This window comes from Centropristis striata, chromosome 9, assembly GCF_030273125.1.
Source record: "Centropristis striata isolate RG_2023a ecotype Rhode Island chromosome 9, C.striata_1.0, whole genome shotgun sequence".
In the NCBI taxonomy this organism is placed as follows: Eukaryota; Metazoa; Chordata; class Actinopteri; order Perciformes; family Serranidae; genus Centropristis; species Centropristis striata.
The window spans coordinates 22,778,022-22,922,200 of record NC_081525.1 but is presented as its reverse complement, the minus strand read 5'-3'; the positions used below and the strand labels follow the sequence as shown (position 1 = coordinate 22,922,200).

The following is a 144,179-nucleotide window of genomic DNA, read 5'->3' as shown; positions in this document are numbered from 1 at the left end:
CGACCTGATACGATATTGAATGTTTGATCGGCACATCCTATGCTATGTGGATTCCTATGCATGTACACCATACCGTGAAGACCTCAAAGAAACAAGCGTACCAGTAAGATACTGTTCACAAGGACTATAGTGCGATTTATCTATTAGCAAAGAACAAGAAGAAGTCTTGTTTGCATTCATGGAACTCTTTCTGGAAACTGATGTTATACTGTATGTACTGTAATTTCAGTCATTATTTTATTTGCCCTGTTTTGTAGGTCAATATTTTGATTAACCTCATTAGCAGATATCATCCTTTTTTCTTGATCTCAGTGGTGATTTATTGTTGCTTGGTTTGCAAGACTTGGACAGACAAAACTAGAAAAAACCTCCATTGTCTCTCATTTGTATCATAGCTGGTAACCCAAAGAAGGTGCTCTCTCCATGGCTGTGGAGCCGAGCCGGTTTAGGTTGGCTGGATGGGAATGAGATGGAGGAGGCTGTCTGAACCAGAGCTGTCCCAGTGATTGTCCCTGGATGGAATTACTCTTCACCATAGATGTGGGAGCTCTGGGATAAATGTTCACCACCGTGCATCTCCGATTGGCTCCACATTGTTGTCGCAAAAGTACATTCTGTTTTCCCCTGTGTGCCTGAAACGCTCCCCTCATTCCTTTTGCTGCGTGTTTGTTATTCTTATGGCATGGTGGACAGCACCCAGTGTGAGAAATGCATGAGATTCATTCTAGCGCCCTTCCGACCACAATGCAAAACCACAACCTCCGCCCCACCAAGCTGTTTCATCCCAGACCCTTCATCTGTGCTGTCTCTCTATTGCTCTGCATAGCATAGCATAAATCAAACCATGCAGGACTCGCTCCCTCTCTCACTCAGCCCCCAGAGTCGTACCCCTTCTGCCCGCGTTACATTGTATTCACAGATTTAGTGGCATTGTAAATAGATAAACACAAGCAACATCTATCAATGCAACTGGAGGAGAGGGTCTGTAATCAGAGTGCCGGCCCGCGGCCGGTGAGGGCTATCTCCATTTACCTTGGGATAAATCCATCGGTGTGACCACCATAGGCGCGCTGGAGGGGCCTGACAAATCACCCCAGTCAGGCCACGGGGCTGCTGGGCCTTATTGGCCTGGCCTCTAAGTGGTCTTCCCCTTCAGCGGAAAGGATGGGCCCTGTCAAGCATGGCCAGATTAAAAAGCATACTTTGAAAGAAATGATTTGTTATTAGAAAATGCCCTGTTGTGAATCTTTAGGTGGGGAAACAAGTATGTATGATGACGGTGGAGGGTGGGCTGTGGGCGCGCACGAGGCCCTCACATCCACCTGCTTGCTTTGGTCCGTCTCCCTTGCTTCCTGCTTTTCTCCTTTCTGTTACTGTTAAGCTCTCTTTCTCTGTGTGCACAGTGCTTGTGTGAATGCATTTATGATATAGGGATTTTGAGTGAAATGGCGCAGGCTATTTGGGTTATGGGGGTGGGTGGCGAGGGGGTCGGATTGGGTTGAGAAATTCTATTACAGTGGTGAATCGGGTTGAGGGGGTTAAGCACAAGCAGACATAATCATTTAGAGAGCGGGAGAACAGTTTGGTGTGTTTCCTCAGACAGAGGGAGACACAGATACACACAAATGCAAACCTAAACACTGATGCAAACATGCTTAAACAGACCCTGATCAACATGCAGATAGCTAAATGTAAAGTGCGATCTAATAAAGTGCAATTTGGTACTATTTTATTTTCAGTATTTAGTGAGTCATTTTAGTCTCTTCTAGTTCTTAAAAAAATATATTTTTTTTAAATTTGTATTTGGAAAACAAAAATTAGACAAGTGCATATGAAATACAATTCTCATTTTGAAGATATACAAAACAAATAGGACAAGACAAAAACAAAACAAGTACAATACTGTGGGAGTGTAATCAGAAAATACAACCTACAACAACACAGTAGGTTGCCAAATACGAACATAGACAGACATACATCTACTAACACACTCACACAAGCAGCCACACACCCACCCCACCCCGTCTCAATCAGACCAACGAGCAACTAAATTGTTGAAAAGTGAAAAGGTGGTGAATGAGGGCAAGAAACTAATCATTTGAGCATTTGAGAACACTTACAGTCCTGTGAAATAAGAAATTGCCAATTGGAACTTTTTACTTCACATTGAGAGAATAGCTTATGTATATGTTATCAGTTTGGGTTATAACATGGGGAAGTGCAGAGTAAGGGACAGCTAAAGGTGAGCCCTGACTGCTGTAGCGGTCAAGATGAGGGCAGCAGTGACAGAAGGGTAACAAAGCAGTTATAAATACATTTTATTTTTCCAACCTGCTGGCATCTGAGGGAAATTAAAGGTCCTTGGAGAGACACAGATGCTTTGTACACACCTACACAGCTGAGATGCCAGCCATTTTCCTGCATGCTTGCATGTAGTGTGTTGCACTAATTAACTTAATCAGTTAATGGGACAGTTTATTATGATGGTCAGGACTTGTAATACCTCTCCCTCATGAGAAAAAAAGTTGTGTGTCATTGTTTGAAGACTTAAACGCAATAAAGAATCATCTGTAGTGTGTTCTCGGTCACTTTTCAAAGGCTACTTGTACAGATCATGGGGGAATTTGTGAGATATACGAGCTCTTGGTGTACTGACAGCATGGTTAAGAACAGGGCCAGGGCTGAGAGAAAATAAACATTATTTCTCTGTGGTTTACCTGACGTTTGACTTTGAGGGCTAAGATTTAGTGACACTTTTGCGCCAAACACTCTGTAGACACACGGCAGTAAATTATTTGAAGGTTGGGGGTATGCACAATCTTGCTGACAGAAAATATTAGGTGCTTTTTTTTCTTTGTGTATGTGTGTGTACTAGTGTGTGAGCGAGAGACAAAAAGACAGAGAGAGAGAGAGAGAGAGAGAGAGACCATGTGAGTGTTATATTGCCTGTTGTAGCCATTTCACACCTCAACGGTGCCCTATTGAAACTCCTCCAGTGGACAGGATGCCCATTAAATACATTTCATTTGTGTTTGCATCGTTTCATTGAGTTAATCCTAAATATTTATTAGATGTGAGCAGTAAAAAATCTGTTCATTGGAAAGCTAGCCAGCAAGTTTGACACCGGGGACGGAGAAGGAGCACGTCGGTTTTTCCACAGAGAGTTACACCATCTGTGCGCTATACTTGCATGAGCACAGAGAAGATAGGAACTCCCCCTGCAAAGACAAAACTCTTAAAACAAATGGAACTGCTCTCATTTCATTATGACAATAAAAACCTTCGGAGGAAGTAGTTTGCAATGAAAAAATGTCTCCTTATTTCCCAGAGGAAAGAGAATGGGACCAAAAGTGGAGAGATTGTCACAGAGAGAAATAAAGCAGAGAGTAGAAACAACTGCGCAAACATTTACTTAAAAAATATTCAGCCTGAACACCCTTTCGAAGCTGAGCAAACATTTGCCCATCAAATCGAGCTGTTTGCAGATTAAATTCTCAGTTAGGGTCGAGGGCAGTGATGAGAGGAAAAGAGAGGGAAACTATTTGTCATCACTGGGTTACTCTGAGGTCTAGAGAGCAGTGCCTTTTATCACAGGTTGAGACACACACGCACACACACACATGCACACACATACACATACCTGTACTGTCTCTGCTCATTCCTGACACTCTCATCCTGACACATACCTACACACACTGAGACAACACAGCTGGAGGAAAGGCTAAAGGTTACAGAATTCTACAGAAAGGCAGGTAAACTTTAAGTGTCTGACGCCAGAGCCACAAATTCTGATAAATAATGAACGTGGTGTCCATTCAAAAAAAGATAAACAAAAAAAATTGTAAGTGATGTTTTAAGTTTTCTCCTCAGTTTTGTTTGGCTGGCATTACGTTATGTCGTCAAGATAGAAGAATCAACAGCTACTCACAGAAATGAAGAAAATGATTCTGCAGACTCCATGGTGTTGTTCTGAGGTTGAGCCTGACCTCTGACCTCTTTGAATAGGGGTGAAAGCAAGAACACAATTTCCACATGGAGATCAGAGCATTACCGATATGCCTCTTTAGACAGATACTGAAATTTTAGAAGGGAAAACTTAGCCGTTGCCCACTGTGGTGGCAGATTTAGTGAATATAGATTGAAATGAAAATAGACCTTTTCTGTTTGAATTTTGCACCATTATGACTATGTAAAGGTACTAAGAGGGCTGCTTCCTTAAACAAATAACTTTACTAAATAATATTTATTTATTATTATACATAATACATGCAATGGATTACATTGTCAACCAATTCGAGAAATGATAACTGGGAAATTATAGAATAAATTAACTCAAATTAAACATCAGTACTGTGTGTCAAGTGCCAGTCAATTTCTTTCCATTTAAATAAAGAATAACTTAAAATAAAATAAATTGGACCAACATTTCTAAATCACCCCAAGTATCATTTTCTGCAAAATACATTGTGTAAAATTAATTTAGGTGCATATCGGACAACATATACAGTACGTCGATTACAATAGATACCGTCTTTGATAGGCCAATATAATTGGTAAACCCATATATTGGTATCAATTATCACATTTTGTGCTCCGAGAGAGCAAAATTTCTAGGTTTATGATTCTGCTATTTTAAGGCAGAAACTCCAGTGATGATACAGAGAGGTAAAATTACACGTATGACCTTTATAAAAGTTGAATTTGCAATATAAAACCTCCACAAATGGCTTGTTTAAATTATGATTTAGCCAATAATTTGACTTCATTATTCAGCTGAGGTCGTTTAGTTAAATATTGACTGTACTGTTGACTCAATACAGTGGAACCTCTTACAGTTATCAAGATGACTGATAATGCCCGGAGCTGCCGGTGGACAGACATCATCACCATAAGCTGTTGTTATTAGTATTATCTACTGTATATTGTTTAATATTTTCATTTAAGTTGAGTTATGTATAGATCTACATATGCATTTAGGATTCTGTGATTCTATTACAATTGTAGACATATTTCATATAGAGCTAGGTTAAAGTTTCAAATTCCTACCTTTTTCTAAATAGCCTGTACAATCAGCTAGTTAGATAATTGTATAATCAAAGATGTAAGAGAAAGTTGGCGAGGTAAAATGTGATTTACTTACTTCAAAACTGCCTTCATGAACTTTGAGTAAATCACTTTCTGGCTGAGCCCGTCTCACTCACTATTTCAATAATCCCAGGATCGACAAGTGTACCTACTCTCCATAGCAATGTAAAAAGGCCCATGGAGTGTGATTGAAATTTGCTTTATTGCCTTATATGCAATTCCCATTTTGCGGCCAATCCAGTGTATTTATTGTTTGGCTGAGCTGAGGTACGCCTGCGTCGAGCTGTAGGGGAGATTACCTCTGCAAAAGTAGGGGAAAGAGAGAGAAATGGTAGAGAGGAGGGATGAGAGTGGCAGACAATCTTCAGGGACTATTACGCTAATACTCTCCTTCTCCCTCTCTCTTTCACTGTTGTTGTTTTTTCACTTGCTTTGTCCTTCTTGCCTCCACATCCATGGTTTACTCCAGCTTCATTCAACAGAGAATGTAGCCTCCAGTTTGTCTCATTTGCCAGCATTAATGTTTGCCTTCTCTCTGACTGCCATGAAGTCATTTTTATACGGTATTCTTAATTATTAAATATCTGTCAATGAAACATCATCTGTTATTATAATGAATCCATCCTAAAGTATTTTAGCTCCATAAAAACTTGGTTGTCTGCTGGTGTATTTTTCTTTTTGCCATACAGACAACTTTACTTTGATAAATTAATATTTTTTCACCACTTTCTGCGAAGTCGACTTTTGCACTGATGGATTGACATTTTTCTGAGGTGTGGTGATGTTTTACAACACACCTGAGCCTTTTTTGTTTTTTGCTGACTCACTGTGCACCAAAGTGGGAGGAAGAGATGCAGTGAATCCAGCCCTCCAGCCGTACATCAATCGACTCTGCTCAGACTTTGTCAAAAGCAATGCACCATGATTTCTGCCTATTTTGTGACTTCAGTCAACACAAGCACATACAGTATATATATAGACCAAAATCCTTGAAAACTTTTTATGCATGTTATGCGTGTCTGGTTCACTGTGATTATACATTTTTAACTAGAGACATGATAAACATCATAAGTGTCATTTAAATCAGATTTTGGCAGCAATTGTAGAATGGTATGGTTGATTCACGGATGACTACCACCATCATTGGTATATATACAGCTGCTTGTGGGCTTTATGAAAGATTTTACATTAATGTGAATTTAGAAGAACAGCTATAGTCATCTGTTACCTCTTGTTCGGTGCAGGACAAAGAGGGGCATAATTAAATACTGTATGTATGCCCAATTCTGTTAAAAGTTCTCTTTTGCCACTGCATCGGGAATGCCTGACATTATTATACCTAAACAACAGAAAAGGCTGTTGCCGATTTCAACATATATGACCGTTAGAGATTACCAATGGTGGGTGCACATTGTGAAATGGGTGCATCTGGTTAAATTTGTGACACAAATTAACTCACATAAGTTAAAATAAGTCAACATTGACGTTTGGCTTCGCTCTCTTGGGTTAATGTCCTTTGTTTGTTTGACCCATCCATTCCCTCGACCATCACAAACACAGACTTTGTCGCTCTTTATAATGTGTCACTCAACTTCTTCCTATGCTGCTGTCATAATTACTAATACATTACATATTTTGGTCTTATTCCAGTTTGATCATGGCACAAGAAAGAAGAATGAACTATAGGGGGAAAAAAACTTGAAAATTGGTGTAAACAAGATTATGAAGATTATTACAAGAACTGAAATTATTCTGGCTTTAACACTCTTCGTTTTTTAAGTATGTGTTAATTAAATGGAACATTTTATAATCCTGTGTTCAAAACCAAACCAAAAACCTGCAAGTTCTGGTTCAAAATAAAACAGAGACGCTGGTGTATTACAGGAGGCAGACTGATGAAAAGTGGTTCACTCAGATTGCCATGATCGAAAAGGAAAAGTTTTAAAAGATGGTATAGATTTGAGTGAAAAATCTAAGTCGTATAAAGCCTAAATAGACAAAAACAAACAGATGCATTGAAGCTTTTAGCACATCACCAAACACCACAGGGGGAAAAAAGAAACATTGTGACATTCCCACTCGTCCTGCCACACTTACCTTGAGCTTATTAGCCTATAAAATCATCATATTTGGTCCCTCTGTATTTGTTTGATTACATTTTCCTCCATGCCACTGAGAATATGTGAGATGTTATGTTACACCCTATTGATTACCTGTGTTAATTAAAATTTTAATTAAAGTTTTTTATGGTCTGCGTTTCACTTGTGATAATAATACAGAGAGAGGAGACCCTCGCCTTCATAAATCTTATCTTTATTTGCGGCGGCCGGCCATCAACAAATACAACTGTGTACATAAAATTTTACTAACATTGATTTTGAAAATATTAATATTACTTTAAACAGTGGAGATGCATTATTCAATTTAGAACCGCAAAGCATAAAATCCTGCTGCTATAACTCAGTTAATGAACAGGAAAAGTCCATTACAAACCTATCAGTAGACGCATCATCTGATCCACATAAGCGCCCGTGATAGAAGCAGAATCATTTACTTTAAGCTGCACAGAAGAATCCTTTAATAACAGCAGGCGATGTATTGTGAAACCAATGTGAGCTCAGATGAATGGCTGATTTTTCCCGTGTCTTACGAATACAGAGAGAGGACATTATAAAAACAATCCAAATTTCATTTCTGCCTCACGCATCTATCACGAAAATCACCGTGTATCATTTCATGGGCATCATTTAACATGAAAAACACCCACAGTCAGTTGATTTAAGCATCTGAAGGTTTAAGTGCAGAAGAAAAATCGAATTCCTTTCTTTAAATACTCGCCTTTTGTACCGTAATAGAGCTAATTCTGCCGCAGTGTTATTGGTTAAGATAATAAATGAATAAGCACTTAACACGTACAATTTGTTGGACAAACTGTTTCTTCAGATTCTGATGCAGCCATGTTTCCTTCCACTCTTTAATCACTATCACAAGACCAAAAACTGTAATTGCGTTTATGAAATGTGCTTGGGAAAAATAGCATGAAAGTCTGTTTCCTTTGTAGTGTTGGGTAACACAGTTACTTGTATCCCACGGAAGAAAGGAAAGGGAAATTGGCACAAAGCAGGAAATTAAATGACAAGTAAGAAGAAAAGAATAAAGAGCAAGAGAAATGTGATGACAGAAAGACATAATTGAGTGAGCAGTAAAAGCAGGGGACAGACAGACAAGGCTCTGTACTGGCTCATCTGTACCCAGCAGTGTGTGTTAATTAGAGGAATGTGAGTTTTAAATGAAGTGCTGAGTAGCGTGGAGCGGTAATGAACAGAGATTGGCCTGGCACTGGGTAATATGCTGGAGGCCTTATGGTATTTATGACCCAGGGGGGCAGTGCTTTATCCCTGTCCTCCTGAATTTCACCCAACCCCTAAACATTTCTTTCTTTTAACATCTTTTTCACTCTCAGGACAACCCCCTCTTTATCCTTCTCAAAACAGTAAATAAAAACAGGAATGTTTTAACAGACCTAGATACCAAGACATGGCAGATACACCTCAAAAAATCGACTTAAATCACATAAATATTCTTCTCCACTGATCTTTTTTCTCTCTCCTGTGGCAGCGTTACTAAATAAATTGCACAAAGTAAATCTAATGAAGCTTCATGAGACTTGGATTCCTGCACAACGTCCTTGGGATATTTTTAAATTCAGGAGCTCAAACAATCAGTTGACTTGTTTTGGAGAAGGCCGAGATGGAGCTGTGCTGCTTGGCAATCTTGCTGAGTTGTTTGTCATAGAAAAAAAGCAAAAGGACAGTTATATGAGAATTTTGAATTTGATTCACATGCTGGTTTCACAAGGTGGTTTAAAGAATTTTCCCATTAAAAGTTCCTCAATACTTTTTGTTATTCTGCAACAAGCGACATAATGCCTATATATATATATATATATATATATATATATATATATATATATATACACACACATATATACTATACTATATTAATTTGTTTTAAGTCTAGAAGATTCTGGCACCCAATGCAGGATTAAAGCAGTTATTGAGACAGTCTTTCCCCCTCAGTTTTACCCCCCATAAGCCTCACCATGCTGCTCTCTTCCAGGTCAGGCTGTGAAAAGAGCTGTCCTGTTGGGAACGTCTTCCCAATGGGACAGCACCACAGGGACATCGGTGTCCCCCTGCCACCCTCCCTCCCACACAGGCCTGACTGATGTGTCCCGCCATTGTTTTCCAGCAGGATCATTGGGATCATTGAGTGGCATGTTGTTTTAAGGGCTAAGCTCTAACCGAATGGCTCCATTGTGTGAGCCATTCTGCCCTCGACTGCTAACAGCCCAGGGGCGGTGGTAAACAAGATGGACTCATTTACAGGCTCTATGACCAGCTCAGTGGTGTTGGGCTAAAACAAGTCTTTGAATGGTTTGTTACTCAATTACAGAACATCTTCAGTTCAGAAGTCCCCTCTGAAGTCTCATGTTAGAGCCCAAGGCCCATCCTCAAAGTGATAGCATTTGCCTCCTTTCAAATGATAATATTCTTAAAATGAATTTATTGTTTGTTTTTTTAGTGAAAGCTTCTGCTAGTGTACTGTAATTTCCCCTAATGATGTCACAACATTGTTGCCTCTAATTCTGAGGCCCCATGACCTGACCCACCCCAAAACAAACAAGCAAACATGTATCATGATTTAACCCTAAAGAGCCCAAGTGTAATACCTACCTCTACATAATAAGAGTATATATATATATATATATGTATATATATATATATATATATATATATATATATATACATACAGTGAAACATATAATTATGTAGTTGTAGGCTTCCCTCTTATTGGTCTAGAGTACCTTACACAATCTGGTACATAAATAGTAGAACTAATAGTAGGTATTTTTTTTGTGTTGACTGTAAAATGATGATTATTTTAAGAAAGTGCTGACCCAGCTTTAATTGGAGAATGCTGATCAGTGTAGCAGTTGCTACATCTTTTTTAATACATCATTTCACTGTCTAAGGTGGCCAAAATGTCTTTTGAAATTGAACTAAGCTATAATAAGATTTAAAATATCCTTTGCAGGCAATACTCCTATCTTGTACTTCCTCTCTCTCTGTGTCTCTCTGTGTCTCTCTGTGTCTCTCTGTGTCTCTCTCTCTCTCTCTCTCTCTCTCTCTCCCCCCCCCCCTTGTGTCTTTCAAATTAGGGTACTTTTTATAAAAGAGATAAAAAAAGACACCCTCAAAAACACCTAAAGCTAAAAGTCAGCCCTTTTAAACTTATATATTTATAAGTTGCTATAAGTTATTTATAAGTCCAGTGCTTATATGGTACACATTTAGACCTACATGCTTTTAAGACTAAATTAGAAAACATTTTAAACTGTGTAATGTCACAAAAGTATGGAATTTCCAATGGACACTCACATTTAACAGAAACACACACACACACACACACACACACACACACACACACACTGGGACTCATCACTTTTTTCACTCGCACACAAAAATGCACACACAGACTCATATAGGGACACATATCATAAATTCTCACTCACATACACGTACACTTTACATGAACTGTGTCTGATCAGCAATTCTTCTAGAGGTGAGTATTGACAGGTTTTGTTATTCATAGCATATTCAAGCTATTATATTTTCTCCTCTGCTGCCATAATGTTGCCAGTGTTGCGGAACACATTGGTAGCTATCATTCGCCGGCTCTTTTTAAAAAACGTCTTGAGGCGTGACATTATTACCCATGAGCCATAAGGAGCCTATTCAATGACCAAACAGGGCTGGTTGTTCCTTTTATGGCTGCCACGCTCTCGGTGAGCGCCAGGGTTCAAAAGGGCATGGCCTCCCTGCCCTCGCAACACACAGACACCATCTTTTTATACCTCCTTTAATCGAAACACCGTGTACTACATCACAGTTATGCTTTGGGCAAATTAAGGTCACTATATTGATTTCATATTTGTCATTATACGCCAGGCACTCGTATGCTCACAAATCGTCCTGTTTGGCTCGTCCCTGTAGACGGGTATCCCCCATGCTGTAGTATATCATCCTTCATAGAGCCATATTTGTGCAGGTAGTGCATTGTATCTTCTTTTGTTTTGGTGTAGCAGAGCTTTTTTGGCTTGGGCAGGAGTCACTTTTTCAAGGCGTCGTCCTTCCCAGGAGTCACTTAGCGCTATAAAGGAATCCAGTCGGGCGAGTGCTTTAAACATAGATTTGTTGTCTAGCATTTGTCAAAGGTCAACAGCAAACAAGCCCTTTGGTGGCCATTTAACTCTGCCACTGAACTTGTTCTTTTTCTTTTTCTCGCAGCGATTTGTGATTAGGAAATATCTCAAACTGCTCTCGGCCACTCAGCTCAGCTCAAAAACAGGTGATTCATAACAGGGCTAAAAGGTCACGTCAAGTGGCATGTTAGTATTTCACTTAAACTTTGATTAAAGATTTTTGGAAAAGATGGGAAAACGACTTAATATCAGTGTGGTCCTCCCTCTTCTACCTCTGTGCCCAGGGTTCTATATTTCCTGCAGAAATCAATAAGGTGGGAACTGAAGAAACTATTGCAGCGCTCTCTCCGGGTGCAGCGCTCATTCATTCATCCTCAGCCCCTCTAATGGATCATGGGAGCTCGCAGGAGCATACAAAAACAGACAGAGCTCTCTTTACCCTCCCAGCTTCTCCTTCACACGCTTTCCATAACAACACATTATAAGAGCTGGTTACACCAACAAAAAAAAATCTTAATGTTGTGATTGAATGAGCAAATCCCAGTAAAAACTATATTAAAAAGCACATGTTTTGAGAGAAAACATACAACTTAAACTTTAGATAGCATCACTTTGAATTCTCCTGGCTAAAACCAACTTATACTAATGATATGTCTTTCAAGCACCCTGGAACAGATGCAGTGCAGAAGATTAAATTAAATTAGAAGGAGTAACAAGTTTATTTAAGGTTCATGAAATCTGTTGCACTCTGTGGTTACAGTACTGCGGGAAACCCCTGGCAGAGGATCTAGCACAAGATGGAAGTGACAGTATATTGATATAATCGGTTAATTGTATCTGTACAGAACTGAATAGACTGCTTGTTTCATATTTGCTACTAAACAGCAAAAAAACAACACTGAAGTGGCAAAAACACCACTTTATTTTCTTGGAGAAGTTCTACTATTCAGAAAGCTGTGTAAAAAAAAGATTTTAGGCTGTTATATGTTTGTACAAAGATACAATACAATGTGCTATCAGCTGCAGAAATCCATTTCGAAGACTCACCTTCAGACTACTGTATCCCACAGTGGAGCCTGGCGTGTTTAACAGTGTGATATATCTCACCAGTTAGAGGACTCATGTAATGGCAGCAATAAGGAGGCACTTAAAGGTCCTTAAGAGCAGCTGCCTGTCAGCACGGACAGAAAAACACACACAGAACAAGTAGCACACAGTCACATTTACACTCCCTCTCATTTGGTAGCATACCATACATTGTCTCATGCACTCTGTAGTGTGAGAACAACACATGCACACACACATGCTCAACCTGCTCGGATACATGCATCAAAATAATCGCAGCACTGTAAGCCTCTATGAAATGCTGAATTATTCTGCATGCATTGTGCATATTGCACACATGCAAGTTCTCACATTCATCATGTCGCATTCAACATACAACGGTCCAACCCCTGAGGCCTGGATAGGCTAAGTAGACCCTGTGGCCCTCTCAGGAGTAATAGAGCGATAGAAAAGAAGGGGGGTATTACCCAGATAGTCTTTCTTTCTTTCTCCCTCGCTTTCCCCTCTCGCTGCTGCTACTGTAGCTGACCGCAGAAAACAAATGCTCACCCACGCCGTGGGTAGAAAGTGGGGGGTGTTACAGGACAATTTGTTAGCTCCCTGTTTATTAACTGTAATATGAATGTAACTGTACGCACACTCAGGGGAGTTGGGCGCCAGCCACAATTACCGCTGACCCCAGTGTAATGGGAAACAAATTTGTAGGAATATCGCTGGCCATCCGTCTTTATTTACACTCGGTAATGAGGTAGTGTGTTAAAGTACTGCAAGAGGGAGACTTGCTTGGGCCTTCAGGCAGCCAGATATAGACAGAAGAAAGACCACGAAGGAGTCAAACAGACAGGCATGAAAATAAACTGAGAACTTATAAGATCAGGGGTAAATGTAAGAAGGGACATAAATCACACGGATAATCTGGTGAAGACGAGGACAAACGGGCACATATGAACGTGAGAAAGCATCGATAGAGGCAAACACAAGTTAAAAAGGGAGACAAAACCAGACACAGGTAACAAAAAAGTGAAATTCTAAACAAAAGATTTCCAAAACCTTGAATTTAAAATGTACAATATTGTTAAATTGTAAATACTGAATTGTACATTGAGCTGATAGTATAGTCTGAAATGGATCAATCGTTCAGCAGCCCCACTGCCTCCTATTGATCCCACACCAGGAGATGAATGTGTTCTCCAAACCTCTAACTTGCTTCCTCATGTAGTCATGGAGCACTCTATTCTCAAGCTACATCCATTTCTCCCAATCATATTACAGCTTTTCTAATTCCAGTGATCCAATTTTTCTTTGTTTACTCACTGGAAGCGTCATGGCCTTTATCAGTACCAATGAGATATATTCTTAAAAACTTTTTGTAAATGTTTGCCTAATAAGATAAAAAAACAAAAAAACAAAGATAAATCTTTCATAATTAAAATCAATTTCATTTGAATTTATAAGGATGATTTAGATGTACATATTGTCAAATAGCACACCAAAACATGTTATGGATTATACTATATATCATTATTAGACTTGTATGTATGCATCCTGAGCTAAAACAAGGCCTCACACCTGAACAAGATAAAACACCCTGATGTAAAGTAGCTATTTAGGATAATATCCTCATTGAGTCCCTTTGAAATCAATTTCACCATCAACTTATCATGAAAAACCCACAAACCACCAAGGAATAAAATCCCCCTCATAAACATGAAACCCTTTGTGAGTAAGTCCCTGTAAATATATATCCTCCTCTCTCTGCACGCCCCACTGCTTTCTGAATAAGCGTCACTAAAGCAGCTTTCAGGAGGACATGTTCCTGTCAAAGATGCTAAACCATGCAAGTCGGAGCTCGGGTTCCCTGCATGAGTCCCCCTAAATGAGATGTCCGTGGGGATAATAGGACGGCCTGCTTGCAAGCTAGCGCTCTGTGTGGCTCTTTTCATGCCAATTAGGCTCTGTGATATAGTCACAGCAGATGCACCGCCAGCTCCAGGATACCCATCTGATCGTCGGCCTGGTCACACCACATGGGGGGGAGACAGAGACGGAGAAAGAAGGAAGCATTCTTTGCACAATACACAAATAGTTTGGTTATGAGCACCAGTAAACAGGCTTAAGAATTGCTAAATAAAACTGTGCAAATCCTGTAACTTTAAGACACTTCAGTGCAATGCAATGATTACGTAATGCATATAAAAACTATATTGATATATTTTCAAATGTGATATGGAATTAGACCATATTGCATATATCGATATAGTTACATTTTTATATGTATTTATAGTTACATTTTCTTTCTTTATATATGAATGGTGCCCTTACTAGGGTTTGTCATGTTTAGTTCTTTTGTAATGTTCTTTATTCTTTTCTCATATAAATATATTGATTTCTGATAAAAAGATTGGCCTATTTTTATTTAAGATATTTTTTATTTAAATGTGCACTTTATGGAGCTTTGATGAAAAAAAAAAAAGGTACTCCAGTTGTTATAGTATTTATGTTCACTTAAATAAATGGTTTCAATAAAGCTACTTGTGACATGTCATATTTGGCTTTCACTTTGACTGAACATTTGCTCTCACTTTGTGATAAAAAAGATATCTGAATATATATCGTATATCAATATTCAGCCTAAATATATTGGGATATGACTTTTGGTCCATATTGCCCAGCCCTCATCCATAATCAGAAATACAAATACAAACTCAGAAATGAACAATTCCTGCCTACATAACACCCCAATATTTGAATATAAAAACCGGTGTGACATAAACCTTTGTAATTCCTGCTGGCTCATTTGTCGTCCAGTGAACACAATTCAAAAGCTATTTAAAAATAGGTTCACTGTTTGACTGATATTTTTTAGAGATGCACGGTTTTATTATCTGCCCCTTGCATCTCTCTAGCTCCCTCTACTGTCTCCCCTACCTGCCCTCTAGGTGTTCAATGTGTCACTGAGAACATTAACCCGCAGACAAAAAAGAAAATGGCCTGTAATGGCCCTAATGAAGTGTGACAAGAGCACAGAGCCTACCCTGCTGACACACAGGGCCCCCAAAATTGGATTAGTGATTAACCATGTTGTCCCGCATTGAGTCAAATGGCTGTGGCGACACAAAAGTGCTTGGTGCCTAGTCTGCTTGACCCGTCCTGCTGGGTAGGGATGCCCCAGGAGGAGAAAGAGGGGGCTGAGAGTGGTGGGAGAGAGAAAGAGGGCGAGATGGAGACTGAGAGGGACAGGCGGAAGGATTGAACGAGAGAAGGGTGAGCAGCAAGGTAGGGGGTGTCCCCGGGGCTCATAGCAGTGCCATGTCTGGAGGCCCCACTGTGCAGTGAAATGAGAAAGGCACCGTGCACCTGAGCAAGCCCAGGAGAGGCCTGAGGCGGTGGGAGAGCCTGAGCAGGATCCTCCCCTCACTGCTCTCCTCCTCCATCCTCCTCCAAGCTGCTCCTGACATATATCTTGCCGTGAGACAAGAGCGCCAGTGCAAATCAAACCCACCGCCTATAAATTACCTCTTTCATTCTCCCTTTAGCTCTCTCTCTCCATCTCTCCACCCCCTTCCGCCAATCCCCCCTTTTTGCCTGTTACCCCTGCATCTCCCTCCCTCCCCTTTCGTCCCTGCCCGGCTCCCCTCAACATGCGGCTTCCCATTGCAATATAAACTTGGCTGTCAGAGGGGCAGTTGCGATGTGGCAAACTTGCCATTGTAACAGACAGCTTGACAAATGCAGAGGGTTGGCAGAGCGTTGTGGTCCACATACTATACCTCCTCCCTGCTACCCTCAGTGCATTGAGGAGAGGAGAGCAGGTGATGCAAGGAGAGGAAAAGAAAAGGAGGCATGAGAGGAGAGAAGGTAGAGGGAAGGGGTGGTGGGGGCAGAGATAGAGAGAGTGACTTTCAGAGGGATAATGAGCCTTTGAACGATGGCTGAAATGTTGCCGTCAACCTGCCCTTCTGCTGCTGGGTAATTAGGTAATCAGTAAAGGCCTAATTATGGGATCAGGGTGCAGGGAAACAATTAGCAGAAAGTATTGCCACATAAAACGGAAATTTACGTTCTGCCAAAGCATGTTTAATTCCTGGATGTGTGTGTGCCGTCCTTCCTAAATAACCACATAAAAAGGACATTTCCCTTGCCTCCTACCTGCCAAGTGAAAAGGTTAATTTTAATGACTCAGTCGGCATTTGTGAATAAATATGGGAATTTTGTGGGTATATGATTAAATTGAGTTTTGAAAATAATTGTGGAATTTTCTATTTAAATGCATATAATTATTGCGTTAAATATCTTTGAAAGTCTGTCTTTGCGTGTGTGTGTGTGTGTGTGTGTGTGCAGGACAATCATGGGTTTGTACTGAGCAAATAGATGTATTGTTAAGTAGCCTCATTGGTTTGGTAAGTGATTGCAATTAAATTGTGTTGCAGGGCCCCCCTCTGACACAGCAGCCCTGTGTGTGCTAGAATTTGGTTAAAGGATGGAGGCTTTGCAAAGACAGAAGGCAGGGAGAGAAAATGTGTGAAAAAAAGGATCACTCAATGCACTCAACAATGCACTGGCAGCCCATACAAACATAAAAAGGGAGAGGAAGAAAGAGAGAGCGCAAGAGAGAAAATTGAGCTTAACAGCCTGATTCTTAACTATTATTTATCCATTATGGGGGGAATGGAGCCGGGGCGCTGTGCGGGAGAGGATTAGAGAAGATTTGTGGGCTTTACAAGGCCCTGTCCTCCCATCCGCATCGCTCCAGCTCCCAGGGGCTCCGCAGCCAGCGCCGGCTCAGCTTGTCTGATCATTTATCCATAATTAGAAAATTAATATTTTAGATGGCGCTATGATGAACCCATTATGGTGATGGGCCCCGATATCAATTATAACTTCAATTTCAATTTCACTTACAGCCACGGCAGCAAAATGGCTCCGGGTGGCGGAGTCGAGTGATGGGCTCGGTGCCACGGAGCATGACGAATACAGATCACTGCACATTAGGATGAGCAATTATTTGAACATGTATAAAAACTATTTACAAGCAATGTAATTGACCAGGGTCAGGGGGAGATGCAGGAAAAATGGACAGGTTGACAAATTTTTGTTCCTACCAACAGAAAAAAGGGATTTATTAATTTCTTTGAGGCTGTAATTGAATTTTTGAGAGGGGTTTCTTGTTAAGTCTCTCCTGTGGTCCAGGGCTCATCTCCTGCTATGACCTTACATACATCTAACATCTACCATCCCCACCCCCATGCACACACACACAGATAGCCTTCACAAGGGGACGGGGGGGACAGAAACACCTTAAAAAAAAGAAAAGAAAAGAAGAAAGCAAGGTGAAAAGAAAGTGCAGTACAGAGGGGAGGACAGAAAAATAATAAGAGAAAGATGTGTAATCGTCCATGCTGTTTTAAATACCATGTAAATCCACTGTCTAGCTCAAATGTCTACCTCTAAATGTAAAATTAATATAAATTAAATGTGAGTTAATACATAATAAGGACTAAAAATCACTCACATTTTATCTGTTTATTTTTCTTTTGTTTCCTGCTTTTCCCCCATAAATCACAATAAACAAACAAATTAGGTAGCCAGACATTAAATATTTGTGCTGTATTAACAACCTTTGGCCTATCAGTAAACATAGTATTGATTATTTTCCAATTTATTTGTAATACATAATTAATTTTTTTCATGAATTATTGATCATATTGTCAACAATTCTACTTTTTCTACTCGTGTTTATCCATCACTTCACAAAAGTTATCCTATGTGATCAGGATACGTATTTATATATTACACTCATTATTAATTTCATGTATTTTATGTATAAAAATATTTGTGTGTGGTTTTGCCAGCCAGCACTCCTTCTAATGTTGCAGCATAAAGCAAAATTATAATCCATCATCCAGCCCCATCCGACCATAGCAGAGAGGGGATATTACTATCTCACCGCTGCTCCAACAAGGTTAGATGAATCCCCGTAACAGCCCTAATCATACACACACTTCATCACCGAGGCTAAACCACTGCACGTTAATTATGTAGACATCACTCAAAATACACTGCTACACTGGGCTCTGCAGCTCGGAGAGCTCATTTGTCAGCTGTGTGTATCTCTGGCACGGAAAACAAAAGGTCAACCGGGTGGACATGATTTGAGATAGCCTGCTCGTTCCCTTAGCGGTCCTTTAGGCAATTTGTTTTGTCTCCAGCATCTGAAGGAAACAGTGTTTAACATAGGTAACAAACTCATGGGCATTTTGGCGTTGCATATTTACTTCTATTTAGTATTTCATCCATCTATACAAATCCTTCATCCATGTTTACAATAACATTTCTTATTTATATTCCCTTAAATTGTCACCTATTTGCACATAGATCTTATAGTTAAAAAAAAAAAAGGTAATAAGTACTTCATTTTTTTCCCTCTTGGAAGCCTTATAATTTACATAAAATACTGACACATTAATTTTTATTTTTATTTTATTATTTTTGTTTATTCCACACAAGGCCTTGAGAGCAGCACAAGGCCAAACAATTGTTAACCACTCACCCCACCAACATACATTATTTCCACGTCCTGCCCCGAGGTCCCGACCCAGACTTTGAACCCCCCCTTCTCTGCCCTATAGGCTTGGCCCATGTATGCCTGTTCGACGCCTTGTTTTCCTCATGTCAGTTTAATTGTTCACTGTCAGGGGCAGAGCAGCGGATAACAAGCTTAGCAAATGATGTCTGCTGTTGCTACACATTGATTAATATTTTACATGTTATTATCCTCTGTCCATTACCACAGCAAATTAAACTATAAATCACCCCCTCTGCTGGTGTCACCGGATCATAAATTGTCTCTCGCCTAGCCGCACGCTGCGCCGTGCCATGCCGAGCAAGGTCTTCTCTTTGGTGAGACAACAAAGTGGGGAAAGTGCCTGTGTTCTTTAGCCTGAGTTATGGACTAGTCACGGTCACCATATACATCAGAGCCATGAAAAATGGGGAGTTTGTTCTGCTATAAAACAAAAAGAAAAGCAAGCACCCTAGTGTTAAAAGTTTGTACCTGTGAGAGTCGTAAGTAGTTGTATTAAAGTAGGAAACATGTAGAGATGAAGGTCTAAACATTATTTCATGTTTTATATATTATATGCGTTTTGAACTCAAACTAGTCTTGTTTCATATCTATTTTTGAAGTAAACATTTAAAAAGTATTGAGTATTCATAAATTTACAGAGTCATTTAAATGCTGATTCAAATAGAACTGTACAGTCAAATTTATTCTCAATATGTTACATCTTTATTTGCATTGGTTTGTATTACCAGTCTGCTAACGCTGCTGCAGATAAACACCATTTTGCTTCAGACAGAGGTGCTGCTGCTGGTGTTAAATGGAAATTCAGATGGAGCTGTAGATAAATATTTTTTCCCTGACTGTTTAGACCCATTTTTCCCTGGATATCATCTAAGATATCAGATGACCTTTCCTGCCTTGTCATTTTTTTTCTCATTTTCCCCACGCCGGTGGGAGAGATGCAAAGGTGCTTTACCAGCAGCTGGAAATCAATTTATACAGTCCCGCGTTGCATGTAGGGAGAGATGGGACAGAGCGGGCCTGATATAATGACACGGCCAATTGCATTGTGTTGGGTTGCGGGGGTCAAGTGGGGTCTGAGTGTGCCACGGATGCAGGCTTTGTTCGTACGAGGGGCATTAGGCAGGAATTACACAGCGGGGTCAAATGACCCACACCCGAGGAGGGAGCCAGCACCTTGGGCCCCCCAGCCCCCTCATCATCAGCCAGGGGAGATGAGAGTGACACGGGATGACACTCAAGGAGGAGGGGGGTGGAGAAACACTCCCACTAAACACTTCACCTACTGATAGGTGCCGTTGACCCTTCCTAAATCTCATCATCGTCGTCCCAACGCAGGGGGAGATGGCGTGGGATTTTCTCTGACATCCCCTTCTATACCTCTTTCCCCCTTCCCATCAGGACTCCCAGCCACATTCTCTGTCTCTCCTTTACAGGCTCACTCATTTGTATACAGACGCATACACCTCGATTTATTTATCCATCTGTCTGGCGGATGTAGCGAATGTCCCCTGCTGAAGATGGCAATACTCACAGACTGATCCCCTCTAAGCCTGCTTAGCATCTCCCAGCAGATACAGTCCCTCTGCGTCTTTCAATGATTTATCAATTTACAATGTTTGTTAAGGTAGCTTTGCTGCGACGTCCCAGTGGCTCAACAGCGGAAAGCGCATCACATGTTCCTGAGGCGTTTTGGATTCAAACACTACTGATAACCTTGTGGTACATCTTTCCCTCTGTGTCTCACCCAGCCTATCATTCCCCCATATTTTGTCTAAAACAGAGATAATGTCATAATGTATTATTGACAATCCGCGTACTAAAAGTGTGCAGTTGCCTGGCTCTGATGTCAGAGAAGGCCCAGGATGAGTTGCCAGAGGGCCCTGACCCTCCGACAGTCCAATGGACTGCATAGATCTGAGGTTAAGTCATCTGACCTGGCTGGCTGGTCAGTCGCCTGCTTTTTCCCATAATTACTGCTCAGACAACCCAACTTTTTCCTTTTCCTGCTCTTAAATCAACACCAATCCATCCCTTAGGCCGATCATAACCTCCCTCTCGCAGGGCACTGACATAACCTGCACATATTGCTCCATCCGCCAGATCCAGTTTGATATATCAAATACATGTAAACACATTTGTCACAGGTTTTGGTAGCAACTTTTTTAAAACACAATTCAATCTGAACCGGAGAAAACATCCAAATCTTCCTGTCGTAGTCTTGATGTACAACTTTATGTTTAAAACATCAACTACTTAATACTGAAGCAGGGAAATATTTATAAAGAACACAGAAAACATCCAGGAATAGCTGTCTATGCCCTGTCACTGTGGTCTTCAAAATGGATGCTTTACGCAGATTTGTTTAGCTCTGTCATCTTGGTTATATTCAGTAGAAGAGAGCAAACAAAGAAATATGAGAAAGGGAGAAACAAGATTGTCAAATTTAAACGTGTGTGTGTGTGTGAGTATGTGTGTGCAAGCAGGACAACACTGTCAACTGTCAATGCACCAAACTTATGCATTCAAGCCGGAGCAATCCAAATCCAAACAGCTTGTTCTCTCTCACTTGTTTATTCCGACATCAGACATGCATATGTAACTACTGCTGCCTGCCCGATCTTAAGTAGATGCAAAGCAACCTGGGTAGAGAGGAGCGACTTAGGACGGAGAGAGCAAGAAAGAGATAAAAAAGAGAAAACCAGAGCACAGGGCAGAAGAGGAAAAGATGAAGATGAATAAATTGAAAGCAAGCAAAGGAGAAAGGAATGAAGTGAAAGAGAGAAAGAGCAGAATGGCTGCTGTCAGCGGAGGCCCACCGCAGTGAAACACTAACTGTAGCGACAGGCTGATGAGTCAGTGTCTGTTTAAATGGCAGCTTGTCAGGCCTCCAGCTCTGAGGTGGGCTGCCGACCTGTCAGGGCCCTCGCCACATTAACCAGCTGACCCTATCATCCTTAACATTGCTCCGCCACCGAGCCGCCTGTCACTAACTCTGCCATTTGGCTTTCCAGAGATCTGCCAGAGAGGGCAGGCACAGCCACCTCTTAGTGTTGTTTATTGATTTCTGACCCGCCGCTTAATAGTTTTCCCAGTCCCCCTGAATGGCTTTTGTAAGCAATAGGGTTTGTACATCTCGCAGATCAATACCTTTTATATTTACAATAAAATTGAAACGGCTTCTTGGTGGGTCTCACAGCACCTCGGCATTTGTCATCCTTCTGCAAGGGAAAACTATGTCATTATCTGAATTAAAACATTTATTTCTGATTAAGAGAGTGTCCTATCTCATTAATTTTCCCCTTTCCAATACAAGGGGAATGGAATCCTATTGATTTTTGTACTTTTTACACGTCTCCACTACTGGGAAGATAATTGAGAAGTTAGCCAGAATAAATGAAGTTTCTAGTCTTGCAGGGCAGCCAATACCTTGGAAATGTGAGGTGTTTTTGTGGGAGCAGGCCTTTAATTTTGTGCCAGCAAAAGACAGGGGGACTGAACAAATTGGATTAAGGCTGGGGATGGGGGGCCCGGGAGTCTGAGGAGGCGGTGGGTGGGTGGCCGGGGGTGGACCAACAATGTGTGTGTGTATGTGGAGGGGGAAAACTCTGCGTTTCAGTAATAATAAGACTGCACCCCCCGCTTTCAATTTTTGCACCACAAAGACGCCTCAGGAAGCACAGATTAAAGCATCTTTAGGCCAATAATGATAAGTTGCCTCCCCCAGCTTATTGTTGAGGAAGAATTGAAAGACAGTAATCAATGTTTGAACTAGACCTTTTAACACAGCGGGGCTCATTGATTAAGCATTATCAAATTAATGAGATTGAATTAAGTCGTGGCTCTTTTTCTGTTTGGGGCTGCAGGAGACCTTGTAGTCAGAAAATATTTAAATTTTATAAACAAAGTTGTTGTTTTCAGATTTTACAAAACAATTACCATAGCAATTATTTGGAATAATTTAATTAATTAACCAACTGATAATTTGGTTGTTGCTAAATCAAGACTTTAAATCAAGCCTAATTGAATTGCTGATATTGATGTTGATTGATGTTCATTTTTTTGCATTATTAACAAAACAGAATTCTACATATAATAAATAAACATTTATATCAATGCGTTTTCTTAGTAAGGGAGGTAATCTCATTTTGTGACAGGCCGGGACGTCCCTGTATGTACGTTTTTCTTCCATTTATGATCTCATATTTCTGTTTTGCTCCTCGTGACAAAGAAGAAGAGAGAAAAGTCACAGAGTTGAACTGTGGTTAAATGTTGTGGCATGGCCAGTGTGCAGATTTTGAGAAGGCAGGGCCGTGTGGTCAGCTCTAGTTTGCACAAACCCAGCGCAGCTGATATGGGGGTCGTGAGAGGGGTGACTGAACACAGCAATTGGACCTCACAAACACTGAAAGAGGCCAGCACCGGCCTACCTCTGATGCTGCCCGATCTTGCTTCGGGGACTGAGAGAAAATGTTGTCGGACCCGGAGAGGGCATCGTCCATCATGGCCCCAGTCCGCCTGTCAGCCGACTGATTGTGGGAGAAAAGAGAGAGTGAAAAGAGAGAGAGAGAGAGAGAGAGAGAGAGAAGCCCCAGAGTCCACCAGGAAGGCAATTGTAAGAGAAACAGGAGGAGAGAAAGAAACAAGAAAAGAGAATGAGAGGAAGACAAGGAGAGTATAGCCTCTGCAGCCATCCACTGACTCACTACCTGGCTTTCGGCCACAGGGCCCCCAAGCAGATACACTCTCCTGCTCCATCCCTCCATTCTTCAACCAAATCTCTCCACTCCCTCTTCCCATTAAGAAGCCATCCCTCTTTCCCCTCTATCACTACATCCCTCCATTCTTTGGCCCTCTGAAGCCTGATCTCTCTCACTCCCACTTCGTCCAATGATCCCTCCGTCCTTCTATCCCTCCTTCATGGACAGCTGAATGTGAGGCTGATAGGCCGTGGAGTGAGTGGGGCAGCTGCCAGCGCCCTGCAGCAGAACCATCTCTGACAGGCCACTAATTCAACTGACAGTAGAGAAACCTCAACCAAACACCCAGATTTTAGGTCCAAAGAGAGGGGAAGAAAAGTTTAGAAAACGGGAGAATGAACTGAGAGAGACAGAGGTAGTGGGTTAAGGTCTGGGGAAAAACATTCTGTTGCTTTGAAGGGAAAACAAGAAAGATGTGAGGATCCAAGAAGGGAGTTTTAATGAGAGACTGAAAGAGAACGGAGGCGAAGATGGGGAGTGAAATTGTGTTTTGGAAATTTGCCTGCCCTACAATGGCAGAGAGTGGTAACTACAGAAGCAGTGGAGGTGTGTTTAAAGTTTTCAGCATGGAAGGCAAAGTCTAAAATAATGCTTTCATTTTATGTTTTTTCGGTTGATTATTTTACAGCAAATCTGGAAATACTTTCTTACCAACTTTAATTAGTTTGTGTAACAAGATTAACTTTAGTTTGAATATTATTGACAGTCCATAGCTTATAGGTTTATTTCTGACTACAAACAAAGTAATACATTGATTTACAATTATATACACTGAAATATGTGATTAAATGTTAATGTTAATAATTTACCCACCTGAAACATGACAGTCATGAACTTTCTCACTCACTGTAAGTCAGGAAATGAGATGACAGCTATGGAGATGTTACCTTTATAAGTAGTTTAGCTGTTTTTCTTCTCCATCATAAATTTATTTAGTTGCTGCCTTATTTAGCTAGGCCTTGGTGGAGTTTTCATTTACAGATAACAAAACTAAATTTAGCTCTGGTTTAAATAGCTGCAGCTATAGAGTGCAGTAGGGATGACATATTTTTATAGGCCCTCCCAGAAGTTAGCATCAGTTTTTCCACTCGATTTTGGGTTATTGCAGAAAATACTCTGAGAAACATAAGTTTATGATGCTAAAATGTTTTGTTCAGCAAGATAATCTTCTCAAATGGTCACCTCTTTACGGTTTTAGAAGCATAAATGATAGAGTAAATGCAGAATTGAAAAGCTAACATTAGGCTGTAAATTAACTGCACCACTGTTGCATAACTTTAGCGTCACCACTGCTAATATGATTCAAGACAAGGCAACCGAATTCCAGGTTTTAGGAGTTACTCCTCCAGCACTCTTTCTTGCAAGCTAGCATTTACTTGATATAGCCCTGTTACTTTAGCTGTTTATTTAGGTACAGTTTTAAAAATATGTCACCAATTAAGATTTCAGGTTATTCTTCAATATTGACAAATATTGATCAAATATGTGTTTTTCCTTTGTAGGGAAATACTGTTATTTTTCAATATTTTGGTTGGGAACACCTCATTTTTCAAATATTGCAAAAATCCAATTAAATTCAATATATGAACAACCTCAAACATTACCATGTAGTTCAACAAACATATTTGAAAGGGACTGTTGTGGGTATCTCATATGTATATATATATATATATATATATATATATATATATATATATATATATATATATATATAGTCATTGCTCTTTCTTGTCAGGAGAGATACCATACTACATATTTTACAGACAATCAACATGCACAAATTTCAGTTAACACAAAAGACAAAAGAAGCTGAAATAAGGGGGGGAAAGGAAAAAATACAATATACATCCTTTTCAGTAGGCCAGGCATTAAAAACCACCACACCACCTCTTTCCATTTGTTTATCTGTATAAACGTACTCATGGCCGGCCAGGAGCAGTGTTCAATGAACAGCTTAATTTGTGGATGCATTTCTATGCCTAGAGTAATCTAAGGAGGGATGCAGAAAGGTTGGATACATTCATCACAAACACAAGCTTAACATAAGTGAAAAATTACAGGATTCCCAATGACCTTCCAACCAATCAGGCCTGGTAATTACACTCATTCATTACGAAGGAAGGGAGAGATGGAAGAATACAGAGATGACCCTTCAGGACAACAAAAATGTTTATAGATGGGAACAAAGAGGAAAATGCTAATGGCTCTGCTATGTGGCTGGATGGCCCTGAGACAATGCAGAATAATAATTTCCCATCACGAGCCAACTATAACCTCTGCAGAATTTTACACGAGAATTTCTGTTCATGTTCCAGCAGTGCATGTCAGCCATTTTTACTGTAAAGTAGAGGGATGATATTATACACCAGGAATTTTATTTGTTACATTGCTGGTATATTTCTAAAATCCACATCTGAGTCAGCATTTAATGTGCCAACATCTTTATCTGAGCATAAATAAAAGTCAGTCCAGACGGATGCTGTTTCTTATTCAGATCATGCACATAAATGACATGACTATCTTAACTTTCGGATTCCTTCAATACCTGGATTTTTGGGTGTATTTTATTCAGTTGTATAGTACTGTAACAGATGTGTTTTTTGTAAATCTTAGTTACATACTGTACATCTTTGTGCATGTGCAACACAATGTTCTGGTAGCATTAATATAGAAAGTTTAGTGTCAACATTTAACATTTCAGCTGATTTATTTTCTTAAATTATTTAAATTTCTTAATTTACAGTCCTAAATGTTTAAGTTGTGTCAGTTTAGGACAATTATTTACCAGTCCATGTTTATAGACTACACTGCCACTGCATTATAATGATTTTAAAATATATCAAAATGTTTTTAATATATTTTTCTTCATTATTATTCATATAGTCCTATTAATGCAGATGCACAGCGTGTCCACAAAATATTTCAGCTGATAGTGTGAAATTATTACAATAATCGCTTAATCATTTACATTTGTAATGTCAGAAAATAGAGAAACACGCTCATTATAGTTGTTTAAAGCCCAAGATATTGTCCTTAAAGAGCTTTTTTTTGTCTCATTACCATCCAAAAGCTATGACCTTTTACACTTTTACACAACTTGGGGACAGGTTCTGTTGGTGTTCAGGCTGGATTGGTTCTAGTAAAAGTTTTCTTTTAGGCCAGTATAGTCCAGAGGTGTGGACTCGAGTCACTTGATTTGGACTCAAGTCAGTCTCGAGTCATGAATTTGATGACTTTTGACTCGACTTGACAAAATGTAAAGAGACTTGCAACTCGACTTGGACTTATGACTTGTGACTTCACTTGGACTTGAGCCTTTTGGCTTGAAAAGACTTTGTTACTTTCCCCAAAACCCAAAGATTAAAAAGTATGTTACTAAGAACTGCTCTGTCTCTCTTTGTGTAAATGTGTGTGTCTGATGTGTCCTGTCGGCACAACAGCCAATCAAATTCGATCCACGTTATTTTGATCCGACAGCATCCATCCAATCAAATTGCAGGACAACCAATGAAGAAGAACGGTCAAAAAACGGAGCCAGTTGGCAAAAATTATACCAAAGATAGTTTGTTCGGGTGTAAAAATTACGAAGTGGTCGACAAAAAAAAAAAATTGCACTATGCAAAACATGCGGGTCAAAGATTACAGACGGAGACGGAAAACGAAAACTTCCAACTTCGTCCGACATTTGAAGTTGCACAAAGAAAGTTTGAGAGTTTTGAATGAACGCTAACACTAGCTTCTCGGCTAAGTAACTTTGCTAGCAGCATTGCCAAATAAACATTGTTAAATATTAGGGCTCTATTAAATAAAGGACTCGCAACTCAAACTGTAGGACTTGGGACTCGACTTGAGACTGGTTGGTCTTGACTTGAGACTTGACTCAGGACTTGTGGGCAAAGACTTGAGACTTACTTGTGACTTGCAAAACAATGACTTGGTCTCACCTCTGGTATAGTCTGAGTAAACTGATATCTTGCTATTTCCATATAGCTGAGTGTCATCAGTGGGCTGTGTAGATATGGTGTTGTAGTATAGTGTAATTATTACATTTGATGTGTTGTTCGCTTCATGTTGGCTGTATGTGGCAGCTCCAGTGCCTCGTCTCGCACATAATTTCACGTTAACTCTATTTGTTTGCAGCACTGGATTATTTTTCCTTGTATTTTGCTTGGCTAATAGCTAAAGCACCCATGGCACGCTTATTTCTCCTGCACTAACAACATGGAGATTCCTTGCTGACTTTAAAATGAATCACTATCACGTATAAATAGCACGATGCTCTGGCACTGAACTTTTCGATTCATTCCATTTCCCAGACGATACTATCTGACTGCTTTTCTCTGATTATGCAGATGATATTACTTTTTTTTCTTCGTCGATATATGTTTAGGTGTCATTTGCAGTGGATGATGTTCTCATTGCTCAGTTTACCGCGCCCATAATAAGATCACCTGTGGTATGAATACATTTTCCCACTCTGCTCGTGTATTTGGATTTGCAGGGTAAATGAGTTTCTCTCAGCCTCGGAGAGAGCGAGAGAGACAGAAAGAGAGAGAGAGAACACATCAAGCACGTTCTTAGATTCACTTTAGAGCTTGACACCTCGGCGCTCGGTCAGTAAATGGCTTTTCTACAGGAGGAGGTGGGAAAGGGGTTTGTGTGTGTGCGCCTGCATCAACATCTGTGGATATCTCTGTGTGAGTGTCTGCAGCTACAGGACTCTACGTGTGTTTTCTCATGTTTGTGTGTGTCCTTTGTAAGTGTGTTCGCCGTGTCAATGTGTGTGTGCCAAAATTTACAGCCACATCTACATCCATATGCCCTCTTTGTATTCCACCCTGCTACCCAAGAACAGGCCTCAGCTGTCATTATTCCCTGTCCATCCACAGAGAAGTTATAGTTGGCAAAAAACCCATCAGGTGGGCAGGACAACGGATAATTGAGGTGATGATCGGAGCTGTTCAAAGACAATTGATAGTGATGGAGACAGGGGGAGCGGGGAGCTCTGCTGGCTGACCGAGCTCTCCGGGGGCTTGGGGAGCGCCAGACCAGAATGTGGAATAACACATGGCGTGGATAGTGCTGCCCTTGTACTAAAAAAAAATGTCCCATATTTGAAAAAGTTATTTGCTGAAGATTAATTAAAAAATATTCAGCTTTAAGCCAAATAGAAGGTTATTTTTCTGCTTTATCCACAGAAAAAAAAGTTCTTTGACAATAGCTGTACAATATGTGCTGGCCTCGAGACCACCCTGGGCTTTATTAATAGCCCAAATCCCCTTCGCCAAGCCTGCCTCAATCACACAGCAACATATTGAACTAGCAGAGAAAGCCATGACCTGAACATCATATTTCCACCGGCTCCAATCCGAGTGACAAGTTGCCAAACTTCAAAATCTCCCAGAAAACCCAGTTAAGGCAAAGCAAGTTGTAAAGGCGTTTTTCATAAGCCGAGGGACAAGGGGGAACAAATGGAGGTTATTACTTTCCTCCATTCCAAATAGCCCCCTACTGTCTGGCTGAAATAGGCCCGGCAAAAAAATGTCTGTATATCTCACATCCATACCTGACATCATTCCTCTGGATTTTTCTATTACCCACTGGCACCTTTTTTTCCGTCTTTTCCTCCATTTTTCTTCGCCCACACGCAAATGTTATCACCTAAATGTCATCAATTGTGTACATATAAAATCAGCCCATAATGTTAACACATCAGCTGATTGAGTAGTTTCAGGAACATGTATCTTCAAAGTCCTTGGATGTCTTTGCTGAAAACTTTGGATTCTGCCAGCAAACCTATCCGTCGTGTTTCTGAAGCGCCTGGTTTTACCTGACTTGCATGCAGGTGTTGTGTTTCCTGTAATCGATGGATGGTTCGAGTCCAAGTGCGCAATATCAATAACTCAATCACACATATGGTGACACCTCACACACAAAAAAAGTCATAGACACACATAAACACGTGAATGTTACAGAGGCAGCGTATCAATAACTCTCTCATTCGTACGATGACGCACACACGCTGTCACACACACGCTGTCACATAGAGACACTGTATCGATAACTCAATATTTCAGGTGTCAGTCTTGTGTGGTGTGCCATGCCCTCTGAGTAGTGGAGGGGGGAGCAGGTTGGCAGCAGAGGACAGGGAGGGACACTCCCTGACAAGGCCGTCACACCTTTCAATACCTCCACTCCGCCTGTCATTAGCTTGTACGTGTGTGTGTGAACTCCTGGCTTCAGCTGGCACCGTCAGCAACTATCACTCCCCCTTATTTCCAGCACACTCGCACACCTCGCCGTCTCAACATTCTGCAGACTTCACCTTAAAGCCGGCTGATCCGGGAGGGTGACCCACTCTAACTCCCCCCTAGTGACTCCCCCTGCCTCCCTCCCAGATGCACGATCCTCCACCAGCTCCTGAGTATTGACCCGAGCTGTCACCCTGGCCAGCACCCCTGACCCCCCTTGGCGGCAGGGGATCCATGACGAGGCCGAAGGTTCAAATGATTTTCTTCCACCTCCCGCCATCCTGTTTTCCCAGTGAGCTGATTGCTAATGACAACATTAGAAAAGGGCATAATGGAGATTCCACAAACAATTTGCCCCTTGGATTTGCAAACCTAAATATCTGCAGAAGTTACAAAAGGGCGATGGATGATTGTTTTGTTTGTGTTTGCTCATACTGGAATGTTAAACTGGGAAAAGAAAATATTTGGTGCTGAAAGACTGTGGGCCCTTGAGGGTCTTTTGCTTGGAGCAGTTTGTTCATAAAAATATAGTGAATAATTGAAATTATATCGAAATAACTACAGCCTTTGTAATAAAACCTCTGCTGATGGGGGATCCTGGTGGTTTAGGGGGTTACAGTGTAATCGAAGCATCTCTGGTATCAGTCCAGATAGGGACATCTCTCTCCCTTAATTTCCTGTCATCTCTCTATCAACTTCAACAAATGCTCAAATCAGACCTGTGATGATTTCAAACTGCTGTATAGAGAAACTGCAGCATATAAAGGGTCAACAAAATCTACTTAAAGAATAAAAATGTGCATTGAAGCTTCATTTTTACAAAAGGAAAATGCAGAGGTTGAAACAAGAGCCTGTCTGATGATAATAAAACAGTCCCCGCAGTCTTTTATCTTGCACCTCGCGGATTAATGCTAATGTAAGTTTTTGTCTCAGCGCAACCAATAACATCCTGCCAAATATCCTAAAAGGATCCCTAGAGCAGCCCTGATGCTCCTCCATTACAGGCCTTATAATAGCTGCCTGAGATATATGTATTTATGTGGCAGGAAATAACATCAGAGTGAATTGCCATAACAACTTTATAAATCAGGCAGGCACAGGGATGGCAGGTACGGGGGAGAGAGAGCGGGAGAGAGGCACTGCCAAGGTGGAGGTAACGCTTATGAGAGGTATCTGAGATGGCATCCATCACCTCTGTGAAGTCATACAAAAAAATGGGTTAAACCTTGGTTTGCTATATTGGGTGCAACCCCTTTCCCCAAAAACCCTTTCTACATCTAAAGAGTTCAAACACCATCCCCGTTGAACCCTTCTGGTCCTGCAGGTCATCCCGTCCCCCATCCATCCAGAAAAACAAGGGAGATCTCCCCATTAATCAAAAGTTACAAACAGACTTCACCATGTCATAACTCTTGCGATGGGCTTTTCCGTTGATTGATTCCTATACACACATACTGTCTGATTACCATAATGTGTTCTTGTGGCGAAAATTCTGGCGGCAGGGGCGAGTGGGGGTGGGGGTTGATGGGAGGGTGGTGTTGGTAAGGGGTTTGGGGAGGGGGGCTGCTGCGAAGCGAGCGGGAAGTAAATAACAAATGGCCCAGACCCCACCTCATCCGGAGTGATTTCAATCCAATGTTCCATCATAGCTAGTGGAGAGAGGCGAGTGTTTGGGGTTTGGGCTATCAATTACAGATATGTGTAGGCAGGCAGACACTATCATTTCGCTGATTGTCACCAGTCCACCGCGGTGACATCAGGAAGTGATTCATCAGTCTATTTCCTGTGACACCTGGAGAAAGATGACATGCTCGGGCCTGTGGAATTATGGGGGATCCTGAGAGAAGGGCTCTTTAACATGCTCGGGGGGCAAACACATTCTAATGCAGACATTTAACCTCTCTCCGCCAGCAATTGCTCCTGACTGACTCAGTCCGTTCATTCATTTCAGCCAGAGTCTGGCTGTTGATGAAACTATCCGCACTATTTGTTCACCAACGTGTCAAAACGTGCCTGTGTGGCACCAGAAACACAAAGAAGTTGCCTGTAAGTATCTCCAAACGAAGCATAAAAATGTGACAAATTAACATCCATATGAAAGACATTAGATAATCATTAATTATTATCACAATTATAGATGGCAAATATGATTGTAAGTCTGGTAGCATTTAAGTAATGATACAGTTACAACAAAATGTGCAACACAAGCATGAACACTAAAACTATTAAACTGATAAAATTAACAGAAGCATACTGTAGGGCTGGGTGATATGGACCAAAAGTCATATCCCAATATATTTAGGCTATATATCTATATACGCTATATATCCTGATATTTTTATCGCAAAGTAAGAGCAAATATTCAGTCACAGTCAAAGCCAAATATGACATGTCACAAGTAGTTTTATTGAAACCGTTTATTTAAGTCAACATAAATACTGTATAACAACAGGAGTACCTTTTTTAAAAAAAAAAAAAAGCTCAATAAAGTGCACATTTGAATAAAAAAAAAATCTTAATTAGAAATAGCCTATGAAATAAAATAGGCCAATCTTTTTCTGAAATAAATATGAGAAAAGAATAACAAACATTACAAAAGAACTAAATATGACAAACCCTAGTAAGGACAGCATTTATATAAAGCCATAGAAATAATGATTAGACCATTGTTTTTCTTCAATTTCTTGTTTGGATTTGTTTGGACAAATATAACGATAATAACAAGAATAGCTCATAAGAGTTTAATTTAAGAGCTGATATCTAGACATTTTCCATGGTTTTCTTGATAATAACCAAAATAATTAACAAGAAAACCATGGAAAATGTCTAGATATCAGCTCTTAAATTAAACTCCTATGAGCTATTTTTGTTGTCATTATAAGTGTCCAAGCAAATGTACCTTTAGTTGTACCAGGCATTAAAATGAACAAGAAATTGAAGAAAAACAATGGTCTAATATTTTTTTTCCATGACTTTATAAAGCAACTTGCCTTGAGCAAGGATCACAGCACAAATTTGAACTAGTATATCGATATATGTGATATGGTCTAATTCCATATCACATTTAAAAATATATTAATAGATTTTTTATATCGATATATCGCCCAGCCCTAGCATACTGTAATAATCTCAGAGACTAAATCAAGAAGATCATTTAAATGGAGAAAACAAGTTTTCTAGAGTGCCCTTCTAGCTTTTCTGTAGTTTACCCACTCTTACGTGCATAATGTCTCTGTCACTTTATGTTCAGTAATTATAGTATACAGCTTGCAAAAAAAGATCGACTTCCATCAAATATTGTTCAAAATATTAGGGTGCTTTACCAGAAAGAACAGAAAGCAATATTAATGAAAATTGGGCTGCAATTAATGATTGTTTTCTGTGTTAATTTATCTGCTAATTATCTTCTTGGTTATTCTATGGTGTATAAAATGTCAGAAAATTGTGAAAATGTGCATCACAGTTTTTCATCTATCTTTACATAACTTGTTTTGCCAATTCAATAGTCAAAAACCCCACAGATATTCGGTTTACAATCACATAAGCAGCAAATTCTCACATTTGAGAAGCTCGGAACAGGGAATTTTTATTCCTATTTGCAACAAAGATAAACAATTATTTAACTGTAAGAATATCAAGATATTGATATTGATTGCTTCTGATGTAAAAGAAAACAATCCCGCAACAATAAAAAGGAGAAACATTGTCGAATATTGGTGCATCTTTGTAAAGAGTAATTATATGACTTGATAAGCAAAGAATAAAAATAATATTGCTGCCTGTTGTCTAGCAGGCATGACAGTGATGTGAGTATAGTTGCCCATCACAGCTGCAGGGACACAAAGGAAACAGAGGTAAATGTCCTGTGCCTTGTTTTCCTCTCAGGTCATCCTTCCTCAGAGATTCATACCAAGCTGGCAGTAAGCACAGATGATACCAGCAGGCCAAACTTTATTCCTCCCCGTTGCAATTGCGTCTGTGAGCGGTGACTCTATCAATCTGCTGGCGGTCAGGAAGATTGCCTAATCCGGTAGCCAAGGGACTCTTATCATCAGTCTGCCTCTTCGTTGTATGTGTGTGTTTGTGTGTGTGTGTGCGTGTGTGTGCGTGTGTGTGCATGTGTGTGTGTGTGTGTGTGTGTGTGTGTGTGTGTGAGACCAGCCAGTGCCTTATTGGTGGGAAATGTATGTACTGCTCCTCTGCTTAACATTGTCACCCTCATTTGTAAACACAGTCATCCATCAGGCGCCGGCCCCCCACTTATCCAAACAGATGAAGAAGGTGTATGTTCTTATAATTTGCTCTCATCTCAGAGAGAGAGGGAATAATAATAATCTCTCCCTGATGTACAGTTGCCCCCTCCTCCTCCTTCTCCCCTTTTTTCTCCACTTTCATTCTCTCCTCTTTCCCTCTTTATCGCTTGTGGATAGTGTATTAATGAAGCGGCCTAATTTGACACCCCACCGCAGTGTAATGGATTAAAACGCAACACTGCCATCCGTCTGCCAGCCACAAATAAAGCTCGCAGTATAAATATTGTAATTCATACCTGTAATAAGAATCATGGTGCCACCTCTTGCCTATGTGATAATAATCTTAACCTGCTGATGTCTTGCAGATTGGAAAAATTTGACTGTGAGCCTGTATGTGTGTGTGTGTGTGTGTGTGTGTGTATGGGGGGTGGGGGGTGTTGAATTCATGCTGGTGCTGCAAATAATAAATGGACTTTCGCCATTTATGTAAAACTGTGCAAATGTTCTTGTTTTCTACTCTTCTATCCTGTCGTTATCGGTATACTTGACAGAATTTTAAGCTCAAAGCTTTGTATGTTTATTTTTAAATGCACATTGGGAATTGCAGTTAACATCCCATTAAAAAATCTTATGTAGGATTGTATCCCTAACATATTTGATCATCCCTTGCACTGATAATTCAACCAGAAGAGTTTTATATCCATCAAGCCACAGAAAGGCTTCAACGATCATTTTTTTAAACAAGGTTGTACCCTCCTATGTTTTTATTTTGAAAGGACGAAAAGAGACTTCCTTTCGATCATAAAACTAACTCAAGTCAGATTAAAATGTAAAGATAACGTCAAGGAGTTTAATGTTTTATGTTTTAGCCCCTGAAGAGGCATGAGGTTAGTTTTCACAGTAATCTTGCATATTCAGTGCAGTGAGTACTGATACGCATTCATAGATGAAATTAAAATTTTAAAATACACAGATCGATTAAAAATTCTACGTGATCGACCAAATTCTTAACGACCATGAATTGATCATTGATTAATTATTCCCATCCCTACTATCAAGACCATGCCAAACCAACTGGCAGCAATATACAACTGAATATGACCCTTAAGTCATGGCCAATCGTGCAAAAAAGCTGTTGGCCACTCAGAAGCCTGGAAAAAGCTATTACCAGAAGGCTACCTGGATGCAGTGATGCATTCAATCTTTCTGTAGAGCATTTTTCTGTAACGCCTCTGTTCTCCAATGTAGTGGAAGAGTTACTGTACAATTATGTATAAACGTAAAAAGTCCTGTTAACAAGGTTAAGGTTAAGTTTTTACAAAGGGGATAATTGTATACACTCTGACAGTACAAGCCAAAAACTTAGTTGTGCCTGTGCTGTTTTAGAAAATTTGGGAATTCAGTTTACAAACGGTTCAATTTCCACAACCTGAAGCACAATTTGCATGCTGACGAAAGACGAAAACACATAGCTAATGCTAACTTTCTACGTGTGGACTAGGCCTCAGTTACAGAACATCATCTATGGAAAAAATGAATAGGACTTTTACTCCTGGAACCAAGGCTGCCCAAAATGACTCGGCAACTCTGTCCACACAATGATTATCACACCTCATCATTCTTGTCTTTCTTCTCTTTTTTTCAATCATCATCATTGTCCAGCCTTCCTCTTTCGCAGCAGGTGTCTTGACTTTACCAACTCTTCTTTATAAGCCGCTCAGACTGTCAGCGCTTTAGTCACGCTCTTGCAAGGAGCTTTAGTCTTCGCTCCTGATAAGAGCGGGCTCATTGTGCTCGCGGCTTTGTCTGTTGCCAAACACGGTTGACACGCTGAGATAGTCATCTGTAACAAGTTTATGAATGGACATATGACACGTGGCAGGCTGCATGGGAAAAGATCAGCGAGGCAGTTATGAGCGGAGATGTTGTTGCCATCTGTTCGGGCTTCTAGAGACCCTCAGAGATTTAGACTCTTATATCTTCACAGCAAATATTTCTGAATGTCGAGTACACTGGCAGCTGCTGCTCAAACATCATTAATTGTGAAAAAGAAGGACAACACCAACAAGAAATTGAATTGTGGATATATTGTAAACATTTTAAGTTGTATGTATTAGAACAGGCAATATGGCTGCAGGTTATGGATCAATTTCTGCTCAGATTCTTTTCTTGCGATGCACTTTGCTTGTTTAAAAACTTAATCATTTATTCAATATCTCATGATGCAGCTTTTCTCCCCAGCAAATGGAATACTGTTTGTAGAAGTTGCACAATTGAGTTCTTTATTAAACCGATTGAATTTAAATGAGTTTCTAATGTTATGCACTAGAGCCTCAAAATCAGCCGAATTCCCTCAACAGCATTATGGTTGACTATTGTATTCAGAAGTGGACCTCTTGTATAAGCACTCTTACAAAGAGAGCCTATCCCGACCGATGCTGTCTGAATAGCAAACATCTCAGTGCCTCCATTTGCAATGTAGATGTGCGTGTGTGTTCTCGCTCTCTATTGAATTGTTTTCTTAATCGTTTCCTTTGTGCCAAGAAGTAAAGAAAACAGATTGTGTCTGAAGAGCATTGGAAGTGCCAATGACCCCTGGTCACGACAGCAACATTAGGACTGCCAGAGCAGCAGATAAAGAGCCAGGCGGGTCAACTACTCTGTCCTGCCATGATTGCTAGCACCAACATTTTCTTAAAGGGAGACCATTTGGAATTCTGTGTCGCCTCTCGCATTTTAAAGAATAGGATCTATTAGAAATAATTCACTATTGTTGCTGCAAAGCCACCTTTTGCTGCATTTAAAATCATTTTAGCACCACCGCTGCATCTCCTGTCACATATTTGTCCTCTAATAAGTCCCCTCTACAGTCACATCTTATCTTAGCTAAAAGGGCACACTCTCAACGTATAAATGTACCGAGCACTGTAGTAATGATCAAAAGGCCAAAACATAGTATGATTGGAAAGAAACCTAATTGCCTTTCAAACCTCTGTGGCACTTTCTATTTATTAATCTGAAAGTGGTTCCAAATCTTTAGGATAATGAAAATCTCTTTTATAAATATGTATGCAGTGAAGTCACAACATAATAGGGGCCTGGTGAAAAACAGGAGGCAGCAAGGCGGCTGAAGGATGAGGCGCAGGCCCTGCAGAAAAGAATGTTCCCCCAGCAGAAATTGGTTTAATTAATAGGACATTTTACATAATGATTACAGTGTAATTGCACCGACTAGCAGAGTGTCATTAAATATATCCTTGCTCCTTTACAACACCCTCCAGCTAAAAATAATGAGTTACATTGGAAATCACTATGCAACAGGTTCATAAATAACATTTAAGCCCATACAAGGCAAGTACTTATAAATAATAAATATTTGCCTTTTGTAATTGAAGAAAAAATGACTGCCTCTTTTTTTCTGCCACTGCACGCTGCTTTGTCCTGTTGTAGCTGTGGAAAGGAGATTTTTCCCATTTTTTCCCCTCTTGTAAGTGCTGAATAATTTATTTGCCGGCTAATAGTCAACACTGTCAACACCCGGTGGTTAAAATATACCTGTGTCCAGATAAATGCAGCAGCAGGCTACAAAGCGATTATTCCCTGCTTCCAGATATTTTGTTGGATGCAGTCCCTGTATACACTGCAGTAAATCACCAACTTCCAATTACCTTCCTCCATAAAACAAGGCTCGTATTCAAATCAGGCCCCAAAAGAGAGAGACAGAGACAGGCACAACTGAACCCCTGCCTGGGGGCGCTGACTGAATGTGTGCATGCATGAGTGTGTGTCTGTGTGGAGGGGGGTGGAATTTGTTTCTTCGTTTAATGCTTATTCCATTTTACTGCAAAGTGGCACTGCTCCACTATCCCTGCAATAGCGCTTTCATGCTGGCTGGGTTTTCATTGGCTTAAAAAGTTGGCTACTGAAATATTTTCATTAGTCTTTCTTCAACTGAAGAGCCAAAAGTTTCTCTTGAATATCGTCCAAAACAGGATGAAAGAGTTAGATATGCCATGATCAAGTGCCATGATTGCAGAATTACCAAAGCGGTGGTAATTGTTCTCAGGGGATTGTTGTGCTGTAAGTGGATCTATCAATCATTTTTATGTATTGGAGCTTGGAGGCAGATATTGGAGGGCCCCTCTTAAGTCTTTGCTACTGTTGGATGATTATCTTTCATCTTAAAAAAAAGTCAACCTTTCAGGAACGAAGAAAAATGAAATATTGCTTTGGAATATTTTGGAGTTACACTTATGTTTACAAGTTTTTAGAGTAACAAAACATACTCGGTACAAACATTTATAACTTTCTGCTGATGAAAAACCCTTTTTTTATTCACACAGCGTATAGTTTATTATAATTATAATATTTTGTGTAGGTGTGTGGGTGTTTTTGGGTGTGTGCGGATGTGTGTTTGTTTGTCTGTGTGTGTGTGTGTCTGTCTGTGTCTGTCTGTGTGTGTGAGTGTGAGAGAGAGACATTACAACCTCTATTCAGAAAAAGTTGGGATGCTGTGTAAAATGTAAATGGAATCATATTCACTTCAATGTATTTTACAGTTTTCATTTCAATATGTGTAACAAAGATTAAATCATCACATTCAGTTTTATTTATGTTTAAGACAATGTCCCAAAATCTGTAAGGACAGTCATCTTGCAATCTGGATCAGGTCGGCCATTAATCTTGGGTTTAAGTTAAAGGTAATGTTCTGGGGTTTTTAGGTCAAAATAATGATGATGATTGAATAGATTGTGCATGAAAACAAAATCATTCAAACTTTATGGGCGACTGTGTATATATGTCCTTTACTCAAGCAAAATTAACAATATAAGAAAGTAATACCATTGTAAGTCTGCATTGAAAATGTTTCATTAGTATGTATTATTTTCAAAATGTATCAAAAACAAAAGAACTTGGTTGGAAAATATTCATCAGATTATTATTTTTATTATGACGCAGCAACAAATGACGCAGCAAAAAAAAAAAAAAAGTTGAAGGACTTGACGTAAAACTACCTCAGATTTGTACTTCAGCACTGTATGTGAGTAAATGTACCTAGTTACTTTGCAGCACTGTCATTTAGTCAGTATTACACTTCATATATGTGTAAAATCCATGTTGCTCCCTTTAACACACCTCCCACCTTCAGCGCCCTCTTCTGTGTCCTCTCATCACCAATCCCTCTTGTCGTCTTGGCTCCTGTCCTCCACATCCCACTATCCTTCTTGTCCCCATTAAACCAGCACAGAGGGTCTGATAAATGTCTACCCAGGTTTCATCATCACACATGCAGATTCCCCTTGAACACGATTCACTTTTGATCAGCTCCTCTGTACGGCGGTGGATAAAAAACATTCAAGATGCTCTCCTTGCTGCTCGCCTCCCTGCCTCTGAGTGTATTAAATACCCGGCTTCCACTTCGCGCACACACACACACACACACAACCAGCCGCCTTCCCTCCGTACCTATATTCTGGCAACAGACGCCATCAATGGATTGCATTTATGCAGAATGCATCAATAACCGGAAAAACTAAGAGGCCTTGTCAGGGACGAGGAGTTGTCACAGGCGCGGGCAAACGATTCTACGCGGTGCTCATCTGAGCTGCAATCAGCCCATAATCTGAGTATACATCAGGCCTCTGTGACATGGAAATTTCCTGCTCCTCCGCTCTCATTTTCAGAGGCAGTAATCACAGGGAGAGGCGCTCAACCTCACAGAAATGTATAAATAATTTTCATTCAAACATATTAACAGTCAAAATACCAGAATCCATCATGGCGGTGCGGGGAGCTTCTTAAGAAGCAATCAGGGCCTCTGCATGTGTTCTTTGTCTTTGGCAGCTGAGAGACAGGGCGCAGATTACTTGTGCGAGTCCTGTTTTGCATAATGGCCTACCCCCTTGGTGCTTTTAAACTTTCCTGCCGATCCATTACGTTTACCAAGCCCAGTTCCCTGCCTGTCTTTAATATCATGCTTCCTTGCGAAGAAGATCTGGACGAGGGTTTAAAGACCTTTTTATTAAGGCGGGCATGTGGGCCTCCATCCATCTTCCCCAACCGGCAGACACGTTTATGTTCCATGGACGGGTTATGTACCGCCATCTTAAAAAGCAAAAACTTGCCCTTTTTACCTCATTGGGAAAAAAAGGAATTTTAGAGACGAGATGGTAGTTTTCAAGGTTACCAGGCCAGAAATACCCTGAGCAGCAGTGGGCTAAAATGTCTTTTAAAGTGTATGTTGTGTGCCATCAAGCTATGTCACATCATTTTATCACAAATTTAGATGAAAGACAACATTGGACCTGAATAGAGACCCCTTGTGCCGCCATGGATAGTGTAATATCCTCAACACATTTATGTATGAAGATGTAAAATGGCATAATCCAGGCATAACACCATCTCATTAAAGCACAGCAAAATATCCCTTTTTTCATGCCAAAGGAGAAAGAGGATGTTAGCGCAATTCACAGGAGGTGAAAATTAAGGCAGTTTGAGCTTTGAAGCCACCCGAGCTTGACAGGACATGGGCTGCAGTTTTATGTCACGTCGTTTATCTGCAGTTTATATTTTCTATGACCGCATTGTCTCTTTCAAGAACCTTTGGAAAATACACAGGCTGTAAAAACAGCCACCTTTTGTCTGCAGTGTACCTCACAAATGCTAATGTTTTTGTAACAGTTGCAGCCTCTTAATGATCCACAAACACTTTTTGAAACATATTTCTTTCTAATATCAGTTTAAATGTCCTTCCTAAGCAGCAGATGTGGGGTCAGCGAAGGTGGAAACCTTAAGAAAAATAGGAGAGTAATGAAACATTCTGAAAATGGCATAAAGCTAGTGAGGGATGCCCTCATCGTCTACGATAAAGCACACTGAGGCAAAGCAAACACCCATGGATCACAACCTTTTTCATTACAATAGTAAGAGGATCCATACTTTCCATTTCTCACCATCAGCTTTAAACGGTAAAACCAAAACTTTGATGTAAAGTTCCATAATAAAAAGAATAATAATGGCTCTCTGTGTGCTTACTGATTAATGGGTTGTGTCCTAGCTGTGTGCAGACAGAGAACAGAATATGTTCTTTTCTAGGTAGAATTAAACTGAAAAATAGACATGTCTTATCTTTTAATCAAAAGACATGGTACGTGCACCCTGAACTCTGACAAATTATCCTAAAAAATGGTTTCAACGTAGCATCTTCTTGCAAAAGCTGCCACAGTCACACCCATTCTTCTCTTTTTCTTTAAATAAGCAGGTAAAAATAAAACCTCATGGATACAACAGTGACTACAAAGCAGACAACATAAACAGGCTAAGACAAATTGCCTCACCAGTGTAAATGATATCTACACATAAACATAAAGGAATGAGTTTTGAAATCCATCGAAAATGAAATTTCAAGATCCTTTTAAATGGACTCAGACAATTTCAAGTTCATGTTCCTGCTATACATCATACTAGAGACCCTTTCACTTTAATATATCCCTATGTTACTTAAACAATACAATCATGGAAAGAAAGAATAGACCACTCTTGTTTTCTCTTTGCTTTCTTCATTTAATGCCTGGTACAACTAAAGGTACATTTGTTTGGACAAATATAATGATATTAACAAAAATAGTTTAAGAGCTGATATCTAGTCATTTTCCATGGTTTTCTTGATAATGATTTTGGTTATTTATTTGTCCGAACAAATGTACCTTTAGTTGTACCAGCCATTAAAATGAACAAGAAATTGAAGAAAACAATGATCTAATATTTTTTTTTCCATGACTGTATATGTCTTAGTTTAAGATTTCCTTTATTAGTCCCACAGCAGGTGAATTTCAAGAGTTACAGCAGCAAAGTGGATAGCAAAAAACAATAAATAGTAAACAGCAGAATAAACCAGAAATATAAGAGAGGTATTAGCAAATAAACAAGTAAAAATATATATAAGTATTAACAATTTACAATATAAACAAGTAGAAAAATATAAAAAGTATAAACAATTAAAACAAAATAGAAATAGAATAGAATGATTATGAAATATTATGTCATACTTATATATTGTTTTCCATTAGCAAAAGTGTTTTTAGTATCATATCTATGAAAGTTCCAGGTGAGCTGAGCAGATACTAGAAGATGCAGTTGGCACTAGTGCAACACCGCACATCCTGCACAAAACAAAGGTATATGCATATTTGAAATAGCCAAGCAACAATCAAGAGAGACCGCAATTTTTTTATTCACTCAAACCAAAGTTAAAAGAGAGAGCAGCCCACAAACTGTGCCGTACATTACACTGTACGATTGATAAAGTGCAGACGTTCTTCTGTTTGTTTGCTGATGAAAGGATTTATTGATGATTATGTTGTAGCAGTTCATGCTGTGTTGTCATAATGATCACCTGAAAAAAAAGAAAGCCATGGGCACTATCTGCAGTGGAAAAAGAAATAAAGAAAAGGGCCTGGTACGGAAAGTAAGTCAAGTTGAGTCAAGCAGGCCTGTACCATTCTGTGGAAAAACTTTAATATTGTTTATGAACAACCTCCAAACTTTTAACTCTTGGCCAATAAGCTATTTAAAGAAAAACAGACTGCAAAGACAATTACCATGTAGGAATTAGTATGAACATCTATGCATTTTGTAGTAGTATTCAATCACATTTTAAATCAGGATGGCAAAGTGAAAAATGCTGGCCCTTGATATCCTCCCTCCCCCTTTTCTCTTCGTCCTCCCCTCTCTCTGGCCCTGTAGACTGTAAGGGCAACAAGGAATTATAGCTCAGTGAAGTGCAGTGGCAAAGCCCCAGAGAATCATAGACAGTCTCAATGATAAAGTCCAATCCGCGAGAATCGCTACTAGTGCAATAACAGCGAGAGAGGGTCACAATAAAGTTTAGTTTAATGACAAGAACAAATAACTTTAACATTTGGCTGGGGCACTGAACCCCTTCCCCGGGATCGCATCTGATATATCAGCGGGCAACTGCCCGTGACTGCTGGGCGATTGTGCTCGCCACTCTGGCACTACTGATGCATGCGGGGTCCCGTGGCAGGTGTCCATTTTATAGACTTATTCAGTTCGAAATGTTGGACACTGGCTGAGGCGCAGGCTGGGGCGGAGAGGCCTGGCTAGATTATTGTTACTGCACAGCTGACTACTGCTATCTGGCCCTGGGACTCTATCTAACTGTTAGCCACTGAACAGCTAACAGCCAGCGTCTGAGGTGATATCAAGGCTACTGCTGCAGAGCTTGGACACAGTCCTGAGGACAGGGCTACTTAGCCTCTAATCGCCACACAAACGACACCAAGCAGAAGAGGAATTATAGGTGACCAGCTGTTGGTCAGTTTACTCTTCTGCTACTGCTGGCCAATAACATTAGAATCATGCAGTGGATTTTTCATTTTAAATAGGGCTGCGACTAATGATTATTTCCTCTGCCAAGGAGGTAATGTTTTCAGTTCAGCTCATTTGTTTGTTTGCTGGTTGGTTTGTCTGTGTGTGTGTCAGCAGGATTATGAAAAAAAGAGTCGCACAAATTTATTGGAACTTGATGGAAGGGTGTAACATGGGCCAAGGAATAACCCATTACATTTTGTAGAGGATCCAAATAACGAGAAAGATACATGAATTATTTTTCACTCTCGTTAGCATTGGCAAAGGTATGTGCCCTCCAATTTCCATTTGATTATTATTTTTTAATTAATTACCATATTGGTCTGGAAATATCAGAAAATATCGAAGAATGCCCATTACAATTTCCTTAAAATCCAAGGGGACATCTTCAAATGTCTTATTTGGTCTCACCTACAGTTGAGAACGCCAAAAATTAGGTGTCTGGTAACAAGACAAAGAAAAGGTACAAATATTTCCATTACAAAAGGTAAAAAAAAATAAAAAAAAAGGTAATGTGCCTTTTTGTTTTACTTGAAAAATGACTAAAACAACAATTATCAGAATAGTTAATGACTCATTTTTTTTGGCAATTGTTTTTTGCCGAAATCAATTAATCAACTTATTGTTTCAGTTTTTATAAGTAAGTTGTTCATTTACAACTATAGCATGTTCAGTGCCAGCCATCAGCTGAAATAGCAGAAAAGAATCCACAGATAGATGCTCATAAGTTTTTTATCACCAGCTGTTCGGCCTTACATCAACATGTGAATTACAACATGTGCATTGATGAGAAAAATCTATGTATCATGACAATATTCAATTTGCAGCCACAGCAACCTCTGACAGGCTACTTAGCTCCACTGAGTGATGAGAGCTGATGGCCCTGAGGTGTCGCTGACGGCTGCATGTGGCTGCTGGGCAGCTGCTGGTCTGTGGATGGATCAGGGGGTTCAGGCCGGCAGCCATATTGTGAAAACCAGCAGGAGAGGAGGCTATGGGGAGACGGAAAATAGAAGATAGATACCGTGCAAAGGATCATTTTCTCACACCTGAAGTGATGGGCTTAGATGCTGGATGTTGTGTTTAATTAAAATAGTTTGGAGAAAAAAAATGATCTTTATTAGGATGTATAGATTTTAAGTAGACTGAACTCATCTTCATGCTATGTCTCTGTCTGTACTCACTCATCCCAGAAACCCTCCTGTTGGTTATTTGTTGCCACATTTCTAGTTTACACGGCCTGAAAGGACCCATTCGGGACAGCTATTGTTGAATGCAGGCCTCATATGCAGATCCATTTGAAGGGCCATTATCCAAAAAGAATGTGGGAGACAGAGTGAAGACAGGCTCGTGACAAATGATCAACCTGATAATAGGCTGTAAGACACACTTACCATGCTAACAACACGCCGCACAGAACGTACGCGCCCCCCGTTGAAAACAAACAATGTGCTTCCAATCTATCATCGTTGATCCGTGTCATCATTACCCCTCGATGGCCGCGCGGACATCAACATGACAATGCAACATGCAGGAGCCGCATTTACCACGATAGATTATTATCATAGAGAGTGTGGCACAAATCTCTTATGGAGCATTATAGCCGGTGTGGATGGTAACAAACAAACAGATTTATGTCGTGCTCTCTCTGAGGAGGCAACCTGGCTGAGCAGAGTGTGTGTGTGTGTGTGTGCATGTGTGTGTATATTTGTTTGAGTGTGTGTGTTGGAGAGCTTTGCAGGTGAAATGTTGTGCTAATTCTGTACAGGTTGGGCTAATGTCGAGCCCCCGGGTCCTGTTCTGTTGGCAAGCTGATTGGTGATTAGAGATATAATTAAGAGCAGCTTTGACACAGGCGCTGTCCTCCACCTCCTCAAGCTCCTTTGTCAACTCCCCCCCACACACACACACACTCCAACTGCCCCAGCCACCCAACCCGCAAAGCCCCCCAGGCCACTTCCCATCGCTGTTTATGGTGCTTCCTCCATTATCCGACAACAAAAGGAGTCCTCAACACACAAAACCCCAGCCAGCTGTGTGCCTGACATGGTGGGGAATACACAGCCCCTCTCCAGCGACAATAAAAAGAAACTTGAGTTTAAACAAAAAAAGTTACACCATATTTGCTCAGACTAACTATGATGAAAGGCAATGAAGACAAGGGCTCCTCATGTAGGTATCAATATAAATATTACTGGAAGGTCAATTAATATGTAAATTAACTCCTCCATTTAATTAGCTATTTAACTATTTTCCAAGGCATGGACATATTAAATCATGCTTAAAGACCCCTCTAACTAGCCTCCTGACAATAGTGCCAGGGAGTCGTGGGCTCATAAACTACCGGCTTGACCTATAAAGAGCCCCGAGTCTGCTAATTCCATCTCAGCCTAATTTTATGACTTGCATAAAATAACCATAGTGCAGCTTTGTAGCTGTAAAGAGGATATGGGTAATAAAAACGGAGCCGGGAAAGCATCAGAAATCTCCTCTTCACTAGTGTCCTCATTTATTATTCTATTATTCTTTGCAGGGTACCGGGCTCATGTGAAAGACAAATGACCTTATTATATTAAATAATTTGTGAGGATATTAACCGTTAATCACACATAAACAGCATTTAAAAGGTATTGATTTTCCAGCGCTCTCAACAGCTTGTTAAATTTACGTCCAATAACATGATAATAGATAATCAGGTGAATGATACTCATTTGTAGGGGACAAAGGAAAGGTAATGGCCATCACTGACCCTGACTCCACCATATCTCTCTATCCTACTCTTTCATGACCCTCTTACAGGTATTTGACCTTGAGCACATCCCTGTACAAGTCTGCAGTGATTGACAGCCACATGGCAGATATTATGTCCAGCCTGGGAATTTTGTTTCAGGTCATAGCTTGTGCCTTTCACCCAGGGTTTGTCATATTTTAACATTGTGCCCTTATCCAAAGCAATCATTTTAGAGCTGAAATTATTAGCCAAAGAATCGATTAGTCAGTCTGATTATAAACAGAAAGATAATCAGCGACTTTTAAAAAAATATTTTAAGTAATTTTTCAAGCAAAGATGACAATATTATCAGGTCGTTGTTTTTTTCATTATGGGGATTTTCTGCTCTTATGTGTTTTGAATGATAGAAAAGATACTATTTTGAGGCGGTTTTGACTGTCATCTTTGACTTTAAAGACTTGTAATTTGCATCTTTATAGACCAAATGATCAAATTAGTAAATATAAATAATCAGCAAATAAATCAGTATTTTAAAAAAAATAAAAAATCATCATTACAGCCCTAAATTAGTTCTATAAGCTCTAATTGTGTTTTGCAATACTGACCATACGGCACCCTGCCTTACTTCTACAATTATAACAATTTTGCTGGCCGATTTGAGCAATATAAGGAACAGGAAAGCTGGTACAAAGGGGAGGATGAGATATGACACAGGTTGAGTTGAAACATAATCTTACAAATACTGTATGTAGCATGTCTTAGCCACAATGATGACCCCTCTGTGCAGCTTCATCAGAGCCAACAAACTTTGGCTGAAAAGTTGATAACCGTTTCTTTGTTTCTGAAACAGTCCAACACTTCATCAGAGGCATCACTTTTTGTTTGGCACTGTTGACAGCTGTATTCTGATCTCCATGATTACTTTTTGATGCAGCTTTCCCCCTCCTCTTTGTGTGTGTGTGTGAGAGAGAGAGAGGGAAACAGCGAGTGTGTGATTTCTATGTGTCTCCTGACCGCCCGCAGATACCATTTAGGTTTGAAAAGTCCTCCAAGTTGCTGTTGGGGAAGCTGACTTGCCACAATAATAAATTTGCGGCAGGTAGCAGAGAATAGCGAGTGGCATGCAAATCCGTCTTGGTGTCCCTCTGGGGGCCCGGTGCGCACTGCGGGAGAAAATGAAGCCATGCTGCTCCAAACACTGTCTCTCTTTCTCTCCTGGGCCTAAAGTTAATTTCAGTGGAGAGAGCCAAATAGGGTGTCGACTGGTCTCCTTTCTCCAGCCATGTAGACACACCGGGGCTTGTTCCAGAGATGGATATGTGAGAGGATAGACTCACACTACCTACCTGACACTGGCCCTCTTGATTCATTATGACAGGCCAATCTTTTATTAGCCTGGGCTTCGTTTTCAAACCCTATCAAGAAAAAAAAGTGAAGAAGCTGAATTTTCTCTAGATGAATACAGCAGATTTATTATGCAGCGCCTCCTCCCGACCCCCCGTATAGAGGCATGTAATTATTAGCCTCATGTTTTTGACAGATCTGGTTAGCAGGCTGTTATTTGATATCCATGTTAACCGAAGCACCGAGATTGACAGATATAACCACACAAACGATTATTTCAAAAGAGAGCTATACTATGTAGGACCTTTTTCAGTGTACTCACCGAAAGGATGGCATCAAAAACATCCCGTTTTACTGTTACCTGCAGATTTCAGAACAATAAATGAATACAAAGCTGGACGGTAGAGTAATTCAATTACTGTGTGGCAGTGCAGGCCCAGTTTTATAGCCTGCTCTCTGCTCTGTGAGCACATCCACAGCTAAATGAACATGATAGGCAATGGTCATCTCCCCCTGTTGTTACAAGATAGCTGTTAGGCTGCCTCAGTAATGATATGAACCAGGGCCTGGGCTCCCAGCATATTTATGAGGCATAAAACAATATTTTAATTTGGTCAAAGGATTTCATTTTGTCATAACGTATGTGGACATATCAGCTCATGAAAACTTCGGCAACAATACTGGCTGTCTCACTATACTTCCTTCTTAAATTTGGAAAATGTATTCTCTTTATTTTTTGTAGTCACATGAGCAGGTCAGGAGGAATCAATACTCAATAACAAGATGTAGAAAGGGTAATATCCAACCAATTTCAAGTTAACATCATCATCCTACATATAATTTGTTATATGTAACAATCAGAGCTGCAACTTTTTGTTGATAAAGTGATCATTTGATTTTAAGAATTTTAATTAGCAACTATTTTGATAACCATTCAATCATTTTCAAAGGGATATCGGTGAATATGTTGTTCAATATTCGCCGATATGAAAACTTTTTTCAATGCTTGGTGGTATGGTCAGCAATCAACTGATAACTTACAGGTCTGATGTTTGTTTATTTATTTATTTATTTATTTATTTATTTATTTATTTATTTATTTATTTATTTATTTATTTATTCATTATTTTTTTTCGCAGTTTCCATTTCTAGAATTGATTGTATTACATTATTTGTAATGTAGCCTATTATTATGCTTACAATCTTCATTTAATTTACTTTGTACAGTCTTATTTGTGCAAAATCCACATCAAAAAGGTCTTTTTTCATTCCACCTTAAAAATTAATCATATGAGCCACCATATTGGTAATCTTTGAATTTTTCTCCTCCAAAAATCACCATTGGTACGGGTCTAAAAAAAATCCCATGTTGGTCAGCTCTAAGCAGTAATGAACATTATCTTTAGTTGCAGCCCTAGCAACAATAATTAACAATGTATGGGAAGATATTTGTTTTTGTATAAGAACTGTATAATTGCTGCTGTTTATGTAGTGGTGTCATATTTTGCCTCCTTGTTGTTTATGACCGCCCTCTACTGCTCCGTATTATTGCATAATTATTGTTGCATATTACTCAAAAGGCTGTAAAACATTATATTCTCACCTGATGACTACTAAAACACCACAATGCATCACTATGAATGCACCTACAGCAGTGTACTAACTTATCAGGCCTTTTATGGCTCAGGGCTGTCGAGCCACTTCAAACAAAATAAGAATTTTTAGTCAAAGAAATCCATCCACAGGAGCCAGCGCCGTCTGCAGCCGAGCTCACAACAAATCTGCGAATCGGCTTTGAGTTCCATCCCAGTCTTTCAAAAGTAATGCTTTTGTAAAATAAGTCCAGCCTCTGTATGACAGCGAGCTGGCTAGCCGGAGAGAGTCAGGCCTTGTTGTGCAGCTGATTCTGAGCCTTGTCTGTGATGGTGTTGGTGGATGGATGTGCTCTGGTGTTGGGCAAGAGGGGTAAACTGTATTGATCCTGATCTAGTCTCATTTTTGTAAGCAGACGGCATTTCACGCTGTGTTTGGGTACCTTTTTGATGGCCCCTGACAGCCTCTGCTGAACGCTGTCGGAGACTATTTGACAGGCTGGACAAGGGTGGGAGGAGGGGGGAGACGGGGGAGGAGGAGGAGGAATGGAGGGAGGCAAAAAGAGGAGGAGGAAGGTAGCTGTTCAGCTCAGTGCCGGCTGGTGACAATCGCCTCAGCCTTGGAATCAATTCCCTCTGTTTACAGACCATTTCACAGCCCTTTACCTGTAACATCACTTGTGTCAGTCCCATTAATACCCCCAGATATATAATGGTTGAATTAGCATAATGGCTAAAGCAAGGCTCTGGACTGTGAACACATAGCAAATGTCAACATGTTCTCTTCACTAAGCCAATTAGAGGCCATTAACAGGCCGGCTTGGCTGCAAACATCATCAAAGTTAAAGACAATTCCAGACAGCATCCCTCCGACCCCCTTTTTCACTGTTGTAATAGATGGGCCATAGAAACTGAAATGTTTGTAAACAGTCGGCCTGCTTAGGCTTCTGCCGGTTCATCTTCAGTCCACCAGTGTATTCAGCCTTAGAGGTAAATTGCTGCAGCTGTATTAACTCCTTCTATCCGAGTCTACAGTACCTGGCTGTAGTATTGTCCTGCTGATTTCCAACATCTGGCTTACAACTGATAAATACAAAGAAATGCAAGTCTGATATTTTTGAGAATGGTTTTGGAAAATATACTTGTAATTAGGCAAACTTTATAGATAAAATAATAATTTTTCATATTAAAATCACAACACACTAGTATATTAAAGACAAAAAGGTAGGCAGGCATTTGCAGATCATTGGTTCCAACATGTGCTTAGCACGCCTGGCAACATTTTATGAATTCAAATGCATATTTAGATTTGGCCTATTAACTTTTTTTTTTTTTTTTCAATTAACTGGCTCAAACGATTAACTCAGTTGAGTCTTAAGACAGCTGGTAATACTGCATATGCTAGCAAATTAGTGAGATAATGAACCCAGTTTTAAGATAAATACCAGGAAGTAATTATATTGCATAACAAAAATGCAGTTATCTACCAATTACCACTTGGGAATTTGAGTGATGCATCAACTACACAACACACAGACTAACAGACTTATTACACATAAATCTGCCCTTTACTTTCACTGTATCTTGAACATTTAGCCCTTGGCAATCGTATAAAAGCTAAAAGACAATAGTGCTGGTGTTAAGTAAAGGCCTTGAAAGTATTGTCACAAAACTGCAGAGGCAAGCAAGGCCAAGAGTGGACTGTTCAGGACTACGCATCATCCTTTATGGCCTTCAGTAACAGTTAGCGGTGTACTGACCAGATAAAAGTTCTCCTGTTTGTTAAAAACTCTCAAGATGTCAACAGAATACGTGAGTGTGTCAACATTATTCAAAGAGCTGGTCACGCACTTAAATTGTGATACGAGTCATACTGTAGGTGTAAGTTGTTTTTCTCCTTTGTCTCATACTGCGTGTTGCGTGTTATAAACTAGCAAAATACCCTAAAAAAATGTATTTTTATTATGATCAATGTCTTAGCATTGAGGCATTTGTATCAGTTTGTTTAAAAACATTTAGGGAAATATAAAAATTGCAACATACTTGTTGCAATACGCAACAAGTATGTTGAGTGTTTGATTTTCATACAAAAAATAACTTTTACAAGGGAAAACTGTCTTCAGGCAATTCAGAGTGCTGATGCCCGGTCTCATAATTGAAAAACAACAGCCTGTGTTCTATCTTAACTACAGAAGGTGCTGAAAAATCAACTTTTATGTTGTGTTCAATGCTTCTAATCTTGAATTGGGCAATGGTGCTACCAAAGGAATAAAAACATGCTTAAGTTACATTATGTTTTTGGATTGGAATGGAAACTCACATCACATCACTAATGTCCAGTATATTCTGCACTGCAACAACATAAGCGCACATAACTATACTGTGGCAAAGACAGAAAACATGGGCTTTCTTATACTATAGACAATCTCATAGGCTTTTTCCACATGTGATTTTTATTTTGTCCTGCTATAATGTTATTTCCCCCCCAACTGTTCCCAAGTTTCTAGTTTGGTTCTCTAACTAATTTATAATACTGCCTTATTATTCAGTAATTTTAAGCTCACCATAACTAATTTACAAGTTCCTCATACATATTTAGATTATTATAATCCAAAATTATTTTAAAAGTCCCTCAAAATGATCAGATAATTATACCATTATTTTTTTACTATAGCGTCAAGACATAATTGCTTTGTATGCTCAAGGTTTTTATAAAATGTGTTTAATTTCATACATACAGTTGCAGTTGTATATACAGTTGTTTGCTTTTAACTCTTTCTATGAATATTTTTGTTTCCCAAAAGCAAATATTAGTGTCCTCCCACACAGAAAATATCAATTTTACTCCTAAATGGCATTACTGTGACTGTTTATACATCCTCCTGGATTCTGGGCCGAAATGGTATAAATCCCCAGTGTGTATGGCATTTTCAAGAGCTTTTCCCCCATCTTTCCCCATGTTGACTCATAACAAATTGGTCACTGCCCCACAGGCAGGTCACCAGCAGCCCTCACCTCACATCTGCATCAGGATGCAGCCCACTGTCTGCTGCCCCGCTCGGCTCAGCTCAGCTCAGTTGAGCTCTGCGGCCAGGCCGCGATGATAAGTCACCCAGCCAGCCAGTATTGATTGGGGGTCCTCGAGGCTTATACAAAGGCAAGGAGGGAGGTGACTGATTGTGTTTTACAGAGAACATTATCACTCCACTCAACGCAGGAGGGCCGACAGAATTTCCGCGCCCAAGAAATGGAGACGACCACCCGGGCTGGGAGTATATGACTTGACTCACTGAAGCGCTAAGTCCAATTTGAAAGCCAAATTGTAAGGCTTAGAACAAAGGGGAAAAAAGAGAAATGGTTACAGTTTGTCTGGTGATTTTTCTCCCTTTAGCGCTGACCAGTCCATACAATACTACCCTTTCTATTTCTGCATTTTCTATAAATTCATAAAAGCACTGAAATAAATTGCCTTCTTCTGTACGTGCTCTGCATGCTCTCGCTTCACACAGAGAAGCTGCTGTAACATCAGATTCCGTCTCATTTTTTACCCTCATATTGGGTTCTTTTATTGCGTCAGGTGGATATAGTACGATAGCCCTGGATGACTTTGTCAAAGGTAGGCTACAGAGACCAAGGTACTGCATGTATAAATCTATTCCTTATGGGAATTTAAATAACTTTTTATCTTAGCCTATTTTTTACAAAGGGGATTTATGCCACAGTGCGGGCCTTTTATCAACTCTCCTTGCAGATTAAATGTGGATCAGAGTGAGAGCTGCTCCCGCTGAATGCCATAATGCACAATAGAAGATGATCACAGCTGATAAAGAACAGCTTCGAGATGATGGTGCTGTTGAGTCTCGATGCTTTTCTTCAGTTTTGTCTCTCTCTAGCTGTCTGTATCTCCTCTCCTCTCCCCCTGACTATCTTTCTTGATCATTTTCTGCCTAAATAAAGCTTGCACTATCCCCGAGTAATCAGACAAGAGTATCAGGATCTAATAGACTCACACAAGCTCCCTTATCAGCCAGGTGCAATCTGAGGCTGCTGCTGCTTAACAAGGAATTAAACATTTTTCCATGCTGCTGCCAGCACTTTAATTGATTGATGCTAAAAGTTTGGAAAATAAAGCCTAGTGCGTCAAGCGCAGCACCGCTTTCCAGCCCCTGCCGGACCCCGCGGAGAGAGGAGCCCTGGATTAGAAGTGGCAGCTCGCATTTTCAGCATCAGCCGGCCCTGTCAACTCGGCCCCTGCCAGGATGTGTGTGTAGGTGTGAGTATGTGTGAGTGTGTGTGGCACGTGTGTCTGCCACTTCACATGGAGAGCAGCGGCTGAAAGACACATGTACTCGAAATAAGGGAATCAATAGAACACTTAATGAACAATTAGGAGAACAGCTGTAGGCCTGTCAGACACCCATCTGTACACAGATCTGCTCTGAGAGAGGGAGAGCGAGAGGGAGGCCTCACTACAGCACCGCGGCTATCGCTTCAGGACATGTCCAACCCCCCCTTTAGCCTATCTACATCCATTTACACCCCGCACCCTACCTCAGCTCAGTGCTACGAGAGCCAGGCCCAATTTAGCCAAGCAGACCTCCATCTCCTTCCATCCCTCACCTCACATTAGTGAGAGAAGCCACTAAAGATATGGAAATGGCACAGGACATCCTTCAGGCTTGTGTCAGGCGTGGGGGGGATCGATAAATTTGACAATCCATGGCATTTAATTAAAATGGCTGCCGGAAGCTAGGCAGTTTGTTTTTCTGTGTGGGACCCAACCCGGCGTTTATTGCTCAAATGAATACATAAGTGTATTCATAAGCACCCTGTACATTAAATCCACCTCACTCTTTGAGGTGGGTTGCGGTGGGGGGGGTGCTTTCAACTTTCAACGCTGAGCGAGCACCCGGACAGACGAAATTAATATCTCCACCTCTCCCCCCCAGTGATTTTTAACGTATTCTTGATGCATAAAGAGATATCCTCCTCAACGAGGGCACTGACAAATGAACGGCGACCACAGTCAGCTCTCCTGATTTGCCTGTCTGTGACAGTGGCGACCTTATGTGCCAGTCGGGACGAAAAATAGTCAACAGTAAACGTACACTGACAGAGGCGTTGGATAGATAGGTTCAGCCTTCGTCTGGGCGTCTGACGTTTTTACGTGTAGATCAGCAGGCTATGACTGACAGCTATTATGGTTAACTAAGCACAGGGATCTGGGAAGAGTATCAGAGGATGGGCAAAGTCTGATAATTGACCTTGTACAGCCTCTCCGTCGTTCTTTATTAAAACTTCATTTAAAGAAGAACAACCCCGGGTGGCTGCTGCTGGAGACTCTTTATCTCTCGCTCCCTCAGCAGCCATAATGGATTACATAGGAATCCATTATGCATTCCACACAAGAAAGAAGTAGGGCCCAAGACCTGCTTAAAAATATATTTTTAGTACTGAAAATTAATGCGTTCATGCAAGCCACTGAATCATTTTAAATGTTCTTTTTTAGTATATTAGGTATATGTGTTGAAAAGACCTATATTTCAATGAGGCCGTGGGCCCAGCGGTGCGAGAGTAATGGCCGTACTAATTTATTCATGATTTTAGCTGTGTCGTTATCTGTGTTTTTTCTTGTGGTTGTTGTATTGTTTAATAGTGTGTACTGTGTGCGTGGAAACCTATGTCTGTTCTTGTGGAACACCTCTTTCACACACTTCCATCTTTGTGTGTAAATGGCAGCGAGGAAGAAATAATCTGCATGTACACTCCTTTTATATATACACACACACTTTTACACAGTTGTCAGGCTAAACCCACTTTGTACTCTATTGCAACTACCGTACCCTACAGACTATATTCAGGTCAAGGTCCTTACAGGTTTTTGCCACACAGTCTGTAGTTCATAGACCCATTTTAAACTACTTGCTTAGATCTGCTGAATCACCGCACTCCAATGTGGGAACTTTTTCTTATGTTGTAAGATTTATTTGCGGAATTTTGCATTTGTTTGATAATGACATGACATCAAGAAAAAGAGAGGTACGACATGCAGCAACAATTCCGACCGAAATCAAATGAGGACATTGTAGTTATATCTGTGAACTTTCTGTCCAGTCAGTGCTTGCCAGTTAGGGAGTAAAAACACTAGAATTAAAATGACTAAGCCACCTCATTGTAATTGCTATTGCTGGTGCAATTATTATAACCTTTACCTACAATTTCATAAAGTCACCTGAAGTTCGTGCAGCTCAGTTTATGTTTTTCAAAGCACATATTTTACCATGTCAGAGCAAGCAAAGCACTGCTCTAATTAACAACAGTATTAGTGGCATTAACTATAGTTATACATTCAAACAGGACACCTATCGTCAATGTTTTCAGCTCCACTTGGGCTTTTCTTGCTATGAGAAAAGTCAAAGTGTCTCCTGTGAAAATATTATTTTGCACTGTGAGAAATAATGTGCTGAATTTGTACCTTTAGGAGCTGCCCCCATTTAGAGGTTGTCACCCCCTTAGAACATCTGTTGTACCCATGACAGGCTTAGGAACATATACTGTATGTACATTTTGGGTCTTCAAAAAGGTAGATAAGAACGGAAAATTATGATGCAAAGTATGTACGACATACACCTTGATAAGTGGCTCGCTAAATTCTTTTTTGTGGGATCTGTGAAGAGCATGACTTCAACAATACAGTATGTGATTCGAGAGTCTCATTCCCAGGTTTTCAAATACTTACGCTTTGAATTGGTGTACCATCATGGTAAACCAACCCAAATAGTCTGTATTTGACAACTTGAGAATGAAACTCAACAATCAACTGTCTTTCTCCAGAATCACAGACTGCACCTTTTAGAGTCATATTCTGTAATAAGTTTCAGAACACAAACTCAAAATAGTATTTGGATACTGTATTAAAGATGTTATTCTTTTATGTCCCATTTGAATCATTACACTGATGTATGACTGCATATTATCTTTATTACTCAAAATATAAGGTGACAAAAAAAATGGCAACCATATTTTCATTTCCATCAACCAAAAGCTGATATGTGATTGACACCCTGGCAAAAGTTAGTGTTGAATCCTGAAGTTTGAAACTAGAACCAGTAATTTGCTTTGCCAAAAAGTTATTTGAACAATTTTTATTTCATTAGCTATATTAGGACTTAAATTTGATCGACTAATTGATTAGTCGACTAAGCATTTCAGTTCCAATATGAACACTTATGGCGTGTCCTCATCCTGATATCCTCTCTCTTTCCCTCTCTCTCTCTCTCTCTCTCTCTCTCTCTCTCTGATGTACTCTCTGATATGCACACTCAGCATACTGCAGCTTTAATATTTGCCTTGGACAATGGTCCACTCATTGTCCACTCAAGAGTTTCAAAATACAGAATGATTATCAGGTGTATAATTTTTTACAATTCTAATTTCTGGGGTATTAAAAGGTTAGATTGCACCATTAGGTTGACTGTGAGCACAGGTGCTGATTAAGTTGATTCACTGAGGCAATTACAGCCAGATCCCCTTTAATTACTGTGGGTTTTATTGCAACTGCGTGATAATGGTGCACAGGGCCTGCAGGAGTTTTAGATGGAGATGAGATTGCAAAGTATCACACATGGACACAAATCTGCAGGATGGAGGATACCTTTCACACACACATACACACACACATACTGACACACACTCTCATATGCACACACACAAAAGAAAAAAGCCCCAAAGAAAAAAACTTTCATGGGTTTCTCTCAGTTTTTTCTCTCTTGATTTATCTCTTTCTCTCACACATACACACTCATTGTCATTAGGCAGTCATTGGACAAAACTCAGGCTGCCGCATCACAGTGACTGATGCTAGTTACAAACCAGGTAGAGCAAAAAGCTTGCAATGTGTGAGTGGGGATGATACACACTCCTAAATTCATAGCATGTCCTGCCACACACATTTACACACACACAGACAGGCTGACACCCTCCTAACCTCCACTCTCCGGTTCACACGTACACACAACACACTTGCCACCCTGCTCAACACAGGCATGCAATAAGAAACAAGTCGACAGCTACACAGCAGGCAATATCCCCTGCCTTCAGCCTCGGTGCCTGTTTCGGATGCATCTGGTTAGTAAAAGCTGACAGAGGGCCGGCCATGCCTCAGAGGACAGCAGAATGAGGAATTTCGGCGTTCCTCCACATCACCCCTGAGATGCAGGAAACACAAGGACTGCCCCCGCCCCCCCAACACACACACATACACAACCCCTTGATGGGCTCCTAAGATTCCCTGTCACCAGGAATGGAAATCGAAAGCGGCACACACATCCGTTATCTAAATGTTAACTCCAGTGCCCTTCTTGTTGTCACAGCCGGGCGAGGTTAGCCAACACAAGGTGAGGAGCTTTGCTTTGGGCCTCTGCCATGGTACACTCCTCTCAGTAGGAAGAGAGCAAGACTCTGATGCAAAACATTCACAGTGAAAAGCAAATTCAACCCCTCTCATGACTTTTCATGCGCTATTTTTTGTATAGTTAAGTAAGGAAGGAATTTTCTACTGATCTAGAATGTTGCACAATACAGTCATTTTTTGTTGTTCCTTTTTTGGCTACCTTTCTGTAGTTAATCTAAATGAAAAAGAAAGAAATAATGATGAAGAAATGAAGATTTTTTTCCCAAAGCACCCACTGACCTTTTCCTAAAGAAAAAAGTTTAGTTCAAATAGTGATCATTGACACTGACAATAGTCTCTAGATGCTGTGACTTCAAGGAATGACTTGAAGTCATTGAGTCAATGATTTGTGAGTGATTGAACTCTTATCAGACCTAAAGTAATCTCCTTCCTGGTGACAAGAGGTTCTAAAGTTGCTATTTCACAGTAGCTTGTGATATTTTAGTAAATCCATTGGTTTAGGACCAGGAACCTGTAATATTTAAATGTTTAAATGTAATGACTACAACCAGTGAAAATCATCACATCTGTAGCTACAAAATGCAAGTTAGCACTCCAGCAAATAAAATATGAGTCAAAGTATTACTACTAAAAATCTTAAAATCAACATTTTTAAATAAATGACTCACCCCGTTACCTTGAATTCTTTAAGAAACTGTTGCATCTCGCGTGACTCCATGGTGAATGGAGAATCCAAAAATAGAGAAAATTTGTGATGAATATAAGTGAATATGGGCTGTTTAAAACACATCACAACATTCATTTACAGCTCTCACACAACTCTTGCAGTTTGTCTCATTTACCCTGTTTTATGCTCAGTACTTTCCAACATAAAGTTTTAAAGCACTTCCCCCTCTATTGTGTCAGGCCTATGCAGGTGCGCTGTGAATCCATGTAAGTTTTTTGGATTCTCCGTTCACTGTGGACAGTTTAGAAAAATGTTCTTTCATTTTAAGGGTGAAGTATTCCATTTAATCTGGATTATATGTTTGCATCAACACATTATAATACAACACAATACTATCAAGAAGGATATTCCAATAATAATTTAAAAAAAAAACATCTAAATGAGTAATTTGTTAGCTTTAAATTACAATTTGTTTGGAATCATTAAAAATGATTGTTTTGCAAACCAAAGTAAAAGACAGTAATTTCCCAAAATGATTACAGTAGGGCCAATAACTTTATTATGATCAGTCTCAGGGCTGGGCTATATATCGATATAAAAAATATATCGATTTATTTTTTTAAATGTGATATGGAATAAGACCATATCGCATGTGTCGATATAGTTCAATTTTTTTCTTTCTTTATATATAAATGCTGCCCTTACTATAGTTTGTCATATTTAATTATTTTGTAATGTTAGTTATCCTTTTCTCATATAAATATATTTATTTCAGAAAAAGATTGGCCTGTTTTATTTCATAGGCTATTTTTAGTTTAATTTTTTTTATTTATTTTAATGTGCACTTTATGGAGCTTTGATTTTTTTTTTAAAAAGGTACTCCTGTTGTTATACAGTATTTATAACTAAGATAAACTTTTTCAGTAAAACTTCTTGTGACAAGTTATATTTGGCTTGACTTTGACTGAACATTTGCGATAAAAATATCGGGATATATATCGTATTCTGATATTCAGCCTAAATATACCAGGATATGACTTTTGATCCATATTGCCCAGCTCTAATCATTCTTTGGTTTAAAGATCTAATGCATCTTGCTGCCATATTTATTTGGAGTAGTTTACAAATGTTTAAGCTTACAAACATTTACACACTGGTGAATCTTTAAAGGTTACGTTACAAGTAAAGCAATTATAATTAGTCAGAAATATGTTTCTCACGATTAATTCTTGGGGTAAAAAAAGTTGACGAACCTTTGACCTAATATGTGCTGTAGGTCATGTTCACGTGGTGGTGCACCCTTAAAGCTCCTGTCCTGTGTGTTGCTGATCAATCACAGCATCTTGACATCCGTCTGGCTTCAGCCCAGAAGAGATGTGTGAGGCATGCAATGCCTCAGCACTTCTCCAGGAGCTCCTGTGAACTGGATAGATGGGAGGGGGATGAGTTGGTGGAAGGAGACGGGTGGAGACAAGTGGACAGTTGCGTGGACAGACTTGAGACTCTGAATGCAGTCTGATGCAGCGCAGGCGGTATTTACGCTCTGACGGCTGCAGGATCCGGGAGCCGGATATATTTAGCCGCCTAGAGATATCACGCCGAGATGAGATTTCAAAGTGAAGTACCTGTTTGAAGATGCATGGCATTCCACAAGGGTGGGCAATGGCTACTGGGTATAAATCTAGCGCCCCTGCACCTGGTGTGAAGACAGGGAGGGAGTGTGACACCTAAGATTTAGAATGACTTACACACAAGATGTACATGTGTAAACTACACACTCATCCATATAAATTTACACACTAGTCATGAATGGAAAAGACCGGATACATCACTTTTTAGCTCTTTTACATCCACACAGCTTCACACACGCACACACACGCACTGTGCACATTACATTTTCCCCTGTGTCGCCCCCTTTTTGGTTAAATCTAATTCTCCTGGATGTTCTCAGTGTCATCCATCATGGTCTGATTTTGGCTGGAGGAGATCCTGAGAACCACGGGGTTAGAGGGAATAGAAACGACACTTTGGGGTGTATCACAGTCACCTCCTTTTACACAATTTTGATAATATCTTCATGAAAAAGAGAATTATTTTTATGTATTGACGTCTGCATTAGATTGGGAAAGCTAAACACACCCCACTCAGTGCTGAAAGCATGTAACTTCTATCAGCCTGGAAGGTAACATATTAAGAAGTACTTTTTTTTTTTTTAGATTATATAAGTTTTAACATTATATAAAACATTTTATGATTAATCTTGTATTACTTGCACTTATATTGAGGGACATGTGTTATTCATGACTTTGAAGTTGTTGACAAATTAACTCAAAATGTCTCCTTGAATCCCACATCTCACTAGAAATGAATAAATGAAAAAAGAAAATGTTCTTTTGTACCCAGTTTACTCTCATGCTGGAAGATAACAATTTATTGGAGCAATCATTTGCCAAGGCCAGTGGTTCATTCACGTGGTCTTTGGATGGTCCTATTTCCAGAGTTGGGAAGTTGTTCCAACTTTGGTGTGTTAATGAGCGTTATGTCGTAATGTGAAAACAACAAGGACGCTACAATGAAGATGTGTTGTATTTTATTGCTCAGAGAGCATAAAAAACACACATTGATAGTTTCTAGTATTTACGTAAAAATGGAAAGCAAACAAAAAGATCAGGTACGTCAAGAAATATGACTAATTTCCCCAATTATTCTGACACCATATGAATGTAGCACAAATGCCCTATCTCACAAAGTTAACTAAATTAATTTATGTATCCACTCTGTGATTTGAATACAATCTAAAATTGAATGGGCTCTTCCTCAGCTCATACTACAACCTTACACCGAGTTTTAGGAAAATCGGGCCAGTAGTTTCTTTAATCTTGCAAACAAACAGACAAATTCCACCAAAAGCATTACCTCCTTGGTGGAAGGTAGTGCCTTTAGAACTACCTTCCACCAAGTAGCTTGTCTTGGTATCAAGATTCATCCAGCTGCTGTCAGATCATAACTTTGGTTTGATAAAGGTCTCCTTGTCCGAGGAAAGCCTGTCGTACTAAACCTAATCAGGGGTTTATCCCTAATACAGGTATGATCTTAGGATATTAGAAGACCCCTTCCCTGTTGATCCCTCTAAGAGCTGCATGCCACAAGCCATTTTCTTCCTGTAGATGACACCAAAATAACATCTTTATTGGGCGTCTGTGTAGCCCCTCCTCTCACACTTCCATCCATCTGTGGAACAGAGGAATGACTCTCATGGACTCCCTCTTTGTGAGGAATTTGCTCGGCTGCAGATTAGATTTTCAGGAATCTGCAATGTCAATGACATCTTAGGCAGCTGTGTTAAACTGGGGGAGCATGGTGCATGTGTCTGTCTGTCTATGTATGTGTGGGTGTGTGATCGGCTTGCTTTGTAAAGCCACCACTCACTTATTGCATTTCCCTCGAGGCTGTGACTCATTAATCAAATATTCATACATCCCCTGTAAATACATGGAGAACACAGTCAATCCTCAGAGCGCCGTGTGCCCCCCAGCACAAATGCTCTTTCATGTTTCTCACAAAAATCCCCAAATGTCCCACCCCCTCCTACGCCTCCCTCCTGTCCATTCAACCCTTCCATCTTCCAAAGTTGGAGAATGTCACTGGCCCTTTGCTTCTGCATACTTAATGTTCCCGCTCTGTCCAAACAGCTGCTTGTCCGTCCACTAAAAGAAAAAAAAAACATGGAAGGACACACAGATCAGACAGGGGATCTAAATGATGCCTTTATGTATTTTGCCATTTCTTCTACATGGTAGAAAAGAGAACAGACGAGGGATTCTTCTTCCTTTCTGTCCATCAATCCTCACCCTTTGGCCCGGGACGGTTCCCGCCTTTAAAAAGCAAGGCTCATCATAATACAAGAATTTGTATTGTACAGGAAAACAGTCCGGCATAGCTCAAACTAAGGGGGCAACACACAGATTATCCATGGTAACAGAGCTTTGCACACAAGGATATTTTCTTTTCCTCTGCAGACGAACACAATTGCTGCCAGTGTCACTGGGTCACATTTTTTCCGGTCCCTGGTTAATGGGCTGTAGAGATGGTTAGCACGTACGATTAGTTTTAATCTACTACATTTGACCGGGAGAGAAAGGGATTGAATACATTTCAACACACCACTGAGGTTTGTATCCAGCACTGGAAATGAAGCAAACAATTTTTTTATTCTACTAGAGTCACTTCAAACTCTTCAAGTGCACCCAAAATAAGCAAACAGATTAAGAAATTCAAATATTTTCACTTTATTTGACTTATTATGCCTGGTAGTGTTAAAAAACATAATACCTTTTAATATACCTTTTGTAAGTTAAATGATACAAACAGAAATGAAAGTGTTGTAATGCAGGAAAACACGTGAAAAAGATTCAACAGTTGGAATACTTCATTGTTTTTGAAGTGATAAATCAAAGTGCAGTTGTAACCAACTAAGTTTGTTAAGGTGTTGATACTGTAAAGGTAGAAGAATGGCAATAAATAACAAAGTTACTGCTGGAGAAATATTACCAAACATGACATGAAAGGTTAAAAAATCCATTTTGTGTTTCTTATTGCACCTGAATTTCTCCTCTGGGGATCAAAACATGCTTATGTGATCTTATTTTATCTCATCGTATCTTACTTATTGCTTATTTGAATACAAACGGGATGGTTTGTAATTATTAAAATCCTTTGAAATGGTTGGCCAAAATTGTTAATTGCACACATCAAATAATATTGATTTGGAAGGGTGGTATAGTATGTATGTCTGATGTCTTTATGAGGTGTAGATTTCTACTCCAAATAAATTCAAGTACACTATATTATCATGTATTGTAATTCCCTGAATCTGACTGAGGAGTGTTTTCTTCATTTAGTTTTAACTTCAGTGTGTTTTAGACAAATACAGTAAATACTTTTACATCTAAACAATTCATTTGTAATTCAGAGAGAGATATTGTGCTGTGATGCCTAACCTGGTTAAAGTTTATAACTCTTAAAATATGCTATGGCACACAAAACCATCATATATTATTGCTCAAAAACAAGCTCTAGCATGAATTAAAAAAAATGTTGGCAGAATTATGAAGAAAATGTCTTTCAAAGCATGTGTCCCATATGCTTCTGTTGTCGAGGTGTATCAGACGTGTGAAGAATTTATCCTGGATGAAATGTTTTTGGCAGAGAAGTTTGGGAAAGTTACTTGGCTCCATCTTCAGAGAGCCCTTGGCCCATATCAATTAAGGCTTTATGAATACTCCTCTTAGCACAATGCTAATGATATGTATGATAAGTGAGCCAACACTGATTTTAATCATGGTTACTATGTCACTCTTAGCCATGAAAGCATGTTGACGAGGGAGTGCTGAACAGCAAAAAAATCCCTTTGAGAAAAAGTCTGACGCCAAATCTCCAATATCTGATGTGGTCATATAGCTGCTATCAATAGCTTGTCTCAGGTCCATAAAATTACAAATGATGGTGAAAATGAAGACCGTTCCCCTAGATGTTCCCCCTCTCTAGATGAGTATATAAAACATTTTAGGTCATTAAATTAAGCAGAGCACCAAAAGAAAATGTCCCAAGGCTTCCTGACAAAATGTTCAGGCTGCTCACATTTCCTGGCAACAGTTAATAAAAGTTTTGGCGAATATTGCTCAGCAACAACATTTCCAGGATATATTAACAGAGTTTATATTAAAAAAAACTTCAATAACCCTCAGTGCCACGACAGTCTTGGACACGAGGCTTTGGATATCAAGCGGTTCAATTCATTAAAAGAAGAAGTTCCCTGTCAGTAGTCTTTTAAACAGCGCTGTCAAAGCAGCACAAAGTCCCCGGTGGTAGTGACCGTCCTCCGCGGGTCACGGATGAAGGGCCACTCTCTCTTCTCCGGGGTCAGGCCTGCAGACAGGTCGTAATCTCTGCCGTGACCTTGCACGAAAGTGAACGCGGGGTATTTTTCCCTCGCTGACGGCTGCAGCACCTGGAACAACAACAGAGCAGTGTTTCAGAGGAGTGTTGCACCATACTGTACACTTCATAACAGTTTGCTTTGAATCTCATCACTTAACCTAACGAGGGGTGTCTTATTGCACCTTAATTGTTCTCCGAAATTACAGAGTATTCATTTTAATACAATTTCTATTATCTTCTAAGCAGAAGCATGATAAGTTTAAGGAGGGAAGACTCGACATCTTCCAACATGTTGACTTGTCGGAGAGGCAAAGTAGGAAGAGATTTGTGGCTAAATGGTGCCATCTACTGGCCAGCCTTTATCCCACTGAACACACATTTGAAGGCATAAATATAGCAGCATTAATATAGCATTATGATAATGGTGATAATTGTGAAATGTTGGTAGTGGTAAGGGGATTTTTTCTTGTGTCTTGTGTTAAGGCAGTTTTTTTTTTAAATTTCCTACCTTTGACAGCTCCTGGCTGATTCTCTCAAAGTCCTGAGCACTTCTAGAGTAGAAACCTATGGTGCAGCTTGGGTCCATCTTGCTGAAAGGCATCTTCTTTGGTGAGGGGCAATGATATGACTAGACAAAAAGAGACAAAATACATCAGAAAATTTCCATCAAGCTGAAGGGCCAGATAATTTGTAACAACTGCAGGGCATATGCACACTCCATGGCAGCGTCAACAGCGAATAAGATGTATTCTGCATCATTTGATGAATGAAATCCTATTTATCTGCAGTCACAGCATCCATAAATTTACAACTCTGGTGTGTTGTCACATTGTATACCACGGCATGCAAAAGCATAAAACAAAGTTGCTATACGGTGCTGTGTTCTGATTTTTATGTATGGGTCCTGAAATATTCAGGCTCACAGTACCTGATCGCGTATTTGCCGTATTTCTCTTAAGTGGCAGCTTCACACATCTGAGCAGCAAATAAATCAGCAGATAGGGACTCGGTAATTGGGCCGAGGGCTGCTTTAAGATTCATACCCTTAAGTACTAACAGAAACTATTAAATTCACATTACTGGGGCTCCAGTCAGCTCGTCTGTGTAATTTCACATTACCTGGAGAGGGAAATCGCTGGTGCTGACATCCACAAAAGACTGACAGTAATGAGGGTCCATGTAAATCAAGCTGTCATCTGCAAGGACAAAACAAAAGACAAGTTATTCAAAAACATCGGATTATTACAAAAACGCGCTTCTCTCCAATTTCTATGCAGAGTAGCTCAAAGTCACCCGCTTGGCCTACTGTTAGGCTTGTGTGCGTCAAATATGCCTCCCAGAAGGTTGTTGCTTTTTAATATCCACCAGGGTGGATTAAATTCTGCATAATCAGATGCGTTTGTACAAGCACATTCTTTACACCCACAAAAAAGCGGTTGTCATTTAATTTTTGTGTGGGGGAATTACTTTTACAAACACGCAATTATATTCGACCATTTGCATATGATAAATGCTGCGCTGAGCCGCGCCTTGGCAGGGAGAATGTATTGCTTGTCATTTAGACATCATCCACCACTGTATTTCAAATTGGTAAAATGTAAATGCGTAAATATTGACTGCCAAGATGTACAACTGAAGGTTCCTCCTGGCTCCTGAAGGTGATGAAGAGTGGCTCACTTTGGGGCCTGGATTAAATTTAATGCATGCCTCCTATGGAAATCAATTACAGCTCACAACTTGGGAGGTTTACTTGTGATAAATGGGCGAGGCTTTGATGGGTCAGAGAGAATAAAGTAAGCCCTGCTTCACTCGCTTCCATCTCCACTCCTCTCCGTTTTCCTCACGCAAACAGGAATACATTAACTTACTTTGTCTCTTCACATAAGAAGGGTATATTATGCAAAATAATCTGTTATTCACACCAACCTCTCTCCGTGTGTCTTATTGTGTTTTGCATCACGATAAGACTAACCTTGAAATCCTACAAAGTAGCAGGCCTGTTTGGGCTTCCCTCCGATGATGCCTATGCAGTACTCCAGACTCAGTATGCTCTAAATGAGGACAGAGGCACAAAGAAATACAAAGTACATCTGAATAAGAGACTTTACTCTAACTTACTGTACCACTGGGAATGTGCACGTTAAACCTTGTGATCAAACACCAAAACGTCAGTTGTACAAACTACTCCTGACTGACAGCATCTCTCACCTTTGCAAAGTTAAAATAGTCAGGGTTTGTCTTCTCCCCTCCCAGCCGCACAGGGATGAGGATGATGACAGCTCGGCCGTCTGACACTGGGTGGTCGCTCTGTGGGGAGGGAGGAGCATCTGATCTCTCAGAGTTCTGCTCTGCTCCTGGTGCTCGGTGGCTATCGATGACATCAGCACTGTACACTACAGAGGATCAATAACACGAAGGTCATGTGTCTGTCTGTTTGTCTGTCTGTCAATCTACCAGCCATTTAGGCTGTTCATCAGGCTGCCACTGTTTTAAATATGAAGGTGGTGTCTTCTATATGCATATTTTATACATATGCCAGTGATAGTTTTTTACAGGCACCATAAATATCACTGCATCTTGAATTATTTGACAGTATGTCGTTGAATTCTTGAATTAACAACAAACACATGTCTTTCTTGTTACCCAATCACGAATGTCTTTAAATTTTATTTTAGCAAATATGGGTTTTTTGTAGGGCCACACCGAATGTCTTTTTAAAAAAAAAAAATCATTTGTAGTTTCTAATGAGGTTTTTGAATAAAGCTGTGAATATTTCATGATGTCATCAGCCTTTGAATGTGAATTTGAATTTGAATTAAGTGATTCACTAGTACAAGTGACAGTGTGGCCACAGGCATTATTTTGTCCATCTGATTCTCGTGAATGCAATATCTCAGAAACATCTACATATCAGTCTGGACCGCTGTGGATGTGAACTTTAACTTGGCTGGCTGGCGGAGGCATTCAACCACAAGTCAGTAATTCTGACTTATATTTAAAGCCAACAATTATGGATTGAAGCAGAAAATTTTGTGAGATAAAAACATGATTTAAAAAATGTTTTACATCAATTTTTTACGACACTCTGAAGTTATTGGAAATGTTTCGATCACGAGTCAGAAACAATCCTGTGCAGCAATCACTGGAATCTGTTGCCTAATCTTTATCTTCAATTGTGCAGAAATACTGGGTGTAAACAGAATAAATAGCGATACAAAACAAAATTGTGCACTATTGGAATGAAGAATTTGAAAGTCAATATTATCAATTAAGCTTTGAAACTTGAAACTATTTGTTACAGCCCTATTCGTTTGTTTGACTTTTATGTATTTTTGGTTTAATCTGTCCTTCTGAAGAATGTTTTTTTTCTCTGTCCAAATACAGTCTAATTACCTGGATGCATGTTAATTCTTATAGGGCTGCAGCTGCTTTAGGGATTATTCTCTTTGTGGGTCAATCAGTCAGACTAATTCACAACTACTTGTGAAATCGCTTAATCTCTAATGTTTTAGAAAAGATTGTAAAATGTCACAATTTCTCAGAGGCCAAGATTACAATTCCAAATTCCTTGTGTTGTCCAACAAACCGTCAAAAACTCGAATAGATACAATTCAAAGTGATATAAAACAAAAAATTTTGAGAAGCAGGAAATGGTGCATATAGCATATTTTCATGATAAATTACTTTATGCGTTGTTGACTATTAATTTGATTTGATTGACATTTTATTAATTCCATTATGTACAGACAGTCATGGTTTCAAGTCCCTCCCACTTCCTCTGTGACTCTCTAGTATCACACTCTTAACACGCCAAGACACTCGCTCTCACACCAGCTATCTTCTGCTCTAGCTATCGAGGAGACAAACATGAATCAAAACCCAAGTTATTGGGGTTAAGACGAGGTTGGAGTGGGACGTTATAGATTTGGATTGGATGTATTTGTTGGGGAATAGACACAGAGTCTCCTGTCACCCTTCTAAGCGGCTCCACAGTCTCCCAGCAGCAGAGAGAGATGGTGGAAAAAGAAGGGTCAGTTTGGGCGTTGTGCCCAGTATCCTGTTTTTATCAACAGCGGGCTCATCTTTCATACCTGTGCAGTCCTGGGAGACATAAGCAGTTATACCCGCCAAGCCAGGGTCCATCGCCTCCTCGACAGCTTTCCTAAGAGAGAGACAGAGGAGAGAAAGAGAGGAGACAGAGGGAGGGAGGGGTTTTAAATGTTTACATGCAGAGCTTATGCTCAATAATTACCATGAACTAAAAACAGTCACATTAAAGATTTAATAATAAGTTAACTAGTGTCAGATCTACAAGAGTATATTTAAGCACCAGTTAAAGCTTACTTCACAAATGCACAGTTCAACAAATTATGAAAATTTTGCTGGTTCTTTGTAGTATCAGTAATGATTTTTTTACACTTCAAACTGAAGTCAAAAAATACTTCAATTAAAAACTTTGTTTTTATTTATTTAAACCAATGTTTTGCTACCATCTTCCTCTTTAGATATTTTATATCCATGCCTAAAATGATGGCTGAAATAATGGGACATTATAATTATTGTGTATTATTATTATTATTATTATTATTTGTGTGTGTGTGTGTGTGTGTGTGTGTGTGTGTGTGTGTGTGTGTGTGTGTGTGTGTCTAGGGCATATCTCGCTAGCTCTAGTCAGACTGACCTAAGGTTTCGTATGTGGCTTGCGCATGGCACGAAGGTTTGCATCCTCGAAGATCTTTGAATTCATTTTTCAAAATAACATTTTTTACGTAGGACGTGTTCCGGCATTGCACTGTTTCCGATCGGACACCTTTAAGGGGAGCTCCGCCCCATTGTGTGATAGGCCTACACAATGTCTATTTAGCCTACCTATCTTTTGGAGTTTTAAACTGCGCTACAAGGTTCGATTTTCCAATAATATTCAAATAGTTTCCAGCGTATATCAATGTTCAATGTGTATATGCTCGATGGTGTGCATACCTTAAGTGTTTTATGGAGTTGCAGACGTTGTAGTGTGGCATGTAAAGTTTGAATACATACTTCCTATGGGCACTGCACTACTTTAAATTAATTTAACTTAATTTATCAAGGAAAAATAACTATTATTGGTTACAGCTATCTCGAATATACATATTTGCTTCATTTTATACCACTTTTGATTCAACACTTCACCTATGAATACTCTTTATGAAATCATACATTAATTGCCCCCAAGCAAACCTCATCTGTTATTAATCAATTTAAACAATTGTGTTATTGTTTCAACCTAAACAGTATTTGTATCATTATGTAATCCAAGCGATAACTAGGACATGTGACGTGCAATATTTAAAATAGTAGTAAATCTAAAATCCAACTTTTTAGACTTACTTAAGGATGTGTGCCACCACGGAGGGCCCATACCAGTCCCCTGCCTGTTTCCCCATCGTCAGGCCCAGGCGGACCAGCCTGTGGAGGCCTAAATGAGCCGAGGGGCTGTCCCCAAACCAGGACACCAGAGTGCGATGGTACATCTCTTTCAAATGTGCATCTGCCTCCTCTGCAGATCCTGGAGCCTGGAGCTGGGCCTGATGCATGGGTGTCGGTCCGTGATCAGAGGGACTGGTGGAACCTTGCAGAGAGGCCTCCAGAGAGGCCACCAGACGCTTGGCTGCTGTGGTAGTCCACGTCTCTGTGTCTAAAGGCTGGAGCGCCAGAGCCTCCGACCACGTCCAGTCTGCGGAGGAATAAATCAGGTATGAAAAAAACATCAGTTATGATCAACATTAGAGGCGTTAAAGTCGTTCATGGTCATGGGTCAAGTTTAATATCCTATATTTCTGTTGATACAAATCACAATATGATCATCTGACCTGTTTTGTTGGAAAATCTGGAAGCTTGAGCAAGAGACCGCCAATCAAGTAAACAGAGTTTCTTATACATTTGAGGTGAATACTTCAAGAGATGAGATTTCTTTTTTTTTTTGTTAATGTGAGGAAATTTAAGATATAGGATCAAAACAACGTTAACATGACAACAAAACAGAAACAATTCATACATGAAATCAATGTTTTCTTTGTAGTTTAGCTTACAGGTATGGTATTGATAGGTGATAGCAGTAATAGAATAATATATTTTATCGAGGGTACCGATGCCGCTCTCTAAATCTGATCATTCAAAGTTCAATTTAGAGCATCACCATTGAGAACAGAAAGTCTTTCAGAACTTGTGAAGTTTAAGGGTTTTGCCTTAAACAGACAGAACCTTGTCGCTTCAGAAACAGAATAGGTGTCATTGTGTTCAATTATAAGTTTGATTGTCCCAGTATTTCACTTTAACGGTGCCTTAGCCTTACAAACAGGGTGGGAGCTGAAGGCGGAGAGAAAGGGAGTGGCCCAGGCTATAAAATGGGCCAGAGTAGAGTCTAAGGCATTAACCAAATGACCTTGATCCAAAGTGAATCAAAGTGAAATTGATCAATAAATATCCTTAAGTGGCCATTAGTCATTTTATAGAGAAATATTTCATTAGTGACATATTTTAGATTTGACAGAAGGACAAGTTTTAAATATTGTTTTCTAAATGACTGCATTAAACTGGCAGTCATGTCATTATGTGGTCCCGTAAAGTCTAGGACACTTGAGAGACAATAGATCTGACAAAGATATGAGGAATTCACTCATTTTAAATGATTTGCATCAACTAAATTAAACTTTCACTTTCAGGTTGAGAATGAGGAAACTCTCTGAAGTGGCTACAAGTCTGCTTAGAAAAAGGGATACTGAACTGGAATTAAATATAAAGAAACCGAACATGACATACACTTGCAGAACCTCACCTAATTAAAAAAGATCTATAGTCTAATTTACCGTTGCAATTTCTTTATAACTCAAACTCTCATCTTCACCAACTGTAGTTTACCTGCTGGTTAAATTGTCCCATATATCTGTATCATTACATTAAATGAAGACCTTTTGCTGATGATATCAATGCCTGTCTCTACAATCATTTACAGTAGTTAAAAAAATAAACACCTGGAAGCTTCACTGTCTAAGCAGTCTGCAAATATCTGTTAAATTTTCCTTTTCCACGACTGAAATTTACATGCTAGTCCAAGGAGAAGCGAGACTTCTAGAGCCATAAGTCCCCTTTCCTAACTTTTACAGCAGGGTTCCCAAACTGTTTGGCTTGTGATACAAAGCAATGTCAGAGTGTGAGTCCTTATTAATTGTTTAATATACATCCAAGCAGTGATGGGTCAGTTTACTTTGAAATGTAGTCTGTTACGGAATATAAATTACAATGGAAATAAGTAACATAATCCATTGGATTACAAGAAAAAAATAATCTTTTCTATCCCATTAAATATCTTAACTCAGAATTATCTTTGAGTGGGTCCTGACCTCCAAGATGGGGAAAAATCAAACTCCTCTTTTAGGTTTTTTGTCCACACATTTTATATTCTTGTCTGATTGCTGCAAGAGGTTTTTACTGCACTTCACATCTGGTCACCGTCATTACACTCACCTCTGCCCAGGAAATGCAGAATAAGTGCCTGAGAGAGCATCATCTGGCCGGCTCTCAGCATGCAGCCCCAGCCACAGTCAGAGGTCAGGGTGGAGCCGGGCAGAGGAGGGAACTCCTCCCTGTAGGTGAGCCACACTCGGGATGCAAAGTCCTTGCGGAAAGCCTCCACATTCCCCATGACGAAGTCCTCATCAGAGGCTTCGCAGCAGGCTTCTGTAACACTGTCGTCATCTGAGGCAAAAAAATGTCATCATGTATGTGAATGTCATTACAGGGAACGCAGTGTGTATTTTAACTGTAGTTGTACAGCATGTGTTGGTGAATGTGTGTGCGTCATACCTTCAGCCTTAAAATGGTAACATTTTCCGAGTAGAAGCACTGGGGAATTTCTACTGAATGAGGTCTTTGATTTCAGAGCCCAACCTAAAATACATATGAATGGTGATATAATGATGGTTTAGTTCAGTGGATTCTAAACATTTTCCTTAATATTTTTAATCACTGGGTTAACTGACAATCCCCGACTAAGTCACATATCACGTGGATATTTCATATTTTATTCAATGCATAACAATGACAGAACAAAACAATTAAATGTACAATTAACCCAAATAGTAAGTGCCATTTGAAGGAATTTGGAGCAAATAATTTCCTGTGAATATTAAATCCAAGATGAATTTTCCTGTTAACAAACATTCATACAAATTATTTGGTGGACCAGTGTTTTATTTAATGGTTAACAAACAAAAACTCTGACGAGTCCTATCTGCTCAGTTAAGTGGTGGACCTTCTCTACAACACCATCATTTGGTGTTCTAGGTCCATCACAAGATTTCTGCTTACCACAGCATTCTGTTTTACTTTCCGTTGCATAAAAGGCAGGAAATAACCTTTGTGTTTTTAAGTAAACAGAAACTTTTAGTCTATGTGAGCTGAAAGAAAACAATGTAACACACAAACCAGAGTAGGCAGTATGACAAAGATCTATTTTAAGGGCTGACTCAACAGCAGTAGGTTCTTGTCTCATTGGATTAATATGCTTGTTTTTATTCGTGCACTCTCTTGTGTCTGCAGAACAAGTTGTTCTTGATCTCTGTATTGACTTTGATTTATATATAGACTCCTATTCCTATTTGTATGTACAGTCATGGAAAAAAATATTAGACCACCCTTGTTTTCTTCAATTTCTTGTGAATTTTAATGCCTGGTACAACTAAAGGTACATTTGTTTGTTTGGCTGATATCTAGCCATTTTCCACAATTTTCTTGATAATGATTTTGGTTATTCAGCAACTCTTATGAGCTATTTTTGTTGTTATCATTATATTTGTCCTGTATATAATACATGTTTCCCCATCTCTCTTTATTCAGCTTTGTTGTCCTGAAAATGTGCTCTTGGAATAAAGGCAATTCTGATTCTCCACTTAATTTGCACTAAGTTGTATATAGTATATTATTATTGTATATTTTGTATATTGTTAAATGTCTTTTCTTAGATTGTCTATTTTTTATCTTTATCTTAAAAATTGTGTGAAACTTTGTGGCTGTAACAAAGAAATTTCCCCACTGTGGGATTAATAAAGTAAAATCAAATCAAATCAAATGCATACATATACTTGGCCAACAAAACTGATTCTGGTTTCACTTGAACAAATTTAGGTAACCTAATTCAAGTCTAGAAAATAAGATTGTGGACTAAATGGAGGGGTCGAAACACTACAGCAGTGATGCACAAAAGCATTAAAAACTAAGTGGACACAGAGGACTAAGCTTGCGTGCCAGCGCTGTCAGTGTCTGTGTGTGTTTGCGAGTGTGTGTGCGTGTCCTGGCCTCAAGCAAATACTTACTGTACTTCACATTGTGCCACACAGACAAGAACTTTGTCTTCAATGTTTCCACCTCGTCGCTCCCTTTATTCTCCATTTGCACAAGCAAGGAATGTAACCCATTCCCACACAGCCCACAAACCCTGGTGCATACATAAACACACACACACACACACACATAGAAGAGGGTGGGGGAGAGTTGACTGTATCAGTATCACTTCAGTAGGGAAGATTACATGAAATCACAGTTTGCAGTGAGCATTTCGGTACCTTGGAGCTTCTTCGATCCAGTCTTTTTCCCTCCTTCCGGCCGCTTTGTAGCTTAGTCCAAACTTAACAGCGTTGTTTATTGTTGTAATTCGAATAGTTTAATACAGTGTCACCCCGTGACTTGCTGTGTGAGTTTACACTGCCCTGTGGTTTCCAATGTTTACACCTTGAGGAAGTGGAAGAGTCAGGTCACGTGATCTCTCGGTATTTCCGCCGTGACCAAAGAGAGGCTTGATTTGAATATGAGGGTAGACCGGACGGGCGGCGTTTAAACCGTTTGCCTATGATTCATAGTGTCTAGACTTAATACTTCGCTTGTTTGTGTCGTTCCTTGTAATAAAACATGCGCACTTTGTTGTATAAAGACAGGCGACACATACAAAACCCGTCATCAAACACATTCATCACTTCACTACTAATTAATTTCTCCCGTTACATTGATGTTACCACTTTGCTGTGTTGAAATTGTATTTTTATTTTATTTAAAAGAAGTCATGGTAACATCATGTATCCTTACAAATCATTATTTTTTTTATAATTGACATTTATAATAAATTAATCTGATCAGTTGCTTTTTAGCATTTCATAATTTGCCTCAAATGAAACCAAAGTGATCTCTGTTAATTGTATGAATGCTGTGAATTTCTGTCTTATACTGTATATTAATTGAGTTTCTCTTGAAAAAGAGTCTGATCTCAGTGAGTCATCAACGAGACTGCATGTTTCCATAAAAGCTTTGAAATATCTTTGGATCTGTCAAACTGGACAAGGAAAATCTATCGTATTTATGTATATATAATATTGACATATGTAGTATATTTTTTCACAACATCATTAAAAGTATCAGTAACTGTTTTAAATCTGATAAAAGCAGAAATAATTTAGATTCTCTATTACTGATTTTGAGAATGAAAAAATCTGTTTAAATTCAGACAAAACAAATTAAATTTTTTATGCGTTGTGTTTATTTTGCAGTCTAAAAAAAGATGAAATGCTTCTATTTGATGTTGTCATTATATGAGAATGATCTAATCTCTCTTATGTTGAATTGACAACATTTCAAACAAAGCCTATTGAAAATTTTCTCTAGCAATGAATGTCTATGACTACCAGGTTCCACTGAGAAATAATCAACAATAAGAATAATAATTTAAAAATCGTTAAGACATGCTTAACATTTCAGGAAAAAAGTTGCAAATTTACTAGATTAAAGTGGCAAATCTACAAGAAAAAAAGTTGCAGATTTAAGAGATTTAATGTGGCAAATTTGCGCGAAAAGAAGTCACAGATTTACGAGAAAAAAAGTGGGGAAAAAAACAACTTTTTTTCTCGTAGATTTCTCCACTTTAATCTCGTAAACTTTTTTTCTAAAAAAAATTACCCCCCTCCCCCGGGTCTGTATGTTGTTGGTTTTTTTTTTTACACATTCCACAGTCCACATTCTGGCTGTATGTAATACCCTCCAATATTCTCTAGGGTTGAAATTTGGAATTAGCAAGTATTTCAATGAGTGCCCTATTAAGGGTTAAATGTGAATAATGTGTAAAATCTTAAAATGATGCTATCCAGCTGTTGCATTGTAGCTTTATTTATCACAGTAAAGTGCGCAGGGAGATTTCTATGGGCGTGTTCTGTTGCGTACCATAACGGTAACTACGGTAATGATCCCATTCTCCCGTTTTCCAGTTTTCCCTGTGGCCGTAGTGTGTGAGTGGAAAGCGGAGTCTGCCTGCTGCCTGCCTGCCTGCCTGGGAATTTTAAAGCACATCAGCGGCCACTGCCATGGCTGAACGCCGCGCCTTCGCCCAAAAAATCAGCAGGTAATAGACTCGAGACCCCGAAACGAGCCCTCGAAAGGCACACGGAGCCCTTCGTCGCCTCTCTGTAGGTCGCCCTCAGACCCCCGCTGAGGAGCCCTGTGAAGGAGGCCTGGCTGCTCCGAGCTAGCCGCTTGTTAGCCATATCAGCAAAGATGCTCAGACCCACCCAGACAGACAGCGACACCGCTAGCTGCTAGTCTCTTTTTTTACACAATGAATGCTAACAATGGAGCGAGACATAACATTGCTGTAATAAATCTATCTTGGCAAAACAGCACTAATGTTTTCAGTAATTATCCGCACCGAGAGGGACTAACTGTAAATTGAAAACCGTTAATTTTGGACAGCTAGCTATCTTGCCTACAGTAGCTAGCGATGGGTAGCTAGGTACTACTGGTAGAGATGAGGCTTAACTTTGTTGAGTTATGATTTTAGTAAGCGCTATTTGACAAGAGAGAGCAGATCATTTAAATACATGAAAACTGTAAACAAAAGCCTCCCTCAACAGCCATCAAATAGTGATATTTTAATCCCTTCCCCGCCCCTCAGACAGATCAAAGTAAGCTCTTTAACAAAGGGCTTTGTGCTAGCTGTCAAATACCATCATCCCTGGCCATAGATAGATGGATGGATATAAAAATAGATGAAATGATATATAGAAAGACAAATGGATATAAACTGTTGCATCCCACAAGTATCAATATTAACATGTTTTTACCACTGACATTGCTGGTCATCGAAGTTACAGTCAAGTAATTATTGAGCTAATAATAATATTAGTGTGTTTCTTGATTCAATTTTTCTCTGAACCAATGTCAGACATCTTTCCTGGTTTAACTAAGATTTTATCATGTTGGCCAGTGTTTTGGGTTTTTTTGTGGAAAGGATGAAGGTCTGTTGTCATTTTTGTTTTCAGTTTCTACATGTAAAAACTGCAGATGGTTGCAAAAGGCCATGCACATTATTGAAATTGTTTTTCTTTTTGTATTTATCTAATTGAGCACAGTTTGTATAATTATAGGTCAAAATGTCAAGTTGTAGCTGCTATAATTGTGCAGGACGTTGTTGGTTTAAGGATTGAAGGAGTGTGCGTTTCTATTAGACGTCAGTGTGAATCAACTTCCCATTAATCAAAACCACATCCAATTATTGAGAATTTCATATTGATTTATGGGGATCGAACATGGCCTTCTTCATGTTAGGTTATTCACAGAGAATGTGGCACAGATAGATGAAACAGTAGATCAAACTTACAGATAAACATACACAATGGTACCATGTACACCTTAAAAGTACTGCCATCTAGTAACACAGCATTACAAACAATTCCCCTAAAATGCTTCACAGAGATAAGGCAACAACTTTTTGACACAGATAATGAGTATCATAACCTTCACAGAGGTGGCTGGCTGTTGTGTCAGATTATATTGTGCAAATGTTTGTGATATTGTATCCACTGCATGGATTTGTGCAGTTGACATCTTAGTGAAACTTCCCTGAATTAATGAGGTTAATGATCAAGGATAACTAATTTATATGCTTTAACCTTGATCATGTTATTGATTGGTCATGCAAGTGAGGGACTTTATTTCACATGCAGAGGTAAATTAAGCAACTAAAATTGCCAGTGACTTTGCCCAAACCTTCAGTATCACTTGTCTCAGTTGAATAGTTTGCTTATATTATAGTCTTCAATTGCCACCAGTTCATATTCTGTTTTTGGGAACTATTGTTGTTACCATCTTTGAAGGGATGACCACAAAGGCTGTTTGTTTAATCAAGTTATTCCTCCGTGCACTGACCAGTGCTAAGTTAAGGTCTGGTAAGAGGCATTGGGGAGGACTGTGGAATGTGTTTGTCGGTTCAGTGCTTTTGCCTTTCTCCAGTAGTGACAGCACTGCACTGCAGAGGCCACTGGATCTCAACTACAGTACATTATCATGTTTATCTTAAGCTGGCAAGTTGTACCATGCAGCTGTCATTGTACCTTCAAGCTTAAGACGATAAGCTTAAACCTCCTCTGTTTTGCAACCATGTGCTTTTTTTATGATGAAACGGTGATGAACTCAGCACTATAGAGGCTTTAGAGAAAATCAGACTTGCGGTTTTGCAATGTCGCTGTGTGGATCACACCTAATCGTTGTTCACCATTACTTTAATCACGGTCAAGAGTTTAAAGTAACCTTCAAGTACTTATTGTGATTGTGCTTTCAGCATGGAGGGCAAACACAGTCAGAAAAATAGATCACATAGTTGGTCATGAAGAAAAGTGAAATGAATAAACACAGTTAATCATACTTGTTGGATCATTTTATAGCGTCTGTGTAACCTGTTATCATCACCTTGAGTCTGTAGTGTCTAGCCCTGTGTCCTTGGTTCTAATTTGTTATTTGTTTGTGTCACTTTGGGCGACTTGCTGCGTTGTTGTTTTGTTCAAGGCAAAGGTCTGAGTGGTTTTTGGTGGTTGCTGTGATTTAAAGGACCTGTGTATGTGTGTGGCAACAGCAGCGGCTGAACACCGAGAGCTTTGTGCTGACCACTGGGGTCCAGAGGTTTTTACTGTTTCTTCCCTCTGTGTCTGGATGTAATGTATGATGCTGTCTAAGGCAACACAGTAAGACTATGAGACACAGGACAAGAATCGTCAATGTTGGTTCACATCATCTTTCAAATTTGCAAAAATCTAGCATTATGAAGGAGTGTTTCTAATATGCTAATTTATTTTAGTTGAGTAGCAGTAAGTCTCACTAGTCACAAGTTTCAATCAAATATCTCACAATATTATTGCATAATTAAGAGTTAACATTACAACTCCTTTTGTTCTCCAGTAATGACAGGTTGATACTGAAATGAATATTGCAATTTATTGTTCTTTTTAAATTCCATTTTTACAGCTAAAATGTTAAATTTCACTCAAGGGGTTTAAAGGGGCTGTACACAACAATCAAATCAATCAATATTATAGCAGTAAACAACAATTTACTATGTAAAGAAATGGTGAAGTAGTGGTGTCCTGACCAGAGATTAAAGTCACACCACATTAGAGCCACACCTCCATGTTTGTTTTATTTCCAACTTCTCTGGTCTCCCTGGCAGTATGGAGCATTATTCAAATCTCAGGAGGCGCAATACTTGTTAGGCAAAATATATGTCAAAACAACTTTCTGAATGAAGTATTATGGTGCTACAGAGGTGTCTCGGGCGACAAATTCACATGTCACCATGACCATTTCAATATATTTTTCATTGCAAATGAGAATAGTGATGCAAAAATGATTCCCTCTGATGTCATCAGTCATATCACAATTGCAATATCAGGGACATCCCAGTGGCGAACCTGGTAGAGTGCATACAACAGAAGCCTAGTCCTCACAAGTGGGCGGCCCGGGTTCCCTGATTGCAATATCAGTCAAAAATAATTGCTATTAGATATTTTTCCCAAATTGTTTAGCCTTAGACAAAATATTGTATTTAAGTATGTGAGTCATGTATTGTTTCTTTTCCTGTGATTCTCAGCCCTAATTACACATACGTCCAAGTTTATGTGTGTAGAGGATTATAAAGAGTGCATTCACGATTTCTTTCACCTCTTTGCAGGACTGTGGCAGCAGAAGTCAGGAAGCAGATCGCTGGCCAGTATGGGGGCTCCCCACAACTCTTCAAAAACCTCAATGTTGGGACTGCAGCAAGCAACACAGTGAGTAGCCTCAAAGACTAATAAAGGGCCAGAGCCTAATATTGACTTCCTGTCTTAGATTATCATATGAGTGTGACAGCTGTTGTTGTGGAATTGTCTGAAAACGTCAGCCTAAATTACAGTGACAGAGTCTGAGCTCTCAACAGCTGAGATACTGTTGATTTTTCACATTTGCCGAAAATACAATTCTGGTGTCTGCTATGTTGGGAAAACAAACACACAAGCGGAAGAACTGTCAGCTCACATGCCTTTATGTGTTTTGGTATAAAGAAGGCATATACTGGGCTGGTTGGAAAACGACGTGCTGTCCTCAGCTCAATGATACATGATCTCTGGGTTTTATAATTTGTAAGATTTTTTCACCTCTTACTGCAGTTGCTCAATATGCGACTACATATAATGTTGTTTTGATTTAAAACAGTATGCAAATAAAAAAAAGTGATGTTTAAGGTTAAGCCAAAGGTTAAATGTTGTTACAAACCCAAATTCAGAGCCACTTGTTTTTTTTGTCATATAATGCCTTTCAACCAAATGCAGTATTTTATAAGGTGTAAAACAAAACTTTCATCACTATACAATATTATTTTGATTCTTCGGACAATGATAAGATATTTGCTGATATGCCACAATCTGCCACAATGTGATTTCGTTCAATATGAGCCGATAGCATATACCCATTTAACACAATAAGTTAAATTTATATCAAAATTTAAAAAGCAACTAAAATATGATTTGATATTCTTCCAAACATTTAGATGAAATCCTTCTAGTGGTATAATTAAAATAAAGTGTGAATTTCAAAATAAAGGTGAATCTTAAAGATGATATGTATAGATATTTTCAATTTGAATTGATTACATTTGATTATTTATCACTAAATTGATATGCATGTATCGTTACACCCCTAGTATTTGAACAGTAGGAAAACCTGCTGACATCGGTCTAAGTGCACCACAATATTACAGCCTAAGTGTGCCATCTTTTGGTTATTTTAATGGCTGCCCAGCTGCTGTCGTGTTTTTCTAAACACCAGGATGATTGGCCTTTTGACCACATCCAGTCCCTGCTGCTGTGTTTGTAGGATTACAGATGTATGAGGTCAGACGGTATGTTTGTTAAAGGGGTGGTGCCAATTGACCCTCAGCAGCCCTGAACCACAACACCAGCAAACACTCCCCGTCTCTTTCTTAATTAGGCTACAGTTGGCTTTTAATTAAACTGTGAAATGTATTTGTGTTAAAATTCCTCAGGAGGGTGACAGAGGGACAAACACACACACACACATGCACACACATTCACACTTAAATTGAACCTGCTAAAACTAAGATTCCCCCAGGGTTCATCATTTGAGAAGCAGAGTAAGACCCGTGAAACCATTAGTCTAAGCTTGAGGTAGCACATTTGCTAATCTGGTTACTTGTATCAGCTTGAGGGCATTTTAAAGCATTTGCCGAAATCACACATGCATGTTTTTTAGAAGATGATCCATAAAGTAGAACTGCTCCCTCAACAGAAATAACAGAAATTAACTCATATTTTGGACCTGTTGGTGCCGTACGCAGTGCAGATTCATAGAATGACTAATAATCCATAACTCTGCTACTTTCCTCAGAGTTTGTAGGGAGAATCAATCCCCTAAAGCTTTAAACTAGAGACTTTAAGACTTCACCAGGACATTTATGAGAACTGAAAAGCTGACGATGTCTCCACAGCCAATTAACTTTTCCCTTCCCCCTGATCTCTCCCTTACCCACCAGGTTCCCCTCACAGAAGCGGTGGAGCCGGTGGATTTTGAGGAGTACCTCATCACTCACCCTCCCATCGTTGAGTCGGGCCCCCTGAGAGATCTGATTGAGTTTCCTCCAGATGATATTGAGGTCATACACACACCCAGGGAATGTCGCACAGTGGCACAAGCAGTCCCAGAGGAAGGGTAAGGGTGCTGTGTGGTTTCCTGAGACACGTTTTTTCAAATTTCAGAGCATTTTGTCTATTGTAAGACCTAGAGAAAAAGGTAAATGTTGATAAAGAGAATGATTCATATTAACTGGACTAGAAAAGGGGTTAAAATTGTTTATCTTTCCATATATTCAAGTTTAAATCACTACATTTGTGTGTATATGATGATGATTTGGATACATTTTGTTCCTTAAATTTATTAACGTAAAATCAAGTATTTGTAGTATTTAAAAAATATATATATTTTAAAAAGTACCCAAATCTGAATTTGAACCTAAACATTGTACGTTAAATTAGTATATGAGCACTTTTTTAAAAATTTAGAAATTTAGAAGGTAATAAAATAGATTATGATTTACTGCTTGCTTCTACATTTAATTTCTATTTTCTGTCTCTAGTATTATTTATTTGATGGTAGAAAGTATCACTTGCTATGTCGCCGTCTTTAAATGGAATTGCTAGAATTAGGATATTTGCTATTAGATTTTTATATTTCACTGTTATTCCAATTTGACTATTCACTCATTTGGAAAAGGTGGAGCTTTTCCCAGTTCTGATTAGTTTCTACACTACACCACATGTTAAAAGATGAAAGACCTGTGGTCTTGATGTCATTAGTTACTGTAGCTCTGGTTCTTGGTGTGTCAGAAGAGTTGGCACAAACATTGCAAGTGAACTTCACTGTGTGATGTACCAGAAAGATTAAATGACTTCAGCCTAATAGCCTGTCATCTTTATTCACTTAGATGCATTTAATGTCTGGCTCTTGCTTTTAAAATAAAGCTTGTTTGATTGATTGAGTGTGTCTGGCTGCAGGGATACTGATGCTCATGTCAGAGACTGTGTCAGATCCTACACAGAAGACTGGGCCGTCGTCAACAGAAAGTAAGGCTATATCATGTTAAATTATTCATATTTTTATTGCCTTATTTAACATGTTAATGCTTTAAAATTTTGATTATATCCGTAAAATATTAGAACTATGTTGAGTATTAGAATTAAGTAAATGCTGACTTGCTCTCTCAGATACCACAAGCTTGGTACGGGTTTTAACCCCAACACTTTGGACAAGCAGAAGGAACGACAGAAAGGCCTGCCCAAGCAAGTGTTTGAGGCTGATGAGATGCCAGACAATAGTAGCTACCAGGATGACCAGGTACCAAAACAATCAGTGGCAAAAAATTGAATTTACAAAAAATGTTGTGCATGCAAGTTGATGTGCCTGTGATGGTCATTTGTTTCGTTGTTTGTGATGTAGGATGACTTGAAGCGGCGGTCGATGTCAATAGACGACACCCCACGTGGCAGCTGGGCCTGCAGCATCTTTGACTTGAAGAACTCCCTCCCTGATGCCCTCCTCCCTCATCTCCTCGACCGCGCCCCCAATGAGGAGATTGACAGGCACAATGAAGAGCATCGCAAGACCAACCGCCACCGTGAACTCTTTGCTCTGCACCCCGCCCTTGATGAGGTAGAGTTTGCCCCTTTTTTTTATTTTTTATTTTAATTTCAGTACTTAAAACTGCAGAAGTATTCCCAGCCTTGGCAGCAGAGAACACTGCCCCACCCCCATTCATTACTTGGAAAAAAGAGTAATATTAAATTATATGTAATTACTTACTAAAAATATTTGTCTGTTTACCTGGAAGTATTAATCGATCAAAATTCTTACTGTCTTATTATTAACATCCCCACAGCATGAACATGTTGCACAGCTGTTTTGAGAAAATTAACATATTTTTATTTTTTGTTATGCTTGTTATCTTCCCTGTAAATGTGTAGGAGGAGCCGATTGAGCGCCACTGTGTGCCTGAAGTACCCAAAGAACACTTTGGCCAGAGGCTACTCGTCAAGTGCTTGTCCTTGAAGTAAGTGGTGGACAGCCTGTTTCAGGAAAAAAAAGCCTTTTAGTGCTTTTATTTAACTGCCGCTTTCTGCTGACCAACTCCTTTTTCTCTCCCCTTGAAGGTTTGAGATCGAAATTGAACCGATATTTGCTAGTTTGGCCTTATATGATGTCAAGGAAAAGAAAAAGGTAAGCTGTTATGCTTTCCTTAGTGCCTGCTCAGCCCTGAGTTGTTGGGTCACTTCTGCAAACCATTAAAATTGTTGGGAGGCCAAAATGAATTTGATGAGTGGACTATAAAATTTTATGTTGTGGCCCAGTTATGCTTGTGGGAGTGCCGTTAAATCATACACTGGAACCATGTATCTATCTGTAGAAGACCATCCACTGCTGGTTCTCTCCACTTCCCTTTAGCTGACAAACACTAGAGGGTAGCAGTTGACTTGATAAGTAGATCTTTCATATATATTGCTCTGCACGGGAGCTCCATTACTTTTACAAGTGGTTCATTTGTCACTGAAGTTTTTTCATGTTTGTCAGCCTCCAAGAGCAAGAAATCAAGTTGCAGTAACATGGCAGTTCATTCAAAATCTTAAATTGGATACTAATAGTTGTCATGGGATTTAATTTAACATGTATGTTATGATTGTTATGATCAACTGTTTGTTTGTGCCCCTCAGATATCTGAGAATTTTTTCTTCGACCTAAACTCTGAGCAGACGAAAGGGATGCTGCGTCCGCACATTCAGACAGCAGCCATCTCCACTCTGGCACGCTCCGCCATATTCTCCATCACCTACCCCTCCCAGGATGTCTTCCTTGTCATCAAGGTCAGACAGGATATAATGTTCTCTTGTTTAGGAAATAAATTAGTAATAATTCCACATTGCAATAAGATAAGACAACACTGATTATAAGATGATTCAACAACTTTTTTGGAAAAAGACTTTCTAAAGTACAAAACACCTTCAGCCTAGTTTTTCGGGGGAGATTTTCCCCCAAGATACTATCAGCCCAAGGAGAAGGAAAGTCCTTGAAGCATTTTCTCTTTTAAAAAGTGACAGTAACAGATGATGAAGTCCCTGGTCTGTTTCTGTGTGACATGGGGAGACACTTTTGACACGTTTTCACTCATCATATTGCCTTCACGGTAGCACAACATGTTATAGGAACCATTAGAAACTCCTGTGGGTTTAACCTTGAAAGAAAAACTATAAAAGGGCTTGAGGAAACTTTCTAGCCTAATTACATTAGAGCTTCAAACAGCTTATATTGCATTACTCTTTGTAGGTACCGCTGTTAAACTGGACTCTTTCCATTTAAAAATACATTTCTAATACTGTGTCAATACTATCATTTATTATATGACTTGCACGTAGGCCAGTCTGTGTCCTGCATGATCACTTAGTTGCTGTGTGGGAGGAGTAACTGAATTCTTTTGCTTTGTCGGCAGCTGGAAAAGGTACTGCAGCAAGGTGATATTGGAGAGTGTGCTGAGCCCTACATGGTCTTCAAAGAGTCAGATGCTGCCAAGGTATGATCAGTGTGAATCTGATGTTGAATGGCACCTCAAACAATTTAAGGCTCGTCGAAGTCTAAATCCACACTAATACATTTTTGTTGTAAAATAGTGCTCCATAGGAGTCTTTAAGTATCGTTTCAGAAATAATCTCTGTCCATTATAACACCTAAAAACGCATATCACATGACCATTCACATACACTGTGCATGCACATGCCGGTGTAAACAGGAAGCCCATTGTCTACACTGCAGTTGATTTCTTACTTGCAGAAAATACTATGTAGGAAAAACAACAATGGTGGAAAATAAGACCAGAAATTGATTTGCTTGGTCCAACGACAAGGTGGAACTGTTACTGGAAGTTCATTGCAAAAAAAAATATGGCGTCACAATAGAGCAGCACAGGATGCAACCGTGCCCACATCATAACACTTAGGGCAATGAAATTCATAGGGTCGGTACACACTGGCCCCTGTAACTCACACACCAAAAATGACCAGCAGGTGGCGCTATTATCAACACAAAACCGTTTTTACAGATTTCTTTCAAAACAGGAAGTGTTGCATATCTCCACATATGCGTCTGAATGACATGAAACTCAGGTTACTACTTCCCCATGAACCCCTGAGGCTCTGTGCATTTTGGGCGATGACCACTAGGTGGCGCTCTTTAAATTCAAGTATTTTATATCTCCACATCGGTTGGTCGGATTAACACCAAACTTGGTACAATTATTGTCAATGCCCTCCTGAGGATAACCTTTGAAGGTTTTATTGATCCGCCCCTAGGTGGCGTTCTGGTGGCAGTCTAATTTGGTATTTGGCAACGTGCCCACACCATACAACTTAAGGCAATGAAATTCATAGGGGTGGTATAGACTGGCCCATGTAACTCACACACCCTGATAGCAGCATTAGTATGTTGTCTTCCGCTGTTATGTCTGCAGTATGTGCAGTTTTAAAACTACATGGCAATGCACAAAAATGTTGCACAGTGTATTCTAATATTGTAGAGAATACCTTTATAAATAAATCTTTCATGTAGTTTAGAGGCTGTTTTCGTTTATATAAATCACAGATATAACTTACTTAAGTTAACATGTATTTTTCTTGCAGAATAAAGAGAAGCTGGAGAAGCTCCGCGGCCAGTCAGAGCAGTTCTGCCAACGTCTTGGTCGTTACCGTATGCCCTTCGCCTGGACCGCCATCCACCTGATGAACATTGTGAACAGTGCTGGCAGTCTTGAGAGAGATACGGAGCTGGAGATGAGCCTGTCAGGTCTGATACTACCGACCTTTTTAAGACAACCCTTTGTACTGCTTCTGTAGACATAGAGTGTCTCAGTTGTTAATATTCATGTTATGTTTATTATTCTCCTTCTAGCCTTAATGTCACATGTAGTTATCAGGCAACAGATACTGAAAGAGAGTCACGCATGAGGCTCATGGGCTTGTCATGCGTTAGCACACGGTAAAATCTTTATCTAAAAACAGCTTTCCAGTAACAAATAGTAAGTTTGCAAATTCAAACACAGAGCTGAAAGTCCAAACAAAACATCCAGCCATATTGATCCTTGGTGTGTTATTTTGGGTTTGACCTTTGTTGTTTGTCTGCCCTTAAACCTCACAAGATATCTTTGATGTAGTAGCTGCCTTTCGTTGCTAGGCAGATCAGAGAAATGTAAACGCTCTGTCACAGAAATATGGGAATAATCTGGAGCCTGTTGTAGCATACCTTAAAAGAAGCCAACAATATACAGAATTGAACATTTTAAAATGTTTTTTTCCTGTTTGCAGAGAGAAAAGGCTCATGGTCAGAACGAAGAAACTCAAGCATCATGGGACGGCGTTCCCTGGAGAGGACCACCAGTGGAGACGAGTCATGCAGTCTGACAGGCTTCAGACCTGCAACACTCACCATTACTAACTTCTTCAAACAGGTCCACACAACCACATATACTGCAAAGACAAAGAGAGATGTTCTCTTGCTTACTGAACATTTTTTTGCCTTCAATATTTAAATGTTGCATATCTGTGTGTTTTAGGAAGGAGACAGACTGAGTGATGAGGACTTGTATAAGTTCCTTGCAGATATGAGAAGGCCTTCTTCAGTGCTGAGGAGACTCAGACCCATCACAGGTACAAACTATGGACTGAGTCTTCTTTGATTTATTCATCCTCTTAATCGTTAACCTGCTTGAACTGGCATCATAATTCCCTTGAATCATTTTGAATTTTGAAGTTCACCACTTAAATAAATATCTTTCTTTCTTTCTTTGCTTCCCTGTACATCCAATTCCTTCCCATTCTGTCCTGACCGCCACCACAGCCCAGCTGAAGTTGGACATCTCTCCAGCTCCAGAGAACCCCCATTACTGCTTGACCCCTGACCTTCTGCAAGTCAAACCTTACCCAGACAGCAGGGTACGTCCTACCAGGGAGATCCTGGAGTTCCCTGCCCGGGACGTCTATGTGCCAAACACCACATACAGGTACAGAAAAAGAGCGTTCAGTGTGAAACTGAGCTTTTATTTCTTATCTTTCAATCTTTCAGGTTTTTTTGTCTTGTCTATGTAATGCTGTGCCATTCAGGCATAGCTCCATCGGCTATGGATACAATATACAATATTAGATACAATATTAATTTTCAATTGTCATTTTTTAATTACTTAACCACTTTTTGGGAAATATAATCCTAGTAATCCAAGGACAACAGAGGGATATTAGCACTAGCAGTTTTTTTCCACGGATAGGTGCATTCATTGCCTAGAAGAAAATGTATGTGAAAACAGGCAAAATGCCACATGCTCCTTGAGCCGGAAGGAAAACAATCAAATCCTCAACAAATCTCCAACCTGCACAAATGAACACACATCAATACAGGCATTGCAGAGTGATGTATCTAATTAATGTTCACCTCATGTTACATGCCGTTTATCTGCGTGCATATTTGAAAAAGTGCTATTTCTGCCAAGGTCATTTTGAGGGATGTTCTTAATACCAGACGTTGCCGCTGACATGGCCTTGCTATCACAGACCTTGTTTGTCTGCAGATAACCAGTCGGTTTCCTGTTGTAGATTAACTAATGCCAGACTGAATAGAGAGCCAGCAGAACTGGGTGAAAGTAAATCATAGCGTTGCATTTTTATCTGAACATTCTTTTTTTATCATTGAATTGCCATAAGAAAGTTGCCTGGGGATCACAAAATTTTAGTTAGCCTTTTTGATACTTTTCCTATAAAGAATACATGTATGTCACTTATACTCTATGAGGTCACTGAACTTCAACTGTGCTACCAGGCTACTAAACTCTATTAAAAAAATGTTTTTATGAGCTATAAGCAGGAGGATACAGGCCCTGAGCTGGGAAACATAACAGGTGTTATTCCTTACACTACCACACATATTACTGTATGCAGATTATAGCAATATACAAGCATGCAAATTGAAGCATCCAAATTTTGAATATTTCTTTATTTGTTATTTAAAGTTTTAAATAATTTCTTGTTTTTTATTTTTTCCTCTTCAATAGTATCTGTTTCAATACAATGTTAAAAATCAACACTCGTAAACATTTAGTCATGATTTTTTTTTATTTTGTCCTTATAAATATGATTTGTTAGAGCGCATAGCTTCTTATCAGGGTGATGTGTTAGTATGAAGCACACTTACAGTACAGTTAGTTATGTTGTAATAATGAACATATTGAGAGTCAATATGACTCAGTAACATAAGAATCACGCAGAAATGATGGTTATATAATAATACCAGAATAAAACATATAACAGCATGAACATGGTTTAAATACTTTACAGAGTAAAAAAAGCATAGAACATAAAAAGCCAAAAAATAGTAATCAGTGTGCTGCAAAAGCTTTGTACCTCCAACTGTATTTGACTGCTTAAATTACCCGCACTTTGTGGATTTTTTTCCATACACAAATGATGAAAATCATTGGGAAAAAATCACCAGTTTGCAACCTTTTTGTGATGTTGGAGATGCAGTGTTTGTCGTGACCATTGACTCATATAATGTGCATAACTTATGTAAGAACCTGTTGGAATTTGTGCCACCTGGAAACATGCAAAAGTTCCACATCACAAAGATAATATACATTTTCAATAGCTCTGTCAACGTAGAAGCTGTCAAATACATATTCTGTCAAATACATTTGCAATCTTGAATTGCTTTCTAATCTTTCCTTATAGTTTTCTTTCCTGCTGCAGTACTGTGGCATTTTGCAGCCAGTGCTAAATTGGGTTGCTGATGTGGATCAATATGTCCATTTTGCAACTGATTGCATATGTTGCATAATGACAATTCTACTGTCGTTGCTGGATCACACCCAATAGGTTAATGACCTGCGTGGCAACGTTGCATCATTGCGACAGTTCAGCATTTTCTGACTTGTGACATTTTTTGCCTGCTATCTATTGGTCAACACCAGCCTCTGACAAAAAAGCTCTGAGGATGCAATCAGCTTAACGGTGCAGATACAATAAGAATTTGTCCGTGTTACTATAGTTCACTTAGAACTTTTTGGATGAGCATTAGCTTTTATGAGTGTTTGTGAAAAATGTCAGTAGTGTTGTATGAAAAGGTAAGACTTGTGGGGTTCAGTTGACTCTCTCAGCAGTAGGAGCTGGTCGTATGGTGATCTTGGTCGTTTTGAGGGAATATGAGGGACCTGTGCCAGGCTTCCAGTGAATGCCCCTCCTTCTCATTGCACGTCCTCTTGCCCTCAACCACAAATATCTTCCATTAAGATTGGTCTCTCTGCAAGCATTGGACCACCAACCACCTGCCAAAGGGTCAAGACAAGAAAAGACATACATTTACAAGTTGGTTTTCACAAAGTTACTACCGCTGCTGAGTTTTCTTGGTAAAATGGTTACCTGTGTAGCTTCGAGCACAGTTGGAGTTCCTGTGGTTGTCATTGTCTTTTGTGGAAAATCTCATGCCAGTGCTGTTGGCCATGGCATCAGGCAGGTCACCAGAGAAGTGGCTGACATGAATGGTGTAGCCCTTGGATGGACCGTCCTGTGAGAAGCGGTACTCAGCCCAGTGCTTCCCGTCCTTCCAGTCCTCCAAATCAATGCGTAGGATGTAAACTCCCTGCTGTGTTAAGCTGTGGATCTTCTTTAGGCCCAACCAGAAGTCCTCTGCATAACAAATCAGTCATTTTATATTATTTAAAAAAAAAAATCTCACAATGTCTTTGCAGGGAATTTCCAAAGGTTATAGGTGGATTTGTATGGAAAAATTGGAAAAATAAGGAAGAACTGACTTTTAATTTTTTGTGACATCTACAAAAGTTAACAATTTATTTCAAATGATTTGTGGGCTCTGCCATAGCTCTAGTATTGATAGTTTCTAACACACAACTTTTTTTTCAGTAATCACTTGCTGCACCAAACTGTAAGGTGTAATAATAGGCAACAGCTTTAGGAGCCGTTACTTTGGAATGTGCCATGACTGCGCCTATGAGTGGAAAGCTGCCAAAACTTGCTGTGTACTCAGACAATACAGGAAGTCATTTTGTCAGTTCAGGGCTGATATGTTACTATTACTGTTTTCCTATGACCAGGCTTACAGGAAGTACTTGAAAATGTCCCCCCACCTCCCTCGACAAAAAAACCTCTGCAAGTTAAGTTGGTATACAGTGTAAATAGTCCAGTGCTCTTGTGCTATTTTCAGATGCTTTTATTTTGGAACTTAGAAAAAAAAAAACTTCAGTTCTGCAGCAAAATATACTTCTTTTTACAAGGGAAAAGTCTAAATCCAAAAGTTTTGTCAAATGATAAAAGTGTTTATTTATTTTTATATTATGAACTTAACCAAAAGTTAAATTAAAGTACTCACTTTCCATATCTCCAAAGCCTTTCTCGTACTTGTCCCACGTCTGGTCAAAATCCACTGAATCATCGACCCTGCGTTGGATGACAGTTGAACCCCCATCTATAGAATGGATTAGAAATGCATTTCAAGTTCCTGTTGCACAAGCAACACAAAAGTTTACACATATCAGCAAAATTTAGGAATAATCAGGAAATCCAGCCCATTGTCTGCCCTCTTATCTAACCTGTGCTTGGGATTATTTAGCTTGATAACCTTTTGTTTTTTGTTCCTTGCTTGCTTGAAACATCATATATTTCATCTTATGAATGCAAAAGAGTATTTTGATCCTCTTGATGACCGATTGCTCTACTCTTACCCACCTGAACCCATTTCACAGTAAACGTTGAATGGCTCAGATTGGTTTGGCTTGATCACATAGACTCCACTGTTTGATTCTCCTTTGTTAAACAACTCGCTGCAGTCAATGGTGAGGTCTGAAACACAATTAAGAAAATCATAATGATTGCATCCACATTTCCCACATTTTTTTTATAATAACTGCTACTAACTGATAAAATCATTTACCATGTGTTTCCAGGTCAGTTGAGTTTTCTGTCAGATATTCAAACATATCAGGAGCTGCTGGGTCTGAATCCATCAGCTTATCGACTGTATCTTGAAAGCTGTCATAGCTTAGCTGCAAGTGAATGCAAATGAATCTGTGATATTAAATTATGTTGTCAGCCATAGAAAAGGCAAAATTTCTCTCATATCATATTCACATTCCATTGCCACATAAGGAAGAATTTGCAGCTGTCATTTGTTCTCATAGATAAGCCGGGGTTGGACACAATATAGTGAAAGGCAGTTAAACAGTTGACTACCTTTTCCTCCAGGTTTTTAATCTTGGTTTTCTGGTTGTCAAGCTGATCATGCTGCTCCTTCACAGCTTTCAGGAGATTGGTGATAGTTTTTTCTTGAGATTCAATCACTTCCTGAAAAGACAATAATATAAGCAGTATTTGTCAGTACAACATTTGTTGTATTTTACAATGTTTTAAGGAGCACTTATGTAGTCACATTCATTGAACAAATGGATAACTGTTGGTAGAACATTTATTTTCCTAAATGAGAACAATTGATAATTGTATCAGTAACGGCATGGAAACAGAGGGCCTAACATCACACCAAACAACAGAACACATGGATGATTTGTAATGAGTTATATTGCTTTTCTTATACTGGTAATCATTTGCACAGTTCTATAGCACATATGTGACACATACACACTGAGTCATATGCAGAAATAATCTATGTGGCATTTTGATGGATGTTGCCCAATTGTAGAGTTCATTAAATGCATTTCCATTGTTAACTCTGTTGAAGGCCAATTTTTGGGGCAGTTTTTATTTGGTCACTTTTCTCTTCTATTGATGTCCACATATTCCCAAAATGATGCAAACTTGAAGAAGGAACTCAGACAAATTGCCTCAGTGCGTATTAGCTGCTTACCTTGAGCGTTGTGATTTCATTAAGCTGATCAGCAGGAATAATGCTCTGGGACAGTCCCTGCAGCCGCTCCTCAAGGTTCCCCACCTTGCTCTGCAGCTGTGTACGCTCCTGAATGATGCCGTTGATTTTAGTGTTGATTTCCAGTGACAGGTTCCTGATCTCCTCATTGTTGGCCTTCAAGAAATTGGTAGTCTTCTTCAGCTCCTCCTCTTCCTCCTTGATCTCAGACGTGACCACCGAGAGCTGGTAGAAAGATCGGTCAAAAATGTTTAACTTTTGGAAGATGTCGTTGATTTGGCCCTTGGTCTTGTGGACAAACTCCCGTAAACTCTGGCCGAGCTGAAGGAGGCCGTTTGCGAGGAGACGAACATCATCCAGCATAGCAAAGCGAGACTTTGCCTCAGTCGGGCCAGGTGCTGTGGTAAGGGACTGCGATGGCAGGGTGGGGTACTCGTCTCTACCTGAGGACTCCAGAGGGACTGCAGAAGCGGAACTAGCTAGCAGCAGCAACAACAGGCAAAACGGCTTCATCATGACTTCCAATCCTGGATAGTGGAATATTGTCTAACACGGTGTTGCACTGCTCTTGCTTGCCTCTACTTTGTGCCTCTCCCTCTGCTTGTAACCCAGACTTCCTTGCTGTTTAAATGATGTGAGAGCAGCAGGCTGCCCTGTGTTATATACTGCCCTCTCGGTAGAGGAGGGGGGGATTAGCTGATCATTAAACCCTACTATGTTTTAGCTCTGTACCCCACCTCCTCCCAAATCCCCCTCGAGCCCTCCCTCTCCTGAACAAACAAATCACAGCAGTGAGCGAATGACATATACCCCCCCCCCCCCCCCCCCCCCCACTACCCATTTAACCCCAATCCCCACTCCATACCACACCCTACCCTGTCCTCCATCTGTGGTGCAGAGCTTTAGCTGATCAGCAGAAAGCCAACAATGGCCATCACAGGTTTTTGATGGATCGTCAGTCTGATCAATCTCAAAACTTATAACCCTGCACACACTTTACTCTGATTGATAATGCTGTGTGTAATTAATGCTCTTGGGTTTGATTTAGCATCATGCTGAATCAGCCCAGCACTATGTTCTCTCTCTCTCTCTCTCTCTCTCTCTCTCTCTCTCTCTCTCTCTCTCTCTCTCTCTCTCTCTCTCTCTCTCTCTCTCTCTGTCTCTGTCTCTGTCTCTCTCTCTGTGGGGAGGGGAGTGAGCCTGTCATCTGTGCCAGGGTTGAGCTTCTAGGCATGAATGATGTTGGAGAGTTTGGACAGTGTGTACTCATCATCTTGGTTTTATTGCTCAGCCTTGTCATTTTTTTTCAGGTTTGTCATGCCTTGTGGGATATTTTTTTTTAATGCCACCAGACATGTGATGGGGAATATATAGTTTACTGATTAGCTTGCAGCTTTTAAAGGATCTCTCCGTTACTCTGAGTCTTGTCGTAAAAAAACAGTCTTTATGGGAAATTCTTAGTAAGTTGTTTCACGCAGACCTGTTGGTGAAATATGTCCACCTTCAGCCAGACTGGGAGGAGGAACTAATCAGCGAAATGACTTGGTGTTAAATATTTATACTTTTGGCACACCATGCTGCGTGGTTTGAAACATCTGAACCATTACCATGTAATGCCGTCATTGCATATTTTGGGTTAATCACAGCTCAAAATTGGTTCTTGTTCATACAAGAATGTATACGGTACACTGAAATGTACTGTTTGCAACGTTTATGGCGTTTTACTATTTATTAATGCTATTAAAGAATATTATTATTGGTCAGCTGATCTGTCACTTCATATGGCAAAGGAAAACATTTATTCAATATTATGAACATTTTACATTGTCATAAATAGCACAAAAAAATTTGATTTTTGGCCCATTGCCTCCAGCTAGCTTAGGTTTAAAATGGAAACATTTTGATGCTCTGGCTGTTACATTGCACCTTAAAATACCATGTCATTTTAATGAGATTTCTGTAGTAATTTGTGGTTAGAAGGATGGATTAACTCAGTAATGAGGGACTGCTACTTTTTTCATATGGACAGAGCAGAATAAAAGGGTCCTAAAGAAAAATTTGGCCTCAGACTGAGTGAATGCGCCAGGAATTTGCTTGATCAGCATAAAGCTGGTAATGATATTCAGTATCCGTCATGCCAGCACAGTGGTTAGCATTGTGGCTTAGCAGCATAGGGTTTAAGGGTTTGAACCTGACATGGCCTGCTGGGACATTTCTCTGTGGAGCTGGCATGTTCTGCCCAGGTTCAAATTTGCAGTGGAATTTCCACTCTATAAATTAGCATTGAACCACAGCAGTCTGTTTTAAATAATGAGATAAACTCTGCTGCATTCCAGTTTTTATTTGTCCATACTGATATATCTGTAGCTATACTGATTGATATATTGCATAGTATCAGTTATCCCTGTGAGTTTGTTGTGGTACCCTTTCTAGCATTTTTAATTCCATGCATTGATCACCTGTTGACCTCTGGGTGACAGGACCTCTATTATAATGTGATGTAAGTCAGTCATTTGTTCACTGGTTGGGTAGTGTGGATACCCTCATCCACTGCCACATCCTTTGTTAATCACAAGGTGAAAATAAAAGTCACGTTCCCTCACCATTGTAGCATCACATTGGCTGAGTCTGTCCATCTATCTGTTTGTTTACATTGACAAGTTCTTCATAGATGTTGTTTGCTTAATTTCATTTATCTTCTTTGTAAAGTTTAAAACTTTTTTTTAAAGTGGGTATACCCAGTTTTGAATATCATTTACAAACTTTTATCTGCATATTCTCCATCATTGTGTTGTCATATTAACATAGCAGACTCAACTCAAGTTTAAGCTGCTCTGGCACAATTGGCCCCCCTCTAGATCAGACAGATTTTAAGTTGCCCTGGCCTAGGTCTGGCCAATAACAACTGTTTATCTAATATGTGGGCCTCTTGGAGATGATAATTGACAACTTGCGTAAACTTTTTGGATATGTCATTTATTTTCTCTGATCACCGTTGTATTGAAAACACTATTACGGAGGAAAGCTGTTGCATTTTCAAAAACTGCAGTTGAATGTTGCTGTTGAAGTACTTTTTTCACATTCTAAAAGCAAAGACTGATAATGTCACATGTTGCATTGTTCTGATTCGTTGTTAGTCTATTGAGTTGCATCTAGAGGCATTTTCCAGGTCTACAGCCGTTGATAATACTGATTGGAAATACAAAATTAATAGAGAGGTTTCAAAACTAACTCGTATTTGCAATTTGATGTTAGGCGAGGCATGCTGGCTATTTATTTTCTGCTCCTTCTCTGAATAGCTAGAAAATACCTTTGTCACTTTGCCAACTGGTGATAAACTTCTCTTGATCTATGTATAGAGTCGGCAAACAATGACTTTGTCCCCTTATGTAGCCTCTGGACTCAGAATGGATGATGTGGGTAGCTGTCATTGTACAGTTGGGAGTGTTTTAGTAGACCTGTAGAGTTTGAAATGCAGAGTTTGCTGATTGTGTACTGATTAACCAGAACTAAGTCTGATGAGATGAACTGACCAATGAGTGAGGCTATCTCACATTGCATATGTGGGTATTTTCACATTTTCCACAGAAAAATAATCTTGGGGTCTTTTAAGGTTCAAATTCAACAACCCACTTTAAAGCTGTCATTGTTGTTGTTAGGACATGCTCCATGGAGGTTAACAGAAGAAGGGAATGATTCTAAAAATCAGACCAAAGAGATTCCCACGCTTTTTAATCACTTGTGGTTCCAGCTGTGGTCTCTGTGGGGCCGCCCCCCCATAGACTCGAATACGTCACTGCGGTTTGTCAGCTGATCCCGGGTTACTTTGCACTTCCTATTGTTGGGCTTCCTTCCACTTCTCATCAGTGCAGTTATCAATCCTTTATCAATATTATAGAATTCCCCAATCGCTTATTGGGGTATTTTTTTTCCAAAATGTATTTGAAACAATTTCTTGCAAAAAAAGTTAATGTTCTAGCTGTCAAGTTGTGAGCCAAAATCATCCAGGTAGCACCATACAATATATGTCCAGAAAAGATTGGTGTTATATTTTGTAATTTTAATTAATGACAATCTTGATGATCATCAACCTCTAGTGCCGGGAATCTATTGCTATATACTATAAAATGAATGTCATACTTTGGATACATACATACCATTTTTCGACAGTAGCCCTGAACGGACAAACCAAACACTGGCTCTAGAAAGGGCCTTGGGGTATTCAGTTGGTTGCAATCTGCAACATAATCACTAGATGCCACTCAATCTTTCATACTGGTCCTGTAAATGACTTAAATATGATGTGTAGTGTTATCTCTGTGCTTATGTCTGTGTACATGTCTGTCTTTTAGGAATCTGCTGTATGTGAACCCTCAGAGTCTTAACTTTGCCAACCGCCAAGGCTCTGCCCGCAACATCACAGTCAAAGTGCAATTTATGAATGGAGAGGATCCAAACAATGCAATGCCGGTACGATACAACTCTTGTTTTTGAATTAATTTTATTGTCTTGTGTGTATTTATAGTCAGTCATTGTATTATTCTACAGCTGTGTACAAGCCTCCCAATATGATCTGGGTAGATGGATGTTGACAATGGTCATAGTTCATTGCAACATTGCTTCAAGACCATCTGATTGTCAGTATTTTTTTTTATCCCCCAGGTGATTTTTGGGAAGTCCAGCTGTGGAGATTTCGCCAAAGAGGCCTATACTGCTGTTGTGTATCATAACAGGTAAGTTATTTGTCTTTATAATAGTCTCTGTAGTCTCTGTGCTGTAGAGAACCTGTGTTTGGGATGGTAATGAAACATAGCAAGTATCCCAACACTTTGACTCCAAAACTCCATAGCAGTAACATATTTTCATTTGGTCCTGTAGTTATCATTAATACAATCTGATATTTGTGATGACAGCTTTTGACAATGCTGAGGTATGAAGATCTGACATGCTTAGCCTTTTACTTACATGGTCTCCATGACTGTCATGAGATTGGTCAATTCGAAAATTTGATTTACCAATATCCTCCTTTCATTTAACATCGACAATTACGCCTCCACTACCCTACCAACCTTTGGTGGCTTTTATTGAAGAATAGCTGGAGTCAACCTTCTGAATATTGTCAAATCGTGTCCTTGGCACAAGTTTCTTCCATCTCTACATAAGAGCTGAGGGGTCTCTAATATTTTATCACCTCTATCAGGTGTTTTTACGACATCCAGCGGTTTGTCATTTGTCACCCAGGGGTCACATCTTCAAGGCTAAAATTAATCAACCTGTGAATAATGTACCACTGTGACCAGGACAATCATGTCTCAGGACCTAATCCAGCCTTTAGAAGAGCTTAAAGGTAATGCTGTAATTTCACTTAGAAGTGGCACAATATTTCTCTTGACAATACTATGAATAAAGCTGAATGACACAGAAAGAAAACGGTTATTTTTTAACAAATTTTTCCTACTCTTGAAAGCTTCCACCTTTGTGCTCAGCCAATAACCCATTAACTTTTCCACTGCAATAAAAGTTGCTCCTCGTGCTGTTCCTCCTTGACATTTTTTTCTTTTTCTGCTCCATAACCCAAATGTTTGTTCCCATGAGAAATGAGGCCCCTTCTGTGACCTTTTGAAGCGTTTTTGGTAACTTCTAGCTTTAAGGCGATGCTGGTAGGTTTGTTGATAAGCCTGCTGTAGTTGTTTGTTTCTTGGCATTGGCCTGTAGACAAAGTTTCCTCCTGAGGGACTAAAAAGAATTCAGCCAAAGTAAGTTATGACGTGTTATGCAATTTCTTTCTTTTTAGATCACTTGACTTCCACTTTGAACCACTGCTTTGTATTGAGACACCAATTCCCAAGTTATAAATGGGCTCAGTTGGAAATAGAATTCAGATATTTGTACATGCATGGATGAAAATGTACAAGTGCAGCAAGCCTTTAGCTAGTGTGTAAGCCTTTCTAGCCAGACTATTACAGCATGGAGCAAACCACTGTCAATAGTTTCCAAAGTGAGTTGTATAACCTCTGGGATAGCAATGGTAGAACCCTATAGATATTTATGACTCACTTGTTCCCTACTTAAAAACATATTACGTGGAGTGCACACCAGCACTGAGCAGGATATCCGAAAAGTAGTTGCACCCTCATAGGCTTTGAACAAATCTATTTTGGGTGGTTGTTTTTCCTAATCTATAAATTCATTGAACACAAAGTAGCGTGCAATACTGTTGTTGAATAGTTTTATATTATTGTTACGAATTGCTTTCAACAGATCTCCTGACTTTCACGATGAGGTCAAGATCAAGCTTCCTGCCTCGCTGTCAGACCACCACCACATTCTCTTCACCTTTTACCACGTCAGCTGCCAGCAGAAGCAGAATACACCACTGGAGACCCCTGTGGGATACACGGTAGGTTGTCAGGAACAGTTATTTGCACTGTCACTATTGCAATGTTTCTGTGGGCATAGGTGTAAACTACTGTAAACAGACACACACTTGGTACGTTTTTAGACAAATGTGCAAGAGGAAACTGGTGAATTAAGAAGGTGTTTCAAATGAAAAATAAAATTGTCTTCTGTGTTGTCTTTCATTATTTTTTTCTCCCTCTCTCTGTAGTGGATCCCCATGCTGCAGAATGGGCGTCTGCGGACAGGACATTTCTGTTTGCCTGTGTCTCTGGAAAAACCACCACAATCCTACTCTGTTCTCTCACCAGATGTAAGACACAGTTTTTTACTGAATGAAGAAATGTATTTGAGTATGTAGTGTCAGTTTAATCAGAATGTATCCTTTAAGTGCAGTTTTTGCTTTCCAAGATGCTCAGCAATGTTTAGCATGTTCTAAAGAATCGGTGTCCTGCAGTTTGATTTTATACATATATATATATATATATATATATATATATATATATATATATATATATATATATATATATATATATATATATATATATATATATATATATATATATATCATATATATATATATACATATATATATATATACATATATATATATATATATATATATATATATATATATATATATATATATATATATATATATATATATATATATATATATATATATATATATATATATATATATATATATATATATATATATATATATATATATATATATATATATATATATATATATATATATATATATATATATATATATATATATATATATATACATATATATATATATATATATATATAATTATTAATTTCCCCTCTTGTAAAATATTGTGCAACATTTTTCCAGTGCAGCATAGATTTATTCAGGTATGCTTGTACTTTAGGTTCCTCTCCCGGGGATGAAGTGGGTGGACAACCATCGAGGGGTATTCAATGTGGAAGTGGTGGCTGTTTCCACCATCCACACACAGGTAACATCATTGTATACAGTAATTTTACTAACAGTGTCTTTGGGGTTTTGGGGATTAACCTTCATCACCTGTCATCCTTCTTTACTCCATCTTCTTAATTAAAACCTTTTATTACCAAAATAACCTGCTTAAGGAATTAAGAAAAGTAGTTTAATTGTAAAAAATAATTTGCTGGAGAGCCACTTTCATAAGCATCACACACAGGTTATCATTCAAATTTCATTTTCTGTAAAGGGAAACAAACACACAGTGTTTTCACATTTAGACAGTAATTCGTCCACAGCACCAGTTCATTAGTGAGTGAAGCTCGCCTTGGCGGTAATTTACTGAGGTCTACTCAATCTCTGTGTCGGCTGGGGTGTGGAGGGCTTGACTGTGGTCCCTAGGAGCCTAACTGGGACTAATGTGCTCATAAATCACTGCTCCTGGCGCAGATTAGACTTGCTGGATTCTACTGTGTTCTTGTAGTAATGTTCGTTTTGTGGTTTCCACTTGGTGAGCCAACTTAAAGACGAGTAGATCCAAGCGTACTTTTGTTTGTCGACTTCCTTCCCCCCTTTTCACCTTCACTTTTATGTTTGTTTCCCTCTAACCTTCCTCTTTGCCTTCTTTTCTCTCCACCCATCTTTATCATCTCTCTTTTCTTTTCCTCTGTGTCTTTCTGTACCCCCTCTCCTGCTTTTGTATTGCCAACACATTTCTTACCCTCTCTTCTTCTTTGCCTGGCATTCTCCCTCTCCAGGACCAGTACCTCGATAAATTCTTTGCCTTGGTACACGCCCTGGACGAGCACATGTTCCCAGTCAGGATAGGAGACATGCGCATAATGGAGAACAACCTTGAGGCCGAACTCAAGTCCAGCATTGCAGCGCTCAACTCTTCCCAGCTGGAGCCAGTGGTTCGATTCCTTCACCTTCTACTCGACAAGTTGGTGTTACTTGTAGTGCGGCCGCCAGTCATTGCTGGGCAGATAGGTATGATATTTCATAACACTTTTCAAAAAAAGCCAGAGATCAGTGAATTCAGTTTGGAGGTGATTGTGTATCTTTCATGTAGAATTAGGCATCAATTGTGTCACTTCAAGCTGTAGATTTAGATTTTATTTTACCTACTGAGATGATTAATATAAAGTAAGTTAAGGTTTGTGTTTTACGAAATTGAGGCTTGACAATCTGGATGCTATTTGCTACATACCTGCATGCTGTGTCAAACTCACGTTTGTCACTGCTGCATCTTCATCCACTTAAAGCTATGAAATGGAATATGTCAACAGGAACAAACATTTAATTTGTTGTATTTTTTCGTAGATTTGGGGAATTAATTATTAATTTTTTCGAATCCCTTTGATATGTTTGTTGTATGCATATGACGTATTCTGTGAAACATATAGTATGGGGATGATTGTTTTTGGTGTTTGAGATTTTATCTATTTAATTACTATGAATAAATAGTCTACAATAAATATAAATATAATATAAATAATGACCATTATAGATATAAAGATATAGACCCTTTTTTATAGACACACACACACACACACACACACACACACACACACACAACCACGCACACAGAGATACTATAAGTTGCCTGTCTGTATCTGTGTATTTGTCCATATCTGCATTTTTGCCCACGTGTCACTTTGCTCCTGTTTGTATCTGTGTCTTCAGTAAATCTAGGCCAGGCATCCTTTGAGGTCATGGCATCCATAGTGAACCGGCTTCACAAGTACTTGGACACCAGCCAGGACATGCACGGCCGCAACGGCCTGCTGTCCTCTTACATCCACTATGTCTTCCGCTTGCCTAGCACAGACCCCAACTCACCCTCTCCAGGTATGTTATTCAATACAGTCAACCACTTCACACTTTTCTTTAATTCTTTTCCTGATTTTCTGTTTTCTCCTTTAAGTTAACTTCATCCAACCCCCAGCTCACCTTCACTGGGTGCTTTTTTTTTCAAACCTGCCTGCCATAATTGTTCTTCTTCTATTTGTTTGTATCTTTTTGCTTTGTTCCTCCCACATCCATTTTGTCTTCTGCCTGCTCAACACAGACTCCAACTCATCCCTAACAGGTAGATATGGCACACCGCTGTAGATTTTAATCTGTGTGCAGTTATTCTTTACTCTAAAAATTTACTAAAATTAAATTAAGTTCTTCAAGTAGTGTTCCATTCGGTAGAGCATTTGGTGTGTGATTTTCAGTCCTGTATTCGCTTACTTACCATCCACTCACACACATGGTTTCTCCCATAGACTGTAAAAGACGTGGACATAGCCTGAGGTCTGAAAAGTGAAACCAATGCCGAAGTGCTTGAAACCTGCATCCTTTTCCTGCACCCTCCTAGGGGGTTGACTAAATTAGTTACAGAAAGAAGTTTAGTTGTATAGAAGTCCATGAGAAAAATGGAAATATTTTCCTAATGAGTTTATGGTTTAATTTGCTAGTTGCAAGCCTTGCAGCACATCTTGAGCATTTAGTAAATTAGGGAATCATTTAGAGTAAAATAGACAATTTTGCTTTAGGTGCAGTCAGGTTGCCAGCATAGAAGTGCAAATATGGCTCCAAAAAAATAAGATGGCGATGGCCAACACCCCAAAACAGACTATTCAAGACAATGGGTGGACTTGACCGCAGTTATGTCCATTTCTTTTATTTCTAACGTTAGTTGCTCCATGGAACTATAATCACATAGGAATAAATAAGTTTATGAAATAAATAGGCAAGATGAAAAGTTGTGTTTGGCTTTTTGACAAGAGGTACAATGTGTGCACTGGGAGCTAAGTAGACCATCATATCAGTCGACCCAAAATGTTTGCTTGAAGTAGTTATTCCCATCACATCCCAGTTGTCCCATTTTCCTTCCTCTGTGTGTTGTCCCAGGCCCTGGAGGGTTGGGAGGTTCAGTTCACTATGCCACCATGGCTCGCTCAGCTGTTCGACCAGCCAGCCTCAACCTCAACCGTTCCCGTAGCCTTAGCAACAGTAACCCTGACATCTCCGGTACACCCACCTCTCCTGACGACGAGGTCCGCTCCATCATTGGCAGCAAGGTAAGTTCATCGAACAATGTCTCATACATGAGCCTTTAACTTTTCTGTTGAGGTGCTCAAACTTAATATGTTACACATGGTCCTCATGTGGACAGAGCCAGCAGGGAGAGATATTAATGTCTTTTGGCACAAAGCCCTATTGCAATACTTTGCTTGTACACACTGCACGTGGGTGTCCGATGACAGAGTTAAATATTTAGCATTGCCGTAGTCCAACAGCTCTCATCGATTTGTGATGTATTTTAGACACGCACATGGAAGGTGATTGTACTGAACTCTCTAGTTCTTAACCCACATCAAGGTTCTCCATGTGCACAGTGACCCAGGGGGCTATTTTATCACATGTAAACTGTATAGCCAATGCGTAAACATAAGCTTGGACATCTTATCTCTCTAACCGCTGTAACAGCAACCTGGCACACACATATACAAGCATGAACACACAGTGCTCAGTGTGAGCAGGTTTTAAGAGGGCACAAGGGATGTTTAGTTTACGTTCAAAGCAGGTGCTATCAAGAAGATACAATAGCACTTTGTTTGATAGTCATTAAAAATAGCTAAGCCTTGTCAGTCTTTAATGGTTTTCTTTGTTCCTTTTTATTTATCTGATGTCATTTATTTTGTGATGTTTTAATTTGTGATTTCCCTCTTCGAACATGTTTTCATTTAACCCAAAAGTATCTGAGCAGTGACTGTGAATGCAGCCCCTTGTTTGATGAATGTTCCCTTTGCTGCTAATACTTAACTAAACCTTTCTTCTCTTGTCTCTGAGGGAGGGGAAGTTATTTCCTACACAGAGAGTAAGGGAGAGAGAGAACCTATGTGCTTTGCTCCTTTTGTTGTGATGATTTGGATTTTTTTTAATTTACTGACGGCTAACCTGTTTTGGGCCCTTGGCATCTTCCAGCAGTCCTGACCTCTGAACCTCTTTAACCTGTCATTGTTCCTTCCCTCCTCCTTCCCCCGTGCTGCTCGCTCACTCCCTTGCTTCCTGCCTGCCTTGTGTCCTTTGACCTTGGCACGCCTAGGGCTTAGACCGCTCCAACTCGTGGGTGCACACCATGGGTTGTAAGAGTGCCCCCTGGGGATCCAGCCCTGGGTCCGCTCCAGAAACCATGCAGGTGGTTTTATGAATGCCCCGTCCTCCACTTTGCCTCACTATTAAAAACAGCTCACCTGATTCACCTTGAAGGAATACTGGGATACTTGGGGTTTTGGTTTATTTGTGTACTTTGCTAAAGTTACTAAAAGAAATGTGAGAGTTGGGGCAATTCATATCCTATTATAAGGTTGTCATATCCTCATCTTTTATTTACTCAACCTAATGTGAAGCTACTTCCTGAAGTTTGCTAACTCTCTCCAAACTAGAGATTTCTACACCATATACATGGTTAGTGTACCACAAAAGCACAACATACCAAAACTTCTGAATATTTCAGTATTCTGGTAAACTTTAAATCACACCCTACCATGTATGGGATCATGGGAGGTTTGTGATTTAAAGTCACAGCCACCTCCATGACCCTCTATCCCTCACACTAGAGTTTCAGGTGTCATTCCTCTTTATTTATCACTTCTAACACCTCACTTTTTCTCAGTACTTGCATGAAAAGACACATATTTTAAATCTAAATATTTCAGCGCCAGTTTCCCAGAGTTATTCGTGGCAGCAATTTCTTTGACATTGTTGGCCTCCCTTTCTATGTATTTCATATTTGTTTTGCCCATTACAGTGGTCATTTATTGCTAAACCCCAAGCTAAGACACACTGACTTTTTTATGTGTATATTTCACAGAGTATTGTTGGAGTAGAAGAGAAAAAGAGTAGTGTTAGAAATCATCTTCATCTTTATGAAGAGTAGATTTTGTTTTCCATTAATTTTATTTCATCTATTATTTCCTTTTCTCCTTTCTGCTTCTAACACACTTATTCACTCTATTTGCTTTAACCTGATAGACTACATCCACATTAATATGTTTTTATTCTACGAAGGTGCTTAAAAAACAAAAAGATCTCTGTCCACAGAAATGTTTTAGCACCGTTCCAGAAATAGTCTTCCATACCAGTGGTGGAAAAAGTATTAAATATCACATTGCGAAATGACTCCACTACAAGTGAAAGTCCTGCATTCAAAACTTGCTTAAGTAGATTAAAAAGTAAAATAGCTTTCAAAAATGTACTTGAAGTATCAAAAGTAAAAGTTCTCATTATGCAGAATGGACCAACTCAGATTGTTAAATGGCCACAGATTGGGCTCATTTAACTACTTAATATTCTGTTATGAGGTTTAATAAAAAAAAAAAAAAAGTCTAATCACTTTAAATGTCTCATAGTGTTTTTTTTAATGTTAAATCTCCAACTGAAAAGTAACTATAGCTGATGGAACTAGATGTAAATGGAGCAAAAATGATCTTAAAATGAAAACAGATTAGTGTGGATGTAACTATAGTCTTCACTCTCGGCTAGTATCCCTGCATGACTTTTTACTAACCCTTCATAGCATTCACGTTGTCACTGGAGCATGGTATATCTGTGAGCGTGAGTGTGTGTCTACATGTGTGAGTTAATTTGTCTGCTTCACTGTTCATCTTCACGTGATGTCCTTTGTCATTTTCAGTAGTCATGACATACGCCTTTGTTTGTCACTAATTTACACATTTAATATGAATATCAAGAAATCAAGATGAAATTTATTCTGCATATTGTAATCATGAAATCACAACTAGATTACAACATGAAATTAATCTGGCCAACACTGACAGACCTACCAATAATAATACCTTTAATGATGTATGATGGTTTTCTCTTTTGCCATTTTGCATCTGTGAAGTTTTGTATTCACCTGAAGGGATGCAGAATGGCACATTATTTAGCAATGGCTGCAACATCAAGGAAAAGAAAACAACTATGATATCTTCACTTGATGTTGCAGCCCTTCATTGAGCCATTTTGCGTCCCTTCTTTAAGGCATTAAAACTATTGATGTATCTGACTGTTTACGATTATGGGTGCAACACTTTTAATTGTTGTGGCCCTGTCCTGTGTCTTAAATGTTATGTGTCTTCATGTGTGACTAGTGTGTTCAAGAGATCACAAAAGTGTGCATGTTTGTGGGTGTGTGACCCAGCAGACACATTTTCCCCGTGTGTGTGCTGAGGAAAAAGGTGCAGCCCCACGCTCCCGTTGCTCCTCCACTAACCTTGTTGTCACCGTTCCATTCATCCCACCCATAGGCCATGGAGCGCTGTGGCAATCGCATGTCTTCGCACACTGAGAGCGCCAGTTTCTTGCAAACTTTAACAGGACGGTTGCCCACAAAAAAGGTAGAGCCACTTGCACTGGGGGAGGAGCCTACCCCGCCCACCTCTTTACTTGCCTCCTCACCTGTCTTGTCTGTGGATGTGTGCCGCTGGATTGGTTGATGTCGTATTTGGTGATTGTGGAGTTTGTTGAATGCTGAATGTCACTGATCTGCCTCTTGTGTCAAGGAGTTTTTTTTAATGTGACATGAACGCTGGTTGTAGTCTGGCTAATGCTGTCTGGGAAGTCTTCTTTAATTGTAAGCTGTAGGGGCAACAAGATATGAGTAGGCCTGTCACGATAACACATTTTTTAGGACGATATATTGTCCCAGGAACTATCACGATAAATGTTAGTATTGTTGTATCAATGTCGTTTTAGTTTTATAACGATATTAGAACATAATCAGTACTTTTCCACAGCAAAGAATTTTTCAATCTTGAGAATGTTAAACATTGGAATTAAAATGTGAAAAAGAAATATTAAAATTTCCTAGATATATAAAACTTATAAATATATAAACTACAACCAAAGCGAATTAAATAGACTTTCAAACTCTGTTAACAAAACATTGCAATGAGATAATCTTTATGTATTATATTATTTTATTATCAAAATAACATATAAACAGCAGGAATGGCTGCTTGGGAATTTTTATTTTTTTTCCAGCAATTCGTGCTGCCTGTCAAACCTTTGCAGAATTACTTTAAACACAACACAAAAAAGCACAAAAATTGACACATGTAAACGACAATATATTGAGTCCAGAAAAAAAAAATCGTGTCCATTTTTATATGTCGATATAGTAATTATCGTGACAGGCCTAGATATGAGGACAATATGCAATTACATTGATGAATATTGAAATAAGGATATTACTTACAATATAAACGGATGTTAAAGTGTAATCAGTCCTGCCTTTATGCCGCTTGCACTGTACTGCTAAAATACAACTAATTGCTTGTTGAATAAAGAAAATGGGATGGAAAAGGAAATTCTTTCCATCATTTTTACAGAACAAATTAAACACTGATTTGAAGTCAGGGATAAAAATAGTGATGGTTACATTTTAAATGTTTAGGTTTTTTTTTACTGATATTGTCTTTCAGTTAACTCAAAAGTGCAATATTATATTAATTTGCAATGTGTTTATCACATCGCGATGACGATAAAAAAACCCCTACATATTGTACAACCCTATGCACTATTCACTTGTGGAGTGCATCTGTGTTTGAGTTTTTCAGAAAGTGCAGCTTCTAATTGCTTTACTGTGACAGACATAAAACCACATGTTAGGTAGCCGTAAGGATACTATCTGCTGTAAAGTTCACTAATTTTACTACTAAAACAATTATTTGTTGACTTACACTCTTATGATTTTGTCGACTAATGGATGAGTTAATTTAATCGACAGATCTTTAAAACTGAGTTTTTAGACAAAGATTCATGTTAAATGACACTTTTAATCTTGTTAATCTGTTTAGAGATGTGCTGTTAGGTTTCTTGAAAAAAATCATTAAAAATTACTAATGGACTAGAGAAATCTTAGGCGACTAAGACCAAAACTATCAGTTACTCGACTAATGGACTAAGAGGGGACAGTTGGAATTCCTGACACAAGGTTAATTTACTTTAATTTAATTTTGCTCCCCTGTTTATACAGAGCAATACACAGTTGTCAATACTGACTACATTAAAGAAGTAGAAATTATGTTTCTAGTAAACAAACACAAGTTTAGAAGTGATTAACAGCAGGCCATTTTCTGTATGCAGTACAAGTAATATATAGGTAATGTTCATCAGATTCAACATGAGAATAAAAAAATCAGGTCCTGTCCCTTCCTATTTTTTATTAAATATTTCAACACGATTAAGGGAGACTTGCCGAACTGACTGGACAAGAGTGTTAGCCAGACTGTGTTGGATGTTGGTTTTGCATAAATACACACACCTTAATAAAGGCAAGTTATTGATGCATAGTACTTAAAAGAAATGAGGAAGAATAATTTCTTCTCTCCATGCACACATGAAGATATTTTTAGCACTTCAGGAATTTATGGCACTATTATGAAGTATCATTATGAAATGTTATTATTTGCATGGTGATTAAAAATGTTATGATTTGCTTTACTTTTAATTAATTTGTGTTTGGAGTTAGTAACTCTTACTGTAATGTATATGTATAAAGCTTTAAAACCTCCCTGTCTTTAATCAAGTTAATTTACAGTGTTGGGGGCGCAGGAGCTTTACTGGACTGTATTATTTCTTCTCTAGAGAATGTTAGAATTGATAATCATTAACTAAACCTACTTAAGTTTCATTTCATGTCATACCCCCCCTAAAGTTAATACACTCAGTGTACATTCAGTTAACAGTATTACATATTAATCTGTTCATAACATGTAGATTTAGGCATTTTTAATTTAAGATGGACAGTGATATTTCTCCTGGTGCCTCACATTCCCTTTGTCTGGCTTTTTTGCCTCTACCTCTCTTTTTCCCACCCTCTCCACTTCTTTGTCTCTGTTTTCTACTTTCTGGGTCTACTCAGCTCTTCCATGAGGAGTTGGCCCTCCAGTGGGTGGTGAGCAGTGGCAGCGTCAGAGAGGGCGCTCTACAACAAGCCTGGTTTTTCTTTGAACTCATGGTAGGAAACAACATTTTTACACCTAAAAACAGCTTTGACTTGGATAGATATATCTTCTATAACTGACATCTGTCATCACCATGCAATACTTTTCTCATGACAAAATGTGTTGACTTTTACCACAGGTGAAGAGCATTATCCACCACCTGTACTTCACTGACCGCTTAGAGTCACCCAGGAAGAACCGTTTCCCAGAACGCTTCATGGATGACATTACAGCCCTGGTCAGCACCATCGCTGGCGACATTGTTTCTCGCTTCCAGAAGGTAAAGAACAGTCGGGTGAAGTGTCCCAAATCAGCATGCAGTTTGTGGAAAGTCATGGTGGTTTAGAGAGAAATGTTGAATTTCCAGTCTATGGTACAGTATGGCTCTACTCAGCTCAGCCTGCTTTCTTTGCTTTCCATCAGCAAAAGTTATGGATAGTACCAATTAGTGCAGTGAAAACATGGCTGTGGTGTGCGCAAGGGAAGTCAGTGAATATATGAATTTTACAATGATTCCTAGTAGGGATGGGAATAATTAATTGATGATCGATTAATGGACGTTAAGAATTTGCTCGATCACATGGAATTTTTAATCAATCTGTGCATTTTTTAATTTTTATAATATCTATGACTGCTTAACAGTACTCACTGAACTCAAACATGGCCGAGTGTGAATGAGCCAATGAGCTGAGAATTAAGTTGGATAAAGCTACAGTTAGCAAACTGAAAGTTGCAATATCAATTATAAAACACACAGAGAAACAAGAGTATTAATTTGAGCAAAACTAGCTTACTGTATCAAACCTTGCTAGCATGAATTACTAGGTTTAATTTGATCCAAAACTTATTTAAACACAAAACACACTTAAATATACAAGATTACTGTGAAAATTAACCTCATACCTCTTCAGGGGCTAAAACATAAAACATTAAACTCATTGACGTTATATTTACAGTATCACCTCATTTGAGTTAGTTTTATGATTGACAGGATCAAGTTTTATTTGTCCTTTCAAAATAAGAGCGTTCATTACCAAAACAGGCTTTTGCATAGTACTGTGTATATATATATATATATATATATATTTAATTTTATTTTTTGCACATGTATGCATGCCGAGTTTAATCAATTAATTGATTGTTAATGTAATAGATAATCGAGTTGGCAGGTTTCTTCCAAACGCCCATCCCTAATTCCTAGTGCTGTATTTAATGTGTTTGCCCTTTGTGAAATGCTTTTAGCTTCGTAATGTGGCACAATAAGTTTTGAAGCCAAAAAGGATTATGAAGGTATATCATCCTTTTTGTGCGTTTGTTTCATTGACATGACACAATATAACAAAGCAAAAATCATGTTCAAAGCCTCTAGAACCTTTTAAAGACATGTATCTCATCCATTCAGGACCTGGAGTTGGTGGAGAGACTGAACACTAGTCTGGCCTTCTTCCTCAACGATTTGCTGTCAGTCATGGACCGAGGCTTTGTCTTCACCCTAATCAGAGCATACTGGAAACAGGTAAATGCCTTACTTGGACTCATAAATATGTTATACATTTCTTGTATTACTGTTCTATGAATATAATTTTAACAGGATTAGTATGAGTAAAGATACTGTCCCGTTTGTGTATATTCTGGTGCTGTGAAATAAGTCTTTCAACATTTTCTTAAATTTAATTTGAATTAATTTAATTTAAATTTTCTCCTCCAGGTGTCCACAAAGCTTTATGCTCTGCAGAACCCAACTCTGGAGTCTTTGAGACTTGATTTCTTGAGAATTATTTGCAGCCACGAACACTACGTCACCCTCAACCTGCCCTGCAGCCTGCTCACTCCGCCTGCGTCGCCTTCCCCCTCTGTGTCTTCAGCAACTTCACAGGTCAGACGGGAAAAAGTGGTGTATGTTGCAAATACACACGCACCCTGCAATATAGTTCATGCTTACAAAACTTATTGTTTAGTCATTTAGTCATTTATAACATTTTTAAGCACATATAATCAAGTGCAATCATACAGTTTTTCACTTCTCAACACAAATATGATCTTCTTATTCGTTTGGATGTTGTGTTGTTCTCCCACAGAGCTCTGGATTCTCCACACATGTCCAGGACCAAAAGATAGCCAACATGTTTGAGTTGTCTGTCCCCTTCAGAGAGCAACATTATCTGGCTGGACTGGTGCTGTCTCAACTGTCTGTTATACTTGACCCGGACAATGAAGGGTTAGTTTGCTTTGAATGCACAATTCCTACACTTTTGATGATCGTTTTCTAAAGAATGCATTCATGTCTGAATGAGGGCGAGTTTCAGGGTCCTTGCCTGACACATATAGAAGTCATTGTGTGTCTTCTAAGCTTTGTAGAGAAAGGAAAGTGATATTTATTAGGTTGGAGCCCCTGCATCTGTTGGTGAGAGATAAGCTTGTATACATGCTCACATGCATTCATGTGGATGAGTTATGACTATGAACTATTATGCTAAAGTGAGTAAGTTCTCTTGTTCTCTCACCCATTAAAATGAAATACTGCTTCTTTTTTGTCCCTTCTTCTTTTATCTTTTCTACTGTTTCACTGCAGGATGTTTGGCCTTCACAAGAAAGTGGTGAGTGTCGTTCATAACCTCCTGTCCAGCCATGACTCCGATCCACGCTACGCAGATCCTGAGGTCAAAGCCAGAGTCGCCATGCTTTACCTGCCACTCATTGGCATCGTCATGGAAACACTACCACAGCTCCATGACTTTACGGGTAAAGATCAGAAGTTACAATATTTTGTTTTGCATCTTTTTCTTGTTTCACTATTTTCTATTTTTATAACTATTCACTAGTTTCTCTATTGAGACATAATGAGGCAATATGCCAAATAACCAGAGCTATCCAAACAAATGCAGCAGTGAAGTTACATTGTGAACTGCAATAGCATAAGCTTTGGAACTCAAAGGGTTATCATTTGACCTCCAAAGGTTGTTGTACAAAAACATAATGTACCAGCTGATCTCTAGCCTCAGTTCATCCCTATTACATCTGTTTTTCACTCCTTTAACCCCCCACCCTAGTGAATTTTTTTTTCTAGAGTAGTAACAGTAGGTCCAGAATCAGCTAATTCTATAAAGTTTTGTCAGAGTAAAATTTGGCCTATTTTCTAAGACCGATTCTATTTTACTTTTTGGTCATTTTTCATTCATAAAATCACAGTTAGGCTTACATCTACATTTAGTTTAAAGTTAATCTTATAGTGCTCATTCAGAGAACACAGAGGGTACATAAACAGCTGTTACTGCCATGTGTCTATATGTGGTGAGGTCAGTCTTTGGAGGTTTTCCCCCCTCCTGTTTTTGTCTTGATTACATCCACATAACTTTCCACCTGCTTGCGTCCCTACATCACATTAATAACCTAAATGAATCCAACTTTTCACACGCCTGTATTTTCTCTTTATTCCAGTTAATTGGTTAATTTTATTTTCTTTCCTTTGTGTGTTAGTGGAGTCCCATAACCAGTGGGGTCGACCAGGCGGTCCACAGGGGGCAGCGATGGGCAGCAGTGGAGAAGAGGCAGAGGGAGAGGGTAACAGCATGATCAGCCAGACTGTCGCCATGGCGATAGCGGGCACCTCCACCCCCACCCCGATGTCCCGACCAAGCAGCTTCTTGCTCAACTCGCAGGTAACTTCCTGTTTGTGGCAATAATCTGTGACTAATGGAACAGCCCTACTACTCTTTATTGTTACAAAATCTCTTTTCGCCATCATTTTTCATCATTCTTCTTTCATATTGGTTTTGTCCCTCTGTCTTCCTTCCTCCCTGTTGTTTCCACCTGGATCATCTCTCCAGGCGAGTCGTCAGCACGGGAGCTTCTCGGCCGAGTCAAGTCGTAGTCTGCTCATCTGTCTGCTGTGGGTGTTGAAGAATGCTGACGAGCTGGTGTTGCAGAAGTGGTTCACAGACCTGTCGGTGTCTCAGCTCAACCGCCTGCTGGACCTCCTCTACCTCTGCGTCTCCTGCTTCGAGTACAAGGTAACACTGACCGTGAATACACTCACTACGTGACAAGAGGGTCTGTAAGGAGTATTCCCATCCCTTCAGTGTGCCTTCTTTTAAATTTACATCCCACAGTTAGTGAATATATAGAGTGTAATATATCTGAATGAAACTGTATACTCATATCAGCAATCAAATATGGAGACAACAAATGGGAAATTGTTAAGACAGTAAACAAAAAAGCCCATGTCAAACATAACTCTAGTGAATTAGGCTTTGCTGTGGACTTTTATAGATGTTCTACTAGTGCATTGAGTTTTTTTCAAATATGTATCTGCACTCTTTGCTTACAATTTTCTAAAACTTCTGTGGATCATAAGCACGATTCTTTTCCATACAGAACACAAGCTTCTCTGCATTTAATATGTTTTGGCTAGTGAATGTGGTGATAAAATAGCCAAAGCAGTCATCATCCTGCTTTCTTTGCTAAAATCATTGATTTCTTTCTGTGTATTTCATTTCCTATCTGGTTGCTGTCTGCTTTTCTTTGCATGCCTATTTGCTTGTATGCTTCTAACCTACTCTGCTTGCTGAGTGCTGTGCTGCAAATAACTTCCCCACTGTGTTCTCTGTCTGTCCACTCATCCTCTGCTTCATGGATACAAGGCCCATGTTGTGTTCACCATGCAGGGGAAGAAGGCGTTCGAGCGGATGAACAGTCTGACCTTTAAGAAGTCCAAAGACATGAAGGCCAAGCTGGAGGAGGCCATACTGGGCAGCATAGGAGCCAGACAGGAGATGGTGCGACGCAGCCGGGGACAGCTAGGTGGGGGAACACATTTCAGCTCATGCACTCACACACCTACATATTTTGGAAACACACACGGATGCATACAGACCCACAAAGTAAGGCTAACACAGGAAGTGCTACACAAGGAGGAGATGGTGTAATTTAAAGACAATTAATCCCTATATATATGCTGCTTTCTACCCACCACACACGCATTCTGCTCTGAACTTAAATAATACTGTAGCTCCAACTACAGTGATGCAGCCAAAGTCGGTCACGTTTCATTGTGTACACATACCTTCTTTCGTCACCAATAAAAAAGCAAACAATTATTTCTCCACCATTTAGAGCGGAGTCCATCTGGCAGTGCTTTTGGAAGTCAGGAGAACCTGCGATGGAGGAAGGACATGACCCACTGGAGACAAAACAGCGAAAAGATGGACAAGTACGCTCTCTAACACTTGTCCCACTTTCCGAATTCTTACTTTTTGTCACACAAAGAACTAATATGTAGTCCCTAAGTCGCCCCAAACTGATTATTCACTGAACTTTGTTCTGTGGGTTACACAGTAAATTTTAAGCTCAAGGGATATATACGCCATAATCCATAAATGTTTACAAAAATGTTCCACACATGCTTTATTCCCAATTTTTATAAGTAGAATCAGTCATTAAGAAGCATAAACAGAATTGAAAATGTCAAAAGGATCATCCTTGTGATCCTCTTATCAGTACACCACTGCTAAAGTCCATCTAGTAATAAATACAAACCATCACAAAATCTGCCAATGCCCATCCAGTGTTCATTGTTATTTTCTATGTTTCCATGAGTTTTATGTTTTTCATATGGATTTACATAGGAACAGACAAATGTTATAATTTTGTATTAATTTGCCGATATGTTTTGCATACACTTTAAGAAAAGCTCTAGTTCTGAATCTTATGTCACTTATTTTGTGAATTGGTGACAAAAGATGCAGCGCTAAGCTTTTCAGTTTGATATTTAATTTTAAAAATATATTTAAGTTTATTTTTTTCTCTGTTCTTGCTGTAAATTCCATTCCATTCTTTATTTTCTGTTAATTTCCATTTGTTCTCTCACGTTGCTGTGTGTTGATGTAGGAGTCACAGATCAGTCAGGTATTGTATCGTCCACATTTGCTGTGTGATCCTTTGAATTCCCCCCTGCTTTAGTTCCTCAATTATGGTGTGTTCACATGCTTGTGGGCAGTTAGACAGTTGCAATGGACACGGAATGAATGAATTAGTTTATATTAGATTTCTTTTTGTTTACCTTGGCCATGATGTTTTAATTGAGTTTGTTTTAATATTAATTATTCCAGCCACTCATGCACCCATGTTATAAATCATTTCATTTCCATTTTAACTTCCTAAGTTCACACATGCACATGAATGCACCAACAGAGATCCCCTGATCCTGGTTCCGAGCCTTGATACCCCCCAAATCCAAAGATTCCCTCTGTCCTGGTAACAGTGTCTGTCTCAGGGTTGGTAGTGGTTGCAGTGGGTCTGTTTCGCTTTTTAACAAATGTGCTTCTTGTTTTGGGGTTCTGACTCGTGTGTCTCTCTGGTTGCTGCCGCAGCAAATAGCAAGAAGAATGTAGCAGTAGCCGTCGTTTTTAATAGATGTTTTGTTTGTTCTTTTGAAAAATATAAGAGTCAGATGCATTACGACTTAGCTAGTTCTGATAAAGTTTCAAATACTCAAAGATGTAGGACAGGTAGATATACATCATTTAGCTCTAGAGTTCTACCTGTAGACCAGGATTGGATTACTTAGCCTTTCACTTCCTAACTAAATAATGAAGAACTGCTTCTTGAAAACCTCAACCCTCTGGTGAAGAAAGTTATGTTTGAACTTTGATCTGTCTACATGTAGATCAGCATGTATTGTTTTGCGTGGATAATTGGAGTTTGTGCCTTGCAGGTTAAGCTGTATCGTACATAATGAAACATTTTCAATATAAATGGACAAACAGCTTTATAAACTTAAACCTATAAACTATAAACCTATAAACGCTGTCGTTGTATGAAGATATCATATTAAATTAAAGTTTATTCCGACATTGTTCTTGACAGCGGCTTGAATGTGGTGACTGGAAGCTTCAAGGGTGTTCATAATCAACATTGCGATGTGGGAGTTAGTAATCATTTTTTCTGGTTTCTTGATTGTAGGACCAGAGCAGAGCTGGAACATGAAGCACTTATTGATGGTAACCTCGCAACGGAGGCCAATTTAATTATTCTTGATACCTTGGAGATCGTTGTACAGGTATGCTAGTGAACAGGACTTTTTATATTTAATCATGCAAGCATTAGTGGGTGTACTCAAAAACACTGAAATCATTAATGTGGTATAACACTTAAGCATGCATCAACCCAAACATGCTCCTGTAACAACTGCACATGCATCTCTCTCCCCTAAGACTGTGTCAGTGACGGAGTCCAAGGAGAGTATCCTGGGTGGGGTGCTGAAAGTCTTGCTCCACAGCATGGCCTGCAACCAGAGTGCCCTCTACCTCCAGCATTGTTTTGCCACACAGAGGGCGCTGGTGTCTAAGGTTAGATAACTGGACTTCAAGACTTTAATGAAATGGCTTAATTTCAGGTACTCCTTATACCGTTTCCTCCAGGACTTCATACTTGTATTGTGTCAATTTGTGTAGTTTCCTGAACTGCTGTTTGAGGAGGAAACGGAGCAGTGCGCTGACCTGTGTTTGCGATTATTGAGGAGCTGCAGCAGCAGCATAAGTACCATCAGGGCGCATGCCAGTGCCTCCCTCTACCTCCTCATGAGGCAGAACTTTGAGATCGGCAACGTGAGTACAACTTAAAAACCAAAGAGTAAATGTTGTGCTATTAGTTCAAGAGCAGCAATTGTTGATAAACCTGAGATGAAGGGCTGTAAATGTTGAACACCTCCCGGAATTTTGCTTTCATAGAGCTACTACAATGTATCAGCGGTGAACTAGAAGTGACATCCACTCCTTCGCAGTACATATCTGTCACATAGGAGGCAATTGCCAAAGCAAAATATTTTTGAGTCAAACCGTTCTTCTCTTGGTGGTTGCACTTTCAGAACTTTGCAAGAGTGAAGATGCAAGTGACCATGTCTCTTTCATCGCTGGTGGGAACGTCTCAGAATTTTAACGAGGAGTTTCTGCGTCGCTCTCTAAAGACCATCCTCACATACGCAGAGGAGGACCTGGAGCTGAGGGAGACCACGTTCCCAGACCAGGTGCCGATTTATCTATCGAGTTATTTAGTTATCAGTCACTGTGAGAGGACTGTTGACTGACTTCTTAGGGATGATTGATTTTATTGACTGAATATACTGCTTTTTACATATATACTCTACTAAACCCTGATTTCTGTAAGATTGGGGAAACAGCAACTCAAGATCTCCATTCTTTCCTTTTTTTTCAGGTCCAGGACCTTGTTTTTAACCTGCACATGATCCTGTCTGATACAGTCAAGATGAAGGAGCACCAGGAAGATCCTGAGATGCTGGTAGACCTCATGTACAGGTACAGAAAACATGCACTCTCATGCAAAAACCTTTTGATTCCTTACAAATGTGTTTCTGCACTGCGTCAGGTTTGTGTGCTTTCATATGTAGGTGTGCTCGGTTTTGTGTCCATCTCCAGAATTGCAAAGGGTTACCAGACGTCACCAGACCTGCGGCTGACGTGGCTTCAGAACATGGCTGGAAAACACTCGGAGAGGAACAACCACGCTGAGGCGGCTCAGTGTCTGGTGCACAGTGCTGCTCTGGTCGCGGAATACCTGAGCATGCTGGAGGACCGCAAGTATCTGCCTGTGGGCTGTGTCACCTTCCAGGTAAGGATAGCATAGCATACATTTAATGTGCATACACATATCTGGCAATAGAAATGTCTTCTGATGTGTGTGGTTTTTTCCTTGAATATGTACATGTCCGTGCTCCAGAATATTTCATCTAATGTGCTGGAGGAATCTGCAGTCTCTGATGATGTGGTGTCACCAGATGAGGAGGGCATTTGCTCTGGGAAATACTTCACTGAGATCGGCCTTGTGGGACTCCTGGAGCAGGCTGCTGCCTCTTTCTCCATGGTAAAAAGTGTAATGGGTAGGGATGGGAATAATTAATCGATGATCGATCAATGGTTGTTAAAAATTTGCTCGATCACGTGGAATTTTGACCAGTGTATTTTTTAATTTTAATTAATTAATGAATCTATGACTGCGTTTCAGTACTCACTGAACTGAAACACAGCCGAGCGTTCAGTTCTGCGGCCGTATGTGAATAAGCCAATGAGCTGAGAATTAAGTTGGATAAAGCTACAGTTTGCAAACTGAAAGTTGCAATAACAATTATGAGAAACACAGAAATACAAGAGTATTAATTTGAGCAAAGATGGCTTACTGTATCAAACATTGCTAGCATGAATTAGTAGGTTTAATTTTATCCAAAACTTATTTAAACAAAAAATACACTTAAATATGCAAGATTAGTGTGAAAACTAACATCATGCCTCTTCTGGGGCTAAAACATAAAACATTGAACTCCTTGACTTTATCTTTACAGTTTAATCTCACTTGAGTTAGTTTTACAATAGACAGGAAGTCTCTTTTCGTCCTTTCAAAATAATACCGTCCATTATTAAAACAGGCTTTTGCATAGTACTGTATATCTTTTATTTTGTCATGTATGCATGTTTTTATATATACTGGAGTATGTATAAATACATAGCAATTAACCGATTAATTGATCGTTAACATTATAGATGCTCGAGTTGGCATGTTTCTTCCAAACGCCCATCCCTAGCAGTTGGTTAGACATGCTTTCATAAATATGTCATTGTATTCACCCTACGCCTTTTTATACAAAGCTGTCTAAACAATGAGCAATGTACAATACAAAGGTTGTTGTCAGACGGCCATGTAATTCTCAAGTTACCCTAATTCAGGCCTTTTATTCCCTTAATCAAAATATGGTTGGAAAAGGTGTTGGAATTTTTAGATGACTGATTGCACCACTAACATGTGTCATGATTGCTCTTCCAGGCGGGCATGTATGAGGCGGTAAACGAAGTGTACAAGGTACTGATCCCTATCCACGAAGCCAACAGGGATGCAAAGAAGCTAGCCACCATTCATGGTAAACTACAGGAAGCCTTTGGCAAAATTGTGCATCAGGTAAAGACACACACACTGTTGATTCCCTTTCCCACACAAAGCTTTAACAGCTTGAGGTGCAAAGCTGACACTGAATTTATCCCAGCCACCAAATGAGCATATATATATATATATATATATATATATTTTTTTTAATCTCCTTGTGACCCAGATTAAATTTTTTTATTTCCATTGTCAGTCTCTTGCTATGGAAAGATCACGTCTGGGTTACATAAAGTGTAAATGTATTATTATGGATCAGGTGTTTAAACAGAATAGCATGTTACAGTGTCAGGCAATATGAAAATACTAAAACCTCACTGACACAGTCACATGACTGTTTTTGCATGGGCACGAGTTTTTCACATGTATGACATCTGTCGCATTTGTGGAGCGATGTATAGAGTTTCTGAACAGTTTCTTCCAGCAGGATTTTATAATAAAGAAGTGGGTCAAAACCAAGATGATGCCACAAGGAGCACAGTTTTTTAAAAATCTATAATCTCTCTGAATACTTTGCATTCTTCACTGTTTTCACACAAATAACGCAGTAACAACACCAACCACAGCTGAAAATGTCCTGGATATGTAGCCATGTTGTCTAGCCTTTACACAGACACAGCTTTGCATGGTTTTTATCATTTGGCATTTTATTTCCAGTGTGTTTATTATTTATGTATACTTTGTCAGATACCTTGCATGCTTTATTGTATTTGTGAAGTATAAAACAGGATGCATGAGGTGTGGGAAGGAGACTCCTGTTGTGGTTTTTCTTAAAGGCCAGTTGTGTGACTCAAAATGATGATGTCAGGTTCCAGTGTGGGCAAGGTTACAGTTGTCTGGTGTGCGGAGCAACTGATCTTACAAAGCCAACTTTTTTTTTTGGTCAAAGAAAAAAAGATCCTTAATTCATTCTATAAGGATAAGATCTAGAGTTGGGGTCATATCTGGTCTGGTATGTGCTTCAATCAGTTTGATTTTATGCTGAACAAAAAGTATGCAGATGGAGTCAGGGTGCTAAATCCAACCTGTATTGCATAATTAGTGCACGGCTGTTAGTTAATCAGCTGATTGTGGTCTCGCTTCACTCTCAAGTCACTATACTTTCATTTATGGGCTCTCTTAAGATTCATCCCAAAACATTATGTTGCATCCTTGTTTCCCTCACTTGCATCTCTTCTAAGGGATTTAGCTCTGCACTGGTAAGATGCGAAGGAGAGATGCAATGACAGAGGAATCCTCAGTTGGGAAATGGGACATCCTTGTTGACCCCAGTGTCTCTCTAAACAACGTCCTTTTATTATGGTATGTGCACAGCTTTATCACCTGACAATGAGTATAACGTAAGAAGAAATCCAATTTAGTTTTTCTTTTTATCTAAATTAATTAATCTATCTTATTTGATTATTTTTAAAAACATTTATACAAGGCTAATGATAACATCCACAAATCAAGGAGGAGTTGAGGAGGGTTATTGAGATTAGATCAGTCTCACGTTCCACTCAGCGTCTGCTGGGTCAAGTGTGACACCTAGTGGAAAGATTAGGTTTACCGGTCTGGTCCAGTGTTTTGCTTAAAATTAAATCGGTTTGAAGATCTCCACACCAACCCAACCCTAATTTTATGGGGGTTTTTTCTCAGATGTCAGTTGCTCTGTTCTCCAGCTTTACAGCTAGTAACCTGGATTAGTTTCAAAGTGTCAGTTCACCTTGCTGTAACATCACCGTGTGTGCGAATGCCACACTGTGTGGGGAGTGTTTGTGTGTTGTCGTTCACTTGTCCTGTATTCTCTTTGTCACACAGAGTACTGGCTGGGAGGTAGGTGGCTAAACAGTTCCTGCTTGGCCCTGCTCATGTTGTTTATCTTTTCGTATGGTTATTTTTTTTTTATTTACTCATCTTTTTATTTGCTAGCCGTGGGCATTCTGTTGCTCTCTTTGCTTTGTTACATACAGCCAATCCATTAACATCTGCAGACAATGTCAACTGTCTGCCCCCGCTGGGGACACTTGCTGTACAAGCAGCAACAACCTCATCGTCTTCCTCTCCTCCCTCCTCTTCATGTGCAAGAGGAGCTTTGTTTTTATAACGTGACAGTGTTGGCAGGCTGTGCATGGGAGCCACAGTGTGTGACTCAGTCTCAGTGAATGCATCACCTGCACAATCCGCACTCTCCCTGTCTTCATCTTCTGTCTGTCTGCTGGTGCGTCAGTCACACAAAACACTCATTGACTGACACCGTCTGCTGTCACACTTCATCTCATTTCATCTTCAACCACAGGGTTCGATTTCAGTGCACTGTTTTTACGTGAAGGCTATCTGTTAGCCTCCCTGCTTTAGCCATTGGTCATTCTTTCCACACACCATTAAATGAGTCTTTTCAAACACAAAGAGTTGCAGACTTGCATTGGGTCGAAGTTGGAACAAAATTCCTGAGGCGGTCAGGTCCAAGAGGGTTCAACTCACAGTAATCTCAGGATTACTTGATTTATCCCTTTTGATTTTGATTATTCTTGCCCTTTCTTTTAATGGTTAAAACTAAATCGACCCCTGACTTTTTTTTCATCCATTCTGTTCTTTGTTAACAGTATTAACCTCTGAGTTCTCGTGGTTTGTTGCATGATTTGGACAGAGCAATCTGTGTTCCTGTTGGAAATGCACTCAAGGTGCATGTTGTGTTTCTGAAGGTTATGGGTCTTTATTTTCTCACTTTACTTTTCGTCTTTTCTTCATAACCGTCTGCCTTTGCATGGTCTGGATCCTCCACATGACTTTATTTTCTTTCTCAAAATCAATGGAGATGTTTTTGCTGTTGTGTGTCAGTTTGTGTTGTTTTTGAAATTCTCTGGAGAAACCCAATCCTTATTAAAATTTGTTCTGTTTTCTCCTTTTTGATTTCCCTGGTTGCCGACCCTTCCTTCCCACTTTACTTAATTGTGTCTTGTGGTAAGTTCCTTAGTTTTCAGGGCTTTAAATTTCTGGTTCATTTTCTTTTTGGATTAGCATTGATACAGAAACACAAGGGGGGGGGGGGGATTATGATTTGCCTCAAGTTTGCAGTTACCAAGAGTGTTTATTTAATGATCTTTTACCAGAAAACACATGATAATCTCTGTGACTTACCCACAGCTTCTCCGTTTATCATGTATTACAATTACAAACACGCGTTCATGCACACACAATTGTATAAAACTTGCTTTGTTTTCTGACCTTAAATGTTTAGTTGCTTTCTGGATGCCTGTGCATAAAAAAGTTTTGGGATTTGTAGCAAAGCTTTCTAAAATAGCAAAGGGTGGTTTGGTTGAGGTTTCAAGTAGTTGTGGCCATTTTTGCTCTGCAGAGACTTTTCTCAAGGTTTCTTTTCTTCTCGGTCTCTGCTAGTGACGTCTGTGGCTAATTTAGGCCATCTAAAGCTTCTTTTTAGCAACTTTGTCTGTTGTTTTTGTCCTTGAGCTTGGCCTATTTTTCCTAAAAACAAGCAGACAGAAAATATGTACATACCAGCTGAGCAAAAAGACGTTTCTGGTTAAAGTTGATATAAATTTGTTGAATAATATACTCATGAATATTCTTCTGGCTGTTAAATTAGCTTTTTAAAAGAGGTTGTTGTTTCTTGTTGATCTTTTGCCCTCTGTGAAGTGAAACACTGTCTGCCTGTCCTCTGTCTACTGTACGGAAAAAACAAACTCATTAAATATAGGTCTTGTACACTGGGTGCACATACGTTTGCTGTGCAGATGGTGACACTAGCTGTTGCACTTTTATCTGTAATTTCTCTAAATGAACCACCGCACATTCTCAAAAAGTGTGGTTTTGTTGAATGGATGTATGAAGCAAAAAAAAGCTTATTGTTTGGTTGTAAATGCCTATTTACATGTACCAACAGTGGTTATCAAAAAATGGGAGTTTAGTGTTTGCCCTGTATTTCAGTCTGGTGTCTTATTTGGGCAATGGCTTTTAAAAGTCTTTTTATCCTGGAAAATAAAATGAACTCGTTCTTATATGAATTTTTAATTCTTATTCCTGCTCGGCGCTAACATTTCTCTCCCTCTGCTCGCAGGATGGAAAGAGGATGTTTGGTACGTACTTCAGAGTTGGAATTTACGGTTCAAAATTTGGCGACTTGGACGAGCAGGAGTTTGTGTACAAAGAGCCTGCTATCACAAAGCTGGCGGAAATCTCTCACAGGCTAGAGGTAAAAACCACCATGGCACCTCTAGATTCTCCTGTTATACCATGATTCCTTTTTTTTTTTTAATTTCTTTACTCATCTGCTAAGAATCAATGAGGCTGTGTGCTACGTTTCTTCTCAGGGTTTCTATGGGGAGCGATTTGGAGAGGAGCAGGTAGAAGTCATTAAGGACTCCAACCCTGTGGACAAGTGCAAGTTGGACCCAAATAAGGTCAATGTCAGATGCATTGTGTACATTCCTACATTGTTGGATAAGTGGATGGAATTCCTGAATGCGGTCAAGTAATTTTATTTGAGATTTTATCAGAGGGATAACTCTATCTTTTTTTCTGCAGGCATTCATCCAGATCACATACGTTGAGCCGTACTTCGACACGTACGAGATGAAGGACCGCATCACTTACTTCGACAAGAACTACAACTTGCGACGTTTCGTCTATTGCACTCCTTTCACTCTGGATGGGCGGGCCCACGGGGACCTGCACGAACAGTACAAACGCAAGACCATCCTCACCACCTCCCACGCTTTCCCTTACATCAAGACACGCATCAACATCATCCACAAAGAGGAGGTGTGTGAACACTTCACGTCCACTTCACAGAAAACATCTAAGTCTTGATTTCTTCTCAGACAGCCAACCAAACCATCAATAGGGATTCACAAGTTTTATTATTTGTGCAAAACAATATACAATGTCCCATCTCCACCTGTGAAAGGATAATATTCTGGAGATTAGTTGGTAATAAAAGAGTGCTGTTTTATCCAACTCTTACTGGGCACCCTGATCATTAAAACCACTTGTTTCTGTCCTGTTTTAGATTATATCGACACCCATTGAGGTGGCAATTGAGGACATGCAGAAGAAGACTCAGGAGCTGGCCTTTGCCACCCACCAGGACCCTGCTGATGCAAAGATGCTGCAGATGGTCCTACAGGGATCAGTGGGCACAACCGTCAACCAGGTAAACTTCTAACATATCTGTTATATATTTAATGACAGATTTATTTGCATTGTTACATCGGGATAAGATGCCTGACAAGAAAGATGCCCATAAGAAAAAAGGAAAAAGTATTACTATAAATATGGATAAGTTGTAGATGAATATTCATTATCTTTTCTCCTTAGGGTCCTCTGGAGGTGGCTCAGGTGTTCCTGTCAGAGATTCCCAGTGACCCAAAGCTGTACAGACACCACAATAAGCTACGGCTCTGCTTCAAAGACTTCACAAAGAGGTATGGACTGTGAATTATGACTCCACATACCTGTGAATAAGTGAACATATTAGTCGAGCTCAAAATAATGTGGAAGGAATCTGTAAATTTTGTGACCCATATCTAAAAAAAAGAGAAAATTCTCCAAAAATGAGAAATATTTTTAAAATTTGTCGAAAAACTGCTGACATTAGAGCATATAGTGTGTTCATGTTGATTTCTGTGCAAAACGAGCAGTTGTCTTCTCTCATGTATGAAAAAGTATGTATGACATGCCAGTATTTTCCCTGCCAAAGGTGTGAAGATGCCCTGCGTAAGAATAAGAGCCTGATTGGTCCAGACCAGAAGGAGTACCAGAGGGAGCTGGAGAGGAACTATCACCGGCTGAAGGAAGCGCTGCAGCCGCTCATCAACAGAAAGATCCCACAGCTTTATAAACCTGTACTGCAAGTCAACTCACACAGGTAGGACTGAACAGGGGCACTTTGTGTGTGTGTGTGTGTGTGTACGTGATACAGGGGTGACTTTTTAATAAAACATTTTATTGACATATACTATGACATTTTTATAGCATAGTATACCATCTGAGGGCATACTATACTGTGACATTAAAATATGGCATTTTTATATAATTTTTAAAAACTTTTTTGTTTATGGCATTTTTTGAAACGACTTACTATATTATGACATCATACTATAGTATGTCAATTTTTGTCAAAAATTCTCAAATTTTAAAATTCCTTAAAATACCTTATATTGGTCGATTGTAGTCTGTTGATACATGTGTCCAAAATAGCGAAAAACACCATATTATGCGATGTCCAAAAATGACCCCCCTCAAAAAAAATCATTTGTTGATTTTTGTCAAAAAGGGTAAAATTTTAAAATGCCTAAAAAGGCTTAAAATGGGTCAATTATTATTATATATGTCTGTTTTGAGCATAATATATAACATATACACCATATTATGGGATGTCCAAAAATGAGCCCCTCAAAAAAAGTCATAATATATAGGATGCCGATTTTGGGGGGTTAATTATAGTCTGTTGGTACATGTGGTAGTAAAGTTTGTCCAAAAATAGTTAAAAAAACACCATATTAAGTCATGCATGATGGGGGTTTTCCCCAATTTTTTTACATCCTATAATATGTTGTTTTTCTGTAATTTTACATAGTATACTACTACCATGAACAACATACAATCCTATACAATGTTTTAAGGCATTCTCTACGGTCGTTTTTTTGTTATTTCACAATTTTCGTCTTACTATATTTAGTGAGGGGTTTATACAGTAGTGTTCAAAATAATAGCAGTCCAATGTGACTAACCAGATTAATCCAGGTTTTTAGTATATTTTTTTTATTGCTACATGGCAAACAAGGTACCAGTAGGTGCAGTAGATTCTCAGAAAACCAACAAAACCCAGCATTCGTGATATGCACGTTCTTAAGGCTGTGCAATTGGGCAATTAGTTGAAAGGGGTGTGTTAAAAAAATAGCAGTGAGGTCATCAATTTTGTGAAAAAACAGGAGTGAATCAGGTGGCCGCTATTTAAGGATGAAGCCAGCACTTGTTGAACATGCATTTCTCTTTGAAAGCCTGAGGAAAATGGGTCGTTCAAGACATTGTTCAGAGGAACAGCGTACTTTGATTAAAAAGTTGATTGGAGAGGGGAAAACTTATAAAAAGGTGCAAACAATTATAGACTGTTCAGCTAAAATGATCTCCAATGCTTTAAAATGGAGAGCAAAGCCAGAGACACGGGTTACCTGTAAGTGGTGATGTTTCTCCTACTATGGTGTTGGGCCTATTTATCACATACCAGGGATCATGGATCAGTTTGCATATGACAAAATACTTGAAGAGGTCGTGTTGCCTTATGCTGAAGAGGACATGGAAATGGGTGTTTCAACAAGACAATGACCTCAAACACACTAGTAAACCAGCAAAATCATGGTTCAAACCAACAACATTGATGTTATGGAGTGGACCTTAATCCAATTGAGAACTTGTGGGGTGACATCAAAAATGCTGTTTCTGAAGCTAAACCAAGAAAAGTAAATGAATTGTGGAATGTTGTTAAAGAATCTTGGAGTGGAATAACAGCTGAAAGGTGCCACAAGTTGGTTGACTCCATGCCACACAGATGTGAAGCAGTCATAAAAAAACTGTGGTCATACAACTAAATATTAGTTTAGTGATCACGATTGCTTAATCCTAGAAAGAAAAACGTTTTACGAAATAGTTTTGAGTTTGTAAAGTCAACAGCAGACACTATTTTTTAACACACCCCTTTCAATTGCACAGCCTTAAGAGCGTGCATATCACGAATGCTGGGTCTTGTTGGTTTTCTGAGAATCTACTGCACCTAGTGGTACCTTGTTTGCCACGTAGCAATAAAAAATATACTAAAAACCTGGATTAATCTGGTTAGTCACATTGGACTGCTATTATATTGAACACTACTGTATATATATTTTTGGAAATAGTATACTATTGATGATCAACGTTCTATTCAAAAGCATTTTTTGAAAATCTACTATACTATGGCATTTATATGGCATACTATAGTGTGATACATATGATACTATGACTTCTGTTTGGCATACTATACCAGGGTCTCTGAGGTTTTTGAGAGGGCTGCACAGGAAAAGGGCACACATAATTTAAGTCAAAGTGGCAATGACATCTTAAAATGCATAGAAAGGGACATCATAAAGTTCCTTAAAGCAATTAAATGAACTTCAAGATTCCTGCATATAGCCTGTAATGTGTTGGATGTGAAATTAAATGAGTTTTTGTTTTTGCTTCTGTAAAAATCATGCAGCAAACGGACAGCTTGACAAGGTAGTTTGGGACTTTCGGGCTACATTTTGTGATGCTGCTTTGAGTCTCTGTTCTGTGTTTGTGTTTTAATCCAGATATTTTAGTCCCATCAGCCTTGTGGTCTTGCTATTCTCACAAGCCTGATTTATTTTCAGAAAAAATGGAAATATCAATCCAATATCAGGCTACACCATGCTAAATCATTGGGCTTGAAGTCCAGTTAATCCACCAAATCCCTTTCTTGTTCAGTGAAAATGAGATATTTCTGTCTAAATCAAAGCATGTATTTTTTCTCTTTATTTCCAGAGATTCCTTCAGCAGAATGAGTCTTCGCAAGCTTGACATTTGAAGATGAAGAATAATACACACACACACGCATACATAACAGAAATTGCAATATTAATTTATTCTCGACTGTAAATAGGAGTGTCTTGAAGGTTGGTCAGTGTTTCAGAGAACGTGCTAAAAGAAAGGCTAAAAATGTTGCAGCTTGGTACGTCATTCCAGTGTCTTAATTTGTTTACAGACAAACTGTTACACAATCAGAGGGACGAACAAGTGGATCTTAAGACTAAACAGATACCTTGGCATTTAGAACACTTTTGCTCGCCATTTGTCACACAAGGGGACAGGTCTTCATATTTGTCCTTATGCTGCCACAAAAACAGGAACTAATTAGGTTATTCTCCTATTTTGAATCCAGCAGAACCTGCTGGATGTAAACTAACAAGCATCTGAATACAAAGAATGCTTTGAGATCAAATAGTTACTTTAAGTTAATTAAAGTGCCAAAAAACATCTTTCTTCTGCCAAATTTTGACAAGTGTCTGCAGAAAAGGTTTTAAAAATCAAGGTGTCTGTTTAATTATGTACTGTGTCAAAAATCTGTATTCAATTTCATGTGTGCACTTTTTTATTACGGTGTAGCAATGCGTTTTACAACTTGAAAGTTTATGTAATTCAAAACGGGGGGGAAAAAATGAAAACATGCAAAAAATGGTACCATTATTTATCATGATGCTTTATTATCATTTTTAGTTGAAAGAATGTTTTAAAGTTAGGTACTTTAAACATCCTTGTATAATTTTATGTTGTTTTGTTTTGTTTATTTTAAATATTTTACTAAATAAATATTTTAATGTTCACCTGGCTGTTTGCTCATAACCTTGCTTCCTTATGTGTTTATGTAGGATTAACGTTATGATGGAGACAAATCAATAGGATGTGGTTAGGGTATAAGAGTATCGCCACAGAGGACATGTGAAGGTAAAAACTTTATTGCTTATAGAATTAACCTGCCAACATTAATATAATTACAGCTGAAATGAGATAGTTTAACATGGATACATTTATTGAGGCTGTTGTTGATTTATACTGAAATAGCTGAATATGCCCCTTAATAAGTATTGCTCACTAAGCAAAATAATTACTGATTCAATCCCTGAAACCATGATTGGACATAAACTACAGAAAATATTGCAGGAAAAACAATCTGCAGTGTACAGTTCTCTGACCTCATGAAGCTTATTCTGTATTGCTTTGCAAATGGAAAGGATATTTGGCTCTTATATTGGCATTTAGTAGAGCAATCTATTCCAAACATACACAGCACTAAAACAGTTTCTCGTAAATGCAAGTTAATGGTTTATAGAAAAGTAAGACATTCTCCAACATTTAGCATTTTCTGTCCGTAAGTTTTTAGTTCAAAAGTGCTTTTCCAATTCGTGAAAAGAATGATAGCTCAATATCTGAGAAACATTTACAACAAATAGGACGTGTTGCAGACAATGACAGAAAAAGTATCTAAGAAATAACAGTTCAGACAGAAAAAAAAGACATGTAACTTGTTTAACAGAGTCACATCCCAAAAAAAAGAGTCTCCAGAACACTTAAAATAAAAATAAAATCCCCATTGGTCTGAGTATTTCTAAAAATATGACTTTGAACCTTAACTGGCTTGTGGACATCTCTGAGGTGAGAAGGTCAACACAGCCTTGATCCCACATTGAGACGAGACTGATCTGTAAAAAGTGTCTTCAGTTCAGGTGCTAATATGGCAGCCACTGTATTTTTGGCAATGTCAAAAATAGTCCACAGCGGCTCTGGTGTTCATGTTAGCATCCAGGTTCAGGCATCCTCCTGTAAAACAGAAGGTAAGGTGTCGATGAGGAGCACATCTCAGGGGAGCAGGCTCGCAGGAAATCCTCCTCCTCAAACAAACGCACCTCAGAGTCATCAAACAGGAGCCACTTGCCCTCATATTCAAGGAGGCTGTTCAAAGCCTTCTGCTCTGTGGCCTCCACGTCGCCACAGGAGGTCGTAGATGTGACCTCTCCTGCTTTGTTTTTTTGTCCGAGGCTGTTGACGGGTTTCCTCCGTTGGGATCCCTCTGTTGATCCGCTGCTGGCCGCTTTTTCTGTGCGTTTGCTGCTGCTACTCCCAAGGTCACAACTTGACAGACTCCTCTGGCCTCCCAAGAGTCCAACCCCACCCTCTGACAGCTTCTTCGTTTTGCTGCCAGCCAAACTCGCACCTCTCCGTCCTCTTGTGTTCAGGCTGAAAGACACCTCTCCATCATCATAGTCTGGCACTACTTCTTTCACCTCTTTTCTTTCCTTCTCCTCCTCCTCCGTGTCCTTTGTGTCATGCAGCCAGAGCTTCACATCTTTCAGATCGGACATGCGGACGTAGGCGGTGTAGTGGCCGCTGCTGATGGTGATGCCACTGTGCATGACCACGGCAAACAGCTGATAGTGTTGACCCTTTGTAGATGATGGCCGGGTGCACCACTCCTCCAGAGACAAGGTCAAAGGGGTCTGCAAGGGAGTGTTCACTTTTGACAGACCTGCATATGGGTCCAAGCTAGAAAACAAACATGTGATGAGTTACTATCCATGATAGGGAGGAATAACATATGTACCATGCTCATGTGTCTGTATTTGAGATGACAATTCATAATTTAGGTGAGGCATTCCTCGTTCTTTTCCTATGCTACACCAGGATTTGTCTAAGAATGTCAATCTGTCAGTGTAATCTGTAGTATATCCACAAATGCCATACTTTAGGGTTAGGGTTAGTATGTTAATACTCTTATGCTCTAATATGTATCACCAGACTATACTTGACCCATTTTAAGCAATAATATGGTCAGAAATGACAGAAAAACATTATGGGATGTCCAAAAATTACCCCCTCAAAAAAAGTAATACTATATAGCAGGTCGATTTTTGTCAAAAAATTGTCAAATTTTAAAATGCCTATAATTGACCCATTTTGTGCATTTTTTGTCTGCATGTGGTAGTATAGTTTGTCCAAAGATAGCGAAAAAAAACCCACCATATAATTGGATGTACAAAAATGACCACCTCAAAAAGTCATACTATATAGTATGTCGATTCTTGTAAAAAAATAGTCAATTTTTTCAGCAGCTAACTGTCCCTTTCTGCCACCAGTTAGGCTACGCCCACAAAATATGTCATCATTGTTGGTAAACAGTAAATTGGTCTATTAAGTACCTTGATCATTTTAATAGTTTGTCAAATAAATGGCCATAAAAACGTTTGCTATAAAACATGCTAAAATTCCACAGCATACATTCCCAATTCAAAAAAGTTGGGAAACTGTCTAAAGCATACCCATGAAGCCCTCAGAAAAAAAAAATCAACTCACTCCAAAGTGTTGGCAGAGAAGCGTTTCAGATGAATGGTGATCACTTCAGGCGTTTTGTCAAACAGCAGACTTCTCTCAGCCTCCGTGTAATGATGACAGGTCTCACAGAAGTATTTGTCCTCCCCAACGATGCGCTCCACCGAAGCAAACTGGGCGATGGCCCATTTCAGAGTCTTCAGCTCTGGTTTGGGATCAGGAGAGACTGTGAAGAGAGAGGATGTCACATATCATTTAATTAATTATGTGTCTCTTTCACCTGCATCTTGATGTGGGAAAAAATGGTAGGTGACAATGTAATGAAAAACTGCACTGTATAGTCATTAAGTAAAATACTTATCTACATTACACAAAGTGTTTACAACAACATATGCGTACTGCACTTTTAATGAGTCCTGGTACAGGGACCAGGTGTGGGTTGCTATATGGTAGTTCTCAGTAAAAGTCCTCACTTTCAGAGAGGTCGCCTGGGCTGCTGGGTTCGTCATCGAGCACTGGGACACTGATGTCCTGGAAGTCTTCTCTTCTCTCTGTGAAGCTCTCACATTCCAAACAGCGAGTCCTCAGAACCAGTCGGCCCTGGAACAAGTGCTCCATCAGGTCCAGGTCCAGACCCTCTGGATAAAACAGAAACAGAGCTGCATTTTATGTCTGACATCACATAAACTACTGATGCGGTCTGATTTTGCAGACATTAAATCCAGTGCTTTGAATGTCAGTTTGATTAAAGTGATTCATGAGTTGCTTTTTAATGAATATGGTTATATAAATGTATGGTGCTGTTTGCTTCTACATAACCCTGTTAATAAAGGTGCATGCCTCCCTTTGTGTGTGGCAAGTGGGAGAACAAACATATTTTGCTTCATTTCATAATTGTTGGCGAAAAAAACCTTTAAAAAAAACTTCACTGCAGTTAAAAACTCACTTAAAAAAATGAAACATGATTTTTGGAAATCATTCAATCACATTTTGACTTTGGTGTTGAGAAGTTATTGGAAACATATGATCACACAGGTCAGAAACAATCCTACACGCTACTTATGGCAATAGATTATAACTATTAGTCAAGCATTATCTTTATCTGCAACTGTGCAGAAATAACGGAAAGAAAGAAGGAATAGACCAAAAAATATGCAGTGCCGCATTTGAATGTTGATTTAAAATTTCAATGTCAACGTTATGAATAAAGATCACATTTGAACTTTTTAAAAGCTAAATTTAGCGAAAACGAATGACCTCTTGAATGAAAATTAAATACGGTAAGCATGGAAATGTATAATAATGCATTTCATTTATAAATCACTTCCCCACTTTGCAACCATAAAATGATTAATGGCCTCTAATTTCTTCATTAATTAAAAACCTTTCAGTTGACATTTATCAACTCCACTTAATGAATTCTTTATTTCTTGCAACTGACAAATTAGATCCGACTTTATTTTACTAAATAAAGTTATCTTACATTCATACTGCACATATACCATTTCTCTTGCAGTAATAATCTCATACCTTCATGTTTTACTTCCTTCTTGTTTTCAGCCATGTTTGGCGGTGATCTCTTCTTACTGGTCTTCTCATTTGGACTTTGCTCGTCAGTCGGTTCATTTTGCTGTTCTGGTTTGTTTTGGGTCTTTGCCGAGCTGATCTTCCCCACGCTGAGGAACTTGGAGAAGATACTCGGCTGTTTCCCAGAAGGCTTCAGCCAGCTCAGTTTAGACCTCTTCTTTCTTTTCCCATCTGCCTCTTTAGATGCCTTTTCACCGTCACTACCTTTTTCCTCCTCCCCATTCAGTTTCTTCTTCCCTTCCTCCTCTTCTCCATTTCTGTCTCGACTGTTGTCCGTCGTGATGTCGCTGGAGGACTTCCTTTTAGAGCGAGTGAGAGGTTTATTGTCTTCAGCATCAGAGTTCTTGGACTTGACTGATTTTGGCTTCTTTTTGGCATTTCCCACTTCAGTGTCGCTCTTTCTCTTGCCACTGACTTGGCCGTCCTCTTCTGTGGAAGTTTTGGATTCTGTCTCAGAACTGCGGGAACACAAATCCACACCGTTCTCAAGTTTATTCTCCGTCTTCCCAGTAACCTCTGTCTGCACAGCATCCTCGCTCTCCAGCTCCTGTTCCTTTCTGATGGTGTCACAAGCCTCTTGGATATATCCCAGGATGCACTGCAGCACCTCCTGGGCATCATGCTGAAGAAAGCCTTCATACATGGGGTTCAGTTGCCTGCAACACACATAGAGCACAATTAGTTCACTGATGGATTTCTCTGAAGTTATTTTGATGATTCATCAGTGACTACAGATACAAAATATTATATTTGCCTGCTCCAGCTTCCTGGTTTGGGGAGCCCATCCCAGCTGACATTGGTCGAGATGCGTGTGTGTGTACATTATATATATATATATATATATATATATACACACACACACGAAACTCTATATGCTATGCATATTGTACATTTTCTGCAGTCCTGTTTACATCTTACACAAAATGTATATAATATGTAAATGTATATAATATGCATTCACTTCATTCCTGTCTTTTCATTGCAATTACTGTCTGACATTTGGTGTTAACTTGTGTGGTCTTGTATTATTGGCTTTGTTGGAGACTTCTTCTATCCAATTGTTATGTGTTATGACAAATAAAAACCTTGAACTTTGTAGATGGATGTTTCATAAAAAAGACTGGACAATGAATGATAACAGAAAAGGGCATTTTAAGAAAAATGTTTCTTAAACAAGTTTCAGGAAAGACATCCGATCCGTACTGTACATTGTGCACAAACTTGTTGATTTTTCGGAAACAGAAAAAGCAGTTTGGTCCTACATTAGTTACTAATTTGGGTAGAAATAAGCTACCTTACTCCTGAATTCATTATTTATACAGGCAACTAGCACAATTAATAATTCAAAATGACTACATCATTGCCTGAGAGTGTGGTGTGTACATTGATTAAATCAAATACCTCAGTGTGTGAAGTATTTTTCGAGGTGGCGTGGCGAGGTCTCCTTCACCAAAGCTGCTAGGATCTAACAGGAAGCTGTACTGCAGCTGCTCCACTGATGTTATCATACTGTTGAAGCTCCCAAGGAGCTCAATGTGAGCTGGCAAAGACTCAGCGATGGCTTCTGACTGCTGAGAAATGAAACACAAAATTAGTAAAACAAAAGACGTCATTGAATTTCACCTTCATATCTACTAATTATCAAGCTCAGACAGTCTTGTACTCTAATGTACAGCTAACAATTTCTATATCAGTTGTGTTTCTAAAGCTATTGTTTGCAGATGTAAACTCTATAAAATTAAGATACATTTTGCATTGCACCAACCTCTTCGCTTTTATCAATTTCTTCCTTTGGGTTGTCTTTTCTTTTAGACAGGTTGTAAAGTTTCTTTATGCCTTCTCTGAGCCCTGGGCAATAGTAGAGCACCTGCAGGAGGTATCATACATCAATTAATCATCATATTTAAATAATGACAAGAAGTTTATCAGCACAGAAAACTCAGTATCAAAATAGTTCCTAAATGAAACTTTCTTGGCAGGATGTCACTGCCAAATGTCACATGAAAGACACAAACAAGTGACACTTTTTGGACATGCATGAACATAAATGTTTGTTAACAAAACACGTTTCATTTGTCTGTGAGTGACAATTAAACAGGTTTTCTGCAGGGTTTGCTTAAAACCTTTAAAGACATTTTTATACAATATAGACTTAAAACTCAGTCAAAACATGAGAGATACCAATGAACAACCTGGATAAGCAGCAGCAGCTGGAATTTAGTTCTGGAAACTAGTACTGGGGATTTACCAGACAATATTTGACTCAACCACATATAAAAACATTTTATAAAAAATAAAAATGTTACTGCCTATAATGGGCCTTTGTCGGCGAAATTGTATTATTTTTTTAACCATCAACAGGCCTTCAGTCTAAATGATGAGTTGCCCTCTCCTATAGATATATCTATTCTATCTCACGAGGACCTACCTGTAAAATGCTGTTCAAATAGCAGGTGTTGCCCAAGTTGTTCAGGCCCACAAATGGCACCAAGGTGTCTCTCTTCTCAGATGAGAGGAGAAAGCCAGGTGATGCTGGCAATGTAGGATCGGGGACCACCTGATCACCGCTGCTAAAGAGCCAAGAAGAAAACATTGTTTCAAAATTTTAAAAAAGAAATATCATCACCTACTAGTTATTTGTTTTGATGCTAGTAGTTTCACTGGCTTACATCATTTACCAGTGATGTACATAACATTAAACCAAACTATTCACAAATACAGGGTTGCCACACACGTTCATGGACAAAATATCAAAACTTTTCCATGACTTTTCAAGGACCCATTATTACAATTCCAGTTTTTGTTTTGTCAGATGAATATATCCTTCAATGTATTGTCATCTCAAAAAGGAGGAGGACAGCACATGTGTAAGGTTGTCCATGGGTGATTACTGACACAAAACATGATTGTATGTGATCAGCTGTATTACTGAAGTACTGCCTGGCCATGAGTATCTATATCATCCAAGCTTTCTGAGTAAGTGTATAGCTGATCAAGCAGCATCATGTTTCTGATCATACATTGCCTTGAATGGGTTTCAAAGCATCCCTTTAAGTATTAGTTTGGATTATCCGCCTCATCTGGTTTATAACCACATATTTAGCTCTCCTTTTCCCAGAAATGTAATGGGTGAAAAATTATTAAAAGGCTACATGTAATAGGACTGGCAATATGACGACGTGTATATAGTCAAAACTATATAAAAATGTCATTATATGTTCTTCTATATCACTTCTATCTCAATGTCAAAAAAAGAAGAAGCTGATATTTATGTCATTTGGATACCCAAGCAAAACTGGAGCGATCCATAGAAGTGTGGTTTTTCTAACATAGAATGTAGAGTACTATATACAAGAATATGCTTTACCAAGTTGTTATATATATATATATCTATTATCAAAAACATGAAATATTGTATTCCATCACTATCAAGATAAGATATCAAAGTTACCTTTATTGGTATAAAAGATTTTGGTCATGCCCTAAATGAGAAGATAATGTTTTTAAAGTTCTGATTTTCAAGAGCATAGAGACAGTGACTTAAGGAAAATAAGGATGCATTTCTATCCAAATATCCAAATATCAAAACATAAGATACTCGTCTACATAGCCATTGTGTGAAATGTGAGAGAATGCCTTGCTGGCATGTTTTGGAGGACTACAACATAGTTAGACACACTACTCTTCAACAAAGTCGGGTAATAAAGCAGTGTTTTGAACTTTCCATGACCCCAAATAAATCACAAACTGACAGACAGAACAGACCCACCTGTCCTCAGGCTCCACTTGCTCAACTGCTTGGGTCTCATCTGCCTGAGGTTCAGAGAAATCCAGCGCCCGTTTAGTTTCTTTCTTCTGGAGGAACTTCAGAGACAGTTTATTCCTCCTGACAGGGCTCCCCATTGTCGCCACAACATTTTCCCCCTGCAGACCTGGCATCTTTTTATTTACCCCCGGTACCTTGAGGGTTTTCACTCTACAGAGATACAACAGCGCACCTCACTGGCGAGAAGAAGAAACACAGCATTTAATTTCATGGCGCCATCACAGTGTAACGACAAACGAAAGTAACTACGCACTTAAGTGAACACTGCGAAGTTATGTAACTAAAACCAAGTTAGCGAGATAACTCGTCACACTGTTAAAATAATCGCCTAAGTCATTTTTTGTCTAAATCACCTCCTCATGACGCCGGCCACCTATGGTAAAATCGCCTACATCCTCAGTTGATCAGATCATGTGATTTTACCCCTTTAAGATAATGGCCTATGTCAAGTGTGTGACTTAAGCGGATTTATTATGCCTAAGTCAAAATAAAATGTGACTTAGGCAATTTTTGAACATGCCTTTGTGACTGAAGACACTTTAAAGTAACATTTAAAGTAACATTAATGCTCATGATACTTGTCATGTCATCTTTCTGACAGGCTTGTGTGACACCTTCAAAATAAAGTGTTACCATATCTTGCTTAAATCACAAAGGCATGTTCAAAAAACTGCCTACGTCATTTATTTCTCTTAAGTTACATAATTTACACACAGTGTTATTACTATGCCAATAGCCATCCTATGTCACATCCTTTTTGAGTGAAATTATCAATTAATGTCATATGTTACACTTTTGGTGAAGTTGTTTTGTGTTTCCTGCAAAACTTGGAAAAAAATGACTTAGGCGATTATTTTAACAGGGTGACGAAATTCAACGTAGGCAGCTCTGGTTCACTAAGTCCATCCCTCACTAAAAAAAAGGGATTTTTTTTTTTACCCTATAATTATTATTTCAATCATCTATATAAATTCTTAAAAGAAATACGAATTCAGTGCTTTTACTTTAAAATAGCAGTTTTTCATGTAGTGCATTACATAGTGATTGTTTGTTATTATGTGTGCTCAGTTTAGTATGTAAATTGAATCATTTGTTCCAAGTAATATTCACTAAACCAGTTCATTGGCTTAATTAGTTGATATTTCCAAGTAAAATGTAATTGAGGGACATCAGTTTATCTGCAATTTACTTGTGTATTTTCATAAAAATTAAGCGGTTCTATTAAATAAATATTACTCGATTAAAGATTACAAATATTTTCTGTGTGGAAAAACTTGCCTCGCTTTTTTTAAGTAAATGTCACTCCAATTTTTTTCAGTGCTGTTACCCACTGAACAACGAGTTACATAACATGTTAGCCGGCTAACGCTAACTTAGTGGTATCGCTCTTGTTAGCATCGCTTCCCTCCACATGTGAAATAGAGCCGTTTACTTTATCAACGGTTACCTGGTTAGTGTTAGGAGTTGTCTACGAAGAAGCAAATGGCGACAACAAAATGCACTTTGCAGACAGCGTAGCGACTAAACTGGGTCAAAGCAGTGGGAGGAGATAAACAGACAGCACGCCGTTTCTAACTAATAACTTAAACGAAACTAACCCTCTAAAGTGTCCTCAGCTTTTCTGCTCTTACCGAAATGAGTCATTCCAGGTTTAAATTTAATATTTTCACAGGATATCCAGTCTTGGAGCCATTTACAGTGTTTTAGGGTTCGCACGGCTCAGCAGCAGTTGGCGCTTTTTCCCGGCCGAAGACCCACAGTGGTGTCTGCGTCGCCGGTGAAACACCGACACGACATCGGAACTTCCGGTGGAAATGTCCTGATATCGGCCTCCCCTGATATTACAACCGCATGCGGAAAGTCTGTAAATGTGTGCGGACTTGTATAAAAGCATACTTCCAAAAATAGTTACATTCCGGATCTCAGGCTTAGATTAGGTCACCTATAAAATTTGGGACCCCCTCCTGGCCAGTTTCAGACGCCATTTTTGTAGTACTTTATCAAGCTGCGTCAAGTTGGCTAGGATAACAATAACATTTGAAGAACAAAGTTTTATTGGAACTCACATTTGGAAGACATACATTGGAAAAAAACATGGCTTTTACCTCATAAATTTTGTATTTCTAACAAGGTAAAAAAAAAACATTTTACAATTTTACATACAATCCATCCAGATATATCGTCACCCTGTTAAAATAATCGCCTAACTCATTTTTTTCAAGTTTTGCAGGAAACACAAAAAACTTCACCAAAAGTGTAACATATGACATTTATTGATCATTTCACTGAAAAATGATGTAACATAGGATGGCTATTGGCATAGTAATAACACTGTGTGTAAATTATGTAACTTAAGAGAAATAAATGACGTAGGCAGTTTTTTGAACATGCCTTTGTGACTTAAGCAAGATATGGTAACACTTTATTTTGAAGGTGTCTACATAAGAGTCACACAATCCTGTCAGAAACATGACATGACAAGTATCATGAGCATTAATGTTACTTCAAAGTGTCATTAATGTTCATGACACATCCCATGTCATGTTTATGACACACTCATGTCACTCTTATGTAGACACCTTAGAGTAAAGTGTTACCAATATTAGTGTCAACAATAAAACACTGATAAACTAAACTGAGAACTAAACAATCTCCCTCTAGCTCTTCTTCGCTGGGTTCTTCTCTGATGACTATGAATGTGGCAAATTGTCAAAGAAGTGATGATCTTAAAGGGGTAAATTCACATGATCTGATCAACTGAGGTTGTAGGCGATTTTACCATAGGTGGTCGGTCATGAGGAGATGATTTAGGCACAAAAAAAAAATTGACAAAAAATGACTTAGGCGATTATTTTAACAGTGTGATGATATGGATGTTGATAGCTCCTGCTCCTTCTGTGGACTCGCTGACAAAACATTTATCCATCTTTTCTTTCAATGTGAATCTACAAAGAAATTTTGGTCTGAAATTATTTTCATTTAAATTGTTCCATTTTCCATTTCACCATGGTGTCCCATATTTTTTCTCTTAAGGATATAATATGTTACTACGGCAATAAGTCTCTAATTCATATGGTTATTTTTATTTATTTATTTTTACTGGGGAAATTCTTTATCCATAAGCAAAGATTCTTAAGTTCTCAACCCTTATTTGTTCTTTTTTTAGTGAAATTTAAGTCTCTTCTCAAATCCCTTTCTCTAATAGATAATAAAAAAGCAACAGATTTATAGACTGTTACAATGCAAGGCGGTTGGACAGACTGGTCTAAAGAGCTGGTTCTCGGGCGTACCGGTGGCTCACACTGGTAGAGCGCTACCACTAAGGCTGAGTCCTTTCTGTGGCGGAGCCGGGTTCGAATCTGGCCTGAGCTCCCTTTGCCGCATGTCTTCCCCTCTATCACTTTCAATAAAGCATTAAAAAAAATGCCAAAAAAAAAAATCTTTAAAAAAAAAAAAGAGCTGGTTCTGTGGTTGGAGCCAGGTTGGACACACTGGAGGAGGTGGTGGAGAGATGCACTGTCAAGATGTTCGAGGCCATGCTGAAATACCCGGATCATCCGCTACACAAAACGTTTATGGACCAAAAAAACAGCAGTGGACGGCTCCTCTCTCTCCGTTGCAGGACGGAGAGATACAAAAGATCCTTCACTCCCACGTCTAATTCTTCCAGAGATTTTACCAGACTAACTGAATTTCCCCTCTGGGATAATTAAAGTAATTTTGATTTTGATTTGAATGTATTTGATGAACTTCCTTGAAGTCACATTGATAAATTTACTATATCCTCTATTTATTCTTATTATGTAATGCATTTACCACTTTTGTGATGTGATTTATTGTGAAACCTACTACATTTTATAACAGGTCAGGACACGGACATGGTGTACTGGGCAGAGAAGATTACTGCTTGGTGACATGACGTGTCCCTATATTGATTAAACTGACGAATCAATTCGAGAGGGACGCACCTCCTGGAAGAAATCTACCTACATTTTCAGTAAACATTGTTAGGCTATAAAACTAGGTTTCAGGGACAGAAAGGGGTCCAACCTCTATGAACTGACCAGCCTAATGTCATGTCAGGGACGTGTAGATTGAACCCGGGGACTCTGTAACTGCACATTTCTTGACATATTGTAATAAAATGTAAAAACTAAGAACTTGGACGTCTCATCATTCCCCATCAAACGATCTGCGCAGAGAATTGGTAAGAGGATTTCCTGTTGGAGTCAGATAATTTAACAACAGGTCAATTGCTAACCCAGCAAGCAAGGGATACAAACACTTTTTAAAAAATTACATTTTAAATGTAATTTTAATTTAAATGAAGGCATCTGGGAACTGGTCAAATTTACAATTATAGCCTTTATCAAGTGGTTTGCTTAATGGGATACAATTTACATGACAAAAACACTGCATAAACTGGGCTAGAGATAATTGTTTTGTCATTAAATGTGATAGTCTGACTTGAACAAAGAAATATGCATATTAGGCCATCAGACATTAGTAGCAGCGGTCATCAAAAGTCACTTTCATTTCCATTAATTCAATCTATTTAAATTGGCCCTACACACGGTACTACAAGTGAATAAGGACAAACTTTGCACACACCCTGGGAGAAATACTCCATAAAAATACACTACAATCAGCATACTGAACACTAATGTGACACAATGCCAAGATGCACAATAGAACATAAACATGGGGTCTGTCTTAACAACATACCCAACATTAGTATATTATTTAGCCTACATTCTGTGGTATTTAAATTTTAGTTCTGTCACTTTGCCAATTTAAACACGCTTTAACAGGTCACCTTTGACCTGTTGGAATTACAGTTCTTACTTTGTAATTAACAGTTCGATTTTTATTATATTTTTAGAGTTGTTGTTTTTTTCTAACCACATGAATGACGAGAACCTATACCAACGAAACACCAATCTTGAAACCCATGGCTTAACCCTCTGAAGTCACCAAAAGCGCCAAAGCATGACTTCTTCATCACATCCAGACGTAAAAACAAAGCGGCGTGGAGCCCTACTGTACATTTACCTCTAAAGTTCTGGCTGTGAACTCCATGAGGCCAGTTTTAGTTTGATGATGATATACCAAGTAAAACTGGAGACAAGGTCAAATATATTTTGTATAAAATTATAGAACTGGATTCTTCTTTATTGTGCATGATAGTATTTTATGTTGGACTAAAGGACTAAAAAAGACACAAAATGACCAAAAAAGACACAAAATTACCAAAATTGTTACACTACACACAAGACACAAATAAAATACAGTCACACTAGAATAAGTTGGATGACAGGATCACACACAATCACAAGATCACATTTATGTTGGTTTCTTTGTTTCTTTTTGGTTCAAAATGTTGATCCAGTAAATCAGAATAAAAAATAAATTATTATTAGGTCATATAGGTGAGGTTGTGCTGAAAAAATACCAACATGGCATTTAAACATTTTTAAGTGGTGCATACAGGCAGGATGAAAAGGATTAAAAAATGGTCAATATAGCCCAAGACAAGATAGAGTTAAATATCTACCCTTTCTTTATTCTTCACCGGGCTTTTATTTTGACGACTTTAAACGGAAGTATAGTTGTCGGTTTCCGATATTTGAGAGACGTTTTTTGCGGAACTCAGCTTAAACAAAAATACATTTATGGATAATTAATTTAAATGAGACGCGTATCGTAACACTTGCTTTTCGAAATACTTTATGAAGGTGTTTCTATTACAGAAATAAACGAAACAAAACAGCTCGTCACGGTTACTACAGACAGTGTCCACCTTCAGCCGGCAGGGGGCGATATTATACATGTAAATGAAGGTTGAAGAGTCCAGCATCGTTCCCTCCTCCACTGGAGCATCTCTTCATCTGACAGTCAGCAGAGGCTCTCCTTCCACGGTTTTAACGGTAAGATACTATTTACGATTTCTCACCTTCTGCGTGAATAGATAGACTAAAACGAGCTTGAAATGTTTACCTCGAGATTGGCCTATTTAATGTCTGTTTGGGCTCATCTGTATCAGTTGTAGTGTGCTGATTTTTAATAGTGTTTTCACTGGCGTGCATGTTTATCTGAAGGGGAGGTTCGCAGCGATTGAATGCAGCGCATAAAAATAAGAAATGACAGGTGTTTCGTTTCTTTGCATACAGCGAGTAAAGGCATTTGTCAATACGATGGTATGTATGCAGGACGAGCCGCTGCTGCTGCTGCTGCTGCAAAGTGGCTGCTTGGTCAGCAGCAAAGATGTATCGATGGACATGAGCCACTATGCCTCAGCTTCCAGAATCCACTCTATTTATTTTCCGGCTTAGTGATCAAGTGTTGTTGCAGCAAGGATGCTGATACAGTTCGTGGATGGGAGTAGTTTGGAGGTGCGGGACTTCCTGTGGGGCTGCAGCCTTGTGGTAGTGCTGGAGCTACAGCATGCAACCACCATCACCATCCCGAGAATACATTATCTTTGCAATCTCCAGCTCATGGCTGGTTTTAACAGTACATTTCTTCACTAAACTAGTTAAACACAACCCCATGCCTCATTTAAATTTGGCTAAATTTATCTTAAACCCCACATATAATGTTTAAAACTGGCTAATGAAAAAGATTTCATTACAGATGTAATAACCAGCAGGCGATTTATCCAGATTTAACAAGCAGCACTGCTGGGGAGGTGTTATGTTCGCTCATATCCCATCTAAAGCCTAACCAGGAGATGCATTATAAAAAGGGATTACGGTGTCTCACTTCCCTCATCACCTGCTGATAACATCGTTTTCTCCAGGGGAGCATCTTTGCCTGTCCTCTGAATAAGGCAGATCCTATCACCCATGTCCTAAGGTGTGTGAAATAAACACAAGGCCTTGTTTTTGATTGGCTATTACATAACACACAGGGTGCCACAGGATTTTCTGACACTGAACAAGGTCACTGGATATATTTGAGGAATGAAATAGTGGTGGAAATGTACCCTCACTGGACTTCAATTCCTTCACTTGTGGGAGACTTTTTTAGATTTTCAGAAGACATGAATGCACTAATTAAAGAAAAAAAAAACATCCACCTGCTCCTCGCTGAATTCGGACAAAACCCCAGACTGTGAATGCACCCATTTCAGGGGTATTGCCACCTATTAGCTGACCCCACAAGAATTTAACCCCTAACCTGTAGGAGTAATGAGGACCATTCTCCATTCACTGTGCAATCGAGTTGGGCTTTATCAAGGCAGGCTTTGTCCCACGAGGCACAGGACTCTCACGGCCAGAGCAGCAGAGGTTGGCGGTGTGGCAGCTCAAAGTCCTGGCCCATGACACAAACCCCCCCAGCCTTCACCCACCTTCTCTCCCAGGAGAGGAACACTGGAGGGAAAATGAAAGCATGTTGAGCGACAGGCAATGGTGCAGTCCAAGAATGAGAGGCATGCCCTGAAGTCTACTTCAGTTTACCTCTCAACAACAAACCCCTCTGGACACACAAACATGCCTTCTTTTTTTGCAGGCCTGCAGGGTTAACCATTATTAACCATTTTTTTGCACCAAACAAACACTTTATAACATGAAATTTAGCAGTGCAGACAGGTGGATTTTGATATCTTTGGACAGAGCCGGGCTAGCTGTTTCCTCTTGCTTAATGTAAGTCAGCCAGCTCAGTTATGAAATTGGAATTAATCTTCGCATCCAACTCTCAAAAAGAAAGCAAATATGCATATTTCACAAGTTTGAACATGGACATGATTTTTCCTTCTCAGATTGTTTCAGTTGAAGGATTTTTGGAGGCCTGAAAGTGTCTATCATTTTCCAACATGCTTTAGATGAAATCACCATGTCAACTTCCATATGACAAATGCCATGACAAAGTGCTGAAGACTCTGTTGATTAATTTACTGTTCATCAGACAACAAAATGACACAAAAGAATAAGTGAGCTAGTACACCACATGGTCCCTCTGCCAAATCCCTACCACTGGGTAGACGGCAACTCCAGAGACGGACATTCAGAGTTTGCTGACAGCAGGGAGTTGGGGTGGTCCGGTGCTGCTGGCTGAATATGAGTTGCGACAGCTGCAAACTGAAGGTCCGTCTTGTTGTAGCACTAGGGGGGCAGAGGGACTATTGGATCCAGCAGCCCGCTGTTGGGCTTATTTTCTGAAACCAGTGTAATATGAAAGCATGTTGGAATAAGCAAGCTAGCTAGATAACTAGCCAGCCACTTTATCAGCAACTTAACGCTTCATCCACACACTCATGTCACAGAGTAAGAAAGCATGTTGCTATTGTCAGATAATCGGTCATTAATACCAAATAAAGTTTTCACTTATAAATCTGCGTAGCATCCAATCACAAGCCGTTAACGCTGCGCCAAGGCCTTCCTTATATGGAAATGGGCGTGGCTTAAAGTATGTTGG

At 39.2% G+C, this 144,179-nt stretch overlaps 4 protein-coding genes across 17 annotated transcripts; 1 reads left to right on the top strand and 3 right to left on the bottom strand.

Annotated features, from left to right (window-relative positions):
* Nucleotides 1–62,664: 62,664 nt before the first annotated feature.
* Nucleotides 62,665–74,082, bottom strand: atg4c (autophagy related 4C, cysteine peptidase). The gene is made up of 11 exons (XM_059341781.1): nt 73,942–74,082; nt 73,693–73,814; nt 72,185–72,268; nt 71,846–72,076; nt 69,710–70,055; nt 68,431–68,501; nt 66,548–66,732; nt 66,312–66,390; nt 65,459–65,535; nt 64,848–64,967; nt 62,665–64,409 (listed from the first exon to the last, which is right to left on the bottom strand). The coding sequence occupies exons 2-11, from the start codon at nt 73,766–73,768 to the stop codon at nt 64,242–64,244; spliced, it is 1,437 nt and encodes a 478-aa protein (XP_059197764.1). The 5' UTR covers nt 73,769–73,814; nt 73,942–74,082; the 3' UTR covers nt 62,665–64,241.
* Nucleotides 74,083–75,625: 1,543 nt separating this feature from the next.
* dock7 (dedicator of cytokinesis 7) lies at nt 75,626–127,740 on the top strand. 12 transcript variants are annotated; one of them, XM_059341766.1, is made up of 52 exons: nt 75,626–75,761; nt 79,359–79,458; nt 81,216–81,391; nt 82,234–82,302; nt 82,444–82,573; nt 82,676–82,888; nt 83,200–83,285; nt 83,386–83,452; nt 83,944–84,093; nt 84,717–84,797; nt 85,900–86,062; nt 86,581–86,723; nt 86,829–86,922; nt 87,113–87,275; nt 96,505–96,622; nt 96,815–96,885; nt 98,414–98,552; nt 98,760–98,861; nt 99,454–99,540; nt 100,283–100,514; nt 101,211–101,375; nt 101,596–101,616; nt 102,426–102,595; nt 103,624–103,716; nt 105,830–105,919; nt 108,448–108,543; nt 108,669–108,809; nt 109,932–110,045; nt 110,238–110,405; nt 110,608–110,747; nt 111,102–111,271; nt 112,007–112,188; nt 112,357–112,539; nt 113,170–113,329; nt 113,642–113,738; nt 115,490–115,586; nt 115,741–115,875; nt 115,981–116,133; nt 116,394–116,552; nt 116,741–116,841; nt 116,962–117,154; nt 117,263–117,406; nt 118,361–118,492; nt 120,275–120,289; nt 122,541–122,666; nt 122,785–122,874; nt 122,999–123,235; nt 123,483–123,626; nt 123,791–123,897; nt 124,173–124,340; nt 126,705–126,724; nt 127,010–127,740. In XM_059341766.1, the coding sequence occupies exons 1-51, from the start codon at nt 75,724–75,726 to the stop codon at nt 126,718–126,720; spliced, it is 6,429 nt and encodes a 2,142-aa protein (XP_059197749.1). In that variant the 5' UTR covers nt 75,626–75,723; the 3' UTR covers nt 126,721–126,724; nt 127,010–127,740. The 12 variants fall into 12 exon arrangements, with proteins under 12 accessions (XP_059197749.1, XP_059197748.1, XP_059197745.1 ...); XM_059341765.1 differs by lacking the exon at nt 126,705–126,724 and having other exon boundaries at nt 113,194–113,329; XM_059341762.1 differs by lacking the exon at nt 126,705–126,724.
* angptl3 (angiopoietin-like 3) lies at nt 87,396–92,767 on the bottom strand. The gene is made up of 7 exons (XM_059341778.1): nt 92,135–92,767; nt 91,507–91,617; nt 91,208–91,319; nt 91,003–91,116; nt 90,647–90,742; nt 89,680–89,946; nt 87,396–89,585 (listed from the first exon to the last, which is right to left on the bottom strand). The coding sequence occupies exons 1-7, from the start codon at nt 92,666–92,668 to the stop codon at nt 89,401–89,403; spliced, it is 1,419 nt and encodes a 472-aa protein (XP_059197761.1). The 5' UTR covers nt 92,669–92,767; the 3' UTR covers nt 87,396–89,400.
* A 1,041-nt stretch (nt 127,741–128,781) lies between the features above and the next one.
* On the bottom strand, nt 128,782–137,544 carry usp1 (ubiquitin specific peptidase 1). 3 transcript variants are annotated; one of them, XM_059341774.1, is made up of 9 exons: nt 137,393–137,544; nt 135,705–135,937; nt 134,364–134,505; nt 133,701–133,802; nt 133,337–133,506; nt 131,879–132,591; nt 130,822–130,986; nt 130,373–130,574; nt 128,782–129,565 (listed from the first exon to the last, which is right to left on the bottom strand). In XM_059341774.1, the coding sequence occupies exons 2-9, from the start codon at nt 135,872–135,874 to the stop codon at nt 128,818–128,820; spliced, it is 2,412 nt and encodes an 803-aa protein (XP_059197757.1). In that variant the 5' UTR covers nt 135,875–135,937; nt 137,393–137,544; the 3' UTR covers nt 128,782–128,817. The 3 variants fall into 3 exon arrangements, with proteins under 3 accessions (XP_059197757.1, XP_059197760.1, XP_059197758.1); XM_059341777.1 differs by having other exon boundaries at nt 134,364–134,502; XM_059341775.1 differs by lacking the exon at nt 137,393–137,544 and adding an exon at nt 137,360–137,376.
* Between the last annotated feature and the right edge of the window lie 6,635 nt (nt 137,545–144,179).

Excerpts from the sequence above, each read along its gene's own strand:
- atg4c (XM_059341781.1), bottom strand. The coding sequence starts at position 73,768 with ATGGAGAATAAAGGGAGCGACGAGGTGGAAACATTGAAGACAAAGTTC. Across the intron at positions 68,502-69,709 it reads GTGGTGGCACACATCCTTAA|GAAAGCTGTCGAGGAGGCGA; the intron begins GTAAGTCTAAAA and ends TCTCTCTCTTAG. Across the intron at positions 65,536-66,311 it reads CTACTTTGTAGGATTTCAAG|ATGACAGCTTGATTTACATG; the intron begins GTTAGTCTTATC and ends TTGTCCTTGCAG.
- dock7 (XM_059341762.1), top strand. The coding sequence starts at position 75,724 with ATGGCTGAACGCCGCGCCTTCGCCCAAAAAATCAGCAG. Across the intron at positions 84,798-85,899 it reads AAGAGTCAGATGCTGCCAAG|AATAAAGAGAAGCTGGAGAA; the intron begins GTATGATCAGTG and ends TTTTTCTTGCAG. Across the intron at positions 99,541-100,282 it reads TTTCCACCATCCACACACAG|GACCAGTACCTCGATAAATT; the intron begins GTAACATCATTG and ends CTCCCTCTCCAG.
- angptl3 (XM_059341778.1), bottom strand. The coding sequence starts at position 92,668 with ATGATGAAGCCGTTTTGCCTGTTGTTGCTGCTGCTAGCTAGTTCCGCT. Across the intron at positions 89,947-90,646 it reads AGGCTTTGGAGATATGGAAA|AGGACTTCTGGTTGGGCCTA; the intron begins GTGAGTACTTTA and ends TTTGTTATGCAG. Across the intron at positions 89,586-89,679 it reads CTGTGCTCGAAGCTACACAG|GTGGTTGGTGGTCCAATGCT; the intron begins GTAACCATTTTA and ends ACCCTTTGGCAG.
- usp1 (XM_059341774.1), bottom strand. The coding sequence starts at position 135,874 with ATGCCAGGTCTGCAGGGGGAAAATGTTGTGGCGACAATGGGGAGCCCT. Across the intron at positions 130,987-131,878 it reads GAAGGAAGTAAAACATGAAG|AGGGTCTGGACCTGGACCTG; the intron begins GTATGAGATTAT and ends TGTTTTATCCAG. Across the intron at positions 130,575-130,821 it reads CCCAGGCGACCTCTCTGAAA|TCTCTCCTGATCCCAAACCA; the intron begins GTGAGGACTTTT and ends CTCTCTTCACAG.